Source organism: Eumetopias jubatus, unplaced genomic scaffold, assembly GCF_037043125.1.
Source record: "Eumetopias jubatus isolate StellerSeaLion01/CBP00866 unplaced genomic scaffold, mEumJub1_p1.0 scaffold_5, whole genome shotgun sequence".
Lineage (NCBI taxonomy): Eukaryota > Metazoa > Chordata > Mammalia > Carnivora > Otariidae > Eumetopias > Eumetopias jubatus.
The window spans coordinates 59666879-59811057 of NW_028274811.1; the positions used below are offsets into that span (position 1 = coordinate 59666879).

The window sequence follows — 144179 nt, forward strand, 5'->3', positions numbered from 1 at the left end:
TTAGGAAGCACATGTCTTTTACGCTATGGGTAGGACTTCTTTAATATTCATCTAAATGCTCTAGGATTTTTATTGATCTGTTCTAGTGTTATATTAATTAGAGGACATGAATTCAATGTTGTACTTTCATTATTGATTACTGTATCAAAAAACCTGGAATTGTCTGTGTTGCAGAAAAGGAATCCAGAGATGGTAAATAAGTATCTTAATGGTTATAGGACTACAGAGAGGCAGAGAATAAGAAATGGGATCTCCCAGGCAAAGGCTTTAACCAGCACCTAATAAGAGATAGTGGATATGGAGGGTTTTTTAATTGAGGTATAATTGATTTATAACACTGTATTAGTAAATATTCAATATTTATACACTGTGAAATGATCCCACCAGTCTAGTTACCAGCCATCACCATATATATTTTTTTCTTGTGATGAGAACTCTTAAGATTTACTCTCTTAACTTTGAAATATTCTGTACTATATTAGCTATATTCACCATGATACATATATCCCCAAGGCATATTTATACCTGGAAGTTTGTACCTTTTTGACCCCCTTCATCCATTCTGCCCACCCACCAACAACCCTCCACTCTGGCAACCACCAATTTGTTCTCTGTATCTGAGTTTTGTAATGTTTGTTCATTTTCTTAGATTCTGCATATAAGTGAAATCATATGGTATTTTTCTTTTTCTAATTTCACCTAGTAGAATGCCCTCTAGTTCCACCCACATTGTCACAAACGGCAAGATTTTTGAATTCATGTTAAATACCCAGAGATGGAATTGCTGGATCAGACAACAGTTCTATTTTTACTTCTTTGAGGAACCTCCATACTGTTTTCCATAGTGGCTGCACCAAGATAATATTCTTGATAATTAGGAAATTATCAAGATTATCAAATTTTGTTACCAAGATTTCCCTCTGTTCTCATACAAAAAAGCTATACTAAAGAGAAATGAATGGCCTATTGGAGTTCTAATATATGAATGCTTTAATCAAACATTTTAAATGTATACTTGGCACCTTTGTAAAACAAGTTAGGAAATTATTTTACACTTCTGTAATTAGAATACATTTTATGTTTCACATTCAACTTTAATACCTAGGAAAGACTCAATAAATGTTTAACAAATGTGTATATAACAAATTATAAGTGATAAGCCACCTTTTACAAAAAGATTTGATTTGTTCAGTCAACTAAATTCAATTTTGAAAAATTTAGCAGGAATTATTTCTAAATACATCTTTTTTCTTGCTGTACACAGTGCTAAGGGCAATCCTGTCAGCTCTTAAGCTCGTTTGACCTGCTTTGTCAAATGCTTTGCAAAAGGATATTCAGAACAGCACATGTGATGTCAACTTTCATTAATTCTTTCCCAAAGAGAGGTGTTCAGTATTCAAACTGTGTTTTTACTGGCACAATCTATGTTTCAGCTTCATTTCAGAAAGGTCTATAAGCACTGCTTCCTTTGGAAGACTATTCTTTTTTGCAATTACTCTAAAACAACCTTTGAAAGGACAATTATGATGTCCCATAATACCGCTTGCAGGGAATTCATTAAGAAAATAAGTACTTCAAAAAAAGTATTTCAGAGAATTGAATAAAAATTTATGTATCAATATTAAATTTTACTATTTTCATTGTAGATATATTATAAAAAATTAAAACTATCCCTTATTCAACTACTGTTTCCCAATGAAACAAATCCATCAATAGTACTACTTTAGTTTTTATGTAAAACAATTCATTTTCAGGTACAAAAACCATAAGCATATATTCCTAAAATTATACAATGTCCTCTAATTCAGTTATAATAGTGATTGTATATTAGTGAACACCTAAATGTTTTGCTGAGTTTTACAAACCATATAGGTTAATAAAAACATGCATTTCAAAAGTCTTCGTTTGAAAGAACAACGTAAATCACTAATCCATTATTCTCTCTTGCTGAGGAAAGAATTGAGAAAGGTTTTATTAAGATCATAAATCTAGATTTTGAGGATTTTGAACTGAATTCTTGGTTTCTTGTATTCTCCCAAAGATCAGTTATGATGTTTGGCAGAGTCACAGAGCTAACATAATTCAGTTGCCTGCTGAAGGTGTTTTTCAAATTTCATGTTTTCCACTTTTCTTCTGAAGCCGGTTTCTGGTTGGTTCCGTCAACACCAAGGGTTCCTGTATGACGCTTGCCAGGTAATTTTTGCCCAATAGCTCAACTTCCACCTGTTGTCCTACTTTACTTAGCTCTACAGGGACATAGGCAAATGCCAGACTCTTCTGGATGCTGTAACTGTAGCTTCCAGATGTCGTGTTGCCAACCACCTGAAAAACAAGAGCCATCAATCCTCAGCACCTTGGCCACAATTTTGTGCTCCTTCTCTCCAGATTTAGGTAGGTTCAACTTACAACCTGAAAGTCTTAGGGATTACTGTCTGTGGGGCTAACACTAGGAAGAAAACTTTACTTTTGAGAAGAGTAGGCTTGCAAATTATGAAAAATAATTCTCAAAATACCTATCAACAGCCTCGAACTTCTCAGTTTTAAATCACACCTAGTTTTTTTTAATAGCTGGCACTATTTGGCTCACTTTCATGCCAAGAGATCTGATAGGAGGAAGACTCAAATGTTTTCATTTTAAACTTTAGAAAAGACTTCTCTTCCATCATCCAACTAGCATGGCAATAATAAGTACAAGGGGGAAAAAATTCTAAAAATCCAACTGCAAATGTAGTCAACTGTTCCTGTTTGGATTGAGGACATGGCTTGCCTAAAGAGTGCTGAATTAAACTACTGATCTATCAATAGTCAATGTGAAGCAAACATTTGCTTCACCCTCCCTAGATCTACCATGTACAAAACATTTTGCTGGGCATTCTAGAGCATGAATGAGGTTTGGTTCCCACCCTCAGGAGCTTCCAGCCTCGTTGAGGAATTAACATAGAGGTACAAGAAAACAGAACCGAGAAGCCAAGGAAGTAACCATCATCAAACAGGATTTGTTCTCCATTTGGAAGGGGGGTGGAATCAAGTAGGTGGAAAAGGAGGAGGAAACTTTCCACGATGAGCAGGGACATGGAGTCAGGCATGAGCAATCAACATTAGGAAGGATAAAATGGAGTCACACGGGATGGCAAACCAGAGAAAAGTACTGAGCAAAGAAACAAAACCCAGGAGATGAAAACAAAGGCTTCACTCTGCAAAAAATAAATAAATAAATAAATAATAACAATAATAATCTAATCAGGCTTGTTATAAAGATAAGAGGAAGGGTCCTGGGATCGAGTCCCGCGTCGGGCTCCCTTCTCCTTGGGAGGCTACTTCTCCCTCTGCTTCTCTCTCTCTTTCTGTCTTTCATGAATAAATAAATAAAATCTTAAAAAAAAAAAAAAAAAGAGGATGAGTCGAAACCAGATCTATAGGAAAAGATGAAAGAGAAACAGTAAAATGGAAAAAAAAAAGGTGATAGAAAATGTCAGGTTAGGGCGCCTGGGTGGCTCAGTCATTAAGCACCTGCCTTCGGCTCAGGTCATGATCCCGGGGTCCTGGGATTGAGCCCCGCACTGGGCTCCCTGCTTCTCCCTCTTCCACTCCCCCTGCTTGTGTTCCCTCTCTCACTGTGTCTCTGTCAAATAAATAAATAAAATCTTTAAAAAAAAAAAAAAGAAAGAAAGAAAATGTCAGGTTAAAACACCATATTTAAAAATTGTAAAAGGAAGACAACAAAAGCAAAATATGATATATAGCCCTACTCAGAATGGCTTCTCCTGGCTCCACAACATTGCACTAATCCTTACAGCCTTACTGTTTCGCACAGCAAAGCACTTGTAGCTGGTGCTCAAAAATATTCATGGCCGGGAACCAGCCTGCTGATCCTTCAGCTGCCTCAGCAAAGAGTCCACTACAGTCAACAGTCTTATTACAACATTTTTCATCTTTAAGATGCCGACACATTTATGACATTAAATACAGACTCTTGGCTCTATAGCCCCAGTTTGTAATTATCTCGTTGAAACCCCAAATCAGAAGCTCTCTGTATCATTTCTGAACTGATTATGGGGAGAACTGGCTGATTAAAAGAATAAAAAACATGAATGTATTCATTAGTAAAAGCTTCTTTGGCAGATTATTAACTGCCAAGGTGTTGCTGAGAGAATGCATATGCTTTAAAATGGTTTTTCCTTCTTTTTTCTTTTTTTTTTAAAGATTTTATTTATTTGAGAGAGAGAGAAGGAGAGAGTGCACAAGCAGGGGCAGCAGAGGGAGAGGGAGAGAAGCAGGTTCCCCGCTGAGCAGGGAGTCCGACACTGGGATGAATCCGGGGATTCTGGGATCACGACCTGAACTGAATGAAGGCAGACGCTTAACCACCTGAGCCACTCTGGTGCCCCTAAAATGGTTTTTTTTCCTTTAGATCATTGTTAAGTAATATAAGGCAGGGATTTGGGTCGGGAAGGTTGGAGTTTTAATCACAGCTTTTGGAAGACTTTCTTGGTAACCTTGGTTTCACTCCCTAGTCTGTGAACCTGAGGTCACAGGAGAGGTAACCTGATTTGCTTGGGCAAGAGGCCACAGCAAGGCTCTTGGCTAAATCCCCTAACTCACTGGGTCAAAAACCTACCATCCCTCTTGAGAGATTGTGTGAACCACTTCCCCAGGCCTTCCCATCTCTTAAAATCCCAGCAGTTATTCATCTTGCAGTTACTGCTGCATGAGTAATGTAAAGAAATAGCATATTTATTGTCCGAGTGCTATTTTTAATGTACTTGTTGAATGTGTTGCTTTCTGCTAGATTACTTTCGTTTCTCCTCTAATTTTTTTTAAAAGATTTTATTTATTTATTTGAGAGAGAGAGAATAAGAGAGAGCACAAGAGGGAAGAGGGTCAGAGGGAGAAGCAGACTCCCCGCTGAGCAGGGAGCCCGACGCGGGACTTGATCCTGGGACTCCAGGATCATGACCTGAGCCGAAGGCAGTCGCTTAACCAACTGAGCCACCCAGGCACCCTCTCCTTTAATTTCTCTCTAATCCAGTGCTGAGTAGCCCAGAGTATTTTAGAAGTCCTGACTTTCCTTGTTTCTTATTACTAAATTTCTTTTTTTTTTTTTAAAGATTTTATTTTTTTTTGACAGAGAGAGAGACAGCGAGAGAGGGAACACAAGCAGGGGGAGTGGGAGAGGGAGAAGCAGGCTTCCCGCTGAGCAGGGAGCCTGATGCGGGGCTCGATCCCAGGACCCTGGGATCGTGACCTGAGCCGAAGGCAGACGCTTAACGACTGAGCCACCCAGGCGCCCTGTCTTATTTCTAAATTTCTAAGGAAAGGTTTTCCCTAGCAACAATTTTATATCATTCCACCTTAAAATCTTCCAGATTCAATTAAATCCATTCCTTCTTTTTGCTCTGTGAATCATAAAAACAACCTGTGCCCACCCTCTGCCTGGCAGGTTTTCATATTGTTAAACACTGACTTTCCTTTTACCAATATAAGCAATCCTCATTTATGTTTAGCCTTTTCTTGTTCCTCTCTGTGAAAATTCAAGACCCCTCTGACTTAGGGGAGCTAACAGGGTAGATGGCCTTTGAAGGAGAGGATGTAATTTAAGTTGGATGATACATTGTATTTCTTTGGCTGTCGTCCTGTGCCTTTGTTTTTATTTTTATTTTTTAAAGATTTTATTTATTTATTTGAGAGAGAATGAGAGAGAGAAAGCACGAGAGGGAAGAGGGTCAGAGGGAGAAGCAGACTCCCCGCTGAGCAGGGAGCCCGATGCGGGACTCGATCCCGGGACTCCAGGATCATGACCTGAGCCGAAGGCAGTCGCTTAACCAACTGAGCCGCCCAGGCGCCCTGTGCCTTTGTTTTTAAATAATAAAAAAAGACTGCTTTCTCAACTCTCCAAACTTCATTTCTACAAAACATCTTTTTTTGGTAACTATAAAATATTTTTAATCAAGCTTGATGAATAAAATACACATGGCCATAATCAAGATTCTGGTCAAAATTAACCTATGACTGGGGCACCTGACTGGCTCAGTGGGTAGAGCATGCAACTCTTGATCTCGGGGTTCTAAGTTCAAGCCCCATGCTGGGTATAGAGATTACTTAAAAATAAAATCTTTAAAAAAAATTTTTTTAATTAAAAAAATAACATGACTAAGATAAGTGATGAGACTAATTCTTTTGGATGCCTTACAAATGGACTCTTCCAGCTATTTTCAGAAAAATATTTAGCAATGGCAACATAATTGGGAAGAAAAAAACAGGATTACTTAACTGGGAAGGACAACATTCATCCTAATGCATAAAGAATCTCATTACTATACAAGTCTGCAGTTGCTGAAGAGACAATCGCTTTAACCAGTTGCTAAGATTAGTGAAACTACTTACATTAGTTGCCTACATCCTTTATACAAAACACCTTCTTGAAAACTTCCCAACAGGGGTGCCTGGATGGTACAGTCGGTTAAGCATCCGACTTTTGGTTTCGGCTCAGGTCATGATCTCAGGGTCATAGGGTCAAGCTCCCTGTCGAGCTCCACGCTCAGCATGGAGTCTGCTTGAGATCTCTCTCTCTCCCTCTCCCTCTGCCCTTCCTGTTCATGCTGTCTAATAAATAAAATCTTTTTTAAAAAGAAAATAAAAAAATAAAACTTCCCAACAAAGCTGCTTTTATAACAGAGCCCTTTTCATACCCACCCTTATGCCTTGATTTTTAAAAATTAAGCCATATTTAAAATCATAATCCCTCCTAGCTTCACTGCCCATCTCTCAATCGGACTTTCCTTTTCCTCAGGGCACTCAGCGCCCTCAGAAGTGCCATTTAGTGAGTATGTTCACTGGCTAGCTCTCTCTCCCCTGGAATATCAGATCCATGGAGGCACAGAAGCTCATCTGTTTTGTTCACTGCCACGTCCCCAGTGCCTAGCGTATCTCTACCACGTAGACAGATCTGTTGCATAACAAATTTGTACCTTATAAATTCATACCTTATCCCTGGCAGTGAGAATATTTGCAAGAATAGAATACCAAATACCAGGGGCAGTACAAGTCCCACCGAAGTCAGGAAATAGGAGCAAAAACTATTTCCTATCATTCCAGAGTATAAAGAGGATCCAGAAGATTCATTTGCATGGTGAGAAGGTGACCCTACTGAGCATCAAAGAGCAGACAAGCAGGTATCAGGAAATTCAAGGGTTATTTTTAAAGCCAACTACAACTGGATTAACAGCTCTGTAAGCAGATGGTATCTGGGAGGAAAGATGAAAAATATAGCAGGTAAAGTCAGCACACTGATACAGAAAAGGAAATAAAATTCAAAAATGGAACTCGGGTTTTCAGCTCAACCCTCCCAGCTTTGAGATATAGTTGACATGTAATGTTGTGTAAGTTTAAGATACAGGTTTCCAGGATTTTAAACTTGAATTTGGGTGTCAGGTTTATACTGTGTTCATCAGGGTTGGTGTGGGTTTGCATACAGAACATGATAGCATAGGGGCGCCTGCGTGGCTCAGTTGGTTAAGCGTTGGACTCTTGATTTCGGCTCAGGTTGTGACTCGGGGTCTTGAGATTGAGCCCTGTGTCAGGCTCCACACTCAGAGGGAAGTCTGTTTGGGGATTCTCTCTCTCCCTCTGACCCTGCCTGCTCCTTTCCCCCTGCCTTGCACACTCTCATTCTCTCTCTCTCAAAAAATAAAAAAAAAAAGAAAGAAAGAAAGAAAAGAAAGAAAAAAGAAAGAACACAACAGCATCATCAGTCATTCCATGGCCAAAACAGAAAGCCAGTGCAGGGGCTGGTGTGGACTGTATTAGAAAGCTAGCTGAGAACAAGTGAAAAAATGAGAAACAGAAGAAAGAGGAGGTGGGGGAAATTTGATGACTAGGGAAAAAGTTAATTAGAGGTGCAAAGAACCTAAGACATGATCTCATCATTTTGTAGATGAGAAAATGGAGGCCCAGAGAGGCTAAGATCAGGTCAAGCGAAGCAGCTAGCTAATGGCAGAGGTGATTATCACTGGCAATCGTGGGCAAATGTGAAGTGTGAGGAAAAGCCTATTAAGAAAAGAGGTCTGAACCAGACATTTAGAACCGAGAGGACGAGACAGTGAGGTAAGAGGCTCAGAGAGAATGAACTCAGCACAATTAAGGGTAAAGTGTTTAAGAAAGAGCTCGAAATCTGAGAAGAGTCTCTTAGCTTCATAGGGTCTAATAATATCCACCTGCTTCTGGGACGTAGGACAACTGTGGGTCTTTAAGTGCTGAAGAGAATACAGTGGGACATGAGCAGAGACAGAGAGGACAGCAAACTGGAGTATTCAGCGTGGCTTAGAAGGCAGGGTAAGCAATGCAAAGTCCACCTATACCCGGGTCAGAAATTGGTTCTGTCCATCACTAGCTGTGCAACCTCAAGCAAGTTACTTCACTTCTCTGAACCCCCAAGCCTCATCTCTAAAATGGGATGACCATACCTACCTGGGAGGGGTGTTGTAAAATTAAATGAGTGCATAAGAATTATCCAGCACGTAGTAGAAACTGTGTACATGTTAGTTGTACATCAAATGGATCCATGCCTCAGCCCACATGGCCATTTCTTTAGTAATCCAGAGACTGAGATTTGATGCCACTGGCTTTCTCCCCCTCCAGTGCTCTTTTTCTTACTGAAGAGAACAGGGAAATGAAAACAAGGATCAAGGAGGCATGAGAAAAAAACCATGGACCCAAATCTCTGAGTCTTTGGGTATTGGCCAAGCAGACCTTGTTCAACAGGGAACAACTGTTGCAATGAGCCTTGATAGCCATGTGTTCACCCCCTAGTCTAAGGGGAGAGTACCCCATCTGCCTGCTAACCCCACCCAAAACGCAGCAAAATCATAAACCAAACTTGGTCTTACAAAGAGTTGTAAAAAGTCAAAGACATGAAGTTCTACTGGTAAATTATCTGGTTTTACTGAATGTCAACAGAATAAACATTCCCAAATGGGAAGAAGGCACATTTACCTTTTCTGAAGAACTAAATGGTTTCTACCTTTCACTTTACTTTCTAAGGCTCTACCCTCTGTTGTCATGGAGATTTTCACTTGGAATTTTTTTTCTGCAGGTGTGCTAAGGTTAGAATTACTTCCTTCTCTAAGATCCCTTAGAAGCTAAACTAAAATGCCAGAATTTTTTTTTTTTTTATAAAATCCATCTCTTACATTCAAAGATAGGGACTTGGTGAGCAAGTAGATCATTTGAGCCTCTAAATTTTACCTTCCTCATTGTCCATTGTAAGTCCTTTGTTTTACTTTCTTTAATCAAAGCATAGAGAAGTTGATGTTTTAGAAAATTTTCCTTTCAGTTAACTGATTTCTGTTTCTTGAATGTCAGCTCAGAAATCAAAGTGTATCACCCAACCAATAGATAAATAAATAGCAAAAAACAAAACAAAACCAAACCTAAAAAACACTCTATAAGGAAACAGAGACAAGGAAAAAAGCTGCAGTGGCCCCTGGCCATGAGGTCCTCAGCACTCACCTTGCCATCATACCAGATGCTTTCATTTCCCTCCGGATCAACATCGTCCGTTGCCAAGGTGAGGCAGACCAGTCTCCGTTTCAGCCCCTTGGCTTTAATCTGTTTCAGTGCTTGCTTTCCTATGAAGTCTGCTGGCTGCAGGAATCCAAGATAATGATGATGAATGAATGCTCAGACACCGTGACAAGGTTAGAAATGCAAGCATTTAAATTTGTCTTTGCGATTTTCTCGCCAATTACACATCAAAAAAAAAAATACAGACTGGATCAAACATCTAGACAAATATTTCTTAGTCCTCAAATGACAGTATCAGCCACCTTTTCCTTCAGAATAGGTTAGACTTAAGGGTAATAACTTGTGATAACAATTTTACCAGAACCACCTAGGCAGAAAAACAGAAGGCATGCTATTGCGATGGTGGATTATGAAAGCGACCCTTGGATCTAATGGCTCTGGACAGCATTCCTGGATGGTAGTGACCAAAGTACTACTCAATTTCTACCTAGAGTAAGCCTCTTTCAAGAAGGAAATTCATGGTTTTGAAATGTGATGTCAAAACACCCCCGAAATATTCCACTTTTTTTTCCTTCTTTAGAATAGTGATCCAAGAAATGTGTCAACTGTTGGACTGCACTCAGTTCATTCAGGAATGTATTAACTGTTCTATGTGTGAGACATCATGCTAGGCCCTGTGTGGGTTACAAAGTTAGCTGTACATTTTGATCAAAGAACTTATCCTCTAACACTACGCTTTTCAACCTTGTTTTTCCTCCTTCTATCCAACACATGATGGATGACGTTCCTCTTCCTAATATGTTCCCCTGGGCACACTCAGGGTTATTCCCAATGTAACACAAGGGAGAGTGACATTGCTCTAGGGATAACCTTGAGTCCATGCTTATGTTTTTTGTTTTTTTTTTTTTTAAAAGTAGGAATCATGCAAACTTCAGGACTGCTATATTTATTAGTCTTCACCTACAACAAACAGGTGAGTGAGGACTCCTCAGGGGAGACACTTAGCTAATAAAGGAGAAAGAGTTCTACCTAACCAGCATGCCAAGGACATGGGGTAAGTGTGAGAAACTAGTCAGAGGCCAAGCGCAGTCAGAGTGGAAGGAGAGAAGGCTGACCCCGGAGGGGTGTGGCCTAAGGCTTCTACATAAGGGAGCCAAACAAGCATCTCTGATCTTACCGGGGAAATGGGGGATCTTTGATATACAAATTACATCTCTACAAAGGAGATTTAATTAGAGGTTACAGTGTGAGGGGGGAAATTCTCAAAAGAGTTCTCCTGAAAGAAGAAAGGCAACTTTAATTTCCTCATTGGCCAAAGAAGAAAGGAAACAGTATCTCATGCCAAAAATGTCCTCTGCCACCAACATTTAGGATTTACACAGCTCCTTCTGCACACAAAACATTTAGGGTTGGGTGCAGTAAGTCCCCTTAACCTCTCAGTGAAACGGTGGGAAGGGTCCTCACATACCCTCTACCTGACACCTCCCAGTTCACTCTTCTATGGTTCGGACCTTCTATGTGAAGTATGATTTCTATAGATATTGCAACTTGAAATTGCTGACCCTCACAGGAAACTGAAAGATTTCCATTGGCCAAGATTAAAATAATTGTAAAATGAAAGTCCGATTACCTTCCCCAGTGTAATCCAGATGGTGAGAACCAACTATAAAACTTTATTATGAAGCCAAATAAAAATTCAAAGACAGCTGGACCCGATGTTATTTAAGACAGGACTGCTGGGGAAAAAAACAAAACCACCAACCCACAGAAAAACCTGATTCATTTGAATTCGTATGTAGAATAAATTCATAACAGAAGTCTTAAGAAACTGTCACAGCATTCCAACAGGTCTCAAGGGTTAACTGGCTTCAAGCTTATGCACTCCTCGCTTGCCAACTTAAGTCCCTTAGTCTGTAGCCTTACTAACGACTTTTCTTGAGATCTGCAGACCACTGGCCTTGAGGAGGGAAGGACCAGACTTTCCCAGAAGACCTGACCACATTCGTAAACAGCTACCGCTGATGCCAGCAAGTCTGTTCAGGGTCATGTCAATGTACAACTAACCACCTGGGCACCCGCTTCCCTTGTCCCCACCCAAGTCCCTCACTTTCCCCTTTAAACCCTCTGCCTTTGCCAACACAGGAAGATGGGCTTTGGGACGTTAGTCCTAAAGAAAGCAGGCACCTTCATTTCCCACCACCTCTTCTCTCTCTAGTATTGACTTTCCAGTGGCAAGCAGCCATACCTGAGTTCGGAACCAGTTCTAATAACAAAACCAAAGTTCATTATAGTTAAAACATTTCTAAATACAGAAAGAACTTTAAGAACAAATTTTTCTATCTTTTTAAAAGACAACTTGATATCGTGGATAAATGGTGACAAGGGATGCTCTTTGGAGTTCTTGTCTATGTAGAAATCAATGTAAAAATGAAAAAAAAAAGTCTTACACTTCGTGTGGAAAAGCATCTTACAACAATACTGAGCAGCCAGTGGGCTAGTTTGTGTGATTTGGGGAGTGCCAGGAGATCCTAAGTAGTTTCCTTATCTCCTGTAATGGAATCTGATCTTCCCTGTTAGGGAGTCATTTAGATCTTGAAGGTTTTGGGTCTTCCTGAGTCCGTATTAGAGAGTTTTCTTTCAATTATTTACTCAACTGTTGTTATGCCCCTGCTGTGTTCAGGAACTGTGTTTGGCAAGAGGCATTCAGAGACAGAGTATGTTCTTGTGGCTTCTAGGAGGCCCCTGAGGAGATGTGACTCCTTCCCTCCACATCACAACATACCCAGTCCTGAACCACTTAGGCCAATGTCTGCTACACCTGTGGCAAAAGCTGGCCACAGCCAAAGCTTTCAGAAATGGGTCCCTTCATGGGGCGCCTGGGTGGCACAGTTGGCTGAGCATCCAACTCTTGATTTCGGCTGGGGTCATGATCTCAGGGTCCTGAGTTCGAGCCCCATGTCAGGCTCCATCCATGCTCTTCTCAGAGTTGGCTTGGGATTCCCTTTCTCTCTCCCTCGCTCTCTGCCCCTCCCCCCACCGCTCACTCACACTCGCTTGCTTGTTCTAATAAATACATCTTAAAATTAAAAAGAAAGAAAGAAATGGATCCCTCCAGAAGAAACCAGCTTGACCATGATGCCATCAAGTTCCCCCTGCCCACGAGTCAGCCATGAAGAAAACAGAAGACAGCACACTTGTGTTCACTGTAGATGTCTAGAACAATAAGCACCAGATCAAACAGGCTGTGAAGAAGCTCTAGGACACTGATGTGACCAAGGTCAATGCCCTGGTCAGGCCTGATAGAAGGCATATGTTCAATTGGCTCCTGACTATGATGCTTTGGATGTTGCCAACAAAATTGGGATCATCTAAAATGAGTCCATCTGGCTAAATGTAAGTTTTTTCACCCATTAAAAAAAAAAGAACGAACGAACGAACTGGGTCCCTTTGGGATGCTAGACAAGAGCTACCCAAGCATGTGTGGTGGAGTAAGAGGGACTAGATGTGCTAGAAGGGGGGCGGGGGCGGCTAACTCCACCTTTGCCAAAACCACAATTTAACCCAAGTCTAAGCAGGAGCATAAGATGTCAGCAAATCACAAGGAATAGGAAAAGTGGGGGAGGACCTCAGAAAACTTCCTTTAGAAGAGAAAAATTAATAAATTCAGGGAAAATAAATATGAAGTACTATTTACAATCTATGAGGCACTTGCTATGTGCCCAACACTCTGCTGAGGGATAAACATTCATGACCTCCTTTAATCCTCATGACATTGCTAGGAGAGAAGTAATTCTATGCCCACTTTATGGAAGAGAAAGCCCCAACCAAGTTAAGGGTCTTTCCCGAGGCTTAGTTACATGGAGACCAAGTCACCACCTTTAGATTTTATCTGTACATTTTTTAAAGTGACTATACCTAGAGTCTATCATTGGAGGGCATAGCTTATGTAAATACTCTACGGAACGGTTCTTTTAAATTATTTCTGGGTCCTGAGACTGTTTTGAATGATGTTCACTGCACAGTATTTTTGTACTACAAAAGAGGATTTGAAAACACTCTGAAAGTTACTATTAATAAAATCTGACATCTGTATCTGCATATCCCTGAATTAGGAAGTGATCTGGTTAGCAATATTGCCCTCAGACATGAATGAAAATAGACTAACAACAACAAAAACCTAATTAAAAGTTAGGAACACATACTTAAAACACCATTAAAAGGTAATAACAGTCGCCCCTGGAGACCATTCTCCCTTCCCAAGCTAACCTTGTGCCTGACATGGAAAGACTTAAAGTGGGGCAATGCCATTGCATTCTCCTTTACTTGGTTTTTCTTCCAAGATTGTAGATTTTACTCTATTACATAGATTTTAATTATGAATGAGAGAAGAAAAATATGTCTGAAGTGCTGTGATTAAAATTGGTGCTATCAGGATGACCTGTGAACGGAAATATATTTAATGAGTCACTGTCAAATTAACTGTATAATAGCTGTTAATATATTTGAGAAACATACATTTCTGGGGCACTGAGACTATAGCTCAAAAATAGTCTTGGCTTATGTTCTTTTTTTTTTTAAGATAAGCTTTTATTTATTTTAAAGATTTTTATTTATTTATTTGAGAGAGAGAGAATGAGAGACAGAGAGCATGAGAGGGAAGAGGGTCAGAGGGAGAAGCAGACTCCCTGCTGAGCAGGGAGCCCGATGCGGGACTCGATCCCGGGACTCCAGGATCATGACCTGAGCCGAAGGCAGTCGCTTAACCAACTGAGCCACCCAGGCGCCCTTGGCTTATGTTTTTTATTAATTTTAAAAAGCAGTAAGAGTCATTAAAATAGCTATCTGTAATATATTCTAAATATAACATCCACAAAGATGATAAATTAAGATTTTACGTGAAATATAATTACTCATCTTATTAGTTCTATTAAAAGCACCTGGGTGGCTCAGTTGGTTGAGTCTCCGACTCTTGGCTTTAGCTCAGATCGTGATCTTGGGGTCGTGGGATCAAGCCCCATGTTGGGCTCCCCACTTGGTGGGGGGGTGTGCTTGGGATTCTCCCTCTCCCCTTATTCTTTCTCCCCCTCTCTCTAAACAAACAAATCTTGGCAGGGGAAGCTACTCTATTACCCCAAAGCACATGGGAATGAAATAAATTAAACCGGTATATTTTTGGTTGTGGTTCTTAGGTCCATGGAGAGTTTGCAGATGTGTAGCTAAAGTTGAATTTAACAGAAGTAGTGGTAAAGTACAGTATCAGTATCAGTATCCACTGATACGGAGAGTCAGGGCAGTGGGTTCTCACAGACCAGGAGGGACATTATAAAAACCTAGTTCGGGACCTTTCTATACCATTTATTTGGAATCAAAACCTATCAGAAAATTCAAGGAAATCATCAGTTTCATTTAATTGTCCAAAAGCCTTTTAACCTAATTATCAAAAGTTTCCAAAGACATAAATAAGACAATCAGTGTAACATCCTGGATCCCAGGAAAGTCCCCTTAGAAACCAGGTACAGCACCAGTGGGAGAATCGTGTTCCTGTGCTGACAGGTGTGGGGAGAGCTGGACAGACCAGCTAGACGCCTATCACTGTAAGTGGCAGAGTGGAGATGGAAATCCAGGTGACACACTTCTGCCACTTGTCCCCCCGGTACTTTACTGAAACGTTTCTTATCTTTAATTTTTTTAAAGATTTGAGAGAGAGCGTGCAGTGGGAGGCAGAGGAAGATTGGAGATAGAGTCTCAAGCCGACTCCCCACTGAGTGCAGAGCCCAGTGCAGGGCTCGATCTCACAACCCTGAGGATGATGACCTGAGCCGAAATCAAGAGTCGGATGCTTAACCAATGGAGCCACCCAGGTGCCCCAAATCATTTCTTATTTTAAATGGGACTCAGAGATAATTTAAAAACAGGCCTGATAGGAATGCCTCTGTCAAGCATGTGGCCATTACTAAGCTGCAGTGTGTGTAAATCTTAACTTTCTTCAGTTGATGAATATCAGGCACGTCCATGCTTGTCTCACACTCAAACTGATAAAGCCATACAGGGGTTCATTCATCTATGGGTGAATCAAGTGACCCACCACCCCATCCAGGCAGAGTAGACCACCATTCATTTCAACTTCACATCATTAGGATCACAGCTTTTAAGCAGGCAGGAAGCTTAAGGGTCTCGCCTGGGGTGATGAAGTGAGTTTAGCACCAAACTTTGAACTCAGGCTTCTCAACTCTCCCTTCCTTTTCCACTAACATTCCACATATGTTTATAATGACTACAATTTCAATATCTCTTTATTAGCAAAATGTTAAATTATTAGTGTAGCAACTTAAGTCTGTTATTATTGGCTAGAAACCAATACTCCCACCTACACGGTTTTCATTCTCTGCTCTCAGCAATGTAAAAGAAAATTCACCTAACATTTTCTAACCAAAATCACTCATCAGTTAAGTATTCTTTCTCAAAAAAGTCTTTAATAAAACTAGAAAAGCGACCCTCTTAACTAAAAGAAAGCAGGGGATGAACAGAAACCTGGAGAAAATATTTAAAATATTCTTTCTAAGCCAGGCCAAGAATTGGGTTAGTTAGCATTCAAACCAAACTAGATTTTTCAAAACTAAAATAGCCTCCATTACATGTACGTTATGACTTTTACTAGATTCAATTTTAATGAGAATATTTTCATCTTTTGAGTCTAATAATCCAAAGGAAAACCATGGACTGGAATGGACCTGTGGCTTTGGTAGATGTACTTTATGTTTAAATGCATTACCAATAATTATGATATAGACTTTTCATAATAGTTTTCACTTCTAGACTAGAGTGAAGAACAATTGCCCATTTGGTGTTTTAAGTATAGCACTCAAGCCTAAATGCAAAGTAAATAATTATTAAAGGAAGCAGGAAAACCGTAAATAAATGAGGCTTCAGGGGGTGCCTGGATGGCTCAGTCGGTTGAGCATCCAACTCTTGGTTTCGGCTCAGATCGTGATCTCATGGGTCATGGAATCTAGTCCTGCATCAGGCTCTGCACTTGGCATGGAGTCTGCTTGGGATTCTCTCTTCCTCTCCCTCTGCCCCTCCCACTTGTGCTCATTTTCTCTCTAATAAATAAATCTTTAAAAAAAAAAAGAAGAAAGAAAGAAAGAAAAGAAAGAAAAGAAAGAAAAGAAAAAAAAAGAAAAAAGAAAGAAAAGAAAGGAAAGAAAGAAAGGAGGCTTCAGCAGGGGATCCAAGATCTTTCTTGCTGGGGTCTTCAAAAAATTCACAGGATTTTTTTCTATTGTTTTCCCTAGATACTTTTAGATTCAATTCAGTGAGATGGACGAAACTCAGTCATTAAGCATCTGCCTTCGGCTCAGGTCATGATCCCAGGGTCCTGGGATCAAGCCCCGCATCGGGCTCCCTGCTCTGCAGGAAGCCTGCTTCTCCCTCTCCCACTCCCCTGCTTGTGTTCCCTCTCTCGCTGTCTCTGTCAAAAGATAAAATCTTTTTTAAAAATTTTTAAAAAATGAAAAGTTGGGTTAATGTTTGAGTATTCATAAATGTAATTCATCACTTGACAAAGTAAAAAATAAAAACCATATGATTATGTCCATAGATGCAGAAAAACATTTGCCAAAATTTCATGTCCTGATTAAAAACAAAACTTTTAGCACTAGGAATAGAAAGGAATGCCCTCCACCTGGGTGGCTCACTTGGTGGAGCATGGTGACTCCTGATCGTGGGGTCATGGGTTCCAGACCCACACTGGGTATAGGGCTTACTTACAAAAAAATTAAAAAAAAAAAAAAAGGAACTTGGAATAGGGAAGGGAAGCAGTGAGAATAAAGTGAAATAAAAATTTAGTATTATCTGTAATATGTTAACATTTAAATCAAAAAAATAATCAAAACAAACACAAAAATATTAATAAGTGATAAAACTAAATACTGGTTATTACTGATCATTTTTATACTCAAACTTTCTAGATTAGTATTTCTTTTAATATTATGATATATATAAATATGTTATGTAAAGAAATAATTGGAATACTTTTCTGTACTGTGAATTGGATTCTACATTTTAAACTGATTATAAAATTCAGTGAGAAAAGATAAAACTGTTTTCTTTGGCATTATGGACCTAATAAGATACCCCACTTATTAAAACCCCAAATCCCAGAAATATTATAAAGATTTAATAAGTTATTGGGGACTCGGATGTTTGTTATATTATTTTCTACTACTTTATGCATATTTTGATATATGTTATAATGATGTTCTAGCAACACAGTAATTCAGAATAAAAAAAAGAAAGGAATGCCCTCAACCTGATAAAGAGCATCTATGAAAAACCTACAACTAACATCATATTCAATAATGAAAGACTCAAGGCTTTCCACCTAAGATCAGGAACAAGTAACAATTCTATTTAACCGTTCAAAGTTCAACCAGTGGAGGTATTAGTCAGTAAGGTAATGCAAGAAAAAAAAAAGGCATCTAAATTAGCAAAGACAAAAACTATTTGTACACAGCATGACTGTCCATGTAGAAAATACAATGGGGTCTACAAAAAATACAAAAAAGTACTAGAACTTCTACTGAGTTTAGTGAAGTTGCAGAGTACAAGATCAATATATAAAAACCAACTGTTTTCTTTATATTAGCAGTATACTGAAAATTAAAATTACCATGTAAAGAGTTATCAATATGAAATATTTAAGGATAAACCTTTAAAAAGATATGCAAAGTCTGCAAACTACAAAATATTTTTGAAATTAAAAATTACCAAAGTAAAGGGAGAGATATAGCTTGTTCATGAGTTGGAAGACTTGAACTGACCTACGGATGCAATGCAATTCCAGTCAAAATTCCAGCAGGATTTTTTTGTTTTTGATAAATTGACAAGCTGATGCTAAAATTTGTGGAAATTCAAAGGACCTCAGAAAACTAAAACAACCTAAAAAGAACACAATTGCAAGGCTACCACAACCTGATTCAAGCTACAGTAATCAATACAATATGCTATTGGAAACAAGAAAAACCTATAAGTCAACAGAGTCCAATAAGAGAGTCCAGAAATTGTCCTCAACACATATGGACTTTAAATTTGACAAAGGTACATAGGTGATGCAGTTCAGAATGTGCATTCTTTTCAACAAATGGTACTAGAAACTCCATGTCTATATGCTAAAAAATAACTTCAATGCCCGTCTAGAACTAGATACAAAAATTAACTAAAAATATATAATAGGCCTAATCATAAAAAGTTGGTAAGACCTCTAGGAGAAAAACAGCAAAAAATTTTATGACTGGGTTAGGCAAAGATTTCTTAATACAACATCAAAAACATAATCCATAAGAACAAGTTTATTATAACTTTAAAAATTGAAAAATTAAAAACTTCCGTTCTTTGAAAGCCACTATTAGATGATAAGACAGACTAGGAAAAAATATTTGCAAAGTATGTGTCTAATAAAGGACTTGTACCTAGGATACATTAGGAATTTTCAAAAAAAACAACCCTATGAAAAATAAGAGACCTGACCAGACACTTCACAAAGGAAGAAACAGGAATGGTGGACAGGCACATAAAAAGATTTTCAAAATCAAGTCATTGAGGAAATCAAATCCATGGGACCCATCTACTTATCTCAACGAGTACGGGAAGTTAAGAAGACTAACCATGACAAGTGTTTGGTGAGGATATGGTGGAGGAACTGAAACTCGAATGGACTGCTGGTGGGAATATTAAATATAAAATGGTACACCACTTTGTGCAACAGTTCCTTAAAATGTTGACATAACATCTGCCACTTTATTCAGCCATTACACTCCTAATTACCCAAGAGAAAAGTGCTAAGCTGGAAATAACCCCAAAGTTCATCGAGTGTGTAAACAAACTGTACTAATACACACAATGGAAACCTACTTAGTAGTAAAAGGAAGGAATTATTGATACATATAATACAGATGAGGCTCAAACTAATTGTGCCAGAAAAAAAATTAAAAAAAAAAAAAAACTAATTGTGCCAGAGTGAAAGAATGAAGACCAAAACCAAAGTAAATATTGTAGGATTCCATTCACGTAAGACTCCAGAGAACGCAAAGTGGTGTATCATGACAAAAAGTTCCTTGGGGAGTAGGTGGGGGTGTAGGGAGGGTTGGGAGGTAGGGACTGCAAAGAGGCCTGAAACAACTTCCGGGGGTGTGGGACGGGTTCACCGCCCTCAGTGGTCAGGGTTTCACACGTGTATACTTGCATTAAAACTTAGCAAATGGCACACTTTCACTATGTCCATTTATTGCATGTTTAATTAAGCTGTTAAAAAGTAATTAATAAAAGCAATCTAAAGAATTACTTCAATTTATTCCTAGATGAGGGTTTCCATAGACTTGCAGATTTTAAAGCAGGCAGCTGAACAGCACATTTAAGCTTTTAGGGTGGAAACAGAGTATTGTTTCCTATCAGAAATTGGATGTATAGGAGGATACTGATTCAATGGCTGTTAGTTTAATACACTCTTGGCAAATGTTTCATGAATGATAAACTCTCTCAGCCTAGGTTTTACTTCTTTTTTTCTTTCCTTTGGTTTTTCCTTTATCATTTAGCGATGGAAATGAGTAGGGGAATAAGGATGGCTTAATTAAATGTCACAGTTCATATGGACACCATACCAGAGTCTTCAACTACTCTGCTAGGTGGTACTTCATAGGTTTTTAGACTTATAAGGGAGCCCTCATTTTATAGACTAGCAGTCTCAGGAGCAAAATGAAATTAAATGGCTCTCCCAAGGCCATGCAGCTAGAATTTGGTGACCTTTTAAAAAAATCATTTACTGCTCAACTAAAAAAAAACAAAAATAAAAAACAAAAAAATGCACATGCACAAGAGAGCTACATAGATTTGCGGCAGGATATATTAACTGCACCCTAGCCAGAGGATGGCACAGATTTACTTACTTCCAATTCACTACAGATTCTATAGCGCCTTCCTCTGACCAATCCAGCTGTCTTGCCATTCTCCTGTTTACTGACCAGAGCACAGCAGGAGTAAGGGGCTAAAGAACTGAGAGAGTGGTTGTCAATCTTCACTGTATAATAAAACCAAGAAACACAGACCCTACCCCCAGAGTTAATCCAAATGGTTTGGGGGTAGGTCAGTGTTCTCAAACTTGAGCGAGCATCAGAACCACCTGGAGGGCTTCTTAAAACGGGTTATTGGGCCCCATCGCCAGAGTTTCTGATTTGGGGATGGTACTCAATGACGTGCATTTCTAACCAATCCCTAGGTAACACGGGTGCTGGTAGTCTGTGAACCACACTTGAGAACCACTGGAGGTAGGGTAATTTTTAAGTTCTCCATGATGGTAATAATATACAGCCCACTGAAAAGCATTGGTCTAGCACAGTCACCCTCAAGCTTCTTTAGAATTACCTAGGGAATTAAAAACACAACAAAACAAAACACTGATGCCTGAATCGCTACCTCGAGAGATTTTTAAATTGATCTGGGTTGCAGCATGAACCTCAGATTTAAGCATTACATGATTTAAAAGACATACTCCAGATGATTCTAACGTACAGCCAAGACTGAGAGTCACTGAAAATTTTCTGCCTCAATCCCTATTACCATAATACCTAAAATTTCCCCAGAGTTGGGTACTTACACCATGCATTAGAAATTCCTTTCTAACTTGTTTGTGAACAGTGATTTATTTCCACTTTGATGTTTTAATAATGTTAACACTTATTGAATTGTAAGAATGTAGTAAGCCTGGTGATGCTTTGCCTCTTTTTGTTTTGCTTACTAGTTATGCTTCAAATAATTTTTCCTCAAAGAGAAATGCTGTATTTTCTATGAACACTGACTTCTACCTTGCGGTTACTGATGTAGGAAAAGATGTTAGGGTTCAAAGCTGACAGCCAGGAAAGAATTCTTGAGACGTGTTTGGTGCAAAAAGGTGGTTTTATTAAAGCACAGGGACAGAACCCGTAGGCAGAAAGAGCTGTGCTGGGGTCATGAGGAGTGGCCCATTATATACTTTCAAGTTGGGAGGGCACCTGGGTGGCTCAGTTGGTTAAGCAACTGCCTTCGGCTCAGGTCATGACCCTGGAGTCCTGGGATCGAGTCCCGAGTCAGGCTCCCAGCTCTGTGGGGAGTCTACTTCTCCCTCTGACCCTCCTTCCTCTCATGCTCTTTCTCAAATAAATAAAATCTTTAAAAAAAAATGTTTTATATACTTTCAAGTTGGGAGGGGGTTAGGGATAGCATATGTCTCTAAGGAATTTTGGAAGCAAGGTTTCCAGGCCCTTGAGGGGGTTAGCTATTGTTGGGAAAAGGTCATTTATTACTGTTTAGTAAAAACTCAATCATGAGGGGTGCCCAGGTGGCTGAGTAGGTTAGGCATCTGCCTTTGGCTCGGGTCATGATCCCGGGGTCCTGGGATTGAGCCCCGCATCGAGCTCCTTGCTCCGTGGGGAGCCTGCTTCTCCCTCTGCCTGCCACTACCCCTGCTTGTGCTGTCAAATGGATAAACAAAATCTTAAAAAAAAAAAAAAAAACCTCAGTCATGAGATATATCAGTGGGTCATTTGCTTGGGGGATGATTGCCAACATGTATCTTGGGGGGTAAAGATAAAGGAAGTTTCCAAAGGGATTTTTATATGTTAAAGTAGACTTACAGGGTCCTGGAGGTTGGGCTAAGATTGGCTTTTGCCCTTAGCAAAGAATTAACATCGAGGCAGCTGAGTCCCTAGAGGAAGGTCACTCTGCCTGTTCCACGGACTTGTCAATGGGTTGTAGATAGTACGGAAATTTAATCATTTTTCTTTTGCCTTTGTTTCCCACATCAGTTATCATGACTTTATTCTGTTTCTACTGGTTAGAAGCCTATGATACAGTAAGTGAGGGAAAAAACGAAACTGGGGATGGAGGATATCTTTTAAAAATTCTCCTAATCTGCTCAAACATGTTATATTTGTACTTCAGTCTCTGAATCTTGGCTGAGGTTCTCGCTAAATGAACAAAGATTCAGTATTTCCAAGAGGAAAATTCCAATACTACGTATGATTCCATCCTAAGGCAGCTGACTTTTGCTCGTGGTTAATGCCCTTTATTTCTAACTAAAAAAAACAAAAACGAGAACCACTAATTTTTCTGAAGAAATAGCTTCTTTTGGAATTACAATACCATTAATAATGATGATATAAGTTGTTTCAGGTAAAGGGATTTTAGTTGAGGAGATTTCAAAATATCTATTCAATTCTTTTTGCCAGTATCACAGCTCTGGTTAATGGTTCCTTCCCAGGCTCTGTGCTCACTCTCCACAAGATGGCACTGTTGTGTATGGCTACACGACCCTGCTGGAGCCCACTGATGGTTTCAGAATATTAACAATGTGTCCTACAGTTTTAGTTCCTGAAATACCATTCATTTCAAGCCTCCTGAGATTGGAGAGCCATCAGGATTTAGGTCTTCAGAAACTGTTAGACCTGCGGTCTCGCCAGGTGTTTAATAAATAGTACTTCCTCAATGTTGACCAGGAAGAAGAATGCTCCTAGCCCACGCCACCGGAAGGCTGTAGCTTAAACGACTCTCAGAAGTAAGGCCGGCAAGTACCACGCACTGTCTTCCTTGGCCATCTAAGATTTCTCAATACTCCATTTTTTTTTCCCTTACTCTCCTACCGGTTTTGACAAGAACACAGTTCTCTCTAAAGACGCCTGATGGCCCATCTCCTCAGCCACCCATTTTCCTTCTGAGTGTGGCTAAAGGGGCTACACAGATCCTACAATAAAATACGAAATCAGTTACAACAAAAACATGACCGTGGGAGGCATTAATCAATAAAATGTAATGCATGCATATTTTAGGATTATGTTGCCAGAAAAACATGGCTGGGCAATTATTCAAGGCTGATTAGCCTAGGATGGGAAAGGACCTTGTTGGGGAAAGTGGTAGGTGAGAAAGCTCTACGGTGAGGTCAGAGGTCACTTCACCTCTCTGTGCTTCTGTTTCCTCTCCCTCAAACGAGGTGGTACTGAGCCATCTCCGGGGGCCCTCCTTGCTCCCACACAGCCTGTGTCCTACAGTAATTTTCTTCCTATTATGGCTTATAAACACTTAAGGGCCAAGCAGGGAATTCTATACATTTGCTTCAAAGGGAATGAAAGAAAAGATTTTAAACAATTGTAAAACACTAGGATTTTCTTAAATTTTGTTTTTATTGGTATCTTTATGGAATATCAACATTCCTCTGTCTTAGCTACTGCTTCAGTTTTCATAGATCATGAACTTTCCAAAGCAATTTGAACTCGCATTATATATTCTTTATAATGTAGCATGAAGCCAGATTGGTAACATTTTTGTTTTTAGGCACAGAATGGAATTATTAAGTTACACAGGTTAGCTTACAATGTTAGCTTTTCAGAAGCCTGTTTCATATTATAGACTGCTACAAAACAAAGGTGAAGTTTTTGTGAAACCACTGTATTGGATCTGGACGACGTGGATTCAACCTAGTCGCCAGTCCTGGAAATTGGCTAGTGTCACTAGGGTAACCACGAACCACCCGAGTCCACATAATTGAAAGAGACTAGCTCAGGTCCAGGTCCTTGGGCTGCATGGACCCTCACCCCATGACAGCATTAGAAATAAACTCTGTGACACCAAAATGAGAACCAACAATCCAGAAATCATAAAAAGCATACCATAAACCAAAATCATTATCTGTTAAACAGCTTAGTTCTGAGCTGGGCTTTGGTTAAATAATTTAAAGGAACTAATAAATACACAATCCACACCTGCTTATAATCATAAAGGGAGTTTCAAAAACCCAATTTCAACACAAAGAGCTCATTTATCTATGCCTTCTCCCCAAACAATAATACCCAAACACTGTGAAGCAAGAGAGTCAGTTATCTATTTACCTATTGGTGACCAACAACAGAACTTTAGTGCTTTCAAGACTCAGGCCATTTTTATCCTTATTTTAAACAGCTAAACCAAGACTTCTGTTATCAGAAGGAGCAATCTGCTGCAAAGGTCTGCCCAAATTCCAAGCACCTGCTTTCTCTGGTCTGGAGGCAGATGGTACATCATAAAAATAAAAGTCATAGGGAAAACGTACAGAAAGATATTCCCTTTAAAACCCTTAAGGAGGTTCTCTTTCCTAAAACCCAATACTATAAATATACATGATTATGTTAATAGCTTAGCTCAGAATTTGGGAACTTGAGGCAGGAGCATTAAAAAAAAGTTTCCTTAGCCTGACTCATATGCATGTGGTCACATAGTTCCACAGAATGGGAAAACGGCCTTTACTTTCGCTTACTGGCACCTCAACAGGACAGTTTATTTCTGGAATTCTAACAAGTATCCCACACAGCAACAGCTGTTGTCCTCTCCAATATTTCCACTAACTGCATCGCTGTTAAGTTCTTTTCCAGTAACTAAGACACTACTCGGTGGGTGTTTGAGTCAGCTCAGGCTGCTGTAACGAAATATCACAAACTAGGTGGCTTTAACTACGGGAAATTATTTCTCACCATTCTGGGGGCTGGAAAGTCAAAGACCGAGGCGCTGGCCAATTCAGCTCCCCCGTGAGCGTTGCGTTCTCTTTCTGGTTCGCAGCTACTTTATCACCGTGGCCTCACAATGCGGACAGAAAGCGAGCCCCGCGTCTTCCCGTTCTTGTGAGAACACTAATTCCATCGTGGAGACCCCACCCTCATGATTTCACCTAAACCTGATTACCTACCAAAGGCCCCACCTCCAACTAGCATCACATGGGGATTAGGACTTCAACATAGGAATTTTCGAGGGACACAGTGATTCAGTCCATAACAATAGGATCACTTCATTTATAACTTTAGGACTTGTACAGATGACCTAGGTGGTGATAAATGTGCTTTCCCACAATAATTATGTAGGATGGTGCTTCTCAAACTAGGTGCATCAGAATCCCCTGCAGCTAATTAAAACACAGGTTTCTTGGCCTGACTCCCAGAGATTCTGACTTAGCAGGTCTGGGGATCTGAGAATTTGCATTTCTCACAAGCTCCCAGGTGATGCTGATGCTCTGTCTGAGGCCCACACTTTGAGAACTACTAATGTAGAGATTCCCTTTGGACTGTTAATATCAGTTATCATATTTGTATTGGCTTCTCAGTAAATACCCATTTTCTGCTGAACACATTTGAAATGTTGCATTTACATATAAAAGTGCCTAATAAGCAGATGGATAGATCTGCTGAGGGGAGGCTGCTTTATGCTGTGAGCACCCAGGGAGGGAAAATTAATGCTGTATTTTTGATGAGTTAACGTGTGACTTCACAAATCACCAGGATTGATAAGAATGCCTACTGACATCTTCTCCTTAGTAATTTTTATCCCAGAATTTAGATTTAGTCTCTAAAGTTGCTGGATTCTGCTATCCTACATCTACAAGCACACTGCAATAGTTTGAACTGATACCTAATTTTGACAAAAGCTCAATACAAAGCACCTGAGCAATGCTTAGTATTTATGTTCAACTCATTTGTCCTATAATCACACTTGGTTAAATTTTAAAGCATGGCTCTGTCACAAAACAGCCTCATAATTTTAAGAATTACTTCAAGAACACTTTGGAATATAAACATACCTTGTTTAGCTTTATAAAATATTCCAGTCCAGCTTCCAAGGGATTTGTATCACAGTTCATCTAAGAGGGAAGCACATATTTTTTTAAAAAGATTTTATTTTCAAGTAATCTCTACCCCCAACGTGGGGCACGAACTCACAACCCCGAGATCCAGAGTCAGGTATTCTACTAACTGAGCCAGCCAGATGCCCCTGGACACATTTTAAATCTTAGATGAGTGAAAATCATTTCAGTAACATCACCTTCATATGTTCTTTTTTTAGGGAAGAGAAACACTTTTGGATTTTGAACATAGATTCTGAAAGGAAAGTTATAGACTGGTCTTTAAGGTAATTTTTATTTAATTTAATTAATTAATTAATTTATTTATTTATTTATTTGATTCATTCGAGACACACACACACACAGAATATGAGCAGGGGGAGAAGCAGAGGAAGGGGGAGAAGTAGGCCCCCCACTGAGCAGGGAGCCCAACGCGGGGCTCGATGCCAGGACCCTGGGATCATGACCTGAGCCGAAGGCAGATGCTCAACCATCTGAGCCACCCAGGTGCCCCTAAAGTAATTTTTAAATCTAAAATTGAAATGTAGCCCATCAGGAAATATTATCATTGGAATAACATATTAGACCCTAAAATTCAGTTTGTTCCCATGGCTCTTTTACTAATAAATATCTGAGGGATACCATGACATACTGATCCTCCCCAAAATAAGACTCTAATATGTTCTTATATAATAGTGTTAAATAGCTAGGTCTTGAAAAGTTATTAGGTAATTTACTTATCTTACAATTAGCCAGGAACCAGGACAAGCGGAGGAGAAAGCCGATGGTAGGAAAATGGGCTTCGACAGAGTTCAAGAAAGAGAAAAGGAAACAGAGATTGAATCTCAGCCTTTTCATATATGGTTGAGTAATTACAATATACTTTAAGTTGAAGCTAAAGCCACTCTTTGGGACTAGATCTGAAGTTACTGGATTTTGTTTGTTTTGTTCCCTTTTGCACCAAGAGAACTGGTTGAAACTCCATAAAAAGCAGCCAAACTTTTTTAAAAAAACAACATAGCATTCATATAAACCAGATAAGTAATATAAACTTGTTTTATATGATATAAAATTTGGTCTCTCATACTTCCTAATCAATTTGAGCAACTCTAAACTTATTTTTTTATCTGCTCAAAGTTTCAGAATTTCTTTAGGAAAAAAAATGAAAACAAAGCACAGAAGATTGCTGTGATACCACTAGAGGGCGTGCTGGCACTGCTGGGAAATCAGAGGGACGTGGGAGGAAGAAGCGCTTTTCGGAGTTGGGCTTGGGGAGAGGAAGGAGGAGAAAATGAAAGGCGGGAGGGTGGAGAAATGGCTAACTCCCAAAGGCTGCATCTGCTGCTTCATTCCTTGAGGAGTGTGGGGATAGAGCTGTCTTCTATTTCTCTCCCTGCGGCAGCCTCATCGAAGGCCCTCGCTGTAGGCTGAGAATCCCCTAGCAGAGCACTTCTCCTACAAAAAAAAAATGGCAACTTGCCCCAAAGCCCTGATTCTTTCAGTGGCTCCTGGAAGCTGCCTCTGCACCTAGAAGCCCATTTGCTTCTGCCCACAGTCTGGATGTCCCAAGGGCTTTGTCTATGCTTTCAAACCCACCTTGCCCTCCAATTAAATTCATTACATGCTAGGAATTTTATCTAATGTCCCTGATAACTTTGTAGGAGAAAGAGAATCTTCATTTTAGGGGCGTCTGGGTAGCGAAGTTGGTTAAGCGTCTGCCTTCGGCTCGGGTCATGATCTCAGGGTCCTGGGATGGAGCCCCATATCGGGCTCCCTGCTCAGGGAGGAATCTGCTTCTCCCTCTCCCTCTGCCCTTCCTCACCCCCCAACTTGTGTTCTCTTTTCCTCTCTCAAATAAATAAAATATTTAAAAAAAAATAAGATAATCTTCATTTTATAGAAAAGTAAACAGAGGCTCTGGAGGGTTAAGTCCATGTAGCTAACATGTGATGGAGGATAAATTCAAACGCAAGAGACCCCATTCTGAAGTATATCCTTACGTCACTTGTCAGGCCTGAAACTCAAAGAAACAACTTCTAAGGAAATATGAAAAAATGAAGGGGTCCAGAGATAGCCTGCCATTGGAGATAGAACAGAGTTTGAACCAGAGTTTGGCCACTTCTGTGTAATCTGGACCAAGTTTACTGTTTCTCAATGCAATTGTGTATAGAATAGGGATAATTTAGATAACCCCATACCCCTTGCCTAAGAATCACCAATAATAACTTATTCAGGGAGAGCTGAAAGTAAAATAAATCATGCCTATGAAAATGGTGTGAAATTCTCCACACAGAAACCCTTAGTTCCCGTTTTCAATGGTGGAAGCAAGCTGGACCAACGTATCCTAGATCACCAACTCTCTTCCTCAGAAAGACACCTTTTGGTGTGATTTCCCTGAAAGGTACATAAGAAGAAAGTGAGGGTGGGCAACGCGACAGAGGAAGAAGAAGAATTTGAAAAGCGTCCCTCCTATACTGTGGGGTAAGCAGGCCCCCAGAGCTGCAGCTCCACACACAGTCAGAGATGGATGTCCAGGGCTCTCTGCCAAGCGGGAGGAATTAAAGCAGAATAAACAGTGTGTCATAATTCCACCGAACTTTCAACTGGGGGGAAATGAAGGAGAAAAACATCTTCCCTTAATTAAATAAAGTTATCTAATAACACATCATTTCTGACATAACAGTCAGAGCCGATGTTAATGCAATTAAAACTAGCTGTTACACAAAAGTCAGACACAAGAAACAAAATTGTAATGAAGATGCTAGCGTTTCAAACCTCTGACCCCCAGGCTCTGAAAGCTTTCTCCAGTCTTAAGGCATTCATGGCGTATGTTCCGAAATTATCGATTCCCTCCTCCTGGCCTGCATTCATGATAATGTCATAAAGAGCTGCAGAATCTTCTCGTCTGTGGTATAGCTCCCAACCCAGCTCACCTGAAACAAATCCACAAGTACCACACTAGAGTAAGAGCAATGATCACTTGATCTAACGTGCATTAATTAGCTAAAACACATAAATAAATGGAGAGAGTCCACTTATGTAATATAGACATGGTTGAGTTTTAAAAGACCAGTTCACAAAAAGTTGCAAAGGAGCCTGCCATATCACAGATGCATTCATGCCCCATCCCGTCTCCCACACACAGAGTGATATCTAGGACACATCTTCTCATGACACAGAAAGATGTTAATATAGGAATTAATCTGGACCCTTGATCTCAGCTTCATGATATTAAGTGAGTAATTAGCATGGCATAGTTTATCATGATAAGGGATTCGAGGTTTAGAAACCTCAACCCCTGGGGCGGCTGAGTGGCTCAGTCGGTTAAGCGGCCAACTCTTAGTTTCAGCTCAGGTCATGATCTCCAGGTCCTGGGATTGAGCCCCAGGTCAGCGGGGAGTGGGGAGTCTGCTTGTGGATTCTCTCTCCCTCTGACCCTCCCCCTGCTCCTGCTCTCTTGCTCTCTCTCAAATGAACAGATAAATCTTTATTTAAATTAAGAAAGAAAGAAAGAAACCTCAACTCCCAACTCCTTGCCCCAAAATCACAAGGCTTAAAAATATAGGCAACTGACAATTATTCAAATGGTCTTCACTGTGGGACAGCCATTAACTCTAATGCCCCCCACACCCCTTTTCTTCCCCATTCGGTCCTTTTAGTCACCATGAGAGCTGTGGGCAAAAACCAAAAGAAATGAAATCTAACCCAAACAGTCTTGTTTATTTTTTATTCTGTTTATGTTTTACGCTAGTCACCATTTTGCGAAGGTCAGGTGAAAGAAGGATGGGAAAAGTGGACGGTGGAAGCCCAGAGAAGAACTATAGCCTTCATACTTTAGGTATGTTGTCCTTGTTCCCCAATGTTGAGGGCTGATGGTGATGTGTTTTTCCAGGACACCACCAGAACATGAGTAACATGTAATTGAACAAATGCCTGAGCACCAAGTACTCTTTCTATGAAAGAACAAGGAGGGCTAGAGGAAGTTGGACGTGAGCCCACAGCACCAATGGGGAACTGAAGAGCATTCATTCATTTCTATTTCAAATACATACTATGCACAAAGTTAGGTGCTATAAGAAGACTTCCCTAAAAGAGCCTTAATGGTAATACTTGAAGAGAGGTGCCTGATACATTTAAGATGGTCTCTATGAGAGATTCTATCTATGGAAGACCATTTTTTTTTAAGATTTTTAAAATGTATTTATTTGACAGAGAGACACAGAGAGAGAGAGCACAATTAGACGCTTAACCTACTGAGCCCCCCAGGAACCCCTATGGGATACCATCTTGAATGTTCCTAGAAAGAGTCGGCTGACCTGAATATTGTCAGCCCTTCCAACTACTCTAACAGCTATCCTCTTCCAACTTTTTTATCTACCCTTCCAAATAATAAGAAGCCATGGGATTGGAACAATGGGAAATATGGGAAATGAATCCCCCAGACTAGGAGTGAATAGACAGAATTATTGTAAGAGCTGGACAGGAGAGATCTTCCTCCATAGTTATACTGACAAAAGTCAGTGTATTCGTGTGTGAGTGTGTGTGTGTGTGTGTGTGTGCGCGCGCGGACAGGTGTACATGCATGTGCTCATGTTCATTTGGGCTAGCTTCTTTTAAATTTTAGAGACCTTCTCTTAAATTTTAGAAAATTGTTTTCCAATTCTTACCAGTATAAGATATCCTAATAGCAGTGACAGGAATGTTTGAAACCTTTAAAGACTTGGTTTGAAGAAACTTGAAAACTTCATCACTAAGATCTTCAGCGGTCAGTTTCTGAAGAACCTTTCTTGCATGGGGCCCTGCAATACCAAGGACTCCAAGTTCATCAGTTATGTTTCTAATTTCAACGTCATATCCACCGTTGACTGCCTCTTCTTCAATCCATCTGCATTTGAGTCATAAACATCGTGTTAAATCTTGCTTGAATAATGCATCTTGGTGACATATTAATTCTCTGAAGACATGCTCTGTGTCTAGAATTACCAGGAAGTCCCCAGAGTGTCATTTCGTGTAATAACCTAATTTTTTAAGTTGAGGAAACTGAGTCCCAGAGATGTTAAGTGATTCTCTTTAAACCACCCACTTATAAATTTGGAGATAAGTTTTCATAGTACAGAAGGATCCTTCAATTTAAATAAGCTCTGCCACATAATTCTTTTAAATAGTGACAGCCCTATTGCATTTAAACTAATGATTCAATCTTCGAAAATTAATTTAAACCCAAATTTTCTCTAATACCTATACATGGGATGCACATTTGTGCTGCTAAAGGTTAATAATGTGCCTGCCACCCGACACATAATTACTTTGATGATCAAAAGGAAACAATAAAAACTCTAAAGACTAGTTTCGATTTCTAAGTCTTGATGAGTTATTGGAACCCAGTTTTAGGGTTTGTTTATAATTTATTGAGAGTCCCTGGAACTACATAAAATGATCTGAATTTACACAAAGCTAAGCTACTAAGATACATCTTGGATTGGAGGGTATAATTTGCATCATTTTACAACCATAGTGAGAATCTCAGAGTAAGACACTTATTAAACAACAGGATTCAAAATATTTTTGGAATATTAAAGACTACAGATTTGACAGTAGACTAAATCATGGACCAAAGACTCATGTGAAGGATTGACTCGGCAAGTCAACGATTAAATCTAGCTTTGGGCCAGAGAGCACAAAGCATTAAGAAGGAGGAAGCTAACCCAGGGAGGCAGCTTACCGAAGTGGGTATCAGAATCAAAAGGAGTGGCTTACACAAGTTACACTAACTCAAACTTCAGTTTTCTCACATGAAAATGGGAATAATATAGACCTTGCAGATATATCTACTAAGAGAATTAATTGAGATAATGTCTAAAAAGAGTACTGACACACTGATGATGTCTAATAATTGGGAGTTAATATTTTTAGAACCAGCAAACCCTATGGATGGATTACCTTTGAGGGGTGTGGGGACAGGGTCCCTCACTTCAAATAATTTCCTATAAAAGACATGAAATTTATTTGAAACAATAAGGTTTAAGAATTAAAGTTGTACTTTAATTGGTAAAAGAAAAGCTATTGGTAAAAGAAAAGCACACTGCAAGATTGAGTCAGTATATAATCTATATAAAATTTTCTTATTAGGTGCATACTTACCTAAGATCATGAAGTTCGGATCCAGAACCAGTTATTAGTAAAAACTCCCCAGGAGTTTGGTGAGAAACAGTCAACTCAGCATACACTCGACCTTTTGGTGTCAACATGTGACTTATATTTGTAAAACCCACCTACACAAAAGAATTAAAAATTACCTCAGGATGCAATTAAAATCTTACGTATCCTTTTAACACAACATAGAAATAAAAATGCAAGTGTCAACAATGAAAAACATCTGAATCTTACCATTTATATCAATTGTGTGAACTATCTTTAAACCTAGACCCAAGATTAATTTTGAAGTTCTTAGTTTCGATGATAATTATAACTATTTGTCATAAAAATTACACTCAAGTCAATTTTGCAGTTCCCTGTTGACACAATTTAGCAAAGTCATAAGGTCCTTGGATGACAATTTGTTCAACAAAATTTAAATTAGAAAATTAGCTAGAATATTCATGGTCGGTTGAAGAGCTCCAGCATTCATAAAGAAATCATTAGGTGGACTAAAATAACATACTAATTAAAAAAAATATATGAGAGGACAGAGAATTAAGCAGGCCAGAATCCTGAACCTTGTACTCATATAAGGTTATTTACCTTTGGAATGACATTTGCAAAGAGATGGTCCAACAGTCGAACAGAGTCTTGGCCTTTGATGTTAAACTTGCCAAATGGTGACAGGTCAATAACCCCTACTTTTTGCATAACCTGTTTATACTCAGATCCTACAGGCTCAAACCAGTTTGTGCGGCGAAAACTGGGCCTGAAACACAATGTTTGTCATAAAACAACTGTCATTCATTTTCAAAAAAATTACAGAATATTTATTAAACACTGTTAATCTAGAAAATCCCATTTGGGAAGAAAAGTACAACCCAAAGTTCTGTTCTGTAAATCATACACGTATGGTAGAAACTGATTTTTTAAAGGTACTCTTCTATTCCTTTGACCCATTTTGTAGTGAAAGACATAGTATTAATTAACTAGAAATTAAGATAGGACATGTGGGCTCTCAGATCTAGAAGAAAGCATAGAAGTCTACCTACCAGTCCTGAGTTTTTCGATCTTGGTTGCGTATTAGAATCACCTGGGGAGCATGTAAAAAACATCACATTTTTTTGGACCTAATTAAATCAGAATATAATGGGGTAGAGCGATCTTGTCCAGTGCTTCTCAAACGCTGATGCAATTACAAATCACTTGCACTTGTTAAAATGCAGATTCTAACGCAGCAGGTCTGAGGTGAGGCCCTACACTCTGCATTCTAACAGGTGATGCTCAAGCTGTTGGTCCATACCCAGAATAAGCAAGGACTTGGTCCAACATCTTCATTTTTCAGAGAAAAGGCATAAGGTGTTTTCCAAGGCTTTTGTCTTAGTAAATGACAGAGCTTGGCCTGGAACAAAAAGTCTACTGACTCATTCAGGGTCCTTTCTACTTGATAAAGTTGACTTCTAATGAGGTATTTTAACCACAGAACAGACAACTGTCTGCTAAATGAGTTTTCAGTTGTTTAATTATTAAAATAATAGAAGAAACAGATCAGATCCAAAGAGCAAAGGTGAAGGACAGATTGGGCATTTACCTGAGTCACTTAGGAAAAACCAAACCAGTATTTTGCCCCCAGATATTCTACACTGATGGTCTACTGAGCCCAAATTCATTAATCAACAACTGGGCCTCTAGTATCCTTTATACCATTTAGATCTGGTCTTAAAGTAGACATCAAAACCTGCTTAAATAAGCAAAATGACAAGTCCAAAAAAGAGAGAGAGAGAGATAACAATTTCTAGATTTGCTATTTGTTTTCTCTTGGTTTATGGATTCTTATGAGAAAAAATATATAATCACTATTAATCCCAAATGACAACAATGGTGTGTAATCCAAGTACAACAATGGCAACAACTTTAGAGGAATTCAGAGGATTGTTTTAGTGGCATGCTTTATGCTTTAGCTTAATGTCAAATGCTAAGTAAATGATCTTTCCTCTTGATTTATCAATGTTACATATAATTTACATGACTCACTGCATACACACTAGAAAGCTGTTGTATGAGCTCTTCCTTGATCAATAGAAAATCCATATTGCCATACTATTTCCATTCGATGGGATTTGACCAGGCATCCTAAACCAGGACACATCTTTAGAAGCCAACGGAAGCCAGGTGGGGATATAGAGGGGATGGGAAAGGTTCCTCTGAGCTCCTGGAAAATGCCAAGTGGAGGCATCACCTGAACTGGCTGTAGAACTCTGGAGGCCACCAGGGTCCTAGATGCGAGCCAATGTCACATGGGATAGACTAAAATGCCTCCACCGCCAGAAAATAAGTTTTGTAGGAAAAAGCTCAATGCTCTTTGGAATGGGGTGAAGTGACTTGGGGCAAGGGGACAGCATTCCTCTTAAGTCCCTCCATTCCATCTCCAAAATTTCATTCTACATTCGGAGCCACAGGCAGGTTACGTCATTCACTTACCTGTACTGAGTGTCCTGGCCCGGTTTGTAGAACCAGTGTGGCTGCTCCCAGCCTGCATGGAACCCCATGGAACACTTAGACTCCAGGGTTTTATAAAGCCCACTGACTCGCTGAGTCGGCCTCCCGGCAAATCGTTCTTCTTTAGGATAACCAACTGAAAAAGGAAAACTAGTACCTAAATAGCACAGAACCAAAACTATAAACAATTTTGCAAGCACTCAAAAAATAGAAAACACAGCTCTTAACATCCAGAAGCATATATGTGTATGAAACTTATGTAGAGGATGGTAAGTACACTTTTTGTGGTGATCATTTCACAATGTATACAAATGTCAAATGCTATGTTGTATGCCTGAAACTAACATAATATCATGGGTCAACTATACTGCAACTTAAAAAATAATGTAAAAGGGCACCCGGGTAGCCCAGTCAGCCAAGCAACTAACTCTTGGTTTTGGCTCAGGTCATGATCTCAGGGTCCTGAGATGGAGCCCCAAGTCAAACTCTGGGCTTTGCACAGAGTCTGCTTGGGACTCTCTCTCCCTCTCCCTTTCCCCCTTCCCCTGGCTTGCTCACTCTCTCTCTCAAATAAATAAATAAATCTTTTTAAAATTTTATGTAAAAAAACACAAATTGTCATTTATATAACAATCCAAGGATAAAGTAAAAGTAGATTTAGAACTTAAAATCGCTGATGCACTCTACACATTAAAAATACACGTTCATATAGATTCCTTGTTCTGTCTTAAAGGCATAGTGCTTATTAGAATCCCTAAGTACTCCTACGACAATGCACAGAATAGCAAGCAGCTAGAATCAGAGGCACTGCAAGTCAATTCTGTACACACTTTGTAGACAATAGTAAATTTGCACTTTACCAATATTGTTGAATCCATATGACTCTCTTGCTTTGGCCTCAGTGTACTGAGTTGTTGTCCATTTGCCATAGCGATTGGGATCCAATTCTATTAGATCAAATGGAGGTTCTCCGTGCAGGATCCAGTCACTGAGATATTTCCCTACCCCGCCAGCGTGGATTATGCCGTATCTTTCAAAATACAGAGATAAATACACTGTTATTAACATATGTAGTTTTCAAATAATGAAACATGTCCAACTATTTTACAGGTCCTCCACGTTGGAGTGTTCTGTGCTATTTAGAACATTTGACAACATAATGTAGTTTTTTTCCTCAAAAAAAAAAAATACATGTTTAGGGATCCAGATTAAAGGGACCTGACTCAATAGCTAGTTTGTTTCCATAGTTTCAAGAAATGCACACCTGCAAAATAGCCTAGAGCTCTTAGCTAGGAAAGTGGCTCACTTTAAGAAAATGGAGGAAAGGAAACAAAGAGGAAGGCTTAGTTGTTATCTTCTCAGCCCCTTGGAGCTAGGATTATCTTGACTGATAGGAAACTTGCAGGAGAAACTGTACACTGCCCACGGGCACATGCATCTCTTCTCAGACTCAATTTAGTTCAGGTCCCCTTAGGCGATGACCTCTGTGCAGGGACCTGGAACCTTGATCTCAGAAGCATTCAGAGCAAGAGGCACTCACCCAGGGACTTGGGGGAGGGGAGGGAAAGGACCACTCTCCCCTGTATTTTGCAACGAATGGGTCACTTGGTGGCAAGGGTAGGCTTGTTTTCTATTTCTATATGACGATGCTTTAAAACCAAGAACATGACTGTGGCAGATAATTGGATCTGAGATGAAGGAATCACAGTTTTACACTGGCTGCATGAAGTTCTACCCACTCACTCCAGTAATGAAGGACTTTCCTGTAGGTTTATCTATGGTTTAGGTCAAGAGAAGCATCTGAGTAATTGGATGGGCAGAAAGTCACGGGGGGATGACCAAGAAAAGGAGCTACATGAGCAGACCTCAAAATACCAGAAATTCCCGTATCCCAAATGGATTCTAACAGCCAGAATCACTCTGAGAGCGTGGGAGAACCTCAGCAAAGACTATAAATATTAACTAACTTTCCCCACAAGATACCAGTTTGGCTATTTTATAAAAATGAATGACTGGAGCGCCTGGGTGGCTCAGACGGTTAGGTGTCTGCCTTCGGCTCAGGTCCTGATCCCGGGGTCCTGGGATCCAGCCCCGCATCGGGCTCCCTGCTTGATGCGCAGCCTGCTTCTCCCTCTCCACCACTTGTGCTCTCTCATGCTTTCTCTCTCTCAAATAAATAAAATCTTAAAAAAAAAAAAGAATGACTAAGTTGTTATGAGGATATTTCTCAAGTAGAGTAAGACGGCAATAATTTATACTTCTCTGAATCATTTAAAAAAGTGACATGGGTCATCCAAATCACCCATAAACAATTTCACTAAGTTTCAAGAAGGCAATAAAAATGATTAAATATATGCTTAAAATTCACTCATCCAGTGGTGTTGCTTGGGGGGCATCCATACTTGCATTTTGTATTCTTCATAGGTAATAATATTGTTAAAGACAAACTATTTCATTGCGTATCGTAAATACTTTTTCACAGACCCCCCCCCACAAAATTCACTCATCCAGGTCCATGTATGATATATAAAAGCTGTCATTTTTGAAAGCTAGAGATGCTGTTATAAGGCCTGAAATTGTGTGAAGTTTTATTGACATTTATTGAACACTTGCTCTTTGCCAGGTATCGTTTCTATCTAACATATACTGTGAGATGCTGATTTATTCTTTAATAATTTTATTTCACCGATGGGAAAACCAGCCCCCACACAGGGGTTAAATAAGGTCACACATTAATAAAGAGCAGATTCAGGACCCAGACTCAGTCATCTGACCCCAGGGTACACTCCTTATTACTGGACTTTACTTCTTCACTGGTTCTCATTTTTTTTTTTCAGCCAAGACACACATGACAGCCAGTATTCACATTCTTGACAGACTCTTTGGGCAAAGCCAGGGCTGTACTTTGTTTCCTTTGGTCTCACTGCCACACCATTATGTTCTTTCCCTTTGAACAATGTATATGAGCTAATAAACAGGGCAGAGCGCCGTTCATTGGGGATAATCCTGAATCAAGTCTAATTTATTTTCTAAAGGTAAATCCTTTGCAAACTTCAGCTCTCTAGCCATTAACACGTTATATGTAAACACACAACTGAGTATTCTGAAACATCTATTGGGAGCCCCTGGCTTAGGAGCTAAACGTAAGCATGGAGTAAGAGAGAATTCATTGACATGGCATTGAAAAGCACAGAGCAGGCAAGCAATACACGGTGGCTGTTGGGTCCTTGTATAACCAACAACAGAGTATGCCTGTGCCCAGTTGATAAGATTTTCATAAGGAACTAACGTGTGAAGGGGAAGTGGAAGGGAACTGGATGAGGAAAGGAGAGTTGGGTTCTTCTGTTGCTGGCATTAATCTGCAGAGCCCATTTCTTCTAAATGGCCCAGCTCCTGTGCTTTTTGAGTGTTTGTGTCTGCTTTGTATGACAGCTCTGTTACACTGTCAGATGTTACATCTTATAGCACTCTCCCCTCCTCTAATTTGCTGTTTTTATAATCTGTTCTAAGCCAAGAAAACTAGATTCATTTCAATACAATCCATTCAACATTTTGGGGGCATGGTGTCAGTCACCTAGAAGCAGAAAACCTTGTTAGAATTGTGACAAAACAAAAGTAAAATAGCCTTGACTGAGGATAATCTGTGAGTAGGGTAAAAGAACACTGGCATTTATGTAGACAGTTTGCAAATTCCCCAAATTCTCTGGAATGGTTGTACCAGAATAACAGACAACATTGAAACGCAGATCCCTGGATCTGCATAAAATCTTTTGGGATCCCTGGTTTTCTGATTCAACACAACTTCATGGGTTCTCCTGACAAATAGGAATTTCACAGATAGGATGTAAAGGAGGATGAAACACATTCAAGTGACTAATCACAAGGTTGAGATTCTTTTTTAACATGCCCATAGGATAATTCTGCTGCTCAACCAGGTATGAAAACCACTGGCCTCCAGAACCAGGGAATGATCACAGATGTAAGCCAGGAGGGGCAGCCAATGTGAGCATTCCATATTACATAAAAAATATCTTAGCAATCTCAACTTTTAGATAACAAGAAGTCCTTTTTGGTTCAGACCAAATCTGTCAAAGAGAGGAAGGCACTTTGCCTGTCCCCCGCTTGTCATCTTCCCTATCCAACTCCCAATGTCTACAATGTGGGAAAATTACCCAGAACAATCAGAATAAGAATGCAACATCAGCCCCATGCAATTAGATACAATTTCAAGATAATCAGTAACTGGTGTCCTAAAGAAAGCAACTTCCTAATTTCCTTGGCAAGTAGTAATAGATACTCCATTAAAGTACAAATATAATAAGGCTAGGGATACTGTCTGCTTGTTCAGAGCATGGCTCATGGCCAATGATCCACAAATAGTTGTTGACTAAATCAAAAATTCTATGACTGAGTCAATTGCAGAATCAAAAATAATAAAGATTTAGGAATAAATTTAGCAAAAGAAGTATAAAACTTATACTCTGAAAACTATAAATCATTGTTGAAAGAAATTTTAAAAGACCTAAATAAATGGAAAGGCAACCCATGTCCATGAATTGGACTTAATATTGTATGACAATACTCTCCAAGTTGATCTACAGATTCAATGCAACACCTATCAAAATCCTAGGTGGCTTCTTTGCAAAAATTGACAAACTGATCCTAAAAATTATATGAAAATTTAAGGGACCCAAACTAGCCAAAACAATCTTGAAAAAAACAAAAATTCACACTTCCTAATTTCAGAACTTACTACAAAGCTACAGTCATCAAAACAGTGTGGTACTGGTATGAAGATAGACCTATAGATCAATGGAATAGAATTGGGAGTCCAGAAATAAACCCATACATAAATGTGAATTGACTTTTGACAAGGATGTCATGGTATAATAAAAGATAAATATTTGGTCTTTGTCCCCATTTCCTGGCACAGAACTCCTAATAACCTCTGGAATTCATAGTCTTTTGTATGCTAATGAGATGGCTCAAGGTGCGGTGAGAGGTACTTGGGGGGTTAAATAGCTTCAAGATAGGGGCTGGTCACAAGAAGTTCAATCATCAAAAAAAAAAAGGTCAATCATCAATGGTCAATGATTTAATCAATTATTCCTATGTAATGAAACCTCCATAAAAAACCCTAAAGGACAGAGTTCAAAGAGCTTTCAGATTGGTGAACTTATTGATGTGCTACAAATATGGTGTACCAGAGAAGGCATGAAAACTGCCCCTCCCCCTCATACCTCACCCCGTGTATCTCTTCCTTTTGGCTGTTACTGAGTTGTATCCTTTATAACAAATGGGTAAAAGAAAGTATTTTCCTGATTTCTGTGAGTCATTCTAGTGAGTTATCAAACCTGAAAAGGGGGTTGTAGGAACTCCCACATTTATAGTCAGTCAGTCAGAAGTATAGGCGATCCCGGGCGCCTGGATGGCTCAGTCGTTAAGCGTCTGCCTTCGGCTCAGGTCATGATACCAGGGTCCTGGGATGGAGCCCCGCATCAGGCTCTCTGCTCGGCAGGAAGCCTGCTTCTCCCTCTCCCACTCCCCATGCTTGTGTTCCCTCCCTCACTGTGTCTCTCTCTGTCAAATAAATAAATAAAATCTTAAAAAAAAAAAAAAAGTACAAGTGATCCCGAACTTGCAATTGGTGTCTGAAGTGGAGACAGTTTTGTCCTTAACCAGTGGGATCTGCACTAACTCTGGAAGTTAGCATCAGAATTGAATTGAATTGTTGGATACTCAGTTGGTGTAGGAGAATTAGAAAATTGGATGTGGGTGTCAGAAGTAGCAGCCGAAAAAAGATTTCACAGAAGCCAATGCGATTCAATGAGGAAAGAACAGTCTTTTCAATAAGTGGTGCTGGGATAACTGGCTATGCACACAAGAACGAAGTTGGACCCCTACTTCACACCACATACAAAAATTACCTCAAAATTGATTAAAGATTTAAATGGAGGAGTTAAAACTAGAAAACTCTTAGAAGAAAACATAGGTATGAATCTTTACGAACTTGGATTATAAAATGGTTTCTTATATATGACACCAGAACTACATGCTAAAAAAGAAAAAAATACACATTCTAGACTTCATCAATATTAAAACTTTTCATGCCTCAGTGGACACTATCAGGAAAGTGAAAAGACAACCCAAAGAATGAGAAAAAATTTGCAAAACAGGTATCTGATAAAGGTCTTGTATCTAGAATACATAAAGAACTCCTACAACTTAATAATAAAAAGACAAATAATTTTTTTAAAGATTTATTTATTTATTTGAGAAAGGGAGCATGTGTGTGTGGGGGGAGGGGGGCAAGCAGAGGGAGAGGGAGAGAGAGTCTTAAGCAGACTCCACGCTGACCACAGAGCCCCATGCAGGCTCGATCTCACGACCCTGAGATCACAACCCTCCAAAACCAAGAGACAGATGCTTAACAGACTGCGCCATCCAGGCGCCCGGACAAATAATCATTTTTTTTTTTAATGGGCAAAGGATGTGAATAGGCATTCCTCCGAAGACATTCAAGTAATGTACACGAGAAACACTCCTACGTGCACATGCCTGCATATGCACACTGCAGGTAATTACCTAAACCCTCAGTTACTTTATGCCCTCCAGCCCTATATCTCCATCTGGTTTTCTCCCTCTAGACGTCACACAGATGTAAACTTAACACTTCAAACCCAAACTCTCAAAAATGAAACTCACTATTTTTCTGGTTTTCTCTCCCCATGGCCCCAGCATCCAACCAGGGGTCAAGTTAGATAGTTTGCCATCATTTGTTATTTTTTTCTCGTCCTCAAGACCTAATGCAATCAATCATCAAGTCTAAATATGTTTATCTCCCACATTTCAAAACCCCCTGCTGCTCCCTCGGTTCAGACCACAGCTTCTCTACTGTATTGGCAGGACAGCACCCTGACCAGCTCTGTGCCTCTGGACAGACCTCACTGCCTTGTCTTCAGCTCTAGCCCAGTGCCTACCAAGAGACCTGGCACAGAGTTGGCAATCATTAAATATTAGTTGAATAAATGGCCAAATAAAATGGGGAAGAAAAATAGAATATTAGAAGCTCTGATATGATGGTAAAGTGGGCTTGACATTAATATTCATTAAATTAATGGGACAAATATTAAAGATGAAACATCAAACGGGTAATGGAATCATAAATAGTAAGCAACCTGAAGAATCATAAAGAAACAAATTATGTTGGACAAACATGAATTATGGTAAAAAATGCATCAGATATGTTATTCATTTGATATTTTGAATTATGTTTGTCACATTGTGTTAGGAAAACATCCTCGTAAAATTGGGGTAAACTGACCAATCTGAACACATACAGCATGAAAAGACACATGAATAATGGAAATGGCAGGAAATATATAAAGAGAAGTTTTCAGGAAATCATTACCCTTCTGTGTGATAAGCTTTAAAACCTATACAAGTGATTAAACCATTAATAATCCATAGTAAGGATTTTAAAATTGAAATATTTTATTCCTTGGGATGCCTGGGTGGCTCAATCGGTTAAGCATCTGCCTTTGGCTCAGGTCATGATCTCAGGGTCCTGGGATCAAGTCCCACATTAGGCTCCCTGCTCAGAGGGGAGTCTGCTTCTCCTTCTCCCTCTGCCTTTCCCCTGTTTGTGCTCCCTCTCTCAAATAAATAAATAAAATCTTTAAAAAAAAGAAATATTTTATTCTTCGTATCTCAGTGGTCATGAAAGGAAGAAAACACTCTGCCCTCCCCTATTTTCCATCTTGGCCTGAGATTATGAGACAAGACTTATCTAAAATACTTGACTCCATTAAAAAAAGAAAAAAAAAACTTGGCTCTGTAATAAATGTTGAATTAAATGGAGATACTAAAAATAAAACAATAAAAATAAATAAATAAATAAATGGAGATACTCACCCAAAGCCTATAGCCACCCAGTAGTTCCTGACTCCCTGATGGGGCCCCACCATAGGCAGAATGTCAGGAGAATAGGTGATGGGGCCATTGACGATATTGATGATGTCAGCCTTTTTCAAGACTGGAACCATTTCCATGGCAGCTTCAACATGTTCCATGATTCGGTCAAGATCAGACTCAAAGAGCTCCTTTCCAAACCCTGCATAGACATACCATTGTGGTCAGGATGCCTCAGCTGCCCTGACATGTACTCTGAAGTGACTTAAATCTGAAATTTAAAGGTGGTCTGTAGGAAGGTACTTCCTTTTTTTCCTTTTTTTTTTTAAGTCTAAACTTAATATTCACTATCGACAGATAGGTACCCATCACATTACTGAGAACAACAATGTTGTTTTTGTTGAAACAATAAAATCATGAAAGTTAACCTTTTTCATTAGTAATAAATTTAAATCTAGGTGTATTAACAGTTTTCAACATTTAATCCAATAATTAAAAACAACAACAACAACAATTATTGGTTTGTCAAGACAGAGCTTTTATCCTTCACCATGAAAGTCTACTCTACCCTCCCAGGTAAAGGGCAAATGGGAGCTTACAAAATCATGTCAGGACACAGGGGAGAAACAGAAAAGTACTCCAGGATCTAGGATAATGGATTCCAGATGCCTTTCAGCTCTCAGCAGAGAAGGAAGGGCATGGAGGCCTCCTTCCTCAAGCCTGCTCCCCTAGGTATCTGAGGGCTAGAATTTCGAGAAAAGAGTCAGGGTCTTGGAACACAATCTTTTTCTCAGTCCTCAAAGGTACTGTGACTGAAGGCAGGGCCACAGATGAGCTTCTGAAAGAACTTCTCCACCAGTAGTGGGAGCTTTCCCACACAGCAGGCAGCCAGCTTCTGTTCTCCTGTGAACTGCACGCTGGATTGGTTGCATGGAGGCCTGTAGACCACTGGGCTTGGACCAGGACATGCATACACCCAGGGCCAGCTCTCCCTCCAACTGCAACTATTTAAATATTTGTTCAACATTTATTTGGACGAGAGGCTGCCAGCATGAGGGAAGAGCAGAAAGGAAGGCTCTCAGGTAGCATCAGCCCTCCCTCTGAGATCAGGAGTTATTCCACCCAGGCCCAAATGTGCAGAGCCCACACAACAAGACAAAAGCCCTCAGCTAGCTGGAGCTGGCCAAACTTCTGTGGAAGGCAACGGAGTGATCATCTGTTGTCACATGGGCATAGGTGTATTGAGGAGTAGGAGAGAGCTTCATTCCCTATCCCAAGTATAACTATAAAATTATAGAAATTGTACTTTCTATAATTCTAGAAAGTACAATTTCCTCCATTTCTTTATATCCCTTATTTCAGTGTCCCATGGACATTTTAGCACTTTCTATAGATTGTTTTAATTGTTTACCTCCTTATGTGACCTCCTATCTCTAATCTATCTTGTAGAAATGTTTCATGAAAAACAAAAACAGGTCCATCTCCCTTACAGAACTGGAAAGACAAACTATGGTTCCTCCTGCTTTAGCCTAGGGCTCTTCTAATCCATTTACGTAGTAGGGGAACGCCCCAGTTTGCAGGCCAACCTGTCCTGCTCTGTGATGCACTCTGAGGCTTTCATACTTAGCAGCCTGGATATCCTGTCTCTGACACCTGCCATGTTTCCAACTGTCAAAACACAGTAGCAGCCATATCCAAATCTGAAAACTAGACCAAACAGGTAGGGGATTAAGGAAAAAGTGGGAGGCAGGAGGTTGGTGTGGGCAGGCAAAAATGACCTGAAGCCTTCCAAACCAGCAGAAGATATGTTTCTTCAGTTTCTCCGTCATCAACTGCCTCTTTTCTCTTCTCTTACCTCTGCTGTGATTGTTTGAAGGGACATGGGAACAGGGCTTACCTCAAACTGCTCACCTCCACAGTCCTAGGTATCTGGTAGTCTCATATTATGGTGTCATCTGAATGTACAGCCAGCCCCAAGCCACAGAAAAGACAAAACACATGTGCCTGACCTGCACCCGCTTGCGTTTATGGAACCCACCTGGAGGGACTCCACTGGTGACCCATGCGTCCTGCACTTTCATTTTCTCCTGACTTTCATATGGACCAAACAAAAGCCCATCCCTTTCCTGTCGGAGATAATAGGATCCTTCCAGGTCACGGAGCACCGGGAGTTCTCGTTTTAAAGCTTTCACTTCAGGTATAGTCGATGTGACAACATATTGATGCTGGACTGGAATGAGAGGATGTTCTAGTCCCACCATCTTACCTACTTCACGGGCCCAAAGTCCTTAAAGAAAAAAAATTTTTTTAAATGTTACCACATATGAAAACATACCACATCTGACATGGCAATTTATTTTAAAATAAAATATTCAGAAGACTTTAGTACTCATGGCAAAGTCAAAAGAATGTCATAACGACTTTAAATTTTTTGTCATTGCAAAACTGAGTGGGGGAAGAAAATAACTGTATTCTACCCTGCCCCAGCATTTGAAAGATATCTATAACCTAAGGGAACTCCATTCCTGAAAAAGCATTTTGCCCATAAGCAGAGAAAGGCAGGAAAACAACAACAAAAACAAATTTACTTGAAGGGAAAAATAAACAACCCAATTACATAAAATGTACAAATGATGATAAGAAAGACAGTAATGGACTGACCCTATTCCTGAAAGACAGTTGATCAAGCAATAAGGGGCCCTGTGTGATCCACATAATAATTATGCATAAGAAAGCCCTGAAAGTCAGTCCCTCCATCCCCCAGGCCCTCCTCTACCCAAGTTACTGATACCTAAGATTCTACAAATACAAAATTGTGCGTTAACTTAAAATTTGAAAACGTATAGGGGCACCTGGGTGGCTCAGTCCCTAAGCGTCTGCCTTCGGCTCAGGTCACGATCCCAGGGTCCTGGGATCGAGCCCCGCATCGGGCTCCCTGCTCAGCGGGAAGCCTGCTTCTCCCTTTCCCACTCCCCCTGCTTGTGTTCCCTCTCTCGCTGTCTCTCTCTCTCTGTCAAATAAATAAATACAATCTTTAAAAAAAAAAATTGAAAACGTATATACTTTGGGAGAGAGAGCACAGAAGTTTTATCTGTTATTGTAAAAGTTTAGTTAGAATACATTTGTAAGATCCTTTCCTGCAAAGGGCATGAAGGAACCAGGAGTCCAGAGCAGGAGGGAAAAAGAGTCACAGCAAAGAGGAAAGGGCACCTAAGTAGGTGGGACTTCCTGTGTGAGAACGTATCTCACTTCAGTGTGTGCTGGGCACGTCTTACTGGTGGCAATGAATGTTATTTTTACCTTTGCAAAAGAAGGAGTCAAACTGTGGCTGAAGGTACCCTTGATTCTCCCCCCAGGTGACTCTTCAGTAAACAGATGTGGAGCTAAAGTCCAGAGACCTTGGAATCAAGGTCTGGAACCAAGACTGGGAGACCCTGGAATCATCACACTTAATTGGTATTCTTGCTACGGAAAGACTTTATTTTAAAAATCTAAGACACCTTTACTTGCATAAAGGTATTTCAGAGTCTAGAATGATTATATGGCAGGGAAGTGGTGTCACCTGACCCATCAGTGGATTATTTGGGGGGAAGAGGTTCTATTTGGTTGTTTGCTTCATAATAATTTTAAGTAATCATTCAAATGATTAGAGAATCTTATTCAAGTTATTTCTTTAGAGGTTGCATTCTTAATTTTTAACCATTTCCGCTTCTGCTTTTTTAGGAATCTAATAAGGGGTTCTGGAGCCTCTGTCATTATGAGGTTCAGAGCTAGATCCAGAATTATCAATTATGAATCAGTCTGGGAACCCAGACTATGTACTCTTATGTGTCCAAATTTATTTCTATTTAAGTATCTAAACATCATCCTGTGTTCTGTTGTTTTGTTCTGGCCTAATGGCTAAACTGGCCGTACTCGTTTAATAGTCCCAGAAATGGATGTCTATTTGCAAACCAAAGATCATACCTGTGGGCATTAGAGTCTCTTATTAGTCTTTTAATAACTTACAGATTTAATTTATTTTTGTTAGTAGGAAGATGTGAATTTCCAATGTCAGGACTTTGTAGGAAAATACAGGAAAGCCATATATTCTAGTTCTATGCAATTATAGCAGATTTAAAATATGAAAAAACAAAATATTTAGCCTGGCAATTCAAACCACTATAGTATCCTCAATACACTTGTTTCAATTAAAAACATAAATTGAAGAAAATAAATTCTGTCCTATTCAAACATATTTATGAATTTCTGAGTCTAATTGCTTGCTTATTAATGCACTTGATCATTAAAATACAGTGGAAACATATACATAAATATTCTAGAGCTATATGATTTCAAACTCCATAACAAGCTCTATGCTGTTTTACCCTATGGTGGTGGTGTTTGTTGGCATTTTCTTCCTCCATATGTCAAGGATATTAACCTAAATCTGGCAGAATTACACCTCAACTCTTGCTACGTCACCCACCCACCAAGTTCCAAAGGTAAGAGAGACAAATATGGAAGAATCACTAAAATCTACCATTATGACCTGAAAAACAAGTGAAGGGTCAGTAACAATGTTATTGGAAATGCCTTCCATTTTTTTTTAAAAACACAATGATTAATTAAATGGACTTAAAATGAAGAGGGAAGGTTCTTGGATAAGTTTACTTGTATAACATGGTTTATACGGTGACAAGGATGGTTTATACAGTGACATTCTTCCATGCAGAGTATCAGGCAAAATGAAGCAATTCTTTTTTGGCTGAACCCTGGGCTTCATGTTGGCATGATCCAATCATATTTCTGATTTACCATGTTAGGAAATTTCTTAAGTAAAATTTACAAAGCTTAATGAGTCAATTACGAATGAAGTCAAGAGAAACATTCTTCACCATGCAGAGAAAAAGCTTACATCATAATAAATAGCTTCTGTTCATGCCACTGAGCTACACATTAGGTGGGTAGAATGAAGCAAATTTTTTAAAATTTTTTTTTTTTTGAAGATTTTATTTATTTATTTGAAAGAGAGAGACAGAGAGAGAGAGGGAACACAAGCAGGGGCAGAGGGAGAAGCAGGCTTCCTGCTGAGCAGGGAGCCTGACGTGGGGCTCAATCCCAGGACCCTGAGATCATGACCTGAGCCGAAGGCAGAAGCTTAATCGACTGAGCCACCAAGGTGCCCATGAAGCAAATTTTTAAAAGTTTCAGGTAGCAAAGGCAAAGTAGTCTATTTCATCCCAAGATGCTAGGAATGTCTGAAACTGGTTTTCAGCTCTGCTTGCTCAAGAATAAGGTTACTACATTCCCGCTCCTGTAGGAACATCTACGTAGTAGTGTTTCTCGAAAAATGTTTTGCACACCATCTGGAGCAGACAACACAGCACCTGGAGTATTTATTTAAAATACAGCTCAGGGGTGCCAGGGTGGCTCAGCCGTTAAGCGTCTGCCTTCGGCTTGGGTCATGATCCCAGGGTCCTGGGATCGAGCCCCGCATAGGGCTCCCTGCTCCGCGGGAAGCCTGCTTCTCCCTCTTCCACTCCCCCTGCTTGTGTTCCTGCTCTCGCTGTGTCTCTCTCTGTCAAATAAATAAAATCTTTTAAATAAATAAATAAATAAATAAATAAATAAATAAAAATACAGCTCAGAGTCCCCAATCAGACCACTTCAGTTAGAATCTTTCTGAAGTCTGGGAAGTGGCCTATGGCGATTCTTATGCCCATTAGCTTGAGAACCAAATGTACCAGCAGAATGGGTGCTGTATGACTATAGAGCAAGTGAAAGGAGGTGGGTAATCTTAAAGCCTGTACCAAGAGGTTATAGTAAACTGATGCTAGTCTCCCTGGGATGGGGGGTGGGGGGAGAGGGTGCAGATAAAGCTTTCAAAGAAATAATTCTAATCATAATTATTACGCTTAATTTTTTTAGTAATTTTTTATTATGTGGTACTGGTTCTGTTCTGTCTTCATTTACTGATCATAACAACTTTTTGAGATAGGCACTATTATCTCCATTTTACAAAGGAGTAATTTGCCCAGGTCACAGGGTTGGCAATACATGTGTTTCCAGGCCACAGAGCCCCACTGCCCTGGACTGTGCTGGAGACATATCGGCAAACGCACATTTTTTTACTTTTAGGCTTTCATTTCCATGAATATCCTGAAGACTCAGCTGCCTTCTGTTACAACTTCATAAGAAGAGACTCCTAGCAGGTTATGGTACAACTGAGTAGATAATAGTGGTATTTATATCTTTTTACTGGGGTCACATTTCCAAGTCTACATCCTGGTCACTTTAATTAGATTTCAGAGCTGGCCTGAAGGCCTTGCCTGAATTTGTGCGACATCCTGGTCTCACTGAGTAACTCTGGGATACATTCCATCAGCCGCTCATTCTCGAATCATGTTAGCACAGTGCCTTCCGCTGATGGTTGCTTTATTCATAAATTTGATCTCTGTTAGCTTCAATTCTAGAAGCAGGCATGTCCATACCTTTGCCCTCAGTTACTGAGGCTTACCTTTTAGGGAGCTTTTATACTTTAAATAAACTTATTTTGAAAACAGACCTACAAATAATTAAATACACACCTCTCTACACCTTCCACGGAGTACAAATATGCAGTCAGTTAGATTTCCTCCAGTAACTTCTACCCAGTGGAAGAGAAGAGATGGAGGAAGAAAAGAAAAAAAAAAAACAAGATTATGGGCCAGAGATCTGACCTGAATGAGATAAAGAATTGAACATTGAGACAGCATAGTTCTTCACACAGTTTTCAAGAAGGAGCTGCCTGGATTACCAAGAACCGAGGATGGGAAAGGGAGTAGATGCGGCTAGGTAAAAAGCTCCAGGAGCCTGCCCTAAAGGAAAAACTAATTTATAAAGTCTCCCTCAGTTTACAAATATCTTAGCAATCTACAAGAACAAAGCATTCGATACTATCATCAATAACCTAGTTTCGAGAAGGAAATGTAGATACAGTTAAAGACTTTATAACCTGCAGCCCATCGACAGATACTTGAAGTGGGCAGAGTGTAATGTTCCTCCGGGAAGTTCCCAACTATCTTTATGTTAATGCCTTACTAGAGGGGTAAACAACCTTAACTTGACAATGGCAAGGCCTCCAGTATCCTGTGAGTCTTCTTTAGCATATGAAAGTTTTTTCGGAAACCTCCCTTTTTCCTTACCTCCCCCAACCCCATAGTATATAATCAGCCACCACTCACAACTCCGGGGCAGCAGCTCTTTCTGCCCACGGGTTCTGTCCCCGTGCTTTAATAAACCACTATTTTGCACCAAAAAAAAAAAAAAAAAAAAAAAAGCTCCAGGAGCAAAGGACAAAGAAGGACATCCTGGAGAACAATCCCAGGAATTCGGTTCCATGTAGTGGTAAATGCAGGGCCACACCATCAACCTAATTCCCAGGATTTGTTTTCCCAGGCCAGCGCCATTTTCCAGGACCTCCTGCTATTGCCCTCCCCTACTCCAATCACACCACAAGATTTCATAGCTGCATAGACAACTTCATCTGGTAACTTACTGTTTGGGTGAGATCTCCTTAAGAATTATTCAGTGATTCCTTATTCCTCACAGTAAAGAAAAAATTTATTACAGCAGTAATGAATTATGTAAATCAAAGCTTACCATTTTCGGAAAATGATAAATAAATGTGTTAAATAAGTTCTTCTACATGATTTCTCTAAGTATCAGTTGGGAGTGGTTGCCTGATGCACTGTGTTGAGAGAAATGGCGGAGCATGCCCGAGCCTGTCTGAGATGAGTGCAGTGATCAATTAGCGATGTCTGCCCGGGTGCTGGTATGGAGGTCAGAGTGTGTTTGTTTAGTTTGTTTAGTTTGCTATCACTCTAAAAATGGTCCAACGTATTTAGGTAATACATCTGTGAGACCATAAAGTTACAAGATTAGAAACAGTCCTGACTACATAGGAAAAAAAAAGATGAATGATTTCATTATCTTAGATCTTCTAACAGAATTTAGATCAGTGGTCACTAAGGATGGTAATGGGTGGGTGGTCTCAGATAGAGATTAGGGGGGTGAAGGGTGAGGCTCAAAAACAGAGCAACGTTTTATGCCTTTGCTTTTATTTTTTAGGCAAGTCCTTTTACATTATTTTGAATTTCAAATGATATTGAAGAAAGCATGAGATTTTTATGCTTTTTCCAATGGGGGGCATGGATTAGATTAATTCAGAAGTACTATTTTAAACTCTTAAATATTGAAGACATGACTTTTCTAGAACCACTAAGTGTTTTGTTAAAAAAAAAAAAAGATAACATCAATCAAAAGTTACAATTTAGAGGAAAGAACTTAAGGGTCCATGTTTCTGACCTGTCCTCACGGCATATCATTTGACTTGATAAATAATGATTGTTTTCATTTTATAATTTGAGCAATGACTCAAAGAGCAGACCACAAGAAAATCAGTTACTCTCTCCTGCTTACTTTGGGTTTTAAATTAACCACTATGAACCACAGGTAAATACAAATTATTAGCCCAGTTTAGACTGCATAAGCATTTTCATTTGCGCAAGAACTCACTTTTGTATGTGTGATAGTTGAAAATGACTTCACAGGTAAAAGACCTGTTAGAAAGTGTATTAACCCAGGAGTCAAAAGACCCAGGTCCAAGTCCTGGCTCCAACATAATTGTCACTTTGCCAAGTAACATGACCTTTCCGGACCTTGGTCTCCACAGTGGAAAATGAGTGGCTTGTTAGATTATCTCAAATAGCCCTTTTGACTTCACTACTCTGAGTCTAAGTTGTAACAGAGCAACATTAAAAAAAAATTATGAAATATATTTAATGATGTTCTGAAAGGAAAAAGATTAAATTTTTCTTTTTTTTAAGATCTTATTTATTTGAGAGAAAGAGCACGCGCACGCAAGAGAGCCCGAGCAGGGGAAGGGGCAGAGGGAGAAGCAGACTTCCCATTGAGCAGGGAGCCCGATGCGGGGCTTGATCCCAGGACCCCGGAATCATGACCTGATCATAAGCCGAAGGCAGATGCTTAACCAACTGAGCCACCCAGGCACCCCAGGGTTAAATATTTTTTGACTGGAGTCAAGCAATCAGAAATGGATGAGAGAGAACACAAATGATTAGATCTTCCCCCAAAAGCAAACTGAGAACAAAAAGGATGCTCACAAATTTGCACACTAGACTTTATTAGTATAAAGAAAGAGTGAACGTAGAAGGGAAAAAGCAGCATCATGAACAAAACATGATCTGGAGTAGAAGAAAACAGGATGGAGAAGAACACCAACTTTCTTTTTTTTAAAGATTTTATTTATTCATTCATGAGAGACAGAGGGATAGAGAGAGAGAGAGAGAAGCAGAGGGAGAAGCAGGCTCCCAAGGAGCAGGGAGCCCGATGCGGGACTCGATCCCACTACCCTGGGATCATGACCTGAGCCGAAGGCAGACGCTTAACCATCTGAGCCACCCAGGCGCCCAGAACACCAACTTTCTATGTGTGTAACCAAGGGCAGAGTGGCATCACACACCAAAAGCAAAGTGACAGAGGGAGGGCTTTGTAGCTTAGAAACAGACAAAATGTTCATCTTGGGAACATTACAGTGTTTCCCAACAATGTGCCTAGTATAAAACATTACTCTATGGCCACATGTCTTATATCTTTGCCACTTGAAAAAACCCACTAATTTAAATATATATATATATATATATATACACATCATATTTGTATATATGATGCTTACCTGCAGTATTCACAATTCTATTCGCTCTCATAGATCCCTCTGGCGTTTCAACATCCCATGTTCCATCTGACCTGGGTTTCAGAGAAGTCACCGGGGCGGGATATTTTAAAAGGGCACCATATTTCCTAGCCCCAGCAGCGAGGGCCATAGTTAGAGAATAAGGATCAATGTGACCATCTCCAGGATTATATAGTCCAGCTAAAATCTAAATTAATCATAAAAGAGTCAATATTTAAACAAAACATACCCATTATCCAGTGTAACTATATCCTGCCAGGAAATGTTTAGTAAAACTGGACTTTAAAAGTGCATCACGGCATCGGATTGATCAGTCTGTACTTCTTTTTCCTTGATCAAAGCTCCTGCGGAGGCAGGACTCACACTGAGTGTTAAGTAGACAGCCTATTTGACAGAGGCTTGCAGTTGTCTCCAACATCCATTCTCTCCCCTGCCCCCCATAGCAATGGAAACTGAATGTGTATTTAGACACATAGCCACTAGGAACAATTTCCAATAGTTGGCAGTTATTAGTTCCAACTGGTAGCTAGAAGCATTACTAAGTTTTGGTCAGTGAAATACAAATGAAAGTGTCATGTGGCACCTTTCATGAATAGTTTTTTTTTTTTTTTAAGATTTTATTTATTTATTTGAGAGAGAGAATGAGATAGAGAGAGGGAGCATGAGGGGGGAGGGTCAGAGGCAGAAGCAGACTCCCCGCTGACAGCAGGGAGCCCGATGCGGGACTCGATCCCGAGACTCCAGGATCATGACCTGAGTCGAAGGCAGTCGCTCAGCCAACTGAGCCACCCAGGCGCCCCATGAATAGTTTTTTAAAAACAATTGGCATGGGGCGCCTGGGTGGCTCAGTCAGTTAAGTGTCTGACTCTTGATCTCAGCTGAGGCCTTGATCTCAGGGTCTTGAGTTCAAGCCCCAAGTTGGACTCCACACTGGGCATGAAGCCTACCTAAAAAACAAAAGAAAACAAAACCACTGGCATGTGCCCATTGTCCCTTCTTTGTCTTTCCTCCCTCCTATTGTCTGGAATGCAGACATGATGGCCAGCCGGAGCTCTAGCTGCTGCCGTCTTGGAATCAGGACAGAGGAGTCACACCCTAGGAATGACAGGGCAATCATCTAGAAGGCAACTGGGTTCCTGAAATCTTCACGGAAAACAGCCACCATTCAAATCCTGGACTGCCTAAAGGAAAGAGAAACTTCTATCGTGTTTAAGCATTATCATTTTGGTTTCTGACATTTGCAGTCAGTCTAATACTAATTGATCAATTATTTATATTTCATTGTTCAGTACTATTAACAACTTCACATGTTAAGTGTATACAGGTGTCAGGAAAATGTATACTCGGCTTAGTCATTCAACAACTAATGCTTGAATACCTATGTTGCACTAGGACTTCAGGCTAGGTACCATGGGGAAACAAAGAAGAATGACAGTCTGATCAAACAAGTTGATAGAGGGAACACTGTGCAGTATTATAGTTAGGTCTCATTCATTCAATAGAAATCTACTGAGCACCCAATACGAACAAGGAGCTTTTGTCAAATGTCTTTTCTGCATCTATTGAAATGATCATGTGTTTTTGTCCTTTATTCATTCTATTAATGTGGCACATTATACTGATTGATTTTCAGATGTTATTTTTTTAAGATTTTATTTATTTGTCAGAGAGAGAGAGACACAGAAAGAGCACAAGCAGAGGGAGAAGTAGACTCTGCTGAGCAGGGAGCTAGACTCAGGGCTCGATCCCAGGACCCCGGGATCATGACCTGAGCGGAAAGCAGATGCTTAACTGAGTGAGCGACCCAGGCACCCCAGATTTTCAGATGTTAAATCAACCCTGCATCCCTGGCATAAATTCCACTTGGTCATACTGCATTATCCTTTTTAGATGTTGCTAAATTCAGTTTGCTAGTTAAGGATTTTTGCACCAATATTCACAAGGGATACCTGTCTCTCTTGTGTTGTCTTTGTCTGGTTTTGGTATCAGGGCAATACTGGCCTCATAGAATGAGTTGGGAAGTGTTCTCTTCTATTTCTGGAAAAGTTTATGAAGGGTTAGTATTAATTCTTCTTTAAATGTCTGGTAGAATTTACCAGTGAAGCCATCTGGGCCCAGTCTTTTCTTTGTGGGCAGCTTTTGATTACTAATCCAATCTCTTGTTATAGTTTTAGTGCAAGAGACTTGTTTTGATTTTTTTTTAAAGATTTTTAAAATTTATTTATTTGACAGAGAGAGATAGCGAGAGCAGGAACACAAGCAGGGGGAGTGGGAGAGGGAGAAGCAGGCCTCCCGCTGGGCAGGGAGCCCGATGCGGGGCTTGACCCCAGGACCCTGGGATCATGACCTGAGCTGAAGGCAGACGCTTAACGACTGAGCCACCCAGGTGCCCCGAGACTTGTTTTGATTTTAATGGAATTCATATTACTGTAGACTTCCAAATGTCAAGTTGGTATTTTATAATGGATATGTCCTTATTGCCGTAATCCGGTATCTATTTGATTTGGCACCCCCCTGCCCCCAGATCCATACACTACTCTTCCCACATATTTCCATTGCCTAATACCTCTGAGAAAACTCTGATCGTGAGGACTTCCAGCAAAGCATTCCAAGAGTGACATATAAACAGATAATAAGCATAACCTTACAGTGATGGAATTTCAGTGCAGACAATGCAACTCAAGTCTGCAACCACACTGTCATCACACAAAACTCCAGAGAAGAGAAGGCCAGCAGCCTATAGACTCACGAGGGCAAACAACCCCAGCACCCAGATCAATGATACAAGGTGCCGCTCCAGTTCAGTTCAGGTAGGGAGGAACATAAACCCCTGCTTCTCTCACCAGCCCCATCTGGTGGTATACTTGAGTAGTGCGCACAATGGAGTCAGAGAGCCTGGCTTCAAGTCTCTCTGCTCCATCTCTTTCTAGCCGGATGAGCCTGAGTCCATTATGCAAACTACCTAACCTGCAATTTCCTATGTAGCAATAATATATATTGTATAATATTATTGTGAAAATTAAATAAAGTTATGTATATAAAGGGCCTAGCATAGTACCTGGTACGTAAATCTACGCTGTAGCAATGTATAGTGTTAGTCAGGCTTATTATCTGAATGGGATTATTGCCTAGCCAAAAAAAAAAAAAAAAAAAAAGACACTAAATTCCCAAGTGGATTTTCTCAGCCAAATTTGGTTAAAACTAGATCAATACCTGATATAGAGCCTGTTGGAAGTACAGTTAAGAGCTAGATGGTATTTGTGGAGCAACATAACGTGGCCCTTCTAAATTTGATTCTGTAAAAAGTCTGAATAAGACAGCCTTTCTATATGCATATTTATCATACCAGGTAATTATTTTCTCTGCAGTTCTCAAACAGAAGTTTATGTATGGAAACCCCTAGATCTGGGGACACAGTAATAGAAAGGTATTGAAAATGCCCCCTCAGTTGTCAAAGGTGAAAAACTAATAAACTTTTTTCATTATGCTTTTATATTTCATTTAGCATACATAATAGTCCACCTTGTTACATGCCCAGATTCCAGCATTAATCATCTGATTTCACCATTCCAAATGTGTGCGCAGTTTTTCTACCTTTAATAAACTTCTTAAAGTAACTTTTTCTAATCCTAATTCAAGTCCACAAATGGTGAAAATACCCTGAAGATAAATACCTTATTCATGTTGAGTAAAGGGAACATCTCTTGAATTTTTTCAGGCCCAATAATGTACTGTTCTGTTGCATGCCAGCCAGTTCGAGTCATCTGATATTTAAATTCATCGACCCTCACAGGAGTTGTGGCAATTCTGATACTACCAGGCTGATGGAATCCCAACACCTGTGACAATCATGCCAATAAAAACACATAAAGAAATCATTATTTGGCATTCAAACATGGTTCTTCTTCAGCACAATGAAAATGCGAGTGTACAGAAAAGAGACTTACTCCGCAGTGCAAGAGATAACTATATAAAATCTTTGCATCTTACACAGAGACATCACTCAGCAGCTACTTACTCACCAGCTCCTCTGTGTCCAACACTCTGTAAGCCCCAGAGATACTATTATAAACAAGAAGCAAAGAGTCCGCCTACATGGCGCTTACAGTGGACGGGTGAAGGTAGACAGCTGAGAGCATAATTACAATAACATGAGACTGTTCATGTGAGAGGAAAAGAAAACCATGTGAAAACGAGAAAGACCAAGGATTTGAGGAAGGAATATAATCAGAATGTTGCAGTGATGAGCTGAAGCATGAATGGAAATACACATTTATTTGACATTTATTGAATTCCTTCAGTTGGCCAAGCACTCAGGCGCTGGGTCACAGAGATGAAAGATGGATTCCTTGCCCTCAAGTTTCTCATAGTCCCTAGGAAGACCAACCAGTAAAGCAACTACCACAACAGAGAGAGAGAGAGAGAGAGAGAGAGAGAGAGAGATTTGTGTTCTAAGAATGTTATATGTTGTGGTGCCTGGGTGGCTCAGCCGGTTAAGCGTCTGCCTTCGGCTCAGGTCATGATCCCAGGGTCCTGGGATTGAGTCCCGCATCGGGCTCCCTGCTCAGCGGGGAGTCTGCTTCTCCCTCTCCCTCTGCCTGCCGCTCCCCCTGCTTGTGTGCTCACACTTTCTCTCTCTCTCTCTCTGTGCCAAATAAATAAATAAAATCTTTAAAAAAGAAAGTTATATGTTGTTAGAACCAAGAGACGTGCCCTCAGCTGGCCTGACTGGTGGATGGGGAAAGTCAAGGACAGCTTCTCAAAGGGGGTGACCTCGGGGAAGGGTGGAGGGTGAATACTGAGATGGGGTCTGAGAAGATGTTGTTTCAGGCAGAGAGCCCAGCACATTCCAGAAATATATGTAATTAAGACTAGTTGAAGCATACGGCAAAGAGTGGCAAGAGAAAATGTTGGAAAGCAGGCAGCAGGGCTCAGCTAAGGAAGACTCTCCTTCTTTGGCCTTTGGCCTACAAACTGTGGGGAGCCATTTGATAGTTTTAGTCAAGGAAAATAGCATGAAAATTTTAAGTAAACTCCCATCATAGCCTATCGATAGTTTTTACTGGCCACTTTATTTTGAGAGCACTTATAAGTATGAAAAGAGATAAAAATAAAAATGAGGGGCTTTTGGTGAAGTACTTTTCAAAACTGTGTGACAATCTGGCAGCCATTTTCCTCAGATCCTTTGTAATCCAGTTGCTGAAAGTCTCTGATTTCTTAGTTTCTAGATATAGTAACTGACTAAAGATATTTTTGAAAGCTGCTTTTGTATCCTTTCCTTATTTAAAAAAAAAAATCAAGAGTGGTTAATTACATGGGAAATGTGCTTCAAGAAACTAAATGGATCGTAAAGCAAACTTGGGATTCTTACCTTAAATACCCATCAGATTTCTCTACCACGAGAAACATTTCACATGCCATTAATGTCACTACACACAGCTTTAATGATGATATATCAAAATTCTTCAGAAATCCTACATATTTCTGAGGAATTGACCGAAAAGACAGTTTCAAGTTAAATGCATTTACCTGTCCAGTTTCTTCTTCCAATTTCTCATAAAGTTTGATGCTAGCATAATGTATCTTCTTCAAGTTTATTCCAGGATGAAAGTAAGTTGTTAAACCTGCCTTAAAAGCGGGAAGGAAAGAAAATACTAGATAAAAAAAATAACATTCTCTAAAATTTTTTCTTATTTGAGTAGAGCTGACACACAATGTTACATTAGTTTCAGGTGTACAACATAGGGATTCAACAACTCTACATTATGCTGTGCTCATCACGAGTGTATCTACCATCGGTCACCATATAACACATTACAATACCATTGACTATATTCCCTGTGCTGTATCTTTTACCCCTTTTGCCTATCCCCCCACCCACTCCCCTCCTCTCTGGCAACCACCCGTTTGTTCTGTGTATTTATGGACATGTTTCCACTTTGTTTATTCATTTGTTTTGTTTTCTAGATTCCACATATAAATGAAACCATATGTTATCGGTCTTTCTCCATCTGACTTACTTCGCTTAGTATAATACCCTCCAGGTCTATCATGTTGTCACAAATGTCAAGATCTCATCCTTTTTTGTGGCTGCTTAAAATTCCATTGTATAAATGTACCACTCTTCTTTATCCATGTATCTGGGTTGCTTCTACATCTTGGCTATTGCAAATAATGCTGTGATAAACACAGGGGTACATATATCTTTCCAAATTAGTGGGCTTTTTCCTTTGGATAAATACCCAGGAGTGGAATTATTGGATCATATAATATATCCATTTTTAATATTTTGAGGACCCTCCATACTGTTTTCTATAGTGGCTGCACCAACTTACATTCCCTCCAACAGTGCACAAGGGTTCCTTTTCATCCACATTCTCGCCAACAACATTCTCTAAGTTCTAGTAGTTTATCTGTTAAGCGGTAATTTATTACTGGCAAGAAACTGAGAAGCACCAGCCATTCTTTTGGGATGAGAACACATCAGCTGCTGTTTGAGCACAGCTGGGCATAAGACTCATGGAAGAGCTATGAGAAGCAATTTGAACCACGTAGGTGATGTGAAGTCAGCCAATGAACGTATACTTTAAGTCCCTAAAAGTCACTAAGGAAACAGTGTTTGTAGGTTCATAAATGGGATGACTAAGATGAGAAGTTTAGGAATGCATGTTGTTAGGAAGAATACGGGGGTGGGGGTGGCATACGACATGGACCTAAACCAGCAAATCATGTGTTCCCGTAAGGACAAAGAGCATGGACTCGCAAAATTTTCCTTGACCCTATCCCCACCATTCTCTTAAATGGAACAGCCCTCCTGTTCTTTTTCCTGAAATTCCCAAAATTCAAGAATTGGAAAATTCCTGAGAACTGGAGCCTGGCTAATTGGTGAACAGACTTCTGTTGAAACTTAACCTGTCTGATGAATACATAGATTGTAACCCACAAATATTTGCTGAATAAACACTTATTAATTACTCTCACAAAAAAGAAACTAAATAGTAGCATGCCAAAACCCCTTTTATTAACTCTGGCAGATGCAATGTAGTATCCAAAAAAAGAATTCTAAGCAATTATATGAAGCAGCTTCTCTAAATTAAGTATCTGGAGCCCCATTTTGCAGCTACTTTATTCTGGAAAGCTCATCAGAACACAATCTGTTCAAAATAAAATCTGTTTGGGAGGATTTATAAGGTTCTTCTATGATAGTGGTAGGTATTTGGTTCTCCCGAACTCAAAAGCACCCCATTTAAAGTTCATCAGTCATCCTTTATGGACCAGAACCCTAGGGCTTCTATCAAGTACTTGTTCAAGCATTTGGACACATGCACAGCCTTTTTTTTTTTTTGAAAAATCCTGGCAGGTCTTAGAGACGCTCTCAGAGCGAAGCCCCATTCTAATGGAAGTGCCAGTCAGGCTCTTTCACTTTCAAATATCCCACTTTCCTCTACAAGCTTAGTATCTAGTGTGCAGATGAGCTTTTCTAGATCAATAATGGAGAATCCCTAGCCTTCAGGTGTCTGCGTGATGTGCCTTCCATATATCTCCTGTCAGTTGAAAAAAAAAATAATATTCACAAGCCCTGGTAGGGTTCCATTCACCATTTACTCAAGATCCTCAGAGCTTAACCTGGGGTAAATCAGACCACCAGAAAATTGTATATCTACACTATATCAGTTCTCTTCCCCTCCCCAGAGAGCTATTTTCATAGAATTATGAATTAATCATCTTTCACCTGAAAAAGTCCCATGGGCTCATTTTTGTAAAATTGTTATTCAAGACATTTAGCCCAATGAACTTGTTTAGGGAACACTGTGTTTCTATTCTGGGCTTTAGCAAGGATATATTAAATGGGAATTTTTGAAGGAGAAAACATTGTTCTTTTTTTTTAAGATTTTATTTATTTATTTGAGAGAGAGAGAGCACAAGTGGGGGAGTGGCAGAGGGAGAGGGACAAGCAGACACACTGCTGAGCCAGGAGCCGATGCAGGACTCGATCCCAAGACCCTGAGATCATGACCTGAGCTGAAGTCTGCTTAAACTGACTAAGCCACTCAGGTGCCCTGAAAACATTGTTCTTATCCTTCAAGATTTTGTAGCCTGACTGAAGTCATGAAACTTATCATATATGAAACAGTGAAATCAAGAGCAGATGATTAAGTGCCAAAGCATTTAGAAAAAAACATAAGAACTAAGAGAAAAAGCACCTGGATGGCTGAGTTAAGCCTCCGACTCTTAATTTCAGCTCAGGTCATGATCTCAGGATCATGGGAATCAAGCCCCGAGTCAGGCTCCACCCTCAGTGCGGAATCTTCTTTCTCTCTTGCTCTCTCACTCTCTCTCCCCCTCTGTGCCTTCCCCTAAAATAAGTAAATAAGGGGCACCTGGGTGGCTCAGTCGTTAAGCGTCTGCCTTCGGCTCAGGTCATGGTCCCAGGGTCCTGAGATCGAGCCCCACATCGGGCTCCCTGCACCGTGGGAAGCCTGCTTCTCCCTCTCCCACTCCCCCTGCTTGTGTTCCCTCTCTGTCTGTGTCTCTCTCTGTCAAATAAATAAAATCTTTAAAAAAAAAATTAAAAATAATAAAAATAAGTAAATAAATCTTTTTAAAAAAAATAAGAACTAAGGGGTGCCTGGGTGGCTCAGTCGTTAAGTGTCTGCCTGGGGCTCAGGTCATGATCCCAGGGTCCTGGGATCGAGGCCCGCGGCGGGCTCCCTGCTCCGCGGGAAGCCTGCTTCCTCTCCCACTCCCCCTGCTTGTGCTCCCTCTCTCACTGTCTCTCTGTCAAAAAATAAATAAAAATCTTAAAAAAAAAAAAGAGCTAAGAGAAGATGCTAGAATGATCACAAGTCTTTAAGGAGGACAGGAAGGGGCCTAATTTTGATTTGAAGAAAGAAAACTGTAGTCAGAAGAAAAGAGAAAAGAGAAAAGATGAAACGGAGACAAGATAATCATTGAGAACTATAACTCCGAATAAAATTAGAATTAAGAATCCTTGTTGATTAAATAAATAAATAAATAAATACACAAACATGGAGAAGAAAAAGCTCTTCCTTACAGCAAGCTAACAATGACTGAGCAGGAATGACGACGGCATTGGAGAAATCATCAATTGTCACTAAAGCTAGTGATGCTCTATCTCTTTAATAATCCTGCCCTCTCTTTCATGAGCCTCTACAACCTCCAAAAGCCCGGTGATTGACCTCAAGCCATCATATAACATAGGCGCTCCATGCACTCACATCCAATAAAAAAATTTAAGCATACCCACTAAAATATGTGGATTTCTTTGTTCTCACATGACATACGAATATGTATTACTATAGTAACAGGGATCATAAAACATACAAAAACAACTTGAAATGAATTAAATATTTTAAATAATTTTTATTTTGTTTATTGTGTAGAGAAGCTTTTGAATTTTTAAAATTTACTTATGTAAAAAAGCTTTTGAGCTCTTAAAGTTTATTATAGGAAAAGCTTTTGAATAGTCAACTGATTTATTAATATTTTAGCAAAGCTATGTAAGTAACATGCTTTATTACTGAAATATGTATAGGATTAGCCTTGGTAAAACAGCAACTTGAAGGCCTAATCCCAGGTGTGTTTTATTTTGAGACTGGTTTGAATGGCTATGCTGGCTGGGGAAGCTAGCTGTCAATGATACAAAGGTCTGAGTGGGAGAAGGGCACTTTCTTGGCTGTAGTCTGTGCATCGTGACCCCACTTCCTCCCACCCGATCATCGCCTCCACAAACATTTCTGTTGAAACTTGACTATTCATGTTTCATGTTCCCTTGTCCAGCAGTTGTTGTTATAAGCTAACTGGAAGTTACTGCATTTTTATATTTTAAATAAATGGGTATAAATCGCACTGACACTCATCATTTAGAAAAATTGCAGATGGGTTAAAAAATTTATCTCATTTTTTAACCCATCTGAATATATATATATATATATATATGAGAGTTTTTCTAGATGATACATATCATTTTGGCCAGAAATTCTAATAATGATGCCAACATTTCCAAACATCCCTTTTCAAAATGCTCTCTCCCCAACAGGACTATTTTGCAAAAAGCAGTTATTTCTCACTTGTAATATCATCTTTACTTTGAAAGGATAGATTGCATTCATTTTTTTATGTGTATCTGCTATGTGGAAATGACTGGCAGCCATTTGCATCACTACAAAGACCACTAAATTTAGGACACTTGTCTTTTTGTAAAAGAAAAATTTTGTTTCACAACCCTTTAAATTATTGTATGAGATATGGTACATTTTCAAATTCATTCCCTCTCCGTTTCATCACAAATTATATTACTTAAAGCCCTGTTTCTATAAAATTTATCACAACAATGACACTCTATAGCATGTGATCTGCATTATGTCATGGTAGACTAAAGAAAAAGAAAGTATGGGGCTGCTTCCTTTGTGGTGTGCCAACCTTTCTTTTAGTCAACCTTGGAATCATACCCAGTATGTCACCCACATCACGAGTGAAGGCTATTTATAAAGACCAGTAAAGTTTAATTTCTTTGTTACATTTTTAGATGAAAATGAACAGAAAGTTCTAATATTGTTTTCCTACACCCCAAATGGATCATTGTGCATCTTCAGCTCTTTAGTCCTCAGTTCTCCAGAACATTCACTTTGGCACCATCCCCAGGGGCCGTGCCTCCTGGGAGCCCCATGCTCCAAAGCTGCTTCTCATTCCATCCTCTCCCCTTTCCCTCCAACCTATATGAAATGGTCTAAATCGGTAGTAGAGGCACCTGCTGACAAAGCAGTCATGTTAAAATATAGCAAAGCCTCAGGATTTGGGGATTTGTGACTCCATTTTTAATATTCATTTTGCAAGCTGTGCCTTCCTCCTTAAGTACTTGATTCCTGCACTTTACAGATATGTTTAACCTTGAGCACATGTTCTAGTTCAGTGAGACTGCCTGGATTTTTGTAGTCTGCCTTTAGCTGGCTCCCCAGCCTTACACATTTTCAAATCTGCTCCAAATACTTCTCTGCGTTAAAAATTCCGAATGTACAGAACTTCTTCATGTTGTTTTTTCCTTTATTCCCAGGGCATCAAATAATCTGACTCCTGATGCCCGAGTCCATCTTGAGCTCACACTGCCTGGGTCTCTTTTTGTAAAGTGTATAGCATAATACCTTGTGCACAAAGCAGGAGCATGTCTTTCCCACTCACTCTGGAATCTCTCTGGTTAAGGGGAAATTATTTTGCACAGTTAACATTTAACAAGAAGCTATCATCTTAAGAATTTTGCCCACTTTTCTTGAAAAAACAGGTTCAGAGTATGTTGCTTTTTTGTTTTTCATTCATGGGATGTCTAAGAAGTAATAATGCAGGGAATCCAGTAATCTATTCTAAAACGTAGGCCACATCAAATCAATCAAATATAAATGAGCAAATCTGTAATTAAAGTACTAAAACGCATGCCCTCCTTAACAATCGGGAAGTATTAAAAGGGTGTAACCCTCCCTCTCAGGATACCTCCACTTGCCTAAACTTCCCCCTGCCTACATGCCCTTACCGGGACAGCCTCACCACACCCTCGCTCACTTCTTCCTGGTCCCTGCTGAGGCGTCACCTCCTCAAAGTAGCTTCCTGACTCCTCCGTCCCATCATTCTCCATCCCTTTACGCCACCTTACTCTTCTTCACGGCACTGATTACTCTCCAGCGTTGCTTGTGCGTTCTCTGTCTGCCATACCCGAATGTGATTCTGTGAGGGCAGGCACTTAGTTTTTCCCTGTTGTGTCCCCACCTCTTAGAACAGGGCTGGCCTGACCCAATATAGACTCTCAGTGAATACTGTTGAAAGGGTGAGCAAATGTTCACTAAGGAGAAGTTACAGGAGGGTTACAGGAGAAATACAGGCTCCCTTCCATGTGATAACATGAAGCCTACCTAGAAAGTCTAGTTCAGGGAGAGGAGAAGAGCCAGGAGCGTTGGCGGCTTCCCAGACCCCTCTCTCCAGGTAGGAGGACGCGAGCTGAAGGACAACTGTGGAAATGAGAGTCAGTTGCCTGTAAGGGCTCTGAAAAGACACTGAGGGAGGACCAGGTGCCCGTACCTCCCACTCAGACTGAGGGACGAGGGGACTGGAGGGGAAGGAGACAGGGGAGAGGAGCTGGGCTTGGTGTGACTTTTTGAGAAGCCTCCATCCAGTCAGTGGGTGGGGTCTGACTATGAGACTACCAGAACACTGGGCCCAACTGGGCTTAAATGTGGGCTGCGCTCTTCTCCAGTCTCAACAGGAGATAGGCAGCCCTTTCAGTGCTTGGCACCCCCCAAACCTAGAGCGGGTTCGAGATTCAGATGTCCCTAAAAAGCAGGGTTCCCTCTTGTGTCAGCAGAGGAAAACTAGAGACAGAAAGAATGACGAGCAGCGGCTAACACTGCCCAACTCTTTCTCCAAAAGAAATTTGTGCCAACAGTCACAAAAACTGCCTCTCCCATCCTTAGCTGACTTCAGAGATCACTGGGATGGCATACTGGTATGAGAGCAGTGCCAACCCCTTCATTTACCTGAGCAACTTTCCATTTCAGCCCAATTACTGTGTAGTACGGCAACAATTATGTGTATCATTAAATATGTCCAATTGACTCGGCTGCGTGTCTGTTTAGCACAACACGAAAGCAGGGTCCCATGTTCCCAGCCCTCATAGTCCTCAGCCTCACGAAGCCAACCTGTCGACTCACAGTGTGGAATTAAAATCATACATGAAAAAAAAGGACCACAAAACCCAGGTGAGGGGAGTTTAGGGAAAGGTCTCCAGCTATGTTTGAGATCAGCCAGCCAGGATCCTTCCACAAAAAAAGCTAACATTTGCTAAACATTTACCATGTGTTTAATAACTTTACACATATTAACTCAACCTTCGTCACAACCCTATTGGGTAGGTGTTGTTGATATTCCCGTTTGCACAGCAGGAATGGAAACTTAAGTAATTGGCCACAGGTCGGCTGGGTAGAAAATGGCAGAGCCAGGGTTGAATCCAGAAGCCACATGTCCAAGATAAAGACATTATAAATGTTGATCCCACCCTGGAAGTACACCAACTAAATTGTAATTGCACCTTCCAACACCATGGAAAGGAAACTCGCTCTAAAAAGCTCTAAGTGGGGAGTTGTAAGGGGAAGAAAAGTGATTGCACTGGTGCACAGTTCATTGCGTGGGATGGTTTCGAAGTGCTTTTCTTACTGCGTGCCAGGTAGATCCAGCAGTGAGCTCGGATTTTTCCAGGAGGACCACATCTTTCATCCCCGCTTTGGCGAGGTGATAAGCCAGGCTCACACCAATGCAGCCGCCTCCAATGATCACAGTTTCTGCTCTGTCTTTCCATCTTGTTTCTGCAGATAAGGGTGGGTTTTCCTCTCTGGAAGACAATTTTTGTTAAGGGTAGTTTTACTAGGCTGTGGTAGCTATAGTTTTTCTGACCACTGTGTTTCTCCTGGTTTCTCTAATATCTTAACAGTGCCTGGGAGGTTGGCATAGTGCTGCTTTAATCATTTGGGGTATCTAAACCCTGACTGATGCAACCTGGTTAGGGGAGGGAGGAGGAGGCATGTGAGCCCCGTTCCATATAATTCTGGTCCGTTGTAAATAAACTAATAGAACTAAGGAATTGAACATGACTTCTTTTTTTTTTTTTAATTTCCAAAGGATCTAGAGAATAACTGTTCTCAGTCTACTTAAAGAACACACTTATAATCATTTTATATATGGAAAACCATAATCATCGTGAAGTTTAGCTTCTATAAACCTTGGATCATCCCCTCCATCCAATGCGTCCCAGGCTGAAGAGAGCCAGATGGAGTAAAATGCACTTCCTCACTTAATTTCCTCACCGCATACAGTCTTCTCTCATTTTATAATTATTGCTCGGTGGTTTAATATATTTATTTGCATGACTTTCTTCCTAGCTGGATCGTGAGCTTCTCCAGGATGCATTGTAAAAAGCAAGGTGTAAGTAAGGCAAAGAGGAACATACATACACCCCTGTTTGCTTACACACAATCTCGGGGAAAAATACAGAAGACACTGTTAACACTTGACAGGGGAAAAATATGGGGATAGGAATGGCTTCGCACTGGGAACCCTTTGATACTATTTCACTTTGTACGTGCGTGCATGTAAAAAAACACACAGAAATCTAGAAGAAATCCAAATGCCCATTTCTCGGAGGCCAAAGCGCCCCTGACCCACCACACTGCCTCAGGTCCTGGCTCCCGCCCCGGTAGCCGCCCAGCCGCAGGCCTCTGCGCGGGCCGGACCCCACTCACCCTTGGCGGCCGCAGGCTGAGCGCGGGCGGCCGGGGGAGCTCCGCGGCGGGAGGCTCGGCAGCGGGAGGCCCCGCAGCCGCTGTACGCCGGAGCGGAGCATGGTGAGGCCGGGGAGGCCGAGGGCGCGGGCGTGGGCACCTGCTCCGAGGCCAGCCGACACCCTGGGGCGGCGGGGCCGGCGGCTCCGCGGAGGGGCGGGGGGGGGGGGGAGGGACCTTCCCCCGGGCGAGGGGCGGGCTCGAGGGCTGGCGTGCTCTCCCGCACCCGGTGCCCACACAGTCGCGGCGCGATGGCACAGGCCGGAGGCCCCGGGGCCAAAAAGGTGAGTTTCCGGGCGTCCGCGAAGTATTCAGCCCCGCTGGCCGCGGGGCTCCCAAGGCCTGGAATGCAAACCCCACTTCAGTCCTTGGCCGAGCTCTGCGGCCTCGGGCGGGCACCCGGACGGCTCTGCGCCTCGGTTTCCGCGGCCGCCAGGTGCCCGGGGTGACAATACCACCTTGGCGACAGGATTAGATAACAATCTCGGTAACACTTATGGAGCCCTGACCCAGTGCCCCGCGCTGCGCAGACTGCTTTACACAAATTATCTCATTTTCACGATTATTCCCATTTTTCAGGTGAGGAAACTGAGGCCCAGAGAGTCAACTAGCTCAAGGTCACCCATTCTAGTCCACGGTGAAGCGGGGATTTGAAGTCTAGCTTCGAATGCAGGGGCCATGCTCACATTTCTACCCTTAGCCCACAGACACCGTCAGGTCTTCGGCTCAACTGGCCCCAGAGCTCGGTTCCCTCAGGTTTTGGGAAGCGGGGCAGCGTGGCCCTGCAAGCGGTGGGCTGGCGTGAAACCAGTCCTGGGTGCAGACCCTCCCCGACCCGAGGCTGCGGAGAAGGGGTGGGTAAGGGAGTGCGCAGGTCTGGGGGGTGCGCAGGGTGGGCTGGAGGGGCTCGGCCTCCTCTCATCAGTCAGACAGGTCTCCCTGGCTCCTTCTCTAAGCTTCGGTCCCCATCTGCTCACCAACTGTGAGCCTTGTCACCCCCCTCCTCCGCCCCGTTTCTCTGCTGGGTGTGTGCTTGTGAGGAGAAGGGGCTACAAAACAAAATTAGGAAAGGCATGAACTTGGACGCAGGACATCTCCAGGATCCCTCAGAGCAACCCACCTGTGCCCCAAATTCAGAGAGGGTGGGGAAGGGAGACGCTATGTAGACAAAGAAATGTGCACCACTGATCTATTTATACTAAAAAGTTAGGAACAACCAAGATGACGAACGATGGTGGGCTCCCTAAATAAAGGTGCACCCAGTTAATAAGTTATTAGGCACCGATTAAGAAACTAAGTATGGGAACAAGCAAACTGCTTTGGCAATGTTACCTTATAAAAGGAGTTATACTATGTCATGGACTGATCTCAACTATGTAAAAATATTATATACGCAGTGTAAGGAAGGAAATAATAATGGTAATAATTACATAAGATGTGCAATATGGATTTAACAATTAAAAAAATCTTTGGATATGTCTTTCTGATTATAAAAGTAAAATATGGGCATTGAAGAAAATGAGCTTAATAAAAACATAAAGCTATTGTGCTGATTTCTTCCTCTAAACTTTCTGTAATATTGTGTTCACCGTTAGCTCATTTTTTAAAAGGTTTTTTTAAAATATGCTGTCCCTGTCCGGTTTCTTCCCAGCAGCCTCTGCTCTTGCAACACCAAGATTATCATATGATAACCCATGCTAATGTGTACCTGAGAGTTAAAATGTTAGTGGGAAGCAGCTAATCTCACCTCTTCTGGCAGCTAACAGGTACATCTTAAGAATTCATTTAATTGCCACAGGGGACACCTCCAGTAGCCTCATTAATCCACAAGAGCAGTCCTGGTGGCAGGTTCAGGCAGAATGGATGTCTGGCCGACTCTGGCCAGCTCCTCTGTGTATGAATAGAGGCGCCCAGAAGCCAGACCTTAAATCCAGAAGTCTAGATACTGAGATCTGCAAAAAGGAAACATAAATGCCTCTCGGAGCTCACTACCAGCTCCAAGGCAGATTCACTGCCAAACTGAAAGGGAGAATGGAATGAAAATATAAATGTACTGCAAATTAATTTACAGTGATCTGTATTTTCCAGTCCTCTGTCATACTAGAGCTGTCTTTAGATCATCCTGGTGTAGTAATTAATTGAGGTGGTAAATAGAGCAGTGAAGGAGGGGCGGGTAGATGCTCTGAATTCAAATCTTGATGATGGAGTTATTTTGCTAAGGGCTGTTTAGAAAACTGGCAAAATTTAAAATTTGGGACAAACATCTAGGTAACAGATCAAAATGTCTTTACTTGTTATCATGAAGATACAACCAAAATAAGCCCTATAATTTTCTTAAAACCCTAGCTAAAGAGTGTCATTTGTCACCTGAGTCTCAAGCATTGTAAAGCCAAACAGAGGAAACAAGTAGGTAACCAGATACTGCAGTACAAGTGATAGATGCAGGACTGGACGGTGTTTGGCCTTAGGCAGAACACAAAGGAGGATGTAATCCCAAACGAGAGTAGGTCAGGCAAGGCTTCACTCTGCAGCAGTGGAAGATATGCCAGGGTGGGCTGGAGCAAACTGGAGGCCATTTCAACAATCCAGGGGCAGTGAGGAAGGGAGGGGGGACATTCCTGAGAAGTGTTAAATAGATACACTTGTCATAACCCTGGGATAGATTGGATGTAGGAGGTGAGATACTATCCTATAACACCCAGACTGTATGCCAGTGTTTTTCCCCTCTAGAACTAAATTTGATTCTTAACATGGTTAACTTAATTGAAGTGTTAGATTTTCAAGACGACATTTTATGCAAATGACTATACCTCTGATTCTCTCTTCTATAGTCCTCTGCAGCATTTATTTATCACATGTGTTGTGATGACTTGTTGACCCACTGGCCTTCTCCAAGGTGGCCAGACCTTGGGTTTCTTGAGGTCAGGGACCTCATCTTATACCGATGTTTTATCCCTCTTGCCTGGAACTGTACCTGGCAGGTGGAAAGGTCCGTGAGAGTTTAAAGTTGAAGTCCTTTTTATGTTTCAAAAGTACAAAATTAAAAGGGCAAATTGCATTGTATGGAGGGAATAGAGGAAAAGGTGAGAATCATAATAAATATTAACATTCCTTCCACATTCAGCTAAAATTCATTTTTAGATATGAAGTATGGAAAAATAACCAGAGTCGGGAGCCCTCTCTGTCAAAACAGTGTCTACGGCTAACACAGCTAACGCGGCTGGTCTCCATTCCACTTCCAAATACCAGAGATGTTGTAGATACGGTGGCCTCCAGTACAAGCCCTTCTAATGTACCTTCCTGGACTGCAGACTGATTAGAAGGAGCAACTACGTGCTTTTCTCCCCCACTCATGCATTGCTTTGTGTCCAGCTGTGGACAGGGCTGAGATGAACTGGCCTTGATTTTCAATAAAAGGTTATATCTTTAACTAAGGCCATCTGTACAAGAGGAATGGGGATTACCATGGGAGTGTTTGCAGTTTTTTTTATAGGATGGTCAGCAAAGCCCTCTCTGAGAAGATGACCCTTGACCAAAGTCCTGAAGGAAGTGAGAGGGTGACCCAAGCAGGCATCCGGGGGGAGGCATGTTTTAGACAATGGAAACCGTAAGGTCTTGGAGAGCTGCTCTGGATACAACCTTTTATTCAAGTATGGCTGGGCTGAATAGAGAAGTGGAACTAGAAAGAGACTAGATTAGAAATTTAGAAGATCTGAAGTCTACTTGTTTACTTACTTAGCTCTGTATCTTGGACAAGTCACTTAGCCTCTCTGAACATCCGTTTCCTCATTTATAAGATGGGAATAAAAACCGTCCACCCTGCCTAGCTTACAGAGTTGTCCAGAGTACCAAATGAAAACATGCATGTGAATATTGAACATGAACATGCTGGAAAATGTAGGGCATCATTATGAAACTGTGTGTTCCTTAGGATTGTGTATAGTGGTTTACACAAAAAAGAGGCTTTTTTTTTTTTCACTTAACATGAGATCTTGCAATCCATGGCTGCTGCAGCTACTCAAAGTTGTCATTAAAACACACACACACACACACACACACACACACACCCCGCTGCTAGTTACACCAGCTATTAGCTTTCAGTGGCATGGCTGAGAGATGACTGCTATACCTCCGGGACTTATGGTAACATTCCAGAGAGGAAGGAGAAAAAAAATGCCCAGATGGAAGGAAGTGCCCATCTATAGCAGGAAAGCAGAACTTTTCCCGAAATCTTTAACTGACTTCCACCTATGTCTCATTGGCCAGTACCGTGTCATATGGCCACCCCCAGGAGGAAGGGAGCCCAAGGATTTGTTTTAACTTGGGGACATTGTCTCCCCAAATGAAATACATTAACAACTATCACGGAATCAGCACTTTCACTATAATTTGACTCAGATTAAATGTTATTTGAGAAAAAATATTCACAGCACTTTGCACAAAACGAATACCTGGAGTGTCCAAGAAACAGAATATACTCAATCTTTCTGAAATATTATTAGGCTTTGAGGATTTTAACAGAAACTGGGACTATAAGAACATAATACCACCTTTCCTAAAATTGGAAACTGCTTTTAGAAAAAAAAAAAGAAAAAGAGGTATGTATCCTAGGTGATTTTTCTTTCTTTCCTTCAGGGTATTTTGGAACGTCTGGATAGTGGTGAGGTTGTGGTTGGAGATGGCAGCTTTCTCATAACTCTGGAGAAGAGGGCTACGTGAAGGCTGGGCTCTGGACTCCGGAAGCGGTAGTAGACCATCCCGATGCAGGTCAGTGGCAGCACCCCCCGAGACTGTTTAGTTTAGAGGGTGACAGTTTGCTTAAATCTGACTGAGAGAAGATAAATAAATAATTCTGAGTGTTGTCTAAGGGCTGTTTCACTTGCCAGAGTCGCCAAGATGTAGAGACAGTGACAGTACATGGGCTGAAGCATGTAGAAGAAAATGGCCTCTCCCTCCCCAACTTCCCCCTCTACACACACACACTTGCATCTTCAGGTACAGGGAGTGCTAAAATACACATCTTGATATTTGTTCCATGAATATTCACGCTGTTGATATTCAAGAGTTTCCTTAACATAGTAAAACTATTATTGCTTCACATTAATGCTTCTGGCTAATTTGCATATTATATATAACAACGTGTTTGGTAAAGAGGATTAATGATAGCCACCAGATTAACACAGCATAGATGGTAGACATTTGGGTTTTGTTGGGTGAAAGGAGTGTGAGGAAATCAACACAGTTTCACCTCATCCCCTGAGCTAGAAAAAAACAATAAAAGTTGGAGGTAAAAACTGTGGTCAGATTGGCGAGTAACATCAAACTGGAGCTTTAATTCTATTTTTATTCTTTTTTGAGAGTAGTCTCCTCAATTAAAGTGGAAAAGAGGGGCGCCTGGGTGGCTTAGTCGTTAAGTGTCTGCCTTCGGCTCAGGTCGTGATCCCAGGGTCCTGGGATCGAGCCCCGCCTCGGGCTCCCTGCTCCGCGAGAAGCCTGCTTCTCCCTCTCCCACTGCCCCTGCTTGTGTTCCCTCTCTCGCTGTGTCTCTCTCTGTCAAATAAATAAATAAAATCTTAAAAAAAAAAAAAGGAAGAAAAGAAAGCGAAAGAATGAAAGGATACAAGCTGGGAATGGAACTTTGGATTTTCTCTGATTGTATTCATATATGCACAGGGTATCTGAGAAACCTGGGACCCTGTCTTGATTCTTCCACCCACCGGCTGTGTGACTTTGCACAAGTCATTTGACTTTCCCAAGGATCGGTTTCTTTTTTTTTTTTTAAGATACATTTATTTATTTTTGAGCGTGAGTGTGAGTGGGGGGAGGAACAAAGAGAGAAGGACAAGCAGACTCCGTGCTGAGCGTGGAGCCCAACTCAGGGCTTGATCTCACAACCTTGAGATCATGACCTGAGCCAAAACCAGGAGTTGGTTGCTCAACCGATGGAGCCATCCAGGTGCATCAGGCTCAGGTTCTTGACCCATGTCACAAGAGGGTATGACATAGGCTAGTTGTGAGGACTCGTGAGTTAAGCCGCATGAAAATCCCAACACATCATACCCACTGGCCAGTTTTATTGCTTCATCAGACACTCAGAGTTATATGGAAGGACCAAGTTTTGTTTCTCTGGCACCTAGCACCAAGTTTTCATCTGGCCCACAGAGAACTTGTCCTTGTCCTTTAATTTTTAGAAGATCCTGTTTGCTAAACCAGAAAGAAAGTGTTGAAATAGCAAGGATGAGGTTTGGGGTTGGGGAGAGATGACGAGAGAGGAGGGAAGGCTGTCCTGATAGGGCCCACGGAAGCTCCCTGACCGCGTCCACCCAGCTGCCTGCTGTTGAATCGGTTTGGTGAGGGCACCACCCACACATGCCTTGTCCACTGTGCCAACTTCCTCATGTAAGGATTTCCTGACTGTAAGTAGACCAGCTACATCCTCCACGACACAGGCAAATGAATAAACCCTCTCTAGACCAAAAGACCAAGGGGCAAGTGGTCAGCGAGACCGAGTGTCTGCCTGCGACTGCACCAGACCATTGCGGCCCATGGACAGGACAATATGGGGTTCCAAAGAGTCCCAGTTTAGGATTGACTCTGCCATGTCCTGTCCTTGAAATCTACTGACCTTAATCTGCAATTTTTTTGTAAGAACGAGGTTTGAAATTGTGTCTGATTGAAAGAGATCGTGAGTGGGTAAGCTGCTGTTGCTGCAAATGATAGCTCCTATGGTGTTTATCTTTTTAATTTTAATTTAAAAAACGACTTCGTAGTTCGTCAACTTCACATAGAATTCTTGAGAGCAGGATCAAGTGTCATGCAGACTTTCCCCTTTGCTGCCAGTGAGGACAATACGGAAAGCAAGGTAAACTGCCATTTTGGTGGGGGTGGGGGTGGAGGGAGGGCAGGGGGAGTGTCAGGGATCATCTATAATAAAAATAACCTCTTGAAGGGAAGGTATGGAATTGACCCGATATGTTACTATACTCTGTTACAAACTCCACATAAAATGTGTGTTAATGAACTAATTATTATGTAAACAAATATATACTACATAAATGAGCTTATTTCTGCCTCCTGAGCTGGGGTAGAGGGGAAGAGAGGACTGGGAAGGAATAGGCCATTGGAAGGACATGGTCATACTGTGCTATTTTTTTATAGAGAAAGAACACTTTTTAGATGCCCTTTTCATCTGATCTCACCATCTTCTCTTCTAACTTGCCCATCTGGAGATAGGGTGGTCCTTGGGAACACATCACTGGCCTGGGAATGAGAAGAATTGGGTTCGATGCCAACTTTGCCTCCTGTTGGGTGTGTGACTTTGTGCAAGACACTTGGCTGCACGGAGCACTGGTTTTCCTTGTGCAAAATGGAGACCATTTATGCTTAAATGCGTAGGGTTGTTGAGAAAAGTAGAGAAGGGGAAGAATGTGGAAGTACTGTGCAATATTGTGTACATGTAAAGTGTTCATACTTGTCAGTGTTCATGCCCATTTGTTCAGTCAACCAACCAACATTTATTGAGTACCTGTTAGAGTCCAATCTCTATGCTCAAAACAAAGGTGAAAGAGAGCGACAGAGCCCGTTCTGAAGTGGTTCACAGTCCAGTGAGGGAGGCCAACACAAACACTTCCTAAAATGCATTGTGGGGAGTACAGTAATGGAAATAAGCTCACTGGCAGTAAAGGAGAAGTCCCCAACGCTGCTGGTCTTCTCAAATTGCAGGGTTTTTTTTAAAAATTCTATTTTATTTCAATTCAATGAATTAACATAGAGTGTATTATTAGTTTCAGAGGTAGAGGTCAGTGATTCATCAGTTGCATATGACACCCAGTGCCCATCCCATCACGGGCCCTTCTTCATGCCCATCACCCAGTTATCCCTCAGCCCCCCTCAAACTGCAGTCTAAACCATGACTGGGACTCATCTGACTTGCTCATTGCCCCTTCTGTTATCTGTTATATTTTACCGCGAAAATGCCGGGCTCACCGTCTGAACTCTTGCTCTCTGACCTCAGTGGGAAGCTGTGAACGCTGCTGCCTGTGACCTTGCCAGGGAAGTGGCTGGCAAGGCTGATGCTCTGGTAGCTGGGGGGGGTCTGCCGGACATCAGTGTACAGACACCACAAGGATGAAGCCACAGTTAAAAAACTCTTTCAACTCCAGCTAGAGGTTTTTACAAAGAAAAATGTGGACATCTTGATTGCAGAGGTAAGCCTAGTATCTTAGGGGAGGGAGTCACTCTCTTCGGACAAATCCCGCTACATAATCTTCAGCTTTCACGAGGGTATTTGGGATTGCTTTGTGCCCTGATCTCCTCAGGGTACAGGGTCAGAGGTTTATATACATGCAGTGCCGTCAAGGCAAACAATCCTCTCACTTGCATGCTGGGTTTTAGTGAAGCCAAAGGGCAGGCCCAGGAGAGGCCTGACCGTAGCCTTGATTGTCTTTGGGTGGTTGCAGCAGCCAACTCACAGGGGACCCTACGATGCTGGGTGAGAAGGGGACGGTGCTTCAGGGAGCAACCTCTCCTGTGGGAGGGGCAGGTCTGGAAGGAGCTCTGCCGGGTCTGGAGGCTGTGAGCGAGCAAAGCTTAGGAGGTAGGCGGCTGGCTGCTCAGGCTCATGCAGGCCCCGCTAATAATACTCAGTACCAGGAAGTTTCCTTGCCCTCCACTGTCCATGCTCTGTTCTCTCCCAAACCCCTGCTTTCACTCAAGTTATAACAGGCGAGTGATATTTCGAAGAAAGAGTAAGAATTGGTCGTTGCTTGGACACGAAGGCCCAGAACATTCTCTTCCTTCCACTTCCAAAAATTAAAAAGCCCTCATTCCCCATTTCCCACCTTTGCTACCACCTGGAGTAAACCTCTCAGCCCAAGTCTCTACCCCCAACGAGGACAGTAGCCTCCCAGCTGCTGTTTCCCTTATCACTCTCTGAATCTATTGAAAAGCTTGCTTCATCAACCTTCCCAAGGCTCAGGGCCACCCAAGCCTGGCAGATGCACTGGGCAACAATCATCTGCAGAGATGGGCACAAACTCCACCTGACAGCCTCTCCAGACAGATGGAACACAAGTTTGTTTTGTAAGAACCTCTCTGTGGACTCTCTCTGCCATTCCTCACACATGGCTTTTGCAGAATCTAAGTCAAGAAGGAAGAACACAGGGAGATTTTTGCTGGCTTTTCTTCATTTACTTAAGGTCAGCTTTTCAATTGTGGCCCTTAAGGGGGTTCCTGGGAAGACCCCTGCAAATGAAAGAAACTGAGTAGCTATGCCCCCCCACCCCAGCTCTGTGCTGCAGCAGTCTCACTGGGGGAAACCATCATATTTCTCCTACTTCATGGAGCGCTTATGAACATCTAACGAGAAGTGAATATAAAATCACTTTGAAGTAGAAAGTATAATAAACTATTCATTATTTTTCAGAGATTACTCCAGCTCCATAAAAGATGAGCCTAAAATTTTTTAGTAAGGGGCACCTGGGTGGCTCAGTCGGTTAAGTGTCCAACTCAGTTTCCACTCGGGTTGTGATTTCAGAGTTGTGAGATCCAGCCCCACATCGGGTTACACTCTCAGTGGGGAGTGTGCTTGGGATTCTCTCTCTCTCTCGCCCTTTATTCCTCCCCCTACTCACGTTGTGCTCTTTCTCTCTCTCTCTCTCTTAAATAAATAGATCTTTAAAAAAAAAAATAAAATTTATTAGTAAAACTTTCATTCCTGGGGCACCCTAGGTGGCTCAGTAGGTTAAGCGTCTGCCTTCAGCTCAGATCATGATTCCGGGGTCCTGGGATCGAACCCTGCATCAGGCTCCCTACTCAGCAAGGAGTCTGCCTCTCTCTCTCCCTCAACTCCTCTGTCCCCACTCGAGTTCTCGCACACACTGCTCTCTCTCAAATAAATAAATAAATAATCTTTGAAAAAAAAGTTCATTCCTTCAAATTTATGATTTTAGATACTCAATTTTGTTAAAAACGTTTGTGTTTTTTTGTTTTTGTTTCCGTTTTTATCCATAACAGTCATCATCTTGCTGAATCAATGATCTCTAAATGAAAATCTATATACTATTGTTAAAGGAATTAAAATGTTTACTCAGAAAAGTATTCTTTAGTTTGCTAAAGACCTGTTCCTCAGCAACTTTTACCACATATACTTGGTCATTTTTATAATTGTTCTGCAACATTTGCATTCCACCTTTCAAAATCTGCTTTACATTTGGACCAATAGAAAAATGAAATCTCTCTTAGTATTTTGAGCATGCCGAAGAAGCCATATGGGCTGTGGAAGTCTTAAAACAATCGGGTAAACCTGTGGCAGCTACCATGTGCATAGGCCCGGACGGAGACATGCGTGGGGTGACACCTGGAGAATGTGCTGTTAAGCTGGTGAAGGCAGGTAATTGGGACCCACAATGTGATCAGCAGTTCGGCTGTTTGTGAAATTTAACAAAGGTTGCTTAATCTTGTGAGAGCAGTTCAGAAATAGAAGAATTAACTGGCATTGGTTTTCCTCTTGGTAAAACTTGGGAGGTGGAGAAGGATAACTAATCTCTAAGGCAATTTCCAACTATTAAAAAAATAAGTAAAATGTAAAAGTTCTTTATTTCTTTGCCTAGGGGCTGCAATCGTGGGCGTGAACTGCCACTTTGGGCCCAGCACCAGCTTGAAGACAATGAGGCTCATGAAGGAGGGCCTACGGACCGCAGGGTGGAAGGCACACCTGATGGTGCAATCCCTGGGCTTCCACACCCCTGACTGTGGCAAAGGCGGGTTTGTGGATCTCCCAGAATATCCCTTTGGTAAGCTCAGGGCGTAGGAGCGGTCCTTGCGTTTTCTTGTGCTGACAACGTGGAAACGGCTATAATGAACAGCTATGGTACGGTCTTACGAAAAGAGACTGCTGCGTAAGACAAAACCAGTCAATGTTTTGTTTTTTTTTCCCCCCTCGGTTCAAGTTTAATAGACACAAAAGACAAAACGTGATGCCCTGCTACTGTACATACAGTTGGCCTGCCCCATAACAGCTCAGGCCCTTCTCTCCAGAAAACAAAGGCTGGCCTCCCCAACCCCTGCAGAAAAGGCCTGTCCTGTCCCCATACCACATCTGCACAGTCTAAAGTCTTATGTTCTAAGCATGACAATAATACAAGAGAGATTTTGTTTTCGTGGCCACCCACTGCAGCCCAGCCCTAAAACGACCCGGCGCTCACTTCTGCTTAGAGAAATATTCTTTGCTCTTCTGAACATCAGGCTTGATGGTATCACTGCCAGGCTTCCAGCCAGCTGGGCACACTTCCCCATGCTTCTCAGTAAACTGGAAGGCCTGAACCAGTCGCAGAGTCTCATCCACAGAGCGGCCTACAGGAAGGTCATTTACCGTGATCTGCCTAAGGATACCTTTATCGTCAATGATAAAGAGGCCCCTGAAGGAGATGCCTTCATCAGCCTTTAAGACTCCATAGTCCTGAGCAATGGTACGCTTGGGGTCTGATACCAAGGGAATGTTCATGGGTCCCAGTCCTCCTTGTTTCTTGGGTGTGTTGATCCATGCCAGGTGACAGAAATGAGAATCCACAGAAGCACCAATCACTTGACAGTTGAGTTTCTTAAATTCTTCTGCCTTGTCACTGAAAGCAATGATCTCCGTGGGGCACACAAAGGTGAAGTCAAGAGGGTAAAAGAAGAACACAATGTATTTTCCTTTGTAGTCAGATAGGCTCAGATCTTTGAACTGGCCATCTGGCATAACAGCCGTGGCTATGAAGTTGGGGGCAGGATGCCCGATTTTGGCATTTCCCGAAGACATCTTGCTATCAGCGGCTCTGAGAGCAAAAAGGCCGAAAACAAGGCAGGAAGAAGACCCAAAACCAGTCAATGTTAATGAAAAAAGAGCATAATCTAAAGTTCATCATGTTTTAATTTTAAAAAGTGCTCCATCGGAGCACCTATGATTTGAATGTAGGGATGGTAACAGAAATGCTGTGATTATTGTGTTGCAGGACTAGAGCCCAGAGTTGCAACCAGATGGGATATTCAAAAAATATGCCAGAGAGGCCTACAATCTGGGGGTCAGGTACATTGGCGGGTGCTGTGGATCTGAGCCGTACCACATCAGGGCGATTGCAGAGGAGCTGGCCCCTGAAAGGGGCTTTTTGCCCCCAGTTTCAGACAAACATGGTAGTTGGGGAAGTAGCCTTAATATGCACACCAAACCCTGGATTCGAGCCAGGTAGGAATTGTTTAATTAACATTACTATTTTTCTCTAATCTCATTTTATTTATTGTTAGAAACACTATGCATGCAATAAAAATTCAAAAAGTATAGAGTATATAAGATTAAAAACAAAAGCTGCCCCTCTCCTGAGGGGCATTACCCAGAGGTAATGACCTGTTTGCTGCTTGTGTTTTGAAGTCTTATACCTAATGTCTGGTTTTATCAATTTTAAGCTGTAATTACTGCTAACCCTTTACAAAGGCTGAAGCATTTAAATCACGTAACATTCCCCTTTTCTCCCTGTTCTACTTTTCCCAATTTTGATTTATTACATTTTTATTTCTTCTGTTGGTTATCTTTATAAGTTGGAATTTTCTATTTAACCACCTATTTCTTTATCCATTGATGTAAAGCAGTACCTCTTACTTCCACTCTGTAAAATAAGAATTAACTCTTTCTGCTCCCCTCTACTCGTCCTCCCTCATCTACCTCTTGGCTTCTTTAAGTTATATCATTACTCTTACATCATCAAGGTTTAGAGCCATTGCGTTCTGCTCTGTAATTATAATTAAGTCTTTCAAGCTTTGTAGATTTATTATAAAAATGTAAAGCTAGTAAATAACATTCGCAATATTATAATTGTCATTTTAAACAAACAGCATTCATGAAATAATCCAAATGCAACTTTATTTTTGTCTCCATCTCTTTAAACCTGCTCATTGGGTGAAGTCTATCCTCTCTCCCTATTTGAAAATACTGACATGCCCCAGGACTTTGCTGGGTCATCTTAGGGAATAGAAAGCTCCATGACCACTTTATTTAGCAAACACAATCTTAATTCAGGAATTAAAAGTGTTCAGTTCCAGAGACACCTGTGTGGCTCGGTCAGTTAAGTGTCTGATTCTCGATCTCAGCTCAGGTCTTGATCTCAGGGTTGGGAGTTCAAGCCCTGCATCGGGCTCCACACTAGGTGTAGAGCCTGATTTAAATTTAAAAAAAAAAAAAGTGTTCAGTTCCATGTAAAATCAAAATTTGGAACACATGAAACTTATATTTTCTCTGGTTTTCCAGCAGTTGCCTTCAGTAGGCAGGCAACGAGGGAAGGCCCACCGATCCTTCTCTTTCTCCATCTTATGCTTCCAGCCCTCTCTTCCTATCTTGCTAACCAGGACTGCTGACCTCTTCAGATTCAAAGGGAGAGAAGACAGGATGGCAAGGGGAGCCAACTGTTTGTACTTGGCTGGCAGCCTAATAGGAAGACCGCAATTCTGGGCCTGGCAGATCTTCACGAGTGCTGCCATGGTTCCTTACAGGATTCGGCTGGGAACTTTTGGTCTGTACTTCTCATGCCACAGGCATCGCATTCTTCTCTGTCTGCTACTTCCCTTTCAGATCCTGGCTTTTTCAGCAGGTCACTCCAGATATCCCCTATTTGGGGGTGTCTTGTTGTCCTTCCTGGTGATTCTAAATACCTCCAGATTTCAAACATGTCTTTTTCTGAAACGTGGTATGATTGCTTTTATATTTTTAAGATTTTATTTATTTATTTGACACACACAGAGAGCGAGAGAGAGAGGGAGAGAGAGAACATAAGCAGGGGGAGTGGCAGGCAGAGGGAGAGAGAGAAGCAGATTCCCGCAGAGCAAGGAGTCCCGTGTGGGGCTGGATCCCAGGACCCTGGGATCATGACCTGAGCCAAAGGCAGACGCTTAACCAACTGAGCCACCCAGGAGCCCCCAATGATTGCTTTTTTTTTTTTAAGATTTTATTTATTTATTTGACAGAGAGAGACACAGCAAGAGAGGGAACACAAGCAGGGGGAGTGGGAGAGGGAGAGGCAGGCTTCCCGACGAGAAGGGAGCCCGATGCGGGGCTCGATCCCACGACCTGGGATCATGAACTGAGCTGAAGGCTGACGCTTAACGACTGAGCCACCCAGGTGCCCCCCAATGATTGCTTTTGATGGAAATGTGAGAAAGGCATTAATGGACATAGTTTTTCAGTCTGTATGTTGAAACTGAAGTTCTACTTTAGCCTGTTCATGCACCACACCTATGTGTATTTGGCAAATACACACACACACACACACACACACACACAAATATGTATAAAGCATATTGGGCTTATAGAATAGGTATACATTTTTTAATTAATAATTTTTTCAAACACAGGGCCAGAAGGGAGTATTGGGAAAATCTGCTGCCAGCTTCGGGCAGACCTTTCTGTCCTTCACTGTCACAGCCAGACGCCTAAGGAGTGGTGAGAGAAAACACTGAAATGACAGAACAGAAAGAAATCTGGAACTCCTCCTTGCCTTTACCCTCCGCCCACCCTGCTATCTCCAGCTGAACAGCTAATGTGCTCCTGGCCCTTCAGTTCAGGGCAACATATGCATCTTGCACTCCCGCTGTGGATGAGCACCCAGCTGGGTGCTGCCGGAGATGCAAAGACGATGAGAAAGGCCCCTGGTCTCCCAGTTACTTACTGTCCAGTAATGCTGTGGTACATTCTTTGGAAGGTCATCAAGAATAGCAAAACTTGTCTTTTAGGGTGAATTTGAGATTTTAAAATAACCAGAAGTCACTGAACACCAAATCTATTGATTAATTCAGGCAACTAAGCTAGGCGCTTGAGGAAGATGGAGGAGCAATGAGTCTGCTTTTCTTACATGACTTGTATAATGACTCCAAGGGCAATCCCAAAGGAATAGATGCAAAAAATGCTTTGAGCAATGGCAGGGTTATTGAAATAAGTGTATAACCTTCCAAAGTGATTACTTTCAAAGATGATTTTACTTAAAGGTGTTAGGTCCTAGGATTTTTAAAATGTGTCTTTATGAGGGGCACCTGGGTGGCTCAGTCAGTTAAACATCTGACTCTTGATTTCCATTCAGGTCATGACTCTCGGGGTTGTGAGATCGAGGCCTGAGTCCAGCCCAGCATTGAGCCCTGCATCTGCACTTGGCATGGAGCCTGTTTGGCATTCTCTCTCTCCCTCTCCCTCTGCCCAGCCACCCCCAATAAAAAACATAAATTAAAAAACTGTGTCTTTATAATCACAAATAACTAGATTATAAACTACTTAAGGACAAGCACAATGTGATGTTCTTATATTTTTCCTTAAAGTATTTAGCACTGTGCTGGGCCTAATAATAGATGCTCTAGGTGCTCAATGAAATACTTATTTTTGATTGTTAAGATAAGTAAAAATAGATCAACAGTTTTAGAAGACTTTTTTAAAAGTCAAAGTTCTAATCTACCTTGATCTAATATTTTCTTTACTTAGGTTTGTGCTATTTGCCATGTGCCAATATCTCTCTGTTTTTTCCAAAACAATGCATCAACTTGTGACAATTTGTAAAATTAAAGATGATTTACCTGTTATAGTGTTTGAATATTTACAATATCTTGGACATTCTTTGGAAAATAACAGCAAACATTTATTACTTATTATATTCCAGACTATTGCTTCTCTTGTTCTCACACTCTATCCTTCCATCCATCCGTCCATTCATCCATCCATCTATCTATTCACACTTATTCGTCCCTTACAGGGATTAAAATATGAGAGTGGTTTTTTTTAAAGATTTTATTTATTTATTTGAGAGAGAGAGAATGAGAGACAGAGAGCACGAGAGGGAAGAGGGTCAGAGGGAGAAGCAGACTCCCTGCTGAGCAGGGAGCCCGATGTGGGACTCGATCCCGGGACTCCAGGATCATGACCTGAGCCAAAGGCAGTCGCTTAACCAACTGAGCCACCCAGGCGCCCTCTGAGAGTGTTTTTAACACAGTAGTTTAAATGTGAGGAAACTAAGGCTAAGTTAACTTGCCTGAGGTCCACAGTTAGTAAATGGTAGAACTGGGATTTGAACCCACATGGTCTGGCTCTAGAATCCATGTGCACAACCACTACACTGCACAACCTCTCTCATATACACAGCTGCTGCTTTTATCAGACTCAGTCCAAAATTTTCTGTTGTGTAGATAACCTGGAACTCATTAAATGTTACCACTTCACTCATAATACATAACCCCACCATGCTGGAAATTAAAGGGTAAATCATTTACCATCATCCCAAGGCCTTGGGGATCCTTGAGGATGACTAATACAAATCACTAAGCCCGAGTATCTTTGCCAGCATCCTCAACCAGGGCCATCCAGCCTCTGTTTGGACTTTTCCAGTAGCAACTCACTACCTTGCAAGATCACATATTCTTTTCTAAGATATGTTTCATTCTTTGAAAGTTATTGCATACATTAACCAGGAATCTACTTATCAACAACTTTTGCCTATTTGTCCACATATTAGTCTCTGGGCAGCCACAGAAAAAAATGTATAGTTTCTTCCATATGCTAGCTCTTCAAAAATTTAAAAGTAGATGTCATGCTTCCCTATACTTACTCTTCCTCGTTTCCCCCAACCAAAGACATAGACTTTTAAGATGTGCCTTGCCATACTAGCACCGTGAATTGGACAATTAACTTTTCCATCTTAATTTTCTCATCTCTTAAATGAGGATAACAACAGAACCATCTTCATTGGATTAATAGGAGGATTAAGTGTAATAACAAGATACTTAGGAAGAGTGTCTGGCATATAGTAGGCATTCAGTGTACATAATATAGTGTAATATAATTAAGTGACTTGGTTCCCAATCGCCTCATCCCCATGTTGACTCTCCTCTGGGGGCCACACTCCAGCATCAAAGTCTCTGCTTAAGTTTAGTACCTGGTCTTGAACCTCGTACTCCAGGAGTGGATGCTCGCACAACAGCTTGATAGATGAAATAAATAAATGAATAAATCTTTTTAAAAATCTTTATATATTAAAGTCATTGTTTTCTACATATACTTTACAAGTATTTTGAAAGTGTAGTGGAAGTAAAGATCTCTTTTACATTTTCAGCAAAATGATTAAGTATCTATGGAAAAAATTAAGAAAGGTACAAGAGCTGTTGAAGGGAATTTGAGGATGCTACCATAGGATACAGAATAAGACGAATAAATCTATGCATGCTTATAAAGAGAAAGACACAATCTTGTAAGATGCTAAGTTATTCTAAATTGACTAATAAATGTAATATAATCCCAATGAAAAATATCATGAGGATGGAGGGGAAATAGACATGCAAACTCTTTGGTTCATATCAGGAGAAAAACCATAATGGTTATGGGAAAATTAGAAAAAGAGAGGTAGTCAGGAAGATGTAGCCTTGCCCAAAAATCACTATATGTAACATAGCTGGGGTGATTAAAGCCACCGAATATGTGCATTAAAAAAAAAAAAAGAAGGATCAATAGAAGTTAATGTATGATAAAGGGAGCATTTCAGGTCAGTGAGGAAAAACTGGATTGTTTAATAATGACGGACATTTGGTCAATCATATGGAAAGAAAAAGTTAGATCTCTTAGAACAAGTTCAAGGTTGATCAAAGTTTTAAACATAAATGCATAAAAGAAAAGCTGTAAGAGAAAAAACATAAATTTTACCATACAGAAAATTTAAATGTCTGCACAAAACTCAAAAGACTCTAAATAAAGGTAAAGTCAAATGGGAATAATGTGTAACAGGGTTAGTAACTGCTGTTCCAGGAAGGGAATCTTGAGCCGTCTTAGTTCAACTCTCTTCCCATCTACGCAGATGTTATGAGGGTGAGGCTCACCTATGAGACTGGCGATCAGAACTCCATTCCACCGCATTCTCTTGGGCTTCCAAGTGTTCTGAGAGGGAGCTGAATGCAGCTGGGGACCAAGCAAAGCCTTGGAGTCAGCACTGGCAGCGTCACCCCTCTTCGACAATCACTATTCCACTGTAAGCTGTGATGCTGGGAGTCAGAGGCGCCGGGAAGCGCAGTGCCCCTGGCAGAGATGATGTGAGCTTCCAGGTACTGACAGAGATTTCAGGCAGCTTCTGGGCATTGACACATTATCCCTTAATGTGGTACTTGCCAGGCCCAACTTGACCCTTCCTTTCCCAGGCAACAGATCCTTTCCCTTGTTGGGCAACTTCTGGGGATCAGCTCCTGCACCCCACGCACATACACATCATACTGCCTTCTCCCCATTTCCCTCGATGCCCACAACCTTTTAAGGTTTTCAGAGAAACCCTCTTTTCCTGTTACTCTATGGGTTATAATAGGACTTTAGACCAAAATCAATAGAAAAATGAGGTCCACTTTCCATCTTTATTGGAGGTGGGGGAAATATTTGCCTTAGAGCTTTGCAGTGTAGGGAAAAGGGAGGGATAAAAGATTTACATATTAAAGCAATCTGAATGCTCATATCCTGTCACAAATACTGCATACATTTGAGAAACTAAGAGAGGCTTTCCAGGGTGTGCCTGGGTGGCTCAGTTGTTAAGCATCTGCCTTCAGCTCAGGTCCTGATCCCAGGGTCCTGGGATCAAGCCCCGCATCAAGCCCCGCATCAGGCCCCGCATCAGGCCCCGCATCAGGCCCCGCATCAGGCCCCGCATCAAGCCCCGCATCAGGCTCCCTGCTCGGCAGGAAGCCTGCCACTCCCTCTTCCACTCCCCCTGCTTGTGTTCCTGCTCTCACTATCTCTCACTCTCTCTCTCTGTCAAATAAATAAATAAAATCTTTTAAAAAAAAAAAAGAGAGGCTTTCCTTACCCTATAGATTAGGAAATCTATTTCCTTAACCTATGAAGGATAGGAAAAGGTATGCAACAAATTCAAAATTAGGTAAGTACATGTCAAAACAATGAAATCTCTTTTTTCACCTATCACTGATAAAAACCAAAAATTGGTAATACGTTATGGTAATAAGGATCTAGGGGAAAGGACGCTATCATACATAGGCTTTATGTGGAAGTATAAACTGGTACTAACTATTTGAAAAGAAATTAGGCCATGGCTATCAAAATTTAGAATTCACATGCTCTTAAACTAGCAGTGTCATTTCTAGGAATGTAACCTATATTTATCTTCATATTTGTGCAAAAGTACATATCTGGAAATTACAAAAATATCCATAATGAAACATTAGTTAAGAGAATTAAGGAACATCTACAGGATGATAAACCATGGAGCAATTAAGAAGAATACATTAGGTCAACATGTACCAAAATGGAAGGACCTCCTAGATATGCTGTTAAATGAAAGTGTGCTCCTACTGTGTTCGCGTAGAGTATTTCCAGGAGGAATGCCTCCTTCCTATGAAAAGGAAACTAGTGACTAAAACTGATGCCGGGTGAACTGGGGAGACCCCAGGCCCTGAGGCCTTGACTCAACCCATCCCAAAGAAGTCACCGAAGTTTCTTGGTGTCATCACAATAAAGAATTCAAGGACAGACACACAACACAAGCGGGAAAGTTTATAAAAGCAAAAGTACATTCTCTGAGCGAATATGAAAGCCAGTGACCTCAAGAGAGACAGAGCTGCTGACCTGGGGTTTGGGTTTCTATCTTTTATTGACAATCTTTAACTAGGGGTTGCAATATTCATCACTTGGAGCAGGGATTTCTTGGAAGCAGGTTTTTCATGCCTTTTCTTCCTTACTGGGTCAGGGCTTTCCTGTCATGGCACCCGCCAACTTGGACCTGTCTGGTTTGATCTGGCTTCTTGTGGAGTGCTACCATGACAGGCCTCTGACTTTCCCAATAGCTGGCCATGACTTCCTCCATGCTGGCCTGCCGAGTATCCTGTTAGAACCTAACTAACTGCCTACCTTAACAAAACTATGGTACAGTAGGAAGACTTCTTTTTCTCTGATACCTTTTTTCGTGTCTTAATGTGGGTAGCTATTATTTTTTCAATAAAATTAGTTTTAAAACTTATACCAAGATTGCTCATTGCAAGAGGAGAAATCATCAGACCATGGGTTCCTTGTTGTGACACAGTATTAGAAACACTGCATCATCAATGATATATACCAGCCAAAAGTACCTGAGTGGAATATAATCCAATTTAGAGGAAACACAAGTGATATAGGAATAAGGTCAACAATACCACAAGGAAGCAATCAGGAGAATCATATATTCTATAGGAAAGCTGGTCTGGTCTATTCCACAGGTCAGTACGTTGGGATTGCTCATCTATATATAAGAAACCAATGCGGGGCGCCTGGGTGGCTCAGTCGGTTGAGCCTCCGACCCTTGGTTTTGGCTCAGGTTGTGATCTTGTGATCTTGGGTCCTGAGATCGAGCCCTGTCTCCAGCCCCATCAGATGTGGCGGGCTCCGCGCTCAGCGGGGAGTCTTCTTGTCCTTCTCCCTCCCCCTACTTGCTCTCTCTCTCTCAAATAAATAAATAAAATCATAGAAAAAAAAAGAAAGAAACCAATGCAATACATAGTCCTGAATTGGATCCTAGTTTTGACAAACCTACGATAAAAGACCTTTTGGGTACAAACTGGGAACATCTGGATACAGACTGGGTATTAAGGAATCAGAATTAATTTTGACTACATAGAAAAATGTCCTTGCTTTTTAGAGATGCATATGAATTTTTTAATGCACACTAAAATGTTAAATTACTGTTTAAAATTTACTTTAAATATTTCAACATATAAAAATGAGGGTTTTCTTAAAAAGCAAAATTTCTACAGGTTCTGATTTGGCAGGGGGAATTAAAAAGAACAAGGTAATCCTCAAAAATGAAGACTGCTCAGTGAAACTAAGAACAACTGGCTCGAACCAGCTCTTTCCAGTTTCACAGCAGATGTTTACTGTACTAGGGAGTTACCTAGAAGAGTAGATGGCCCCTGATAAACCCTGTAGTGCTGCGTGTAGAATCAACAGTGCACACCAGCAAATAGCTGTAAGAGATGGAAGAGATGTGCGGAATCTAAGGGGTGAAGTTCAGCTGGAGAAACAATTCCCTTCACAATGAGCACAGACAGGATCTGATTCCCTTCTGCAAAACCGTAAGCAGAGTTAAGCAACTCATTTTGGCTGTACAGTCAACTGCCTTGAAGATCAGCACACACTTTGTTTAATCAATAATGGAAATGGTGAGAAGAATTTCAGAAGGCTACAATTTTGCCTGCCATCAGTGTTATTTTACTCAAGAGTCCTGAGCAAAGGAGATGGAGCATGCTAAATGGCATTGCTGGTGCTCTGCAGCCACCTGTCCTTTCATCCTGTTATTTAGTCAGAGCAGAAAAGAGAGAAGGGGAAAGAGAAGTTGTACTCTTCATGATATAGATCCAGATAAGCTGGCCTCTTCAAAGCAGAAAAATGGAAGAAGCATCTTTCCAGTTGATGGTATGACCTACCCTGAGGGTTCTGTGCTCTCGTAACAATTATATCCACTCTCGAGGGCACATGATATGATGAGCACTGGGTGTTATACTCAACTAATGAATCATTGAACATTATATCAAAAACTAATGATGTACTGTACCCTGGCTAATTGAATTTAAATTAAAAAAAAACCAATTATATCCACTCTCAATCACTGGCTCATCCATTCATTATTCAAGTAACGTGTACTTAGTGCTTGACCTATGATAGTCATGGCACCCTTCCTATATGCTTGATAGTACACAATACTTATCATAAAAAAGTACAATACAGTGTCAGTCCTCCCTGGATCATTCCTATTTACTTGCCTGTCCCTACTTGAGGGGACAGAGGGAATATCTTGTTAATTGTTATTTTCCCAGGGCCTGGCACATTGTAGGACTCAAAAAGATTTGAATGGATGAATGAATGTACAAACCAAGGGATACAAAGACGACTACACCACTGTCTTATGCTGCCTTGTTGAATTCTCTTGCCAAAAATATTTGGAGGAACAAGTACATGATATATGACAGACCAGCATTAGATTGCACTGATTCAAAGGAGCTGAAGTTGGGGAGACTGGTGGGAGGCAGGAGGGGGCATCAGTAAGTGGAATGGCAGGTTCTGCGAGCAGAAAGACTAAGGGAGCCAGCTCAGGCAGGTCCAGGCTGCAAGAGCTTAGGGAAGCATTAGGACAGAGGAGAGGGCTGGGACTCAGGGTCATCAGTAATGGGGAAAAGTGCCCATTTAAAAGCGTGCCAATGCCATTTAAAATATGGAAACCATTTTAAAGTCCCAAAACAGTAAAGTCAACACAGCCATTTTAATTTTCTCTAAAAGATGAGTCTGGGACACTGTGTTCCAAACCACTTTCAGCAACAGCAAAATTGGTAAATCATCCTCTTCTGATTAGGAGATTGAGAAATACTGGTCCCCCCGTTCATGAAAGTTGGGCTTCTTTCCATGCTGAAGAAGCCTTATACGTTGCTATGATGAACATGTATATATATATATATATGCATATATTCTGATTTTACAGGCAATACGTACCTCCCCTACACTCCCACTAAAAATACTTCTTTCCTTTACCTACATGCTCATTCATTTTTTCATTCATTCCTGTATTCAACAAATATCTACTAAGACTCTTATGAGCCGGGCTCTGTTCTAGGTGCTGGGACTATACGGGGTGAACTACTGGCCTGGTTTGTCCAAGATAAACCCAGTTTTAGCACCGAAAGTCCTGTGTGCTGGGAAAGCCCTCTCTCCTGGACCAATGTTGGTCATCCCAGAGCCCAGAGAGTTGAGATTTTAGTTAGAGAGGGCCCTAGGAGGCCCTTGCTAAAGGTTATTTTCAAGAAAAGCCCTGGAGTAGATAACAACAATGGTCACATAGATTTCTTGGAGAAAAGCAGTCCAGAAAGGTCAGAGCCCAAGGTGCCTCACTGGCCCCACATGCACAAGGAGCAGCCAAGAAGCCAGGGGTGCTGAGGACACGTGAGAGGAGAGACACCGGAGATGAGATCTGAGGAAAAGGGGAGTCGGATTATGTGAGGCCATGTCAGTACCAGCAAGGATTTCGGGTTTCCCTGAGTGATGGGAGAGGGCACGGGAGGGTTTTGACCCAGGAAGGGACAGGATCATTTTGGCTGCCGTGTTAAGAATAAGCCACAAAAAGGAAACAACAGGACGGGGAGGTGTAGTGTTTAAATTGTCTTTTTATTATTATTATTTTTAGTAATCTCCGCACCCAACATGGGGCTTGAACTCACAACCCTGAGATCAAGAGTCGGCTCTTCTGACTGAGCCAGCCAGGTGCCCCTGAAATTATCTTTTTGAAAGTTCTAGTCCTGGGCGCCTGGGTGGCTCAGTTGGTTGGGTGACTGCCTTCGGCTCAGGTCATGATCCTGGAGTCCCGGGATCGAGTCCCGCGTCGGGCTCCCTGCTCGGCAGGGAGTCTGCTTCTCCCTCTGATCCTCTTCCTTCTCGTGCTCTCTATCTCTCCTTCTCTCTCTCTCAAATAAATAAATAAAATCTTTTAAAAAAATTAAAAAAAAAGAAAGTTCTAGTCCCTCTCAGCTGCGCCCAAGGAAACTGATGGAAAGATTATGCTCCTTTTTGGGGCTCAAAGATGGGTAGGCAGTCAGACAACATGACCACATTAACAAACAGAAATCAAGTATTTGTATTGACTAGGAATACCTCTATGATGCTATCACATTGAAATATAATCATATGCACGAGATAGATATAATATTTAATGCATAATTGAAGTTATAAGCTGAGATATATAAGTTGAAGATAATGGTTGAAATAAAAACTTAAAAGCAGGCAAAAATATCTGTTTAAGTTTTCCAGAAACTTTAATGACAGTTAGGATCTGATTTGAAATATGTACATTTAACTCTCAGTTCTGCTCAAGTTATTTTTCCAGACTTTTCCTGCACATTGAATACTAAACTAGAAATACTACATCTTAGAGCCCAAGGAAAGTAACTCTCCTAGTTCAACTCCATTATTCCTGCTGAGAGGACACAGAGGCCCAGGAAAGTTTAGTGATTTACTCAAGGAGTCTCTGTTGAAAAGAAATCATGTTGGAAGTCCAAACAGTTTCCTCATTTTTTTCAAGAATCTTTTTTCAGAGCCTCCCACAATACAGTGGGGAAGCAGGATGCTTTGCTCAGAAGGGCCCACTATTAGGCTCCCTGCAACATCCAGCCAGAGAGGCTACTCCAGCTTGCCGTGTTCTTCTGCAGATTTATTCCTGCCCCCTCCCGAGTATGCTGTGTCCCAAAGCCTCAAGACATGAGGAATGAGACAAATAAAACCAATTTCCACAGAGGCCGTAATGTAGAAAATATTGCTTCTTTTCCCCCGCTAAATCAAACAATTGAGCCCGCTTCCCCTATAAATCCTCCCCCCTCATTGTGGCATCGTGGCATTCATTTGACAAATGTTTATTGGAGACCTACTTTGTGTCAGGCACTCTACTCAGCAGTGGCCTGCATTTATTAGCATCTATGCTTTAGGATTAATTTGGAATGGATGGAAACTTGCTCCATCTAATAAAAATCTCTTCTTTAAAATGTGGTAGAAAAACCCATCAGCTATCTTCTTTGTAAAACACCATGCAGTTGTTAAAGCAAAAAAAAAAAATAGCCTTTGGAAAACATGTCCTGATTCCTAAAAACATTTTAAGGAGCAGAATAGAACATTTTAAGGTGGATATGATGAAGAAAATAAATCTAATTATTTAATGAGCTAATCAACATAACTAAAGTCACCCGGGTGCATTCTGTATCTCTGTAAGTCTCAGCACTGGATGATGGGAGAGGAGGACTGACTGGGGAGGGCAGCAAGAGCCGAGGTCACCCAAAGGACCAGTTAAAATTTTATTACTTGGCACTTCGCCTATACATGACAAACTACTTTTTATGTTGATGTGACCAAATGTTAGGGACTGGGGTGAGACAGTGAAGAAAGGAGACTAGGTAAAGAGTAGGAGACCCGGGTTCAAGTCCCAGTGGCTCCAATATGATATCTGTGATCTTTACAAGTCACTAAATCACTCTAAGCCCCAACATCTTAAAAACAAACAAACAAAAGAGTCAGGGGAAAAGGTAAACAATGGAATGGGAGAAAATATTTGTAAACTGTGTATCTGATTAAGGGTTAATATCCAGAATATGTAAAGAATTTCTACAGAGTTTAAAGAACTCAGAAACAACAACAAAAAACAACTGGATTTAAAAATGGACAAAGGACTTGATTAGACATTTCTCCACAGAAGATATACAAATGGCCAACAAGCATATGGAAAGATGCCCAACATCACTAATTATTAGGGAAATGCAAATCAAAACCACAATGACATATCAACTCACACCCATTAGAAATAACAAGTATTGACAAGGATGTGGTGAAATTGAAACACTTGAGCACTCTTGGTGGGAATGTAAAATGGTATAGCCATTGTGGAAAACAGTATAGTTGTTCCTCGGGATGCTGGGGTGGCTCAGTCGGTTAAGCGTCTGCCTTAGGCTCAGGTCATGACCCCAGAGTCCTGGGATTGAGTCCTGCATCGGGCTCCTTGTTCAGCAGGGAGCCTGCTTCTCCCTCTGCCTGCCATTCCCCCTGCTGTGCTCTCTCTCTCTGACAAATAAATAAATAAAATCTTTTTTTAAAAAAGGAAAAGAGTATAGTGGTTCCTCACAAAATTAAAAATAGAATTATCAAATGATTCCACTTCAGGGTATATACCTAAGAAAAGCAAAAACAGGGACTCAAACAGGTATTGGTATACCCATGTTCATAGCAGCATTATTCACAATATCCCAAAAGCAGAAGTAATCCAAATAAAAATCAGCAGGTGGGTAGATAAACAAAATGTGGTATATACTTACAATGGAATACTATTCAGCCTTAAAAAGGAAGGGAATTCTGACATATGCTACAACATGAATGAACCTTGAAGACATTATGCTACATGAAATAAGCCAGTTGGAAAAGGACAAATACTGGATGATTCCACTTATACGGGGTACGCATATGTAGTAGTCAAATACAGAGAGACAGAAAGAATGGTCGTTGACAGGAAATGGGGGAAGGACAGAATGGGGAGTTATTGTTTAATGGGTGTTGAATTTCAGTTTGGGAAGATTAAAAAAGTTCTAGAAATGGATGGTGGTGATGGTTACATAATAATGTGAGTGTACTTAATGCCACTGAACTGTACACATGGAAATGGGTAAAATGGCACATTTTATGCCAAGTATATCTTACCACAATTAAAAAAAAAAGACTCAGGAGAATATCTGCCTGGAGTATCTCAAGAGTTGTTATGCAATCAAATTTGGGGACTTGTACAATAAATTAATACTAATAAGCACCCAGAATTAGTTCCCCTATTTGACACTTTAAGGAGCTTCAGGCCAGAATTTCAAGCCACAGCTGCACACCAATAGGACCCTTCTCTGGTGCCACCCGACTCATCCTGCTTGTGGCCCAAGGACTCACCTGGGCAGATGTGACCTCTGTTCCCATTGGCAAATGACCAAAAATGTAAGAGAGGTTACATCCTCAAAGCAACCCTCAATTGCTTGGGGAACAGATCCAGTGGATTGCTGCTCCAGCATCCTCTTCTTCCAAGTAGACAATTCCAACAGATATTCTGGATGATTCTCAGGAGGTCCTAGAGAAGAGGCAATGCAACCCCATTGCTTAGAGTTAGCAACCTTTATAGGACACCACATATGGACCTTATCCCTTGACTGTCTTACTCTACCCACTTCTTCATTCAGGCTGCCTCAAGTCATGTCCCAGATAATCTTCCTGAAACCAAAACCATATCTCAAAAGCCTAATTAAAAACATTATGATCTTAATTTTACATTAATTTTTAAAATATTTTATAGCTTATCAGTTTTTTAAAGACATAAGCAATCCCTAGTTGTGTTCTAAAGTGTGTTTACAAATTTATAAATATTTTGAGACTTTGAACATATTTTCCTACTTCGGAATGTGACTGGGCTCCCAAACCAGCACGAAGTTCCTACTCTGGGAGAAGTGGGAAGGAGTGGTTGGGGAAGGATTTACTAGGGAAAACTTTGACCTAAATCTTAAAGAATAACCAACAATTCAAGGACAGGAAGCCCATTGCGGGTGGAAGAACAACAGAACAGAGCACAGTTTCAGCTTTCACCCCAACTCTATAGGGCCTAATATAGGGACCAGCTATTTAGAGAGGGAGAGCTGGGGGCGGGGTAGGGGGGTGCAGAGGAAGAGAGAGAAAGAGAATCTTAAGCAGATTCGAGGACCAGCACACAGCCCAATACAGGGCTCTCACAACCCTGAGATCATGACCTGAGCCAAAATCAAAAGTCAGTGGTTTAACTAACTGAGCCAGCCAGGCACCCAAGCACCCAGCTCTTTAAAACCTCACTATGGGGATTTCTGAAAGCAGACTTGGTAAGATGGAAAAGAATAACTTCCCTCTGTCATCCCCAGAGGAAGACTGTTGGACACGCAAAGAAAAGAAGCAAGATCAGATTCATTTTATTTCAGAAGGAAATAAGACTAGATGGGTGGGCTGTTCCTAGATTTAACTTCTTTAGGGCTTTCTGCTTTCTGTGGCATAACAAACCAACCCCAGAACCATCTGACCCAACATGGGATGAAGGTGAAGGGATTATCCCTAGAAAGCAGCAATTTGAAGGAAAAAGGGAAGGAAGAGGGAAAATTCCAAGGGATGGCCATGAAAGGAGTAGAGGAGGAGCTCTGGAGGCCAAGGTCACCAGGTGAGAGGGGGCATTCCTCTGTCAATCACTTGCTGCTTAATTTCTTCTGGCTGGTTCAACAAGTATTTATTGAAGAGCCAGGCACTATGCTTTCATCTAACAATTATTACTTACACCTAGAAATAAATAATAGACTTTCCATTAATTGTTGAAAAATAAGCGAAAAGAATAGCAAGTGCAAAAACATCATGTGTTTAGAACTTGTATATTCCTGCACTATATATAAATTATCTAATTCGGTGAGTAAACTGAACTTCCCCTTCTCCCATCTACAGCCCAAATCTTCTCCAGGTAACATGCAGTGGGAACGACATAAAGCCCAAGCCCAGCCCGGAGGGGCAAGAATGAAACGAAGGCCAGAGTAGGCCTTCTAAAATGTATGTCAGTTGAGTGTGGGCTATACTTAGTGACTGGCTTCCAAAGAATAAAGAATAGAAAGGGGAAAACAGTCAGTACTGTTTTCTTCTATTCTTTATTCCAAAGAATAAAGAATAGAAAGGGGAAAACAGGAAAAACCGGGTAGACCCACCTGAACCAAATGACCAGGTTAGCATCACATGCTCAGGTGGATATCAGGCGGCCCTGATACAATGCAAGGAGAAAGGCCCTTCACTTCTTTAGTATTTTTTCCCCAGATCCACTGCCCCACTCTAATCATAAGGAAAATAGCAGACAAATCTAGACCGAGGGATAGTTTACAAAATACCTGATCAGTACTCCCCAAAATTGTCAAGGTCATGAAAAGCCAGGAAATATTGAGAAACAGTCACGGCTGAAAAGACCTGAAGGGGACATTAAGAACTAAATGCCATGTGGTATCCTGGATCGGATTCTGGGACAGAGAAAGGACATTAATGGAAAAACTGGTGAAAACTTTTTAAAGCCTGGAGTTGAGTTAATGGGACTATACCAATGTTGGTTTCTCAGTTTTGAGAAAAGCACCACAGTAAGGTAAGGTAGTATCTTCAGGGGAAACTGAAACTGGGTGAGGCAGCCTGCTTTTAGAAATCTTCATAGCGGGGCGCCTGGGTGGCTCAGCCGTTAAGCGTCTGCCTTCGGCTCAGGTCATGATCTCAGGGTCCTGGGATCGAGCCCCGCATCGGGCTCCCCGCTCCGCGGGAAGCCTGCTTCTCCCTCTCCCACTCCCCCTGCTTGTGTTCCCTCTCTCACTGTGTCTCTCTCTGTCAAATAAATAAGAATTCTAAAAAAAAAAAAAAAAAAAAAAAAAATCCTCGTAGCTAAGTTCTCAAGAGCTGTGTGCTCGGGACGCCTGGGCTGCTCAGTTGGTTGAGCCTCTGCCTTCAGCTCAGGTCGTGATCCCAGGGTCCTGGGATTAAGTCCCGCATCGGGCTCCCTGCTCAGCGGGTAGTCTGCTTCTCCCTCTCCCTCTGCCGATGCTCCCCCCTGCTTGCTCCCCCTGCTTGTGCTCTCTCTCTGACAAATAAATAAATAAAATCTTAAAAAAAGAGCTGTGTGCTCCTATTAGGACCTATGTTGAGGAGGAGAAGATGAACTATCTGTGCAACTTTTCTATAAACCTAAAGCTATTTCAAAATAAAAACCATTATTTTTCAAAAAGAAAGAAAAAACATAATGGTAGGAAAAATCCTCCCACGGCCCCCAGCTCATGCAGGGTAACTGCCAAGTCCTTACAGTGGCCTGTTGGCTCTGTCAAAAGGTGCGACACCCTTCCTGGAATGACCTACTCCCCATCCCTGCTTTGTTTTTCTCCAGGGCATTATTTAACCTTTCCTGACATATACATAACTTAAGCCATTTTTTGTGTTGTCTTTCTCCTCTCCCTACCTGCACTCAGCAACACACACACACACACACACACACACACACACACACACCCAGAATGTAAACAACAGGGCAGCGAGAAATGTTGTCTCTTTTGTTCACCGGGGAGAATAAAGAAGGACTCGATAATTATTTGTTGAAGAAATTAATGAATGCATGAGTCAATCAATGTCTTCTCCCTGAAAACCCTTGACTCTAGAACTCTAGAACTCAGTTTTGATTGTTTTAAGTTCAAAACTAAAATGATTACATGGAGAAAGCAAATGAATATTGATGGTCCAAAGTTAACTAGTCTTCTAGATTTACTAGAGAGATATTTATTCAAATGTATGAAATAATGTAGGTAGAAAGCTGTTCATTTCCATTTTATCTGAAGTGGCAAAGTCTGGAAATAATGTTGCTACCCATCAACAGGGACAGGCTAAATAAATCCTGCTACATTATACAATAAAATATTAAGCCATTTAAAAAAAAGAGGAAGCTCCTTGCCTATTAATGTGAAATGATTGAGAAGATGTGTTAAGGGGAAAAAAAAAAGCAAGCAAAATAAAGACCAGGGTCTATGGTGCACTACTGGTTGGTTAAGTGGGGGGCAAAAATGTTTATACATATTTGTTGTATGTGCATATAATATTTCTGAATGGTCACAAAGGAACTGGAACGTCGGTGGACTGCAGCTTGGTGCCACGAGGAACAGGATGCCCTTTTTAAATTTTTGAATTTTGGACCAAGTAAACATCTTACCTATTTTAATTAACTCATTAATTAAAATGAAATTACCTTTTAAAAAAATGGATCTACACATTATGCAATGCTGATCTAACAGTCATTTAAAAATAAAATGAAACTGACACCCTGAAATAGCGTTTTAATTTTTTTTATTGTTTATTCTAGATCATGCTGGTATAGCTAATCTCATTAACAATTCATGACCTTTTGAATTTGGGGTTCCGTTTGTATATAATAAGTACTGAATTTATTTTTCAAAATGGATTACTTTTATAATAAGAAAACAATTAGAGTTAATTCTGTCTGCCTGAATCATTCCCCACCACCAGTAAAAAGACTGTATTCAAAATCTGGACTGGCCTCTTTTAGATTTTTTTAGTTTATTTAGTTCATTGGACTTTTTGTGGGATACACAAAAGTCCAAGCAGCTGTTTTATGTCATTTTTATTTTTGTTGTTAATTTTTTATTCGAGTATAAGATACATACACAAAACAGTACATATGTTGTAAGTGTACAGCTTAGTGAATATTCATAAGCTGAACACACTTACGTGCATAGCGCTAAGATAAAAAAATAGACTATTATCAGCATCCCAAAAGTACACCATTCCCTCCTCATCACTCTCCCCTCCCCCTAGGGTCATCAATAATGTGACTTCTAAGAGGATAGCTTAGTGTTGCCTGTTTTTGTACGTCATATAACTATAATCTTACAGGATTGCCCTTTTGTGTCTGGCTTCTCTAACTCAACACTGTTTGTGAGCTTCATCCATATCGTCACATGTGGTTATAAGTGAACTATTTCGCATTGGGTACAGCACTCCCTTGTGTAACTATGTCACAATTCATTGATCTATTCTATCGCTGATGGGCGTTTGAGTACTTTTCGGTTTGGGCCATTTAAGAACGTCCTATAAATGTCTTCTGAGGAATGCTCACACATGTTTCCACCAGGAGTAGAACTGCTTGACAGAGATATGTGTAGCTCTAAAAGACACTGGCCAAACATTGTTTTCTAAACAGTTGTGCCAATTTATGCTCCCACCAGCAGCAATGAGAGTTCCAGTCACTGCTCATCCTCCCCAACATCTCATATTTTCCATTTCAGCTATTCTGTTGCATGTGTACTGGTACCATTGGAAGCAGGTTTCTGAAAGTACCAGATTTTTTCCAAAATTCTTTAAGCTGGGTAAGTTATAAAAAAGTTGAAGTGGAATTTAGAGAACCTTATTTTTTTATGGATGCCCTTTTTTACTCTTTGGGGTTCTTATTATATGCATATGTTAAGTTGAAAAATATATATGTTCCTATATTCTTGAGGTTCAGAAGCTGGTGGGTGATGCCAATTTTGCTATTTAGAAATATGTTATTATTTTTCTATATCAACTGAGGGCTGTGTACTGGTAAGAATCTTAAAATAGACTAAAGTCAAGGACCAGTTGACTCCAAAGAAGGTGTTTGAAACACTGTATGAATGAAACATTTTAAGGTTTATCGAATAAATAAATGGGGTTTTAAGCAGAGCAAAGCACCAGTAGAAAACAGAATGACAACCTCCATTTGAAGGTTATAAAACTGAAGACTCAGGCTTGGATCTCCAGCTCTAACCCTCCTTCTTCTCTTCAGGATTTACTTAACCCCAAACAGCTGTGTAAGAGGCCAAAGACTTCAGTGTTATGAACTCGGTCATCTCATTGCTCTAGCAGAGAACAGAGAACATGGGCAGCCTCCCAAGAACAGCTATTACAAAATTCACTCCCCAGGTGGTATGCAAGTGAACTTAGTCCTTTGGGAATGGGGCAAAGGAAGTTTAGAAGTCACACTGATAACTGCTCTAGCTTTCTGACTTCATATTCTTGAGTGCAAAGTGGGGGAGCCTACTTCACAGAGTAGTGAGGGGTAAACAATGCTGTGTATGTAAAAGGCCTAATATAGTGCCTCGCACATAGTAAACAGTGAACTGTGGATATTATTATCTATTGTGGAACTACTAGGTGACTGAATTCTGTTTAATGGCCCTAACTGGGATGGGGGTGGGGAGGTATGATAGCAAACTGAGAAGCTGTGGAAAAAACAAAAATATTTCAACTGCCCATAAATTATTTTGGAAAAGTTAGAGGTGGACAAGTGTCTAAATAACTAAAACTTCCTATATTTAAATACAAATCCTGGGTGGCTCAGTTGGTAGAGCGACTGCCTTTGGCTCAGGTCATGATCCCGGAGTCCTGGGATCAAGTCCCACATCAGGCTCCCGGCTCAGCGGGGAGCCTGCTTCTTCCCTCTGACCTTCTCCCCTCTCATGCTGTTTCTCTCTCTCTCTCTCTCAAATAAATAAAATCTTTAAAATAAATTAAATAAATAAATAAATACAAATCCTCATCTATACATGTATACACTTAGATATGCGTAGAGTTCCTCTGGAAGAATAGGGAATAATGGTTACCTCCTGGGAGGAGCAGCTGGGGAAAGACTTTTTAAAATTTTGCCATGTGTCTGTATTATCTACTAAAAATTCACAATTCATTTTTAAATTAAATGTTAATGCTTTAAAATCTCTCCTAAGTTTTGCTAAATTTAGAACGGTGAAATTGAGAATGTCTGCGTTCCGCTTTTACTGTCAGAGCCCTGATACCGCCCCCTAGCGCCTGGTACCCACCACTACATCTACTCCCTGCCGCCACCGCGGGGCTCACTCTGAACCTGCTCTTTTCTCCAATACTCATCAGGGTACAACTATTAAGTACTCAGTGCATTAACTAAACTTTTAGCTACTTAGACAGTCCATTGCTTTAATGGTCGAAAAAGCATTGGGAAGGATGACATTACCTCATTCCTCATTCTTGCCGGGCAACTGAAACATTACATTATTTAAATTACAACATATGCATCCATCATTCTTACATTTTTTTTTCCCATTTTCAACTTGACAGTTATCACAACCAAAAGGACTTTTCTATTTTCTCAGTTGTATCTCGAGTGCACATCTTAAAAACTAAATTTCTATTAATTCATCATTTGCTACAGTAATCTCCTTCTTTGCATATGTTGAAATGGAAGCTACTGTTGCACGTACAAAATTTCCTTGTGTGCTTTTATTTGGGTAAACGGTTCTGAACTCTGTTTCAAGATTTCTAGTTTTCCTCTAGGATACTTACTGTCATGTTGTAGATTTTTTAAAGTAATGTTTTTTATTATTTTAAAATCTATGTGTTCTCATTGTAAACATATTTTGGAAAATACAGTAAAATATAATGAAGTAAGAGCAAGCCCTAATTCCACCATCGTCAGATAACTACTATCAACATTTCTAACTATTTCCTTCCAGTTTTTCTGATGCCTCTAGGTTTTTACACAGTTTTTGAACTGAATTTTGAAGTGTCTAAGGTCTATTTCCACTATGATATATAGATGTTAGAAGTCTGTCCTGGTTAAATATTGCAAAGCTATTCTTACAAGAAACTACTGTGTTATTAGAAACTGCACCGCATTTTTGGATATAAGGGCAGATGGTCATTTTGAACATACCCACTAATTCAGAGTTCCTATCAGACCCTTCTGTAAATGCTACATTTGTATGTCGTTGCACAATTACTGGATGTATTTCACCGAGATCACACTTCAGACTGAAGTTCTTTCAGGGCATCGCCTCCTCATTCAATAACCTTGTATCCTGGCCTTTAACAAATATTTGTGCATGAATGGAATTCTTAGGGGCCTCCTCTGGTGTCTTAAGTGGGTAATGGTGCATGATTCCAGACAAGAGAGAGGTAAATCAGGGTCGGGACCCCTTTATGCGGTGGGGGGTGGGGGGGAGATTCCGTGCGTAGGTAAGGTAGAAACCTGAGCGAGTGGCAACCTCATTATTATTTTTTTCTTATTTTACTTGTCTTGTGTGTTCACCGATTGGAGAGAACAGTCCCGATCATCTCCGCAGGGCAAAGTTCCCAACTAGCCGCCAGGCCTCAATAAAAAACGCTGGGGAGGCGTGTTCCCGCGCAAAGCGCGCATTGGACGCGCCAAGGCTGGGGAAACCCACCCCGCGCTCAGCACACGGTATAAAGAGCCTGGCCGCGGCGGTGAGGCAGCTCCAGGCTTCGCTCGGGGTAACGCTCACCTCGTCGGTCCGCATCCGTACCTAGTATCCGTCTGGACACCTCGAAGATGGCACCCGTTGGGGGCAAAAAGGCCAAGAGGGTGAGTCTGCGGGGGGACCCGAGGGCATTCTCCATCTCAGCGGGGGCTCTGAGTCTCGGCCCACCGGTCCCACACCCCAGCCTCAGGAAGTGCAGAGGGGTCCTCGGAGCCTGGTTGTGACCAGAAGGTGCTCTCATAACTTCTCGGCAGGACTCCAAGGTGCCTCTGAGCTCCCGCCAACACCCCTGCCCATAGCCCGAGCGCGCCCTAGATCTACGTGACCCCGGACTCGAGGACACCCCCAGAACTCCAAGACGCCCAACATCTGAGTCCCGCACCCCAACACGAGAGCACTCCCCGAGAAGTGCGGCTCCTAGACCCAAACGCACGACTTTTCTCCCCCACAGCGGTGGGACGAGGGGCGCCTTTGGGCGCGCCCCAACCACCCCGCGTCTGTGCCTGCGCTGCCATGCGCGCCCCTTTGCGCCCTCCGTGGGCCGGCCAGGGAGGCGCGCGGCCCGGGCTCCGACCGTTTCCCGCCCCCGCCCCGACGGGTGCAGCGGAATCCGGAATCCCGGGGCCGCCTCCCTGCCCGGTTCTGGCGTGCAAGCTTCCCAGTCCCGCCGCGGCAACAAGGCTAACCCGTTGGTTGGGCCTTGGTACGTTTTCGCCCACAGTTTGGTTTCTGCGATCACAACAAAATGTACCATTCAATCCGGGGGGGGGGGGGGGGGCAGTGAACGGGCCCAGGGGCTGTAAGATATTGAAGTAAGGGCTGTTAATAAGATTTAAAAACCAAAAACCAGCAGCTCCAGCACCTGATTAATGACACTCGTATCTCTTCCCTAGTTGGAATGAGTGTTTCAGTCCAGACTAGATTGGGGGGTGGATGGATGGATGGAAGGATGGATGGATAGACGGATGGAGCAGACAGACAGACTGACCGCCAGACTATGGTTGGGCTGGTGGGAAAAGAGGCATGGACGGAGGAGGGAATATACTTGACCCCGGGGTGTCAAAGTGCCGTGCCCCTGCCTGGCTGACAGAGGCCCCCAGGGAGACAACCGGAGTCAAGGACAACTGTAAGGACTGCTTATCCATAGAATAAGAAGACTAGCTTTCACCATTTTAGAATGTGTGCTTAAGTATGCATTTGAAGCTAAACAATAAAACCTTTTCTTTTTTTTTTAATTTTTTATTGTTATGTTAATCACCATATATTACATCATTAGTTTTTGATAAAACCTTTTCTTTTACTCCTTCTGTAGATATTTCTTCAAAGATAACATTCTCCCACCATATTCTTTATTTTTTTTATTTTTTTTAAAGATTTTATTTATTTATTTGAGAGAGAGAGAATGAGAGATAGAGAGCACGAGACGGAAGAGGGTCAGAGGGAGAAGCAGACTCCCTGCTGAGCAGGGAGCCCAATGTGGGACTCGATGCTGGGACTCCAGGATCATGACCTGAGCCACCCAGGTGCCCGCCCACCATATTCTTTAAAATACTTTAATGTGTTCTGGGGCACCTGGGTGGCTCAGTTGGTTAAGCTTCCCACTCTTGATTTCCACTCAGGTCATGACCTCAGAGTTGTGAGATCAGGCCCTATATTGGGCTCTGCGCTGGGTGTGGAGCCTGCTTGGGATTCTCTCTTTCCTTTTCCTTCTGCCCCTCCCTGCTCATGCTTTCTCTAAATAGATAAATTAAAAAACCTTTTTTAAAAAATTTAAATAAAAAATAAAGTAAATTTTTAAATTCTTTAATATGTTCGGAAAGACCCCCACCCCCAGCACATGTATACACACATGTTCATTATGTGAAATGAAAATTGAAATTCTGATTGTTTGCCTTATAGTCATGAATTTATAAATACATGTACTTTCTGAGAATTCTGAAGAAATCCTACTTCTCAAGAATATGATAGCAAAAGTACTAAAAATAGAAAATTGTCTTAAAAACTCAAGTAACTCCTTTCCTTCCCCCTCATCTATAATTTTAGGGCATTCTAGAACGGTTAAACTCTGGAGAAGTTGTGATTGGAGATGGAGGGTTTGTCTTTGCACTCGAGAAGAGGGGCTACGTGAAGGCAGGCCCCTGGACTCCAGAAGCTGCTGTGGAACATCCAGAAGCAGGTTGGTGCATAGCTCTATTCTAAGTTCTCATAAAAGAGCACTGCAATGATGGTCTAGGAGCATACCATCAAACAGATACATTTACGGTACACTTCCCAACATCTATTATTGCCTGCTGGGCACTGTGCTAGGTATGTAAGGACAGATTCACATGTTGGATGATCACAGTGGCCCTCCCTGTTGCTGTCACCCATATTTACCTCTTGGTTCCTGCCCTTCACTGTAGGTGAGTCTAGAAGCTGGCTCGCTGCCTTCCTCTCTGCCCTTCCCTCCCTCACCTCTCTAGAGGACCTTGATGTCCGTGCAGATGGTCTATCCAGGACTCTTCCAGTCAGTGCCTTGATCTCCTCCTCATCTCCAACTGAACTTTTCCTCCATCCTCCACCTCAGCAACCCACTCCTAGACCTTGCCATCACCACTGTCTACTTCTGAAATCTTGATTACAAGGACCCCACTCTCTGACCACCACCTTCTATCTTTTCTGCTCACTCTAATTCTCCCACTCCTCAACCTCATCAAGATTTTCAGTCCTTCATCCCTTCCGTGTTAGCATTTCTTATCCATTCTCTCCCCATATGGTCATCGTACATCCTTACCTACAGTATGAATCACTGTCTTGTAGATAGGACCTCCTCTGTTGTCCATTTGCCAACTAGTTAAATCCACTCTATACTCATCCATCCTATTTAAATTCAACTGTCTACCTACCTTGCACCTGTATCCACACACCATATTCTCACTTTACTTTTTTGACCACAAATCTTTTATACTGAAGTGCCAAGAGGGGTTGTTGGGATGGCACATGAGGGAGATAATGCCGTCTTACAAGGCTTCTGTATCAGCCTAAACCAAGTAGGAAGCATTAATCTTTAAAAGGGAGAAATGGGCCACTTCTGCAGGCCCAGAGAGTTCAAGGGGGATCCAGGTTTTTGAGGTTCATGAGTGACTCCACCCATATGCCTTCATCCCAATCTCAGGGACCCAATTCTTCCTAATCAGGCCCTGGCTTTGGCAATAAAAGGCTTGCCTGGTTGAGAATTCAACCTCTCTGACTCTCTGCTCCCTGTATAATTTAGTCCGGGGCCAGATCCTCAGCTTTTTCTGCTCACTAGCTACAAGAGGTGAGTTTCTTTATATGCCACCCGGGAGACCATCAGACTTCCATACTTTGCCTTAAATTGGTGATGAATCACCCTTAACCTTTCATTGTCTTTCTCTAGTACGTTGGTTGTACCCAATAATAGCCATCTGATTCTAAAGTCCTTATAATTACTGTTGCCTCTGAACCTCTGAAACAGCTGAGATACTGCACCAGCTAGTACATTCCTGCCTAAGGGCATCTCATTCCAGGTCACCACGGATGAAAGTTTTCAAACAGTTGTACTCCTAGAGCATGCGGGGAGCTCTATCACCCATCATGAGGTAGTTGCTCATGACCAGCCAGCCAGAAGTGGAGATTTGTGCTCAGGAGTTTTAACGGGGAGTGCACTTATGAAATAGCACCTCGAAGGGAGTAGGGGAAGCAGGATTGGGCAGGGGGAGGCGTTACACTGTGATGCAGTTGTTAGAGACGACTTGGCCAGTCCCTCAGGAAGCTCTGGAGGGGGACAGGCCCTTCAGAGTAGTCCCACATCGAGGCAAGGGAGCTGGATCTTTGCTCTCTTCCTACCAAGAGACCAAGCATTGCATGCAAACTATCAACTCTCCCCTTTCCCAGGAGAGGGCTTAGCCCTTTGCAAGGAAGCTCCCTTTGGCCCAGGGCACTTCCTAGAGAAGGTCTCAGCCCACAGCCATCGGTGGCCAACACTGTGAAAGCAGCTGACTCTTTCAGAGGAAACTGGAGGAAGTTCTTGGGAATATTATACAAGTTGAACAGTTGTCTTTAATGTTTATTAAAGAGCATATTTCAGTGAACTCAGTGATAAAGGCCAGAAACTAACAAAGCACATAAATTGACAGTACAGGTTTAAGATTAAGCAAACAGATTCTGAATCCAGACTAATTGAATCAAATTTTGACAGCCACTAGGCTGTGTGGCTCTGGGGAAATTACTCAGCTTCTCTGGGACTCAGTTTCCTCTTCTATAAAACTGAGATAATATTGACATCTACCTCGTAGGATTGTTATGAGATTTAAATAAGTTATATGTAGAATCGTTAAAATACTGCCTGATGCATGTACACTACAATTATTAACTATTATTAAATTCATTGTTTCTTCTCTTGGTGGTATCTTGGTTGTACTCATCCATTTCTGCTAGAGAAGTACAGAAATTTTGTGTTCAAATCATACTACCCCTAAATCATATTCAAAGTAAAAGAACTATAGTCATATATAGCCATGTATATAGCCTGGCAAATATACACAACTTTTATATTTCCAAATAAAAGTAGAAATAACGGGAGGGGGGTGGGAGGATGGGTTAGCCTGGTGATGGGTATTAAGGAGGGCACGTTCTGCTTGGAGCACTGGGTGTCATACGCAAACAATGAATCATGGAACACTACATCAAAAACTAATGATGTAATGTATGGTGACTAACATAACATAATAAAAAAAAAAGTAGAAATAATACTGTGTTCTGCCCAAAAGAAGGAAAGAAAGAGAGAAAGAGAGAAAGGAAGGGAGGGAGGGAGGAAGGAAGGAAGGGGAAAAGAGAGAATTCAGTAGGCTTGGAAGCTAAAAGAGCACTAGTCTTCAAATTTTCATTGCACGAGCAGTTTGTTAAAAATTATAGATTCCCAGCCTTCTCTTAGAGATTTGGATTCATTAGGTCTGTGAGTGGGTCGAGGAACCCACATATTTATAACTGTCCCCGGGTGATAGCAAGGTGAACCACACTCTGAGAAGCATTGCATTAAAGGGCTTTAAGGAATGCAATAGAATAATTAAGATCCAAGAATGAGGATTTAAAATGTATCTGCAATTTGTTTCTTAAGGTCTGCTTGCTGGGTTAAACTCAGCGAAATATTTCTTGGGTGAAACTGGTATTAACAATAAGCTACCTTGGTGGAAACTCTGCCATGTAAATAAAATAAGACTGTTATTTAAACACAAGCTTCAATCTTACAAGTCACATTTTTTTAAAGTTACACATTGGAGGAGCTCAAGAGAAACTGCTCTGATATTGATTTTGACTTTCTTAATACAGAAACAGCACATTTATCTCCTGGCCATCTGTTTCTTGAGTATTTGGGGCTTATTTGAGTGCACTAATTCTCCTACTAAAGTCTATGTCAGAAGTTGTGGTTCTTGCACCCAGTGGAATCAGCATAGAATTCAGCAAAGAATTAAGGTTGCTGGATCTGGGAGGGGAGGTTTGGGGGAATCTGAATTCATATTCATTGCGCCCAGGTGAGTCTAAGTTGGGTCACACTTGAGAAGCACTGCAGCTTTAAGAAGCATGGTAGAATAATCAAATTGATTAAGATCAAGGAGTTGGGCCACTACCCTCTGGGAAAATCTGATAAAAGGGTGTAAAATGCCATGTAAAACGTACATATGCACAATTTGCACACCATTCCACGGTTTTTTAACAGTCTCTGGAAATCCACCCAAGGACCAGCTGGGTGGACTTCCTGTTCAGAAACCATTTCCTCCTAGTGTATGGGGACCTCATCAATAGGCCCTTCACACTGCTCCAACCACCAAAGCTCTGTGTTTGATCGATGAACAGAGGCTCCAAATAAAATGTCTTTAATAGGTTCTGTTGCTAATTAAAACAAGTTTGAAGCTTCCTCATTAGGCATGCTTTTAAGTTCCCTCTCAGAACTAGAGATTCCATGCTTAGAAACCCATTTTCTGGGGCGCCTGGGTGGCTCAGTCATTAAGCGTCTGCTTTTGGCTCAGGTCATGATCCCAGGGTCCTAGGATCGAGCCCCGCATCGGGTTCCCTGCTCGGCAGGAGGTCTGCTTCTCCCTCTCCCACTCCCCCTTGCTTGTGTTCCCTCTCTCGCTGTCAAATAAATAAATAAAATCTTAAAAAAAAAAAACCATTTTCTGAAATTCAGACGATTCTTGGCCTCACTGATTTAATCATTTAAAAACCACACTGAGCTTCCTATGTTCTCTGCACTGTACTAGGCCCCCAGGATGCAAAGGTACCAGGCTAAAGGGCTAGGAATTCCAGTGTCCCAAAAATTTCCGAGCCTCTAATGTAGTTACTCCCAAATCTTTGGCTTTGAAAGGCCACTAAAATTTCAAAATAGATTTCAGGGGCTGATACAGGATTGCTGATTTCTTACTTTGTGCAGTTAATTCTCCTGAAAAAAACGAACACCTAAGTCTCCCTAGAATTTCATAAAAAGAGCATTTTCCCAGTCCCTCGGAATCGTGGTTCTCAGCAAAATGGAAGATAAAAATCAGCTTCCAACTAAATTAGAATATCTGTGGATTTTACCCCAACATCCATTATTTTTAAAAAGCTTACAGGTTGCCTAATGCGCAACCAGAGTTTAGGACCACTATTTTAGAGCAAAGGATAATCCCTTAAATTGAATATAATTGGTTATGTGGGGGGGGAAATGCCCCATCGTATTTTCTTTAGCCTGTGAAAACTTTGCCATTTGACACTTATCCATGGACCTCTGCTTAGGAGCCTTGTTCTAGTTCTTATTCCACTCTACTACCAGAATTATCTTTCAAATACACAGAGCTAATCACATCATTCAATTGTTTACGGAGTGCTGGTGTTTCCCCATACCTGTGGTCTGAAGCCTAGACTCCTTGAGATGATGTGCTAGGGCCACTTGTACTCTGCAGCCCAGCCTCCTCTCCAACTGCATCTCCTACTACTTCTCTGATACATCCTCAACCCCACCTGCGGCACCCCCAAATGCCAAGCCTATTGCTGCCTCCTTCTTTTTGTTCAAACCCTTCCCTCAGTAGGGAATGCTTTTCCCCACCTTTGCCCAGCAAAAACATTAAATGATTCCTCCCCTGTGGACCTCCCTCCCTCTTCCCTTCACCCCACATCCATGGTAGAAATAATCTCTTCTTCGTAGCAAGAGCCCCCAGATCTACCTCTCATTCGCTCTCAGGATGTGCAAGTGCCAAGCAAAGAATGATATTTTGATAAGCAGATACTTTCATATCTGTTTATCTGGTAGCCTTTTGAAAGCATCATGGGTTATAAACTGATAGTAATTAATACCTTTCCTCATTCAATCTCCCAGTTCGCCAGCTTCATCGAGAGTTCCTCAGAGCTGGATCCAACGTCATGCAAACCTTCACCTTTTATGCAAGTGAAGACAAGCTGGAGAACAGGGGAAACTATGTTGCAGAGAAAATATCTGTGAGTAAAGCCATATCTGGCATTTTTAGAAGGGCATAGTAGACACACATGTCATCACCAAAGTTCTCATAGAGAAAAATGTTGAGTTTTTAGATACTACAGAAATGAGATATGTGTGATACAGGATTGCTGATTTCTTATGTTGTGCAGTTAATTCTCCTGACAAAAACGAACACCTGCTAAATCTCACTAGCATTTTATAAAAAGAACATTTTCCCAGTCACTCAGAATGTAGTTTTTAGATAATATAGAAATATGTGTGAATAACTCTTTTATTTTATTTTATTTTATTTTATTATGTTACGTTAAACACCATACTTTACTGTGTGAATAACTCTTTGAGGTTTTAGCTGGAGTCCCCCAAATTGACAGAAAGGCATTTAATGAAGCATATCGAAGAAGATATAGTTAATGATTAATGATTCTCCCAGTCTCCTAAGTTGCTGAGTGGGTATCCTTACAAATTCTTACATCCTTACAGTTTTTTAATGTGAGACAATGTAGGAGAAAGGTCAAAGGCACAAGGAAGGGCACAGTGACCCCGGAAACTTCCTGACTCAGCTATCAACTGTGTCATGTTGGGCAAACCATTTACCTACGCCATCAAAGTGACAATTTCTCAATCCCTATGATGAAAAAGAAGTTTGTTGTTTGTTTTTGTTTTTAAATGGGCTCCACGCCTAGCATGGAACCCAATGCAGGGCTTGAATTCACAACCATGAGATCGAGACCTGAGCTGAGATCAGGAGTCAGATGCTTAACTGGCTGGGCCACCCAGGCACCCCAAAACAAGGGAGTCTAAAATTCCATAAGTCTGTGTGAACTACAGCACTGGGGTTTATCGAAGACAAGTGTCAGTTTTTAATGTCTAAGTAATTAGAAAATACCGTGCGATACATTTATCCATTAAGAAAATACATAATGACAAAAATTCATGAATTCTGTAGTCATTTTAATTACATTTTATTCTTGTTGATCTTAAGAGCAAATCATCATCATCACCACCACTATTTGCTAGGTATTCTTCTAAGTGCAGCTTAGGCACTGGAAGATACCAGATCCTTTTATGTAAAGATTTTTATCCTCTCACAGAGCTTTGGTATGTAATATCCTAGATACCATCATCATTTAGTGTTTTCATTACTATTATTGGTGGTGGTGTTACTGCAATTGCTCAGCTTGGTAAATTGAACTATTCTATCACTGTCATCTTCTAGAATAATCTCTCTATGGTAACATCCAACTGAGATGTGGACATTTGAATAATAATTTGGTTTCAATTCTGTGTGAAAATGTAGATATATCCCATTTCACCCATTTTAGGGGCAGAAAGTCAATGAAGCTGCTTGTGACATTGCCCGGCAAGTGGCTGATGAGGGAGACGCTTTGGTGGCAGGAGGCGTGAGTCAAACACCTTCATACCTTAGTTGCAAGAGAGAAACTGAAGTTAAAAAAGTATTTCAGCAACAGTTAGAGGTCTTTATGAAGAAGAACGTGGACTTCTTGATTGCCGAGGTAAACAAAGATATGACCAAAGATGAGACATACGCACTTAGTACATTTTCTCTACCTTGTGCTTTCATGAGGAGGATGTGAAATTAGTTGCCAATCATGGCTAGTAAATATCTAGTTTTAAAATCTTTTTTCCAATTTAGGGCTTCTACTGAATTTGATTCAGTTAATCTACTGAAGTGTTCTTCAAACCTTTTGACTGCAATTCACAGTAATCACCCTTCTATTCCATTTTAAAAAAATGCTAATAGGTCACAACTCAAAGTTTGAAGACCACTCATCTAGTGATAATTTTTAAGCACTAAAATAAGTTTTCTAATCATTTGGGGAGAAACAAGATAAAAAAGTATGTTAACCTGATCTTATTTCAGTATTTCGAGCATGTTGAAGAGGCTGTGTGGGCAGTGGAAGCCTTGAAAACATCTGGGAAACCTGTGGCAGCAACCATGTGCATCGGCCCAGAGGGAGATTTGCATGGCGTGAGCCCCGGCGAGTGTGCAGTGCGCCTGGTTAAAGCAGGTAATGATGGATTTTGACCAGTTTGCAGTTAGTGAGTCTTTTAAAAACTACATACAAATGTAGGTCCACCTATGAATCATTATATACTACTTTTGTTAAAAGGAAAACCATTAATGTGCTTTCCTAGGAGTGTTGATAATATCATTATTGACTCCTAAAGAGAAAAAAGTAAAATAAAGAAAAAAATATACACATACAGGGCGCCTGGGTGGCTCAGATGGTTGAGCGTCTGCCTTTGGCTCAGGTCATGATCCCAGGGTCCTGGGATTGAGTCCTGCATCGGGCTCCCTGCTCCTTGGGAGCCTGCTTCTCCCTCTGCTTCTCTCTCTCTCTCTGTCTCTCATGAATAAATAAATAAAATATTTAAAGAGAAAAAAACAAAGAAAAATATACACACACATATACCAGCCTTTTGAAAGGGGCAACTGGACCTATGCTGAAGGTGTAACACCTAGAAATGGGAAGAATTTCGGTAAATCAAAAGGAGTATGAGGAAACAGTGTGTTTTATTTTAGCCTTAAGTTGAGGTCTTTAGACAATAACTTTTAAGTCAGTTGCCTTCTTTGCCAAAGTTTTTTCCCTTTTCATAAATTCCTGATATGCTTTGCTTTTTGTAGCTGGTATAATAAATTTAAAAATTTTTTTGGTATCAAATAGGGGCCATGTAATTTATCTTTTTAAATAATTTCCATTCCTGGGGCGCCTGGGTGGCTCAGTCGTTAAGCATCTGCCTTTGGCTCAGGTCATGATCCCAGGGTCCTGGGATCAAGCCCCACATCGGGCTCCTTGCTCAGTGGGAAGCCTGCCTCTCCCTCTCCCACTCCCCCTGCTTGTGTTCCCTCTCTCGCTGTGTTTCTCTCTGTCAAATAAATAAAATCTTAAAAAAAATAATAATTTCCATTCCTAACATTGTGTTTCATTTCAATTAGGGAAAACTCACAGACTATTTTCAAAGCTGCCTCATTTTTAATGCAAAGAGCTGCTCAGTGTCAGTGGAAGAGTCCAGCTCATTCTGTGGAACAGCGAGATTTTGATTGGCTATGTTTAATTTCTCATTGTTAGCCAACTCCTGATATTTCATGAAAGTCACTTAATATTTGTCATTAACAATAACACTTAGATTTAGGAATGAAAGTAAATAATCCTAACTTTTTACTGGAAATATAAAAATGTGGGGAGGGAAGAAGCAAGTTAACTTGTTTCAGAAAGATCAGAGGAGGCTTTCATCACCCCATTGTTAACCAGCAGAGATTCTTGGCCTGCATCAAGTTCTTCCCTGACTATTCCATTCAAGGTAGGTGGCCACAGTGTTTGACTTCACTGTACCCTATTTATATTCTTTGTAGCACTTGTCGCTTGTCTCATTTGTTTATCTCTTTAATGGCTGACTCACTAGACTATAAGATCAAAGAGGGCAGAGACTATGTCTATTTGGCTCAACTTTGAGCGCCCTGTGCCTAGCGCAGCACTTGGCACAAAATAGGTCCTCTCAATAAATATCTGCCTAATAAATCCAGTCCATCTTCCAATGCTAGCTCAAATTCTACCTCCACATTCCCTTACATGATCCTCCTTACCCCAAATGAACACGCCTTCCTCTCAGCAAATGTCAGATTTTCTACTTATACCACTCATTTGGAATATCCCCAGTTGACATTTTCTAATCTGTGAGAATGTTAGTAGAACGTTCTGTAGTGAAATACATTTAGAAAATTCTGTGTTAGGGGCCCCTGGGTGGCACAGTCCCGTAAGCAACCGACTGTTGGTTTTGGCTCAGGGTCGTGAGATGGAGCCCCACGTCAGGCTGAGATTCTCTCTCCTCCCTCTGTTCCTCCTGCTCATGTGTGCTCTCTCTCAAATAAATAAATAAATCTTAAAAAGAAATAAATAAAATGCTGTGTTAAACCAAGTTAAGCAGGTCTCTTTACAACAGAATTTCTCAGAACCTTAATGCTCACTTGGGCTGCACATATACTAAAATTGGAACAATACACAGAATTTCTCAGGCCTTTGACAGGTTTGTATATATTGGCAGTCTCCAAGAAAGGGACAAAGTAAATACCTACTTCCTAACTTAATTGATCATAGAGCCTTACTTTCACGGAGCAAACCTAGGGAAGCCCTGTGCTAAATTATGAAGTCCTTGGTGTCAGGGACTATGCCCTATATTTTTATTTTTCTATAGCCCCTTAGAAGGACCCTTATACCTAATAGACATCCAGTAAGTAGCCAACCTATGATTAATTCGTTAGTGTAATGAAGTCAAGCAAGGAAAGAGAAATGCTGGCAGCAGAACATCCAAAAAATAAAAAAAACAAAAGGGAAGGAGAAGAAGAAAGAAAAACGTAGTCAAAATCCAAGTGAAGATATTAACTGAGCTGTTGAATGTACAAGTCTGGAACCCAAAGGAAAGGTCCGGGTTAGAGAGAGAAGTTTGGAGAGTTCTTGATATAGTTCATACTGAGAGCCCTGAGACTGGAAAGGAAGTAGAGGTGAAGAAGAGAAGATGGCTCACGGGAATCCTGTGACACTGCAGGATTGAAAGTTTTAGTCGTGAGTGGGGGCTCAGCACCTAACATCCAAAGAAAGCAGCCAGCAAGGTGGGAGCAACACTCAGAGAGCATGAGACACCAAGAGAAGGGGAGTGTTGATGAAGGAAGGGATGGTCCAGCAGATTGAATGCTGCTGAAACATGGAGTAAGATAAGAACAGAGAATCAGCTACTGGCTTTGGCAAGATTGAGGTCACTGGTGCTCCTGACCAAAAACAAAACAAAACAAAACAAAAAAACCCAACAACAACAAGAAAAAACCTGATGCAGAAGAATTAACAGGAGGCAGGATTGGAACAAGAACAAAGGAGCAAATTGTACACCCAGCCCAGTGAGGACCGCTGAGATGCCTGCCACTGAACGCTGGATGCCATGACCTGTGGCATCGGCTTATCTGCTCCTGGAATCTGGATTAGGGATATTATTAAATTGGCCTGCTAAAAGGAAACATTGCTCCTCAAATGAGTGGTATGATAACCACGGGTGTAATCGAGCAGCTGGGAGTGCTGAAAAATTAGTATGAAAGACTGAAAAATTGACTTCTAATTTTTGCTTGCTACCAGCGGATGCTGAGGTAGCAAGAACAAGGCACAGCCCTGGCCCCAAGGAGTTAACAGTCTAGTAGGCAGAGAGATAAACAGGTAAGTTCAAACTGGTATAGTAAGTTCAAGTATGAAGACATGCACAGGTGCTGTGGGATCTGAGCTGATGCCCCCAGGGGCAAAAGGCAGAGAAGTGTTAATGAAGAATTTCTAAGAGAGCGGATGCCTGGGCTGAATTTTGAAGGACGAGTTATACTACCAGACAAGGAAAGAGCCTACATGAAAGCTCTGAGAGGTGGAAAGAGAATGGTGTACTGAGAAACCAGAAGTGCGGGACTATCAGAGACAGAATTTGGTAGTAGACACACCTCAGGACTAGGAGGCAGACTTTTATGTGTTCTCATGAGTTATGTATGACCTTATCGCACTAGAGGATCTCAAGTGGTCCAAGGTTAGGTTTGCAAGTTTGAATAGCCTTGAGACAGGGAAACCTGTGAGGGAGCCTTTGCTAGAATCATATCGGATGTGATGAGGCCTGAACTGGGAGACAGTGAAATAGAAAGGAAGAGGAGGCTGGATCTGCAGGGTGAGACTTGCAGAAGTGATACTGGGTTTGAGGAGCTCCGCTGGCTCGTGAGGTAGAGTGCCAGAAAGTTAGGATGGGGAGGTAGGGTAAAGTTGACAGGGAATGTCCCTAACCTGAATTCTTAGCTTTTGATCTCTATGCAGATATTTTAAAAAAATAACTTCAGGAGTGCCTGGGTGGCACAGTCGATTAAGGGAAGAGAACTGAGCCTACCTATCTGATGAATCCTTAAAGCTAAACTGTTCTTCCCACTTGCAGGAGCTTCCATTGTTGGCGTGAACTGCCATTTTGATCCTACAATTAGTTTACAAACAGTGAAGCTCATGAAAGAAGGCTTGGAGGCTGCCCGACTGAAAGCCCACCTGATGAGTCAGCCATTGGCCTACCACACTCCTGACTGCAACAAACAGGGATTTATCGATCTACCGGAATTCCCCTTTGGTAAGACAGACATTTTATAAATCATCTCAATGTCTTGATGTTTGACAAGTTTCCAAATCTATAGCCATAGAGCTTTCTCGTAGTAAAGAAATGGCAGTATGTCTCATCTCTTGCCCCCAGCTTCCCTCCCTACAGCCAAAAACTCCTTGATATTGGACAACAGTAGAGGGAAAAGATAGAACCAGCAAGCAAAAAAGACCCCTGAACCTTTTACCTGTAGTGTGGTAAAAAGGATGCCCTTCCAGGTGAGATCAGCAAAGATAGTGGCCCTGGTTCCAGCTCTGTTGCCAAATCATAAAACCTTAGTTCTTCTAGATCTTAATTTTCTCATCAGAAAAATTAAAAGGATAGACCAATTTATGTCCAAGACACTTTTCTCCTATCCTGAATGTTGCTCAGATACCGTAGAGTTTTGGGGGGAAGGGAAGATGCCATCACTGGGTCACTGCATAACAAAGCTGAACGAAGAGACCAAGCAGATGAAGTGAGGGTGGACTTGCAGTTTGGGAAAAGGGAGAAATCACGTTTGGGAAGTGGGGGTGAGTCTACCTGAAAATCAAGCCAGAGGGGGCCACAGCCTGGCCAGCCTCCTATTCCATTCTAAGGTCCTTAGATCATGTACTATATTTTATAGGGACCCTCAGAGAAATAAAATATTATAAAATAATGCCTCTAGAAGAACCGCGGAGGAATGGCAAGGCATTGGGTTTTTCCCATAGAACAAATTTTTGCAAAATTTAGGACTTTTAAACAATAAACAGTTATTATATCTGAGTTGCTGTGGGTCATGAATTTGGGAGCAGCCTAGCTGGACAGTTTTCGCTCAGGGTCCCTTACAAGGTTGCGGTCCAGATATTGGTCAGGTCTGTAGTCATCTGAAGGCCTGATGAGAGCTAGGGAGTCTACTTCCAAGCTCCCTTCGTTGGCTGTTGGGCATAGATGTTTGTTTCTTGCTGTCTGTTGACTGGAGGCCTCAGTCCCTTTGCTTATGGGCCTTCCCACTGTGATGCTTGAGTATTCTTACACCATGGCTGCTGTTCTAAGAATGAGACTGAGGCAGAAACCATAATGGCTTGTATAACCCAGCCTCAGAAGTCACTAACGATCCCTGCTGACATATTCTATTGGTCTCACAGACCAACCTCATATGAGAGGGGATGGGATCATTGGGAACCATCTTGAAGGTTGGTTACCACAGCATTTAATACTGGAAATGTAAACACAAATTACCTAATAGTTTTTAAAAGTTAAGAATTAGATGTTGACAACTTATTTAATTCCATTATTGAAAATTACATATTATGGCTGTTTATTTTGAATATTTAATTTTTTTTTTTAGATTTTATTTATTTATTTGACAGAGAGAGACACAGCAAGAGAGGGAACACAAGCAGGGGGAGTGGGAGAGGGAGAAGCAGGCTTCCCGTGGAGCAGGGAGCCCGATGCAGGGCTCGATTCCAGGACCCTGGGATCATGACCTGCGCCGAAGGCAGACACTTAACGACTGAGCCACCCAGGCGCCCCTTGAATATTATTTTAAATAAAGAATTCACTCCATTTATTATAGGACTGGAGCCCAGAGTTGCAACCAGATGGGATATTCAAAAATATGCCAGAGAGGCCTACAATCTGGGCATCAGGTACATTGGCGGGTGCTGTGGATTTGAGCCCTACCACATCAGGGCAATTGCAGAGGAGCTGGCCCCCGAAAGGGGCCTTTTGCCCCCAGCTTCGGAAAAGCATGGCAGCTGGGGAAGTGGTTTGGACATGCACACCAAACCATGGATTAGAGCAAGGTAAGAACTTTTCAACTATATTTGCCAAACCAAATCATTTCAATTGTGAATATGTCCAAGTGATGTTATAACAAAGAATATAGCTAATTTGCTGTGTGATGATACTCAGTTATCCCCCTTAAATTCTTTCACAGAGATATTTACAGAATAACCTTATGTAGTGAAATCTGGAGAAGGCTTTAAGATCTAGCATATAAATAATGCAAGTTGCAATGACATGTGATTTCATGCTCTGGGATAGTACCATGTGGTGGACCCTCAACAACACTGAATTAACTGGTTGTTAAGATTAAAGTAGAAGCTAAATAAAACAAATATTAACTAAGTGCCTGTTCCGTGCCAAGCACAATTCTTGGAGCTGGGAAGACAGTGGTGAATAAGATAGGTCTTTGCCCTCAGAGCTTACACTCCAGTTGGGAAGATGAACAATAAACAAACAGATTTTACATCAGGCAACATGCAGAGCACTTGGAAAATAAATGAAGAGCTGTCCAGAGAATCGCACAGTCTACTGGGGAAAATGGATAAGAAAGTCAATGGATTATACTGTAGTAACTGCTTTGGTAGAGGCACGGATTTAAAAAGTAACGAGAATGGCTATCTCTGCCTAACAGAAAGATATTTTTTTTAAGATTTTATTTATTTGAGAGAGAGAGAATGAGAGAACATGAGAGGGGGGAGGGTCAGAGGGAGAAGCAGACTCCCCGCTGAGCAGAGAGCCCCACGCGGGACTCGGTCCCGGGACTCCGGGACCATGACCTGAGCCGAAGGCAGTCACTCAGCCAACTGAGCCACCCAGGCGTCCCCAGAGAGACTTTTTTTTTTTTTAAGATTTCATTTATTTGGGGCGCCTGGGTGGCTCAGTTGGTTAAGCGACTGCCTTCGGCTCAGGTCATGATCCCGGAGTCCCGGGATCGAGTCCCACATCGGGCTCCCTGCTTGGCGGGAAGCCTGCTTCTCCCTCTCCCACTCTCCCTGCTTGTGTTCCCTCTTTTGCTGTCTCTCTCTCTGTTAACAAATAAATAAAATCTTTTTTTAAAAAAGATTTTATTTATTTATTTGAGAGAGAGAATGAGAGATAGAGAGCACGAGAGGGAAGAGGGTCAGAGGGAGAAACAGACTCCCCGCCAAGCAGGGAGCCCGATGTGGGACTCGATCCCGGGACCCTGGGATCATGACCTGAGCCGAAGGCAGACGCTTAACAACTGAGCCACCCAGGCACCCAGAAAGACATTTTAGAAGAAGGGATTTGGGGGGCTGTATTTTGAAGGGTTAACTAGCCACGAGATAAAGCAGAGGGTGAATGAAGGATGAACACCCAAGCAGAGGGAGCAGTTGCACTCTGTTCAGCACACTGACTCTGCACAACTCTATCAGACACTGTTGCGGATGCTGAGGTAGCAAGAACAAGGCACAGCCCTGGCCCCAAGGAGTTAACAGTCTAGTAGGCAGAGAGATAAACAGGTAAGTTCAAACTGGTATAGTAAGTTCAAGTATGAAGACATGCACAGGTGCTGTGGGATCTGAGCTGATGCCCCCAGGGGCAAAAGGCAGAGAAGTGTTAATGAAGAATTTCTAAGAGAGCGGATGCCTGGGCTGAATTTTGAAGGACGAGTTATACTACCAGACAAGGAAAGAGCCTACATGAAAGCTCTGAGAGGTGGAAAGAGAATGGTGTACTGAGAAACCAGAAGTGCGGGACTATCAGAGACAGAATTTGGTAGTAGACACACCTCAGGACTAGGAGGCAGACTTTTATGTGTTCTCATGAGTTATGTATGACCTTATCGCACTAGAGGATCTCAAGTGGTCCAAGGTTAGGTTTGCAAGTTTGAATAGCCTTGAGACAGGGAAACCTGTGAGGGAGCCTTTGCTAGAATCGTATCGGATGTGATGAGGCCTGAACTGGGAGACAGTGAAATAGAAAGGAAGAGGAGGCTGGATCTGCAGGGTGAGACTTGCAGAAGTGATACTGGGTTTGAGGAGCTCCGCTGGCTCGTGAGGTAGAGTGCCAGAAAGTTAGGATGGGGAGGTAGGGTAAAGTTGACAGGGAATGTCCCTAACCTGAATTCTTAGCTTTTGATCTCTATGCAGATATTTTAAAAAAATAATTTCAGGGGCGCCTGGGTGGTACAGTCGGTTAAGCATCCAACTCTTGGTTTCAGCTCAGATCGTGATCTCAGGGTGGTGAGATCTAGGCCCACATCAGGCTCTGTGCTCAGCATGGAGTCTGCTCGAGAGTCTCTCTCCCTCTCCCTCTGCCCCTCCCGCTCATGCTCTCTCTCTCTCTCTAAAATAAATACATAAATAATTAAAAATAAAAATTAAATTAAAAAAATAATTTCAAAATAATTTTAGACCGATAGATCCTGAAAAAAAGCTTTAGTCCATTAATAAATGTGTTTTAATGGATATCCTCTCAAGAGTCCAAAGACAGCTCTGTAGAGGTATTCTAGCCCAATGACACATAGACTCTGATACTCAGGAAGGAGTCTAATGTTGTGTGTTTTGTTCACCCAGGGCCAGGAAGGAATACTGGGAGAATCTTCGGATAGCCTCAGGCAGGCCATACAACCCTTCAATGTCAAAGCCCGACGCCTGGGGAGTGACCAAAGGAACAGCTGAGCTGATGCAGCAGAAAGAAGCCACAACTGAGCAGCAGCTGAAAGAGCTCTTCGAAAAACAGAAATTTAAATCTGCACAGTAGCCTCAAAGGAACCCATTTTTAGTTATTTCTATGTTTGGGCCACAGTTCCCAAAAATAAGGAAAAGATGGTTTAAAAGTAATGCTTATGTTAATGCCAGGCTACATATAAAATTGGTAGTAGCTAAACAAAACAGAACTACAAATAGCACTTGACAATTTTAAAAGTATATTTTAGAAATTTACTTAGAAGCAAAATAAGTAAGAAGTAAATCTTAAACAGGTTCCCTATACCACACATAAGGTATTAGGGAAATCACTGTGGCCAATGAGAAATAATTCAGATATTCATTCCCACTTTAGTTAGTTTGTAGGCTAGCAAGGAGGATGAGATGTGAGTTGACATGACAGAGACAGATAGAGTGCTATAGGAAAGTGACTTCCAAGTTGTTGAACATGACCCTTAGTAAGAAACAAAAGTTATGTAATAACCCAGTAAAACACGTACCATATGACCACTGAAATAAAATGTGTGAGCCATTTTGGTATTTTCTATTCCATTCCTTTCCATCCTATCTCACTGATAAAACATGCCTGCTGAGACCCTTAAAATTGATTTTATGACCCAACAGTTTGAAAAACACTGTCATGGAACACTTCAGATACGGGGACTTTGCTATTTCTTTAAGTTTGTTCTTAGAAAGTCAATCATATGAGACATCATCAGTAAGTATCAAAAGACCAGAGTCATCCTCTCAGAGTTAAAGAGTTGTTCTCTCTTTCCTGACCCATTACCATCACTAAGAAACATACAGACCAATGGGGAGGGGAAAGAAGACATCAGTATCTAGGCTTTCTCCATCCCGCCCCAAACTGGATCCACCTAAAAGCTTTCGGTCAGTAAGGCCAAGGAACAATGAGCTTGTGTTACCTTGGTAGCTTAAAAAAAAAAAAAGTATAATAAAGAAAAAAATAGGGATTCTCCAAACTCTTAAGTTTCCTAGATTGAGAACTATGATATTTTTACCTGATAACATCTAGTCTCCAATGAGAGCTCAAGCCCCAAGATGATATTAACATAAACATGGCTATTCTTATTAAGAGTTCATGATGCTGCAGCGCCTGGGTGGCTCAGTCCTTAAGCGTCTGCTTTCGGCTCAGGTCATGATCCCAGGGTCCTGGGATCGAGCCGCACATCGGGCTCCCTGTTCAGCAGGAAGCCTGCTTCTCCCTCTCCCACCCCCCCTGCTTGTGTTCCCTCTCTCGCTGTGTCTCTCTCTGTCAAATAAATAAAATCTTGAAAAAAAAAAAAGTACATGATGCTTTCTACTCGTTCTTTGTTTAGCTGTTTCAAAACTAATTTCTTCAGCTATTTGTATTTGATTCTTATTTCCATTCTGTAATTTACTTAAGTTTTACATGAAATTTCTGTGCCTCAGTTTATTCATCTCAACTTTCCTACTTCGCAAGTATTTGAGCTTTAAAGAAGGCAGCAGTATTTCAGGGGAAAGATATTTCTAGAATTTTCTTACCAAGATAATTAGTAATCCACCCCTCATCCTCCAGTGCACAGAAATAGAGCCAAAGAGGCATGCCTTTTAGAGGCTGCATGTGGCTGAGGAGCAATAAAAGGAGAGTAAATGCTATTTTTTTTTTTTTACAAAGTGCTACCTACCATTTCTCACTCTCAAATCAGGTTCAATATTTCATTTCATTCATAGATGATAGAAACTTTTATTCAACTTACTGTTCTATTACTATGTAAGATGGATGCCCCTTTAATACTCTTTTCAGAACTTTACTGCCACACAAAACATGATATATTTCTACCATTCTCACGTCCTTTGATTTAATCATTCTTATATCCTATTTAAAAAATATTTCCCTCAAAAGACCTATGTTGGATGTGCTTTACTAAAACTGTATGACAACACTGCCTCCTAGCGGCAGATTTTCTATTTTGAAATTTTTTTTGAAATTCAACCATTCCACCAAGTGCATTTATTTCCAGAAATCTTGTTCAATAAAAGGCTTTTTTTTTTTAATACCTAGGAGTTTCTTCAAGGTAAATATACATTTCTCACTGATAGAGGTATTTTTATAGAATCAGCCAAAGGGACCCTGGAGATCAGGAATCCAAACTCTCCCATTTAAGGACAAGATTCCTAAGGCAGGACGCCAAGTCAGAAATGACTTCTTACTAGTCCCAGACTGCCAAGAAAGATGGTTTTAGTTTGGATTGTTGGTAGAAGGACAATGGGACCGGGACATATAGTTCACAAAACTAAGGAGTTCATCCTCCAGCCAGGAAATAAAAATCTTTGCATTACTCAGAGTCAGTGTAAATTCACTAAACACATGGTGTGCAGTGTATGGCCCTGCCCTTCTTTACACTGTAGCAAAGCCAGACTTTCCGAAGGAAGCCATGGGAATACAGATCCACAATGGAGACAGAACCCGACAGGAAGGAACCAAAGTTTCAGTTCCCAACTTCTCCAGAGGGGGGCAGCAGGTCACAGTGGGGAAAGCCTGAGGAGCTCTATTTTGCTTTGACGTTAAGCTGTTTCATCAGAAGAAGCTAACATCAAATGGCAGAAATATCTGTAGCCCTCCTTTCCGTTTTGGTCAGTTTTTTCCTAAGATACATGGATCTTTGAACCCCATCCAGAACAACTCACCCAGCAAAGAAAGCCTTATATGTGCCCATTTTCCCCAGAGATCTTCCTTTTCCCCCAGCTTTGAACACGTAGCTTGGCTGAGAGCATTATACAGACTGTTTTCCCAAATAGCCTCCTGTCAGTGGATAACATCCCCTTGCCCAGTGTGGAGCGTTTATGTGTTACCTGCCAGGTAGACAACCCTAATTCTTGCACAATAAAGGAAGGAGAAGTCAATCTGAAGAGAGAAAAACAGAAGATGCCTACCAACTGCTTCAGGAGTAGTATGTCTGACAGTTCGGCTAAACAACAGAGTTAGAGACAGCAAGGCCCAGCATTTCTAAACATCTTCAGGAACAACTTAATGTTAGTGTGTGGACGGAAAACCTGACAGACAGCCAAATATGAAGACTTCTCACAGATGGTGGCAGGAAGGGGAGGGTCACTTGGTGAAAAGTGGCTGGGAGTGTGGGCAGGGAAAGGAGTAGATAGAAAACGCCTCCAGTTTTCGAGCAGCTAGAGGCATTCTGTTGGCCTTGGACAGATGGAAAAATCAAAGGGATGGAAAGGGAGAGAAGCGGTCATCATTCGTGCTGCTGTGAGCTATAGAAATAATGCCAATTTGAGTACAGCAAAACCAAACAGGTTAATTTACATGCCACTAAATCAAAGGCATGATCATTTTAACACATGGTTTGACTGACATATTCGTTGAAGTCCCTATGTAAATTTTTGCAAGGAGTTTTCAAGGGAAACATTAAGCTTATTTTTAACAAAAATCTATTTCTCCAAATGCCTATAATATTTTTAGTAGTTGTCACTTACATGCAAACTGTTAATATACCACTTATGAATTATTCCTCTTTATTCCTTCACACAAGTTCAGTGAGACCTCTACTCGGCCTCATTTTGTGGTTATTTGTTCCAATTTACTCCATGGCCTTGAAAGGAAAAAGCTGAGTATCTCTGAAAATAGTTCAAACTTCCCCCCCCCCCCCATTCATCCTGGCCATTCTTCCAATTATTCTGACTTAATGAGATTTTACTGTTCTTTGTAAAGGTTAATGTCTCAACATATGAATTTGCTTAGTGGAATTCAGCCATTTTCCACAAACGCTAGTGCAATGTAGCAGAAAAAAGCAATGAATAAATTTAGAATCAGGAATTTGGGGTGCAAGGCTTGCTTGGCCCCTACTGTAGTGTTACAACCATTGGATAAATCACATCGCTTCTCTGACCTTCAATTTTCTCATCTATATGATGACAAATCTCTAACACCTTGCTGAGAAAAACTCCACAATTTTCTGTTTCTAATTTAATGGTATAGATAAGCAATAGCCTCATCATTGTGAACAAATATTTACCGAGTGCCACTTGGTGGTATGTTTCCAGCAGACTTAACTGTTAATTAATTATCCCCCTAACTACACAGACAGCAGACTAAAACAAATAACACTGTTCAGAGGGCAGGGAAAATGTTATTAGCCTAGACTCGGCCTGGCACTGGGAAATGAAAAATGTCATTCCTCTCCACAGGTACAGCTTCCTAGGGAGACTTGGGTCTGTGGTTTTTCATATTATGAACCGTTTCTGTTTTCAGGACTTGGAGTTCTTTGAAGGTTTGTATATGCTATGGAAGTTCTAGAAACCATCAAGCCAATAATTCTTGTCCAGAGTTTTTCATCTACTTAGGAAGGGAGAGAACCGCCTTCTCACATTTTATTAAGGTGGTGGAGTTTGGGAAGCCTCAGAACTTCTTCCTTCTTCCGTAAAGCCATTTTCAGAATCTTAATGGCTCCCAGATTTAGATCTCCAGTCTGGACCATCTCCAAGAACATGTATTTGACATCAGTCTGACCATTAGACCCAAGTCAGTCCCTGACTTGGGCCCTGGACCTTGGGTCCTGAGCCCCTACCGGTGGTTGTCCAGGCAGGGTGCCCCAAATATGGACCTGTTCACCAGAGATGCCTTCCTCAAAATTTTCTAAGTCCTGTCTAGTGGCTAAGACTGGTCAGGGCCAGCTGAACCATCAAGGAGGGGTGTCCCAGGCCTGGACAGGTCAGCAGGGGACCTGGTCACTATTTCTTCCCTTCTGGGTGCCCAATGACCCTCTATACCCCCTTCCCATGCCTCCCACTTCCACCTCACTCCTAGAGTCACCAAGTACCCCAAGGAGCTCTGGGACTCTGTCTGGCCCCAGTTCCAGCAGGGGCACCTGGGGATGGGATGGCTCCCACTGGCAGGTACAGTGTTAATGTCCCAGAATCAAGTGAGATGAGCTGCCTAGTATAATGCTAACACGATTTAGTGTGAGTCATGTCAGACACAGGACAAGTTCAGGGCTCTGAGCTACCAAAGATGTCTGTCAGCCCTTGACTTGAGTGGCCTACAGGGGCCCTGCGTTGGCTCTCAACGGTTGGGGTTCCCACCTCAGCGCTACCCCCAGGCCACACCAGTCAAGAGCAGCAGGGGTGGCAATGAGAGTTCTTTGCCCTGTGCATCCTTCCCCAGGCATCATCACTTCCTGCCCCGCCAACAATACCGCCCCCACCCCACCCCAAGTGTCAGGCCTCCTCCAGGGGTGGCTACGCCTCCTCCTCTGAGGGATTTCCAGACATTGTTCCATATTGTCAACAGGCCATTCCCATCAATGTCCTCCGGCCTCTTATGGATATGGTGCTGTTCTAGACTCCCAAGTTAGGCATGCCAGACGAGGGATGGACATTTCTTGAATGAATGGAACCTTTTTTCCAGTGCTGCCTACTGATGCATGTGCGTTGAGGGCAGGGACACAGTCAATCACATCCTAGGAAGGCACTGCTTATGGCCTAACGACGTGGTTGGAAGATGTACTCCTCTATATTTACATAAATTTACAAATACATAAAAATATTTCCCAGAGCCCTCCACACTCTAGGGGCAGCCCACCTTGACTGTGGGGACAAGGTCCTGTTCTTCCCTTGTCCACCTAAACTTGCCCCTGCCATTCTATCTTCCATCTTAGAAAATGGCAGCTCCAATCTTCCACTTGCTCAAGCCAAAATCCTGGAGTCCTCCTTCACTCCTCTCTTTCTCTCATACCCACTTTCAAGCCATGAACAAAATCGGTCACATCTACCCTCAAAATATATCCAAAATCTGATCACTTTCACTTCCTTCCTCCCATTGTCTCCCTGGAGCAAGCCACCATCATCTCTTAACTACGTTATCACACAGGTGTCTCCAGCAGTCTCCCTGCTTCCTCAGATCTATTCCCCATGGAGTCTCCTGGGTGACACTTTTTTTTTTTAAAGATTTTATTTATTTATTTGAGAGACAGCATGAGCAGGGGGAGGGGCAAAGGGAGAGCGACAAGCAGACTGTCCGTTGAGCACAGGGAGCACAGGGCTCCAAGCCGGGCTCGATCCCAGGACCCTGAGATCATGACCTGAGTCGAAGTCAGATGCTTAAGTGACTGGGCCACCCAGGCGCCCCCTGGGTGATGCTTTTAAAAATTAAGCAGATCATGTCCCTCCTCAATTCAGAAACTTCTAATTGCTTCCTGGCATAGACACTGAGTTATTTGTTTTGCTCTCTGCTCTAGCTCCAGGTCCTGCAAGGGGACGTGGCACACATAAGGGGCTCAACAAATTTGTATTGAGTGATTATGTGGGAAAGTATATAAAAAGATGCTGCTTCTATAGAAACACAAAGAATGACTAGAAGGCCAGGGTGGGGTGAGAGTGAAGCATGTCACATGAACAAAAAGCTTTTGCAAAAACGTGGATTGTGCAGCTCTGTTTACCTCCCCGAGGGTCCCAACGGCAGTCTCCAGGTCTGGGGGATGATACAGGGGGATTCATTATACCATTGTCTTTACTTTTGTATTCTGGAATTTTTCCTATTTAAAAAAATTAAGGAAGCAAAAATCTTGGGGCCAAGGAGGTAATATATATGTATGAAGGAGCTCATTTAAAGCTTAATGGTGGGATCTGGGATCGAGCCCCGCACTGGGCTCCCTGCTCGGCGAGGAGTCTGCTTCCCCCTCTCTCTCTCTCCCTCCCTCCTCCACTCATGCTCTCTCTTTCTCTCTCTCTCTCAGATAAATAAAATCTTTTTTAAAAAAAGGCGTAATGGTGGGATCTGGGATAAACTGGAGACAGCAGGCTCTGCACAAAGACATCCAAATTCAGTTTTTGCCCCTAAACCCTGTTGTGATCTAAACAAAATGATCCTGAATTCAGCCAGTTTGTGACCCTTGTGTGGCTTAGGCTAAGTCATGTTCACTCAATTCACTCAATCTATTCACTCAATTCTGGAAAATTTTAGACAGAAATCCTCAGTAACCTGGAAACCAAACCTCAGTAATATTGAAGAATCAGGCTCTCTTCCAGGACCTCACTTCTACACAGCTCTGTCTTACGGCAGACTGCTCATTTCCCTACCGTGAGATCATAGAAAATATATACTGGTCTAGGCCCTCCGCTTCTGGCACAGAGCTCCTGAAACCTTTCTAATTTCCTAAGTGATAAGAGCACAAGGAACATCTTTTGTTCTACTGAGGTGACTCTGGGTGGGCTCCTGGATGGGAGCTGGTCACCAGAAAGACCAAACCATGATTAGAAGCTTGAAATTTTAAGCCCCACCCCTCATCTTCCACCCTGGGGAGAGGGGCTGGCAATGGAGCTGATAATTGACCATGCCGAAGTGATGAAGTCTCCATAAAATCCCAATAGCACAGGGTTCAGAGAGCTTCCGGGAGGATGAACACATCCACCAGGAGGGTGATGCACCCCAACTCCACGGGAACAGAAAGTCCTGCTCCTGGGACCCTCCCAGACTTTGCCCTATATTTCTCTTCATCTGGCTGTTCACCTGTATCCTTTGTCATATCCTTTAGCAAAGTGGTAAACACAAATAAGTGTTTCACTGAATTCTGTGGGCCACTCTAGCAAATTAATCAAACCCGAGGAGGGGTGGCAGATACCTCTGATTTACAGCCAATTGGTCAGAAGCACAGGTGAGAACCTGCACTTGATATTAGCACCTGAAGGAAGGAGGTGGGACTGAGCTCTTAACCTGTGCAATGTGACACTCTGTACCTAGAGATTAAGTAAAGTTTTAGGACGCCCAGCTGGTGCCACAGAGAATTGCTTGGTGTGGGTGAACCCCCACCACCAGCAGTCTGGTGACCAGAAGTGTTTTATGTGAGTAGTAAGGGAGACACACAAGAAAGAAAGACTCACAGGTGGAAAACTGAGTTTTCCTATACACCTACCTTCTCCGAAACTGACTACAGGGAAGGGGGTAGTTACGGCTCCTCTAAACTTCCAGCCATCATTTTCTCACCCCTCCCCCACCCCAAAAAGCCTCTTCTCCCTTGAGGTGCATGTCATCCAAACACCCACCCTCCTCCCAACCTGGTCCCTTCAACCTTTCTCCCTGAGCCCCTCCACCAGGCAGCAAGAGCATGAACGCCTCAGCCTCCGGTCGGTATCCCAGAAAATGACAACCATCCACGACGGTGACCGCCACCAATCCTGACATACCACTCTCAGAGCAGCCTCCCTTCTGAATGCACGCCTCAGTCAGCCCTAGGATCTCCAGTACCCGGACCTTTCATTCCCTTTGCAATCTTGCAGTGCCTATTTAACTTCATTTCTTTTGCTTACGTACAGTGGTGTTTTGCAACCGTTGCTAGGTATTAGGATCACCTGGGGAGATTGTGCAGCTCAGGATGAGTAAACTGCATTAATCAATGACATCAAATGCACCCGGGAAGGGACTCAACCCGCAAAACTCCGAAAGGCTCCCCAGCTGATTCCAAGGAGCAGCCAAGGTGGTGCTCTGCCACCTGGGCCGCACGGGTCATCCCTCGAACCGCTTTCCCACCGGCACCTTCACTTCTCAGTCTCCTCTTTACCACACGCTCCCTGAGAAGCCCAGCCTTGGAGCGGTCCCCCACACACCTTCTTTATTCCTACACAGAAGCTGCTGAGCTCTGCTGGAGGAAAACCACGAAACTGTCAGCTTTCTCGGGAGGGCGAGTCTCACATAAGGCACCAATAAGGTGGGATTTAGGATACAAAGAGGAGTCATTCCTTTGGGACACACATTGACTTCCGGAGGCAATAATTTTACCAAATGCATGTCGTTGGGCTCCTTGCTCAGCAGGAAGCCCGCTTCTCCCTCTGTCTACCGCTCCCCCTGCGTGTGCTCTCTCTGTCAAATGAATAAATAAAATCTTTAAAAAAAAAGATGAATCAGGTTTTGTGGAGAAAAAAATCTGGCAGTTTGGATTAGATATTCCGTCCTGGTCCAAGCAGCCATGGCTGGGGGAGAGGCATCTTATATAGTAATGGCTACTGGGTAGCCTTCCTGTGAGTGAGGGAGTAGTTTAAAGACAGGCAGAGGTATGATGTGCAGAGCAGACACCCCAAGGGTTGTCCTCCATGGACTGCTTCTCTTCCGGACTGGAAGCTGGAAAACATGAGAATTCTGAGCTTCTGAGCAGCTAAAGGAGGCTACAGGTAGAGAGGAAGGAATGAGAAAACAACAGAGAAAGATACACCCCACCTACCTAAATTCAGTAAGCCCTCAGCCCAGCCTTCAGCCAGCTTACTCCTTTCTGGTTAAAGTTTTCCTCCTGCAACATCCCCATTTTTCACTGCAGGTTTCATGGTTATTTATTTATTTATTTGTCCCACAGAAATCATCTTGGACTAATATATCACCGGAACGACAAAGTACTGTATGACAAACTAGAAGGAAAAAAAAAAAAAACACGGGGACAACGAAATATCTGGAGGATTGTTGAGAAGATTAGAAAAACTAAAAATGATTGCTAAGACACTCATAAAAAGAAACATGAAAAAAAAGTACAAATATCTTAAGGGCATAGGACAAGAAACCAGAACTCTGTCACATCTTCTGTCTGGAAAACGAGGGCGATACATAGCCCCATCATGAAACATATGTGTTATTACAGGAAAGTGTCTCCAGGTGACTGCCCGGAGCTATTCACCTGTCGGAAGCATGTGACTGTCAGGATGATCGGAGCTGTGTAAATTAACCAGTGAGTACATTGTAGGCACAAATATGTTTTAAGAGAGAAAGACTGTAGCCTTGGATTTGTGGGCAGGAGTAGGCGTGCAGAGAATGAAAAACAGAGCTAGGAAAGAGAACAAAACAAATTCCCAATTCTTCTCTTTAACCGCTTGCACAATTCAGTAGCTGGGCTTAAGTTTTCAAACAGGACAAGAGATGGGAAGTACCAACATTACCTAAAGTACTAACATAACCTGAAGACTAGTTTAAAATTTGTTCTGTATATGAAAGGAAGTATAATGAGAAATAATGATATTTATTTTAAGGGATACTTTAAAATCTATTTCCTCAAGAATACTCAGGACTGGATTAATGGAGCCAGGTAGAGTGATCAATTGAAAGCCTGCTCTCTAGTTCCTGGGCTTTATTTATGTTTCTGATTTTTTTTAAAGGAATATAAAACTTTATTGACCACTGTTTACCAGTATTTACAATAAAGTAAATATACAGTTGGATAACATTCTGACTACAAAGTTATTGTTTTTCCTGGTTTCTGCTGAACCAGTAACTCAAATACTAAGAAGACTGAGCCTACATGTCAGAAACAAGTTGGGGTAAAGAAAATACATGCAGGTTAAGAATTTGGATTATAAAAGTCTGTCCACCCATTTATTCCAGCAAGTGCTAAATTGCCAACATCTCTAACCATCTGATTATGATTAGGTTTCCATGAACAAAGTCTTAGACATTCCATGAATCATGACCTTTTGGTCAATACAGCACAGAGATTTTAACTTCTTGAAAAGGAATGGTTCACTAGAAGGAAGCTTTAAATGTCCATTTATATGTTTCCGAATTTTAATAACCCAATACCCTTTGTAATGATTAAGAGCAAGAAGGAGGATCCAGGTCAGTGTAAAGAGCATGTTACAATTACCAAAGTTGAAGCCAGATGTGTACATGGGATATGGGACCCCCGCAATGTGTTTTACAAGGCACACATTCCCCACCTTCCTTGTCCCTGGATGGAATAGTCAGAGCAGTGAAAGGAGAGGCAGAGAGAGGGGGGCCAACAGAAAGGGATCCTTAGGAAAGACCCTGGAAGCCTGGTAGTTGGACTGTTCACCTCAGAAAGGGGAAGGATTGCCTCCTAGTACTGCCAGCCCAGCCCCAACTGGCACAAGAAAAAGGCTCTACAATAATATGTCCTTCATGGTCCTTTCAATTCTCACCTCAACAGAACACAAGGGCATTGGGTCCCATTTCCACCTAGGAAGTCTCAAAAATGTGAAATGTTTTTCCCATCAGATCCATATAGTTCTAGGAAATTTCTGGATATCCTGGAACTATTTTGTATAATTTTAAAAGAGCCTACAATCATTCTCACCCCATAGATTCTGCTACAAAAAAAAAAGATGGGAGAATGTCTGAAAGCACAGAAGTCTTCCTAAAAGTGAGACCTATACCTTCATTGAATAGCAGAAGGCAGAAATAAATATTTTTAAAGTTATTTAGCATTTGAGCAGACTGAATATTGTAAAAACTGTACCTTTGATAATAACCTGTTTTGCTCACAATGTAATTCCTTTGTTTACAGATAGAGTGGCAAGTTAACATGTTTGTTATTTGTTATATGTCCACTTACTTGTAGACTCGATAGCAGTTATTTGTGGACTCGATAGCATTTATCGCATGTCTACCCCTGTGTGCAGATACCATGCCAGGTGCTGGGATGGAGGGAGGAATAAAAACAGTGCTTATAATAATAACAAAGTTGCAAGTCACCATTTTCTGAGTGTTTATTACATGACTATCTCCTTGAGCCCTACAGTAATACTAGGAACTACATATCATTTCCATTTTTGAGAAAAGGAAACTGAGGCTTGCCTAAAGCCACCTAAACCGAAAGAATGGAGCTGAGTTAAGACAGAGGTGGCCCCAGCGTCGGCTGCTTTTAATCACCCTGTGCATGCCTTTCTGCAATAAGCTAATTAGTTTAAGAATTAATTCCAAAATCTCTAGCAACCAGTACATTCTTGGCACGTGGTAGGCGCTTAATTAGTATTTGCTGGGTGAATTGAAACTGAATCACTGAATACTGGATTTGTATTTTAATTTCAGCTTATTTTTCTAAGAGTATGTTACTTACCCTGGTGGATGTGATTGTAAATAATCATAATCTTACCAATTGTCTTTAAATATTGTTGGTCACCCTTGATACTCCTACTACTGCTGCCAAGTACGAAGCTCCTAGATAAAGAGATCCTGAGAATAAGTTGCATATTCTAGAAGTTGACACGGTATACTGCCAGAGCCTAATGCTCTTTTCCTTCTACAGTGTATTCATATTTTAGTCTTGACTGCAGTTGCTGGAACTTCACAAGCTAATTATAATTGAGCATTTTTTAAAAAATAAAACCATTAATTGCTAGAAGAGTGAAGGCCTAGGGAAAGTGTGTGGTAGGGGGACACCTGGTTCTGAAATAGGTTCAGGACACATGGTCTTCCAACAGCAATGTAACTGTGAGACTTTCCCCTTTGGTACACAAACAGAGCTCATTTATAGGACATCAATCTCAGATCCTCAGTTCACATTTGAAAAGACTGTTTCCTGCCATTAATCTGCCTGAAAACACACCTCTGGTCCAGGTGTTTGTGGGTTCCCCTTACTATCTCTCCTTTAATAATTACTTCCCACCCACAAAATTTTTAAAAAGTGTACCTTTCACTCACCCCAAATCTGTCTATGGCATTTAATTGTAAAACCCAAGATTGTCCAAAGATGTGAAAATCCCTGAAACACTAAACACAGAGAGATTCCTAAGTCCGGGTGTTGAGAAAGTGAATGACTTTAGTGACCGATTAAATACACTTTTTGGAGTGCCTGGGTGGCTCAGTTGGTTAAGCGACTGCCTTCGGCTCAGGTCATGATCCTGGAGTCCTGGGATCGAGTCCCGCATCGGGCTCCCTGCTCGGCGGGGAGTCTGCTTCTCCCTCTGACCCTCCCCCCTCTCGTGTGCTCTCTCTCTCTCTCTCATTCTCTCTCTCAAATAAATAAATAAAATCCTAAAAAAAATAAAAAAATAAATAAATACTCTTTTTGCAAGTCAGGCTGTTCCTCGTTCTTTGCTATCAATTTAAAAGCAGGACATGTTAGCTGAGAGTGCATTAATAACAATTCTTGATGATAATGTTATCATAAAGCTTACAATGTAAAACTTACAAGGAGTTCAGAGAACTGAGTGATAGTGCTCTAACAAAAATTCTTCCCCATCTGCTTATTTATGTGAATAAGGTTTCTCAGAACTTATAACTACAAAACAACAGATAGGCATACAATCGATGCTAAACTCTGTGTAATTCTAGCCATAAATAATATTCAAACATGGATACATAAACTTATTGAAAAATTAGTTCCACCCATCTGATTAAGAAATGCATTTCAATAAAATTTTACTTTTCATAATTACATATTAAAATTGACCGTCATGTATTTATATTTTTAATCTGCATATTACTAATACTTATAACTCAATCCCAAAAAATTTTTTAATACTTTGAGTCTATAATCAAAAAACCTTAAAAATTTAAATTTAAATGTATATACATATTTTTGTTGTAGACAAGCTTGATGGGTCTATCCATAGAAGACTTTCAGCCTTTTAAAAAATATTTGACATTGAAAGAAGGAGAAGGAGTGGAATGAAAACACAGATTTCAGGGAGAAAAATGAACACTATATTTTCTACTGTTAAAGAAGAGCTCATTAATGTATTTTTAAAACGGATGAAAGCAGGAATCAAATTGATTTGGTATTTTGCTTCTAATTAATACAATTAAAGTGTCAATTTACACTGTTAGAAATTACAGCCTTTGCAAATATTCAAATTTATGATTTTTAAAAATTAATAACTTTAAATGTGTGAGGGTGTCAATTGTTTTGTTTTTAAATTATGGAGCAAGAAAGTTTGAAAAGCTACTCTATCAAATATCTAAGGTCCATATAAATTCTAAACTCTTATCTGTGGCTTCACTCTTTCAAAACCTCTATTCAAAGAAATGAACATATTGTGATGATTTCAAGTAAAAACTGCCATTTCAGAAAATTATCCAATTAGCACAATTAGTGCTCATAGCACTCGATGGGCAATTAAGTTTCATTAAAATGGTTCTTATGAAAAATCAACATTCATAAATTCTAAGAACAAATTTCAGAGATTGATATTAAATCCCACATTAATTCATTCACTCATTCATTCAGCAAATGACTGAGAACCTTGCCTAGGCCAAGCCTGTGGGAGGCTCTGGGAGCACAGCCTGAACAAAACTGTTCAGGGCTCTGTTCCTCGCCAGCTTACACTGCAAGTGGGAGAAGGCAGTCTGTAAACAGGCAAATGCATAATTAAGGTAAGTTTGGATTGAGGCGCCTGGGTGGCTCAGTCAGTTAAAGCGGCTGCTCTTGATTTCCACTCAGGTCATGATCTCAGGGTCCTGGGATAGAGCCATGCTTTGTGCTCAGCGCAGAGTCCGCTTGTCTCCCTTGTCCTTTGTCCCCCTTCCCTCCCCCCACCCACTGCCCTGCATGCGCAGGAGCATTCTCTCTCTCTCTCTCTCTCACTAATAAATAAATCTTCAAAAAAAAAAAAAAAGGTAAGTCTGGATCGTCTTAAGTACTGAGGACAATGAAAACCAAGTGAGGTGATGACAAGTAATAGGGGACTGGAGATAGAGGGCCACTGACGGTGAAACTAAGGGAGCTTTTCATCGGCACAGGCCACTTCCGAGCCCCCCGAAGGAAGGGCAGCCACTAGTTTGGAGGCCCATGAGCACACACACACCCCCATACACCCCAACACAAAACAAAATATTTGAAATTTCCCAAATTTTGACAACAGTCTTAAAAAATTGCATGACTTTATCAACAATGAGTAGTAAAACCAAGGAAACTTCTCAAAACTCTCAATCATAAAAACACATTTTAATCCAGGATACTATTCCGAAGACTGAATTATCTTTGTATTCGCTGTATAGAAAATAATATCACACCATCACTGTCATATGAAGAGGTGATCAAAGAGGACGTAGCATTCATTACGTCAGGCAGTTCATTAATAAAAACACATGTTCTTTTTCTGGCTTTCCTGATGGTTGGGGTATGTGTCAGCTTTCTCATTTTGTCCTTTGATGATTTATTTTCTTATTCTAAATAAATGTTTGCTTTTATGTGAATTTTTATATTCATAATTTTGTATTCTTTTTCTCAAATTATATAAGTTCTGGGCCTCACAAAACCTGTCTGCTCCCTGGGAAAAGCTACTTTCGATGAAGGGTTCTGGAAAGCCCTTCTGAGTTGCAGGGACCTGAATGAGGACAGCACTCTGGGGAGAGATAAGAAATGACAAGGGTTCAAGGAGGCTGGCCTTGGCCTAAGAGGGCGGGTGTGGCTAGGGCTCATCTAGGGCCTTGGAGGCAGGGGAAGAGGCTTGATCTCATTCTAAATACAACCAAAAGACCATCTGATTCACACTTAAACATAGCAGCATCGGTGTTGAAAATATGTGGAATATTTAAAATAGCCTAAAGTCCTCACATGTATATATTGAAACATTTTCCCCCTCAAAAAGATTGAAAGCTTAACCTCTTGCGTGAAAAAAGGTTACTACTGCCCCTCAGTGGTAAAAGAAGAAATATTCAGAATAACATGATTTCTAGGCTAAAGTAAAACAAAAATCTATGGGCAGTGATAAATTCTTTTTTACTAAACAATGAACCCAAATACTAATTTTTATAAAATATGAATTTTAAGGCCACGGAGTTAACACTATAATTTTCAAATAGATCTGAGAATACTAGGCCCACAAGCTAATTACCAATGAAGAACACACATGGGGATAGCTCTTTACAATGGGCTTTAATGTTCTGGTAGTTTCTTTCTTCCTTCCCTCCCCTCTCCCGTAACTGGCCACCTTCCCTAGCCCCTCCCTCCCTGCTACCTTCGTTCCTCCCATCCTTCCACCCTTCAGTTCTTCCCTCCACAAATGTTTATGAGCACCTGCTCTGTGCTAGGTTCATGTGTAGAAGTTACCACGATACACATCCACTTGTGGGTTAGTGAGGAAAACAGATATCAAGCAAGTAATTTGTTAGTTGTCATTGTCATGTTTGGTACTGAAAGAGTTTGGGATACCATAGGAGCATCTATCAGGGGACTACACTAGTCTGGGGAGATAGCAAAGGTCACTTTGATGAAGTGGCCTCAAAGTTGGTGGCTTAAGGACTGCTAGGAGTCAGGCAGGGGAGGATGAAGGGCAGGAGGGTTGCAAGCAAAGGAAGAGCATCTGCAAAGGCCATAAGATGGGAAAGCAAATGGTGTTTGAAGAACTGAAAGAAGACCAAGCAAGGAGGGAGACTGGGGAGGTAGGTAGGCATTCTGTCACGAAGAACCTTGCAGGCCGTGAGAGGGATTTGGGCCTTACTCCTAACAGTGATGGAAAAATGGTGAAGTGTTAAAAAAAAAAAAAAAGGGCCAAATAGGACTTCTTATGCTGTGAGTGACAGAAACCATAGCTCCCTGTTACCGATCCACCCAGTTCCCTAAACCAGAAGTAGCCATATCACTAGGGTTCATAAGTCCATTCAGAGATAGCTATGCATACACATGCAAATATACCTGGGTATCTTATCATCATGTAATATATGGTAGCATAAGTGCACGCCGTCTTGAATTTTGTTTTTTTAACTTAACAACAGATCTTAGCAATCATCCCATATCATATATACAGAGCTGCCTCACTCTTTTTTTTTTAATTTTTTTTAAACTTTTTTTTTAAAGATTTTTTTATTTATTTGAGAGAGAGAGAATGAGAGATAGAGAGCACGAGAGGGAAGAGGGTCAGAGGGAGAAGCAGACTCCCTGCTGAGCAGGGAGCCTCATGCGGGACTCGATCCCGGGACTCCAGGATCATGACCTGAGCCGAAGGCAGTCGCTTAACCAACTGAGCCACCCAGGCGCCCAAGCTGCCTCACTCTTTTTTCCTCTGGACTAGATTGTCTGTTGTATGCCTATACCATTATTTATTTAACTAGTCCTCTATTCTGGACATTGAGTTCATTTCCAGGCTTTTGCTATTGCAAGCAATGCCCCAGTGAATGTTCGTATTAGTATCATTGCCTCCTGTGAAAGAGTATCTGCCAAACAAATTCCTAGAAGTGGAATTCCTGGGTCAGAGAGTATGTTCATTTGGAATTTTGATAGATATGGCCAAATGCCTTCCCTAAAAATACCATTAGTGTATACAACTAGCAAAGTGTTGATACTGTGTGTATGACACACACAAAGATATGACAGATGACAAAGTGGTACCTCAGTAGAGTTTTAATTTGTACTTCTTTCATTAAAAATGAGCCTGAGCAGCGTGCCTGAGTGGCTCAGTCAGTTAAGTGCCCAACTCTTGATTTCAACTCAGATCATGATCTCAGGGTTGTGAGATCAAGCCTCATATCGGGCTCTGCGCTGGGTGTGGAGCCTGCTTAAGAGTCTTTCTCTCTCCCTCTGCCCCTGTCCACTACCTCTCTCTCTCTTTCTCCCTCTCTAAAAAAAAATAAATAAATAAAAATAATTTTAAAAAATAGTAAAAATGAGCTTGAGCATCTTTTGATCTTATTAAGAACCAGTGCTTGTTATGAATTAAAAATTATCTAAATAGGCCAGGAGCAAAACAAAGGCCTAGAGCTAAAAATGATGTTTCATTCATTCAACAAATAGTTTTTGAAAAACAACTCTAAACGAGGCACACTTAAATAGGCAGTGATGAATCTAAGATGGGTGAAACTTGGTCCTGTCCCAGATGAGCTCAAGTTTAATGAGGGAGATGGATGTGGAAACATGCAATTAAATGCAATCTGCTATTAAAAAAAAAAAAGGAGGAAGGAACATAGAAATATGAGAGTACAGAAAAGAGCAACTAATCTTTATATGCTACCCACTCATATACATGTTCTTAGAATACTTAGCTTTTAAAAGGTAGGGAATTGGGGAAAGCAGGTAATTAATTCTTTTTAAATTTTTTAGGTCCTACTTGGGTTTGTTTGGGTTTTTTTTTTAAGATTCATTTATTTGAGAGGAAGAGAGAGCGGGTGAGAATGAGCTGGGGGAGGGGCAGAGGGAGCAGGAGAGGAAGCTCAAGCAGACTCCCCACTGAGTGTGGAGCCCTACACAGGGCTCGATCTCAAGATCCTGAGATCATCGGGGCGCCTGGGTGGCTCAGTCGTTAAGCATCTGCCTTCGGCTCAGGTCATGATCCCAGGGTCCTGGGATCGAGCCCTGCATCGAGCCCTGCATCGGGCCCTGGGCTCGGCGGGAAGCCTGCTTCTCCCTCTCCCACTCCCCCTGCTTGCGTTCCCTCTCTCGCTGTGTCTCTCTCTGTCAAATAAATAAATAAAATCTTAAAAAAAAAAAAAGATCCTGAGATCATGATCTGAGCCGAAATCAAGAGTCAGACACCTAACTGGCTGAGCCACCAAGGAGTCCCTGGGTTGTTTTTTTTTAAAGTTGGCTCTGTGCATCAGCAAAAATACCCATAATGGCTTTAATAGAGCTGGGATTTTTAAAAGATGTTTAAACTAAAAATGTGCCTGAAATTATGGTTAAGACCCCCTTCGTGAAAGGGTGGTGGGGTTGACACAATGGGGAAAGGCACCTCGGCACACGACTTCATTTTAAATTCTGAGACCAGAGTCAATTCTACACAGAGCCCCCCACTTTCAACCCAATGTCCCTACAACCATGCCCCCCAGGTTCAATCAAGATGTGTCCTAATGAATTGTTTTTGTCTTCTACAAACTCTTGGATGAAAACCAACTTTCTGTCATTAGTTTTATCCTTAGAAAAAGCACTTTGGCACTTAAATACTTTTAAATGTTTTAAAATCTGTTTCTCCCTTCTGGTCTTTGCTTAATAGTAAATTAAGTACTTGGTGATACTCAGTGCAAAATAAAACTGGAGACAAAACAGCCTCTCAGCTTCCAAATGGCACAGCAGAATAACAACGGATAAAGGTGGTTGGCAGAAAGAGTGGGCCACACATTTTCACCTAAGCTACAGGTAGCAGGAGCTGAGAGGTTAAAAGCACCAGAGCAAGAGGGCCTCTCTCAGGACCCTACACCTCAGTGCTCAGGTGATGATCAGTCCTTCGAGGTGCTGGGTTGGGGACTTGGGTTCACATGGGGAAGAGCAGATACAAGTACGTGACTCTGCGCATCTTGGACCAGCACCTAAGTCTAGCTGTGGACAGAACCTCCCTGAGCATGTACCTTCTCCCACCTATGGGCTTTGTAGATTCACCCCTAGAAACTGTAGTATGAGGCCTTCCTCCCAGGATTAACCAAACCTCCAAAAAAGCCAACTACCTGCTGCTAAGGACACTTTCCTCTTTTTCTGTTAAGTCTGTCTTAGCACTACTTCCATCAGGATACTTTCTTCCCAAATCATCCTGAACATTCTAGAGTCCTTGTAGACAAGTCTCAGGTAAAACTCATATTCACATCTGGATGCATCCTTATCAGTGGAGGAAACACTTTCTCCATAATGTAGGGATGACGAGTTTTATCTGTATTATATATTAATTCCCTAAGTGCTTTCCTTCCATTATCTCATTCTTCTCCACAGATGCTTTGAGGTTACTATCAACCCCATTTTACAGACATGGAACCATTTTCCCTTCCCAGTGGTCCCTAGTATATGGAAACCAATAGAAACATGAAACTGGCAAGTCTCCTGTATCTGCCATTTATTCATTCATTCCACAAATGTTTTCCCAATGCAACTGTGTGTCAGGCACTATTCTAGGTATTGAAGCTTAAGAGGTAAAAATTCATGATTTCTACTTCCTGTAAGAGATTAGTGTCTAGGAAAAGGAGACAAATATTAAGTATGTGCAATAAAATATGAATCTTGCTGGGGTACAGTGGAACCCAAAGGAAGGAGAAGTCCATTCTCTGTGTGAAGTAGGGAGGGAAAGTTTCAAAGAGGAAAGGATTCCAACCGTTCTGAAAGATGATTAGTGAACAGTAAAGGGCATTTCAGGAAGAGAAAGCATGTAAGTAAAATAGTAACATAAATAAGTACAATAATAATAAAACATACCAAAAAAGCTCCTCTGCTCTATAATGATTTGTAAAGGTAAAATATTTATTTATTCATCAGCAAATATTTACATAGTCCTTAATATATGCCAGACCCTACAGTAGGTGCTGAGAATAGAAAAGGGAACGAGGCAAAATTTTCCGCCCTTGAACTTAAACAAGTAGAAGGATATCAGGGATATAATTTCACAGATTAATACATGTGATGAAGGACACAAACCAGAATAAGGAGATCAGTGGTGGTGGCATCTCTGAAGAGGTGGCACAAGAACAGAGACCTCCATGAAGACAACACGGAAAGCTGGAGAAAGAGCATTCCCAGCAGTAGGAACAGTGCATCCAAAGGCTCTGAGGCAGAAATTAATTTGGTGAGTTTGTGGGACAGCAAGAGACCAGTGTGGCGGGAGAGGGTAAAGGAGGAGGGAATGAGAAGTAGGTGCAGGCAGAGGCTTATATACCTAGGTAAGGAGTGTAGCTTTTACTCTAGGTGCAATGGAAAGCCACTGGGAGGTTTTAAGCAAGGAGACTCAGCTACTGCTGCTGATGCCATGGGGCAGGGAGAGAGGGGAGAAATATCTTAGCTTCTCTCCTTTTCCCATCTCCCATTTGGCCATGCCCAACCAGAAGCCAGTAGGCAGGGGATCTGGGGACTGCAGTGTGCAGTGGTCAGCTCCCTGCAATGCAGAGCAGGCGAAGAGCGAGAGCAAAGCTGAGCATGAAATAACGGGCACATAACCAACCTCTTGACCATCCCAGAATTCTGGAAACCATTATTTAAGTCATTATCACCTGTCATTTCATCCTCCAAAATTGGTCTCTTTTCTCAATCCCAAAGCAACTGCTTCATTTCAAGCCATTAGCCACTTCCACTTGGATAACAGAAATGGGTTTCTAACTTGTTTCCCTGCCTCCACGCTCTCCCACTCCAAAATGCCTCCCCACGTGGTGTATGCCTCCAGAATTCACTTTTTAAACAGAACTGTGTACCAATCTTGGCCCACAGCTGAAAATCCAGTTCCCCAGGGTAGCCCAGGGCCTTTCACTGTCTGGTTCCCCTACAACTTTCCCCACATCTTATAAATACACCATGTTTTAGCCACAAAAGGAGACCCCGAGACTTCCCAAACATGACATGTTCTGTCACGCTCACATCCTTTGCTCACCCTAGTTGAAATTTCCTCTTTGCAACCTTTTCTTCCTCCTAGAATCCTTCAAATCCTAAAAGTCACCTCCTAAATAAAAACTTATTCAGCAGCCCCAGGTAAAAATGAATTATTCCTTCTGTTGTATGTATGTTTAAGAACAAGAGAAAATGCCAGAAATAAAAAGAAAGGCATATTTAGGAATAAACACAAAAGCCAGGGTGGGAGGTGGAGGGAAACTGTCTTCACGTATTAATGATTTATTGAGATATAATTGACATGTAACCTTGGTTTACAATGTGATCATTTGATGCTACAAAACGCTCACCATAATATGGTTAACACAACCTCCACTTGACATAATTACCATTTTTTCGTTGTTATGGTGAGAACATGTAAGCTTTACTCTCTTAGCAACTTTCAAGAGAAATGATCACAGATGTTTTTGAAACAAAAAAACACAAAGAAATGATTTTTTAAAAAGATTTTATTTATTTATTTGACAGAGAGAGAGCACAAGCAGAAGGAGCAGCAGGCAGAGGGAGAAGCAGGCTCGATCCCAGGACCCCGGGATCATGACCTGAGCTGAAGGCAGACGCTTAACCACATGAGCCACCCAGGTGCCCAAGAAATTATTTTTTTAACTGCAGGTAAGAAGACTGGTATGACCTAAGGAAGAACATATTGAAGAAGGAAAAACTTGGGGCAGCTGCATGGCTCAGTTGGTTGAGCGTCCGACTCCTTGAGTTCAGCTCAGATCACGATCTCAGGGTCATGAGATCAAGCCCTGCATCAGGCTCCATGCTGAGCAGGGAGTCTGCTTGAAATTCTCTCTCTTCCTCTCCCTCTGCCCCTCCCCCGATCTCTATCTCTCAAATAAATAAATAAATCTTAAAAAAAAAAAAAAAAGAAGGAAAGACTTGTGAAACTTTCTGCTTCAGTAGGACTAGAATACCTGGAACTGTGGAAGATTAGGGCAAGCAACTAACTTAAAATGGGTCAGACTTATCACTGAACTAAAAAACACCTTGAGAGCCCTTCTGGCTCAGAAGTCAATGATTCAGTGAATTCATTTCTGCAGGACAGTCCTGGGAGTTCGTAGGTACAGGGGCAAGGAGGGAACAGATGAGCCCTGCACTGATAATACTAAGGTCTCATTCTGTTCTTCTGAATGTTTAGATAAGAAATCTGAAAATTACATTAACAAAATATTTTTTATGAACCTAAATATAACTCAGCTGAGCACACTCAATCTTCATGGTTGTCTTACACGTATTAATTGTGCCTATTACAAAACTGACTGGTGAAAGATTTTTTTTTTTAAAGATTTTATTTATTTATTTGAGGGAGGAGGGGCAGAGTGAAAGGGAGATAGAGTCTTATTTTTTAAAGATTTTATTTATTTGAGGGAGAGAGTGAGAGAGAGAGCGCACATGAGAGGGGGGAGGGTCAGAGGGAGAAGCAGATTCCCTGCTGAGCAGGGAGCCTGATGCAGGACTCGATCCTGGGACTCCAGGATCATGACCTGAGCCGAAGGCAGTCGCTTAACTGACTGAGCCACCCAGGCGCCCTGACTGGTGAAAGATTTTACTGTTGTGTAACAAAATAGCAAAATGTTGATATGTGTTCTATATAGCGTTGTTGAGTACAGTTATACGAATTTATTAAAACTTAGAAAATAATTCCTAATCACTATTACAATAAAAATTCAAAGTATCCAACATCAAAAATAGAATTCTGGAGGAATTTAACTACAGGGAAGTAAAACTATCTACTGAAAAAGAGTATTAAAATGTAGTCAATAAGCAGGTGGGGAGGGAAGCAAAAGAATGGCTCTCCTTCATTGACAAATAGTTTATGCATAGATTTTTTTATTGTTATCACTATTAATAGGTTTTTAAAAATACTGTAAACAACAATTCTCATTCATTGCTGATGGGAACGCAAAATGGTACAGCTACTTTGGAAGACTGTTTGGCAGTTTCTAAGAAAACTAAGCATACTCTTAACCATATGATCCAGCAGTGACACTCCTTGGTATTTACCCAAATTAGCTGAAAATTATGCCCACACAAACACTCACACATGAATCTTTATAGCAAGTTCATTCATAATTGCCAAAACTTGGAAACAACCAAGATGTTCGTCAATAGGTGAATAAATAAACCATGGAATATCCATTCAATTGACTGAATATTATTTAGCTCGAAAAAGAAAAGAGATCTCAAACCATGAAATGACATGGAAGAAGCATAAATGCATATTACTAAGTCAAAGAAGCCAGTCTGAAATGACTACATGCTGTATGATTTCCATGATGTCCAACTATGTGACATCATGGAAAAGAGAAAACTATTGTGACAATAAAAAGATCAGTGGTTGCCAGAGACTATGGGGGAGGGAGGGATGAATAGATGAACACAGATTTTTTAAGGTAGTAAAACTATTTTGTATGATACAGTAACGGTGGACACATGTCATACATTTGTTGAAACCCATAGAATATATAACACAAAGAGTAAACCCACTATAGACTTTAGTTAATAATAATATATCAAGGGGCGCCTGGGTGGCTCAGTTGGTTAAGCTACTGCCTTCGGCTCAGGTCATGATCCCAGGGTCCTGGGAACGAGCCCCGCATCGGGCTCCCTGCTCAGCGGGAAGCCTGCTTCTCCCTCTCCCACTCCCCCTGCTTGTGTTCCCTCTCTCGCTATCTCTCTCTCTGTCAAATAAATAAATAAAATCTTTAAAAAAAATAATATATCAATATTGGCTCAATTATAACAAATATACCATGTTAACACAACTGAGGGGAGAGTAGATAGAGATGGTATATAGGAAATTTCTGTATTTTTTGCTCAATTTTTCTATAAATGTAAAACTGCTCTAAAAAAAGTCTATTAATTTTTTGATAACTATAACAATAGAAGAATAGGTAAAAGATAAGAACTATTAAAAAAAAAGAAGTAAATTAGGGGCACCTTGGTGGCCCAGTCAGTTAAGCGTCTGCCTTCAGCTCAGGTCATGATCTCAGGGTCCTGGGATCCAGTCCCACGGCAGGCTCCCCGCTCAGCAGGGAGTCTGCTTGTCCTCCCTCTTCTCCCCCCCCTGCTCATGCCCTCCCTCTCTCTCTCTCTCTCTCCCTCTCAAATAAATAAAATCTTAATAAAAAAAGTAAATTGTTCAAATACAAATGTAAGTGGCTGATAAACATAAAAAATCCTGAATGTTACTGGTAATACAAATGACAATGAAATACTTTTGCTCCTATTAATTTTAAGAAGGTATTTTAAAGTATTTTAAGTACAATGAAGACTATATCTTTGTACACTGTTGGTGGAAATGAAAAATCATCACAGCTTCTCTAAAAAGCAATTTGGCAAGAATTTCAAACATGTTTATTTCCCTTGACTCAATAGTTCTAGGAATCCATACTTTAATGGTGTGTGTATGTGTATGTGTGGGATTTTATAATGATGAAAAATTGGAACAACAAAGGAATAGCTCAATAAACTGTTGCATACTCATATGATGATATTATATAGCCAATAAAAACTATGTTTTTGAAAAATATTTAAAAAGGGGGTGCCTGGGTGGCTCAGTTGGTTAAGTGACCACTTTCAGCTCAGGTCATGATCCCAGGGTCCTGGGATCGAGCCCCACATCGGGCTCCCTGTTCGACAGGGGGTCTTCTTCTCCCTCTCCCTCTGCCCCTTCCACAGCTAGTGCTCTCCTGCTCTCTCGTTCTGTCAAATAAATAAATAAAATCTTTAAAAAAAAAAGAAAAATATTTAAAAATGGAAAAATGTCCAACCCAAAACCAGTATCTTTATTGGTTTATCTTTTTTTTAAAGATTTTATTTATTTATTTGAGATACAGAGAGAGACAGAGAGAGCATGAGTGGGGGGAGGGACAGAGCCAGAGGGAGAAGCAGACGCCCCACTGAGCAGGGAGCCCGGTGTG

General features: G+C 41.4%; 3 protein-coding genes and 1 pseudogene across 3 annotated transcripts; 2 read left to right on the forward strand and 2 right to left on the reverse strand.

Moving 5' to 3' along the window:
- Positions 1 to 2106: 2106 nt before the first annotated feature.
- DMGDH (dimethylglycine dehydrogenase) lies at positions 2107 to 66876 on the reverse strand. The gene is made up of 16 exons (XM_028114484.2): positions 66776 to 66876; positions 65694 to 65868; positions 58005 to 58103; positions 56150 to 56314; positions 52458 to 52662; positions 44778 to 45026; positions 42743 to 42941; positions 35689 to 35858; positions 34811 to 34964; positions 32933 to 33098; positions 32333 to 32463; positions 30859 to 31076; positions 28967 to 29124; positions 26150 to 26209; positions 9508 to 9642; positions 2107 to 2322 (listed from the first exon to the last, which is right to left on the reverse strand). Exons 1-16 carry the CDS (start codon positions 66874 to 66876, stop codon positions 2107 to 2109), a joined length of 2601 nt encoding a protein of 866 aa, XP_027970285.1.
- A 189-nt stretch (positions 66877 to 67065) lies between these two features.
- On the forward strand, positions 67066 to 81275 carry BHMT2 (betaine--homocysteine S-methyltransferase 2). Its single transcript, XM_028114489.1, is given in 11 exon segments — positions 67066 to 67098; positions 71450 to 71519; positions 71522 to 71581; positions 73585 to 73676; positions 74829 to 74900; positions 74902 to 75021; positions 77057 to 77204; positions 77425 to 77607; positions 78808 to 78845; positions 78847 to 79037; positions 81194 to 81275. Coding segments are annotated over 11 exon segments (1089 nt in total).
- On the reverse strand, positions 77781 to 78648 carry LOC114217595 (peroxiredoxin-1 pseudogene; annotated as a pseudogene).
- Positions 81276 to 101256: 19981 nt separating the features above from the next.
- On the forward strand, positions 101257 to 119309 carry LOC114217614 (betaine--homocysteine S-methyltransferase 1). Its single transcript, XM_028114526.2, has 8 exons — positions 101257 to 101289; positions 103229 to 103361; positions 108537 to 108655; positions 109979 to 110170; positions 110539 to 110686; positions 114624 to 114806; positions 116374 to 116602; positions 119123 to 119309. Exons 1-8 carry the CDS (start codon positions 101257 to 101259, stop codon positions 119307 to 119309), a joined length of 1224 nt encoding a protein of 407 aa, XP_027970327.1.
- The last annotated feature ends 24870 nt before the right edge of the window (positions 119310 to 144179 follow it).

Bases quoted from the DNA above. Each gene is read 5' to 3' on its own strand.
- DMGDH (XM_028114484.2), bottom strand. From the start codon at position 66,876: ATGCTCCGCTCCGGCGTACAGCGGCTGCGGGGCCTCCCGCTGCCGAGC. The intron at 56,315-58,004 runs GTAAATGCATTT...TGATTGTCACAG, and splicing joins TGGAAGAAGAAACTGGACAG to GTGTTGGGATTCCATCAGCC. The intron at 9,643-26,149 runs GTATGTTTATAT...GGATTCCTGCAG, and splicing joins ATTTTATAAAGCTAAACAAG to CCAGCAGACTTCATAGGAAA.
- LOC114217614 (XM_028114526.2), top strand. From the start codon at position 101,257: ATGGCACCCGTTGGGGGCAAAAAGGCCAAGAGG. The intron at 101,290-103,228 runs GTGAGTCTGCGG...CTATAATTTTAG, and splicing joins GGGGCAAAAAGGCCAAGAGG to GGCATTCTAGAACGGTTAAA. The intron at 110,687-114,623 runs GTAATGATGGAT...TCCCACTTGCAG, and splicing joins AGTGCGCCTGGTTAAAGCAG to GAGCTTCCATTGTTGGCGTG.